The sequence below is a fragment of the Ziziphus jujuba genome, chromosome 5 (assembly GCF_031755915.1).
Source record: "Ziziphus jujuba cultivar Dongzao chromosome 5, ASM3175591v1".
NCBI lineage: Eukaryota > Viridiplantae > Streptophyta > Magnoliopsida > Rosales > Rhamnaceae > Ziziphus > Ziziphus jujuba.
Genome location: NC_083383.1, coordinates 5,154,174 through 5,275,024, shown reverse-complemented (window position 1 = coordinate 5,275,024; position 120,851 = coordinate 5,154,174). Strand labels below are relative to the sequence as shown.

The 120,851-nt window shown below is 34.7% G+C and overlaps 11 pseudogenes; 8 read left to right on the top strand and 3 right to left on the bottom strand.

Moving 5' to 3' along the window:
* Window positions 1–1,295: 1,295 nt before the first annotated feature.
* On the top strand, window positions 1,296–11,388 carry LOC125420839 (ATP synthase subunit beta, chloroplastic-like; annotated as a pseudogene).
* Window positions 11,389–11,561: 173 nt separating this feature from the next.
* Window positions 11,562–40,981, top strand: LOC125420098 (photosystem II CP47 reaction center protein-like; annotated as a pseudogene).
* Window positions 40,982–42,616: 1,635 nt separating this feature from the next.
* On the bottom strand, window positions 42,617–45,217 carry LOC125420136 (DNA-directed RNA polymerase subunit alpha-like; annotated as a pseudogene).
* Window positions 45,218–48,316: 3,099 nt separating this feature from the next.
* LOC125420124 (photosystem I P700 chlorophyll a apoprotein A2-like) lies at window positions 48,317–49,194 on the top strand (annotated as a pseudogene).
* Window positions 49,195–60,818: 11,624 nt separating this feature from the next.
* LOC125420123 (photosystem II D2 protein-like) lies at window positions 60,819–61,528 on the bottom strand (annotated as a pseudogene).
* Window positions 61,529–64,653: 3,125 nt separating this feature from the next.
* Window positions 64,654–67,877, top strand: LOC132803706 (DNA-directed RNA polymerase subunit beta''-like; annotated as a pseudogene).
* Window positions 67,878–68,585: 708 nt separating this feature from the next.
* LOC125420122 (small ribosomal subunit protein uS2c-like) lies at window positions 68,586–69,274 on the top strand (annotated as a pseudogene).
* Window positions 69,275–69,499: 225 nt separating this feature from the next.
* On the top strand, window positions 69,500–70,197 carry LOC125420095 (ATP synthase subunit a, chloroplastic-like; annotated as a pseudogene).
* A 3,781-nt stretch (window positions 70,198–73,978) lies between these two features.
* LOC125420097 (ATP synthase subunit alpha, chloroplastic-like) lies at window positions 73,979–74,593 on the top strand (annotated as a pseudogene).
* A 26,095-nt stretch (window positions 74,594–100,688) lies between these two features.
* On the bottom strand, window positions 100,689–104,168 carry LOC125420121 (protein TIC 214-like; annotated as a pseudogene).
* A 1,246-nt stretch (window positions 104,169–105,414) lies between these two features.
* Window positions 105,415–107,214, top strand: LOC132803705 (NAD(P)H-quinone oxidoreductase subunit 2 A, chloroplastic-like; annotated as a pseudogene).
* The last annotated feature ends 13,637 nt before the right edge of the window (window positions 107,215–120,851 follow it).

The following is a 120,851-nucleotide window of genomic DNA, read 5'->3' as shown; positions in this document are numbered from 1 at the left end:
AGGCTCGAATGGTACGATCCCTCCATCACCCCCTAAATGAAGGGGCGATCTCGTAGGTTTTGGTGTATGAAGATATGTTGTTAGGTGCTTCGTTTTATTTTCCCAATGAGGCCGAACCTAAACATGTGCTTGAGAGATAGCTATCCATATACTGATAAGGGATGTATGGATTCTCGAGAAAAGAGGAGCCGTGGTGGTCCTTCCCGAACCTCCCGGATCCCATGAGTGAATAGAAAGTTAGATCTACATTGGATCTCGCCTGAATCGCCCCATCTATCTTTCTGATGAGAAGTTCAGTTTCAAGCCTCAGTTTAAATAGGAGAAGTACGCCATGCTGATGTGCTTTGGATGATCCACATCTTAGGGTCAAGCGGTGATGAGCACATTAAACTATCCATGTGGCTGAGAGCCCTCACAGCCCATGCACAATGACACAATTATCAAGGGCTCGCTCTACCACTGAGCTAATGGCCTGTCGTGCTGGCCTCTCACTGGGGGCCTATTATGCCAAAAGCAAGAGAAACCCGATCCCACATGGGAGGGACATGGGAACCTAAAAAGGGGATCCTATCAACTTCTTTCAACCTAGGATAATAAACTCATCCGCTTAGTCTTACTTCACCATTGAGAAATAAAAGAAAACTTCCATCTCCAAGTTTCACTCAGACGTAGCTCGCTTCTTTTAGGGTGTGCAGCAGTGTCAAACTAAAATACCCAACAAGCATTAGCTCTCCCGGAAAAGGAGGTGATCCAGCCGCACCTTCTAGTATAGCTACTTTGTTACAACTTCACTTCAATCATTAGCCCTGCCTTCGGTATCCCCCTCCTTACGGTTAAGGTAATGACTTCGGGCATGGCCAGATCCCATAGTGTGATGGACGGTGTGTACAAGGCCCAGGAATGAATTCACCACCGTATGGCTTACTGGCAATTACTAGCGAAAAATTCTGACTTTATGTAGGCTAGTTGCAGCCTACAACCCGAACTGAGGATGGGTTTTTGGAGTTAGCTCACCCTCGCAAGATCACGACCTTTTATCCCAGCCATTGTAGCACTTATGTCGCCCAGGGCATAAGGGGAATGATAACTTGACATTATCCTTACCTTCCTTTGGCTTATCACCGGCAGTCTACTCAGGGTTCCAAACTCAACGGTGGCAAGTTGCGTGCTAGTGCCCATTTTTTACTTCTTAATTAAGTATTGAATTAACTGATTAACTTAACTTACTATCGAACATTTATTTTTGATTTCAATAATTTTTGTAAAAAATTTTGACATTTTTTTCTTTTATTTTGAGAATCAATCCTACTACTTCTGGTCCTGGGTTTCCCACACTTCAAAAAAACAACCTGGGGCGTATTGCTCAAATCATTGGTCTGGTATTGGATGTAGCTTTTCCATCGGGCAAGATGCCTAATGTTTACAACGCTCTGGTAGTTAAGGGAGAAGATATTGTCGGTTAAAAAAATAATGTGACTTGTGAAGTACAGCAATTATTAAGAAATAATCGAGTTAAAGCGGTAGCTATGAGTGCTATAGATGGTCTAACGAGAGGAATGGAAGTCATTGACACAAGAGTTCCTCTAAGTGTTCCAGTCGGTGGAGCGATGCTAGGATGAATTTCAATGTGCTTCGAGAGCCCGTTGATAATTTAAGTCTTGTAGATACTCACACAACATCTTTTATTCATAGATCTGCATCTAGCTTTATACAATTGAATACAGAATTATTGATTTTTGAAATAGGAATTAAAGTTGTAAATCTTTTAGCCCCTTATCGCCGTGGAGGAAAAATATAACTATTCAGGGGAGCGGAAATGGGCAAATCAATACTCATTGTGGAATTGATCAACAACAATGCCAAAGCTCATGGAGGCTTATCCGTATTTGGTGGAGTAGGTTAATGTACTCGTGAAGGCAATGATCTATACATAGAAATGAAAGAATCTGGAGTAATTAATGAAAAAAAAAATTCAAAATCAACATTAGCAGTAGTCTACAGTCGGATGAATGAACCGCCGAGAGCGCGTATGAGAGTTGGTTTAACTGCCCTAACTATGGTCGAATATTTTTGAGATGTTAATGAATAAGATGTACTTCTATATATTGACAATATATTTTGTTTTGTCCACGCGCGATCCAAAGTATCGGCCTTGTTAGGTAGAATGCACTCCAATATGGGATATCAACCCACTCTTAGTACCGAATTTGGTTCTTTACAAGAAAGAATTACTTCTACCAAAGAGGGGTCCATAAATTCTATTCAAGTAATTTATGTACCTGCTCCAGCCATAACATTTGCACATTTAGATGTTACTATCGTATTATCAAGAGGATTGGCTACCAAAGGTATCTATCCTGCAATAATGATACAAACCTAGGACGACTTGCTCCTAAACCCATATTATATTAGCCCAATCTAATTATGTTCAAGTTCTAATGGCCACCTCAACCCCTAACCAACCTGTGATTAGAAACCTTGGTATATAAGGAAAATGCCACAATAGGTGATGTAAGTCCTATTGATAAGTCAAACTAAAACACTCACTCTCTAATGGTGTTTCAGGTGTTCAAAAGAATAAAGAGAATTCAATCTCACAAGTATTTTCTTAATCAAATCCAAGTTTTTTTCTTATTGAAAAATAAGCCTTTAAATAGGCTTTGAAAGAAACAAAATAAACCCTAAAAACCCTAGGAAAAACCGGCCATACAAAGTAGTTTCGTACAGTGGCCGAAATTCTCACTCTTTTCCTAATCTAATTTGGTTAATTAATTCCTTTATTTTTAATTAGGAATTAATTAATTTACAATGAAAATAATAAAATAATAACTTCCCTAAACTTTTTTTCCAGAAAATAAATAAATAAAACTAAAAAGTAATGGTAATTTCCTAAAACAAAAAGTATAATCAAATTAGGAAACTATAATACTATCTTTTTAACTAAGTTGACTTTGACCAATCTTGGACTAAATTGAGCTCCAAATCAGCTTCAATATGCTTTGTAGGATGCCAAATAAGCTGAATATGAAGTCCCACACGTTGCCCATGCTTGGAAGAGGAAGAAAAAGCCAACTCAGCAAAATATAGTGAAGCCAGCATAAAATACAGTAAAAAATAGGACAAATTTGAAGCTGTCTGTACAACCCCTTTTTGAATGCCTTTGAAGCTGGCTTGACTTGATTCCATATCCTATTAGACATATGTATTGAATCCATAAAGAGTTGGAACCATTTCATGCTGCCCGTTGTCCATATTTGCACCAAAACTGCTACCCGGGGCGGTATCGGCTTCCACCACTTGGATGCTTAGAATAGGCTTTGTATCTTTAAGTATGGACAAGCTCTATTGAGAATTGCTTACCCCCTGTATAAATGCTCCCAGGTTGTCCTTAAATCTCTTAATTTGAGCTCTTATGATTGGCCTAGTCTTCATCCATGTCGGGTTAGCACCCCAGCGGGTTATCGGTTGAGCGGGATCGGGCGGAATCACATCATTCCCTTCCTCTTGAAAAGGATTTGTCCTCAAATCAAGATTATCACCTGCAGAAAAAGGAGATGACTCAGCAACATTAAATGTGGCAATAACACTAAACTCACCTATTAAATCAAGTTTGTAGGTATTGTCATTGATCCATTCCAAAACTTGAAAATATCCATCTCCTCGCGGCATAAGCTTGGACTTTCTTTGTTCGGGAATCCTCTCCTTCCTTTGTTGAAACCAAAACCAATATCCTGGGTCAAATACTATCACAACAAATACTAGAAATACAAGTTCATCGTACTTTTTAATTTTAGCAAATAATCTCTCCTAAATTTTCAAATTTCCGCTAAGTAAAGCTTTCAATAATGCAGATAAGTTCTATGCAACAAAAACATGTTTAAATAAGTATCTTTAATATTCATGACCAGCAATGGTTTCTTACCCAAGATAGCCTTATTAACATCCCCAAAACTCAAATAAAAATTTTTACTTTTTCTTTCTTTCCTTTCTTTTCCTTTTTCTCTCTTGGACACACTCTTTTTATCATCACTTCCAGCTTTTTCTCTTAATTTCTCGCTTTCAGTTTTGTCTTTGTCTTTCCCCTCACCAATGAGTTTAGAATACTTACCTTGGATAGCAAGTTTGGTCTTGACCTCATGGGTAGGTGGTGTAACCATTGGTGCCGTACTAGCCTTTTCTTTGAGCTTCCCAGCTTCCCTCCTTTGTTGCATTTGAAGTTGGCCTCTAAATACCTCCTTTGGAGTTAATGGCTCCAGCTTGACCTTCTCCCCATTCAATTTAAATACAATGGAATTCTCTCTCCCATAGTATATGGCATTCTTATCAAATCCCCATGGCCTCCCCAATAAAATATGACTAGCATGCATAGGTACAACATCACACAATACAACATCCACATATTTATCTATACTAAATTTTACCTTGGCTTGTTTATTCACTTTTATCTCACCACTATCATTTAGCCATTGTAATCTATATGGTTTTGGATGTTTAATAGTTGTTAACCCTAATTTATCAATTATAATGTTACTAATTACATTTGCACAACTTCCACTATCAATAATCATACTACAAATCTTACCTTGAATTTCACATCGGGTGTGGAAGATGTTCTCTCTTTGAATTTCATCCTCATCTTTGTATGCAGCAAGTACTCTCCTAGAAAGCAAGTTTAATTCGGCATTGGATGCTTGCAAGGTTTTGGGTTCATCCTCTAAGTCCTCCTCCTCTTGCTTGGCTTCATTCTCACTTTCTTCACTTTCCGATTCTAGCTTGTCATTGCCCTTTAACCCCATGATTTCTTCTATTTGGGCATTGGCTAGCGATGTGTCCTCCTCCCTGGCACTTAAAACACACACTATCATGAGTTCTATAACGTTTAGGATCTAATTTTACCTCATTCTTTGGTGCTTGGACAGATTCGGTTCTAGTCTCCTTCCTTGGCCAGTTTGAACTTTCATCTTTGACTTTCGGCCTTGGCTTGCTTCCATAGATGGGATTGTTCCTCCAGCCACTTAAATTGGACCTTCCACTGTTAGAAACTCCTCCAAGCTGTGACCCTACACCCCTCCTCTTGAATTGGTGCTCAAGCTTAATGGCAACATGGAACATCTCCTCCAACTCGAAGTATTGTTGCAATTCAATCTGGTTGGCAATGTCACGGTTCAAACCACCAAGAAATCTCGCCATTGTTGTCTCCCTATCCTCATTCATATTCAGCCTCATCATAAGCATCTCCATCTCTTTGTAATAATCCTCCACGGACCTACTTCCTTGAGACAAAGATTGAAGCCTTTGATGCAGCAACCTATGGTAATGTGATGGCACAAACCGCTTTCTCATATCTCCTTTCATTTGTCGCCATGTTGTGATCAAATCATCACCAACTCTCCTCCGTGTGCCTTGCTCATTTGTCCACCATTGGAGTGCATAATGACCAAACTCCATTGCTGCCAACTTCACCTTCTTACTGTCAGGACCCGTCCAGAATTCCTTCCCCGGAACCCTAGACAGCCCTGATCCCAGGGAAACCCTACCGAACTCTCCAACGGAAAATTCGGCAGAGCCTCCCCTAAGGGATTTACTTACCACAAATTTACCTGCACTGAAAACACACTTCTAAAATTGTCCCCTTATTCCTCCCACAGTACTACAAGTTGGTTCCACAAATTTCAGCACCTCAAAATAAATACAGTAATCCAATGCATAATAAATACAACAAGAGTGAAAGAAATAGTACAACTGCAATAAAGAAGAACAGGGTACTTCACGAAGTAAAACAGCGATGAAGATCGAGTCCGCTCCGAATGAACACCGACAACCTGGTACCTAGAGGAACGGAATTTAAGAGTGTGAGATGCTAATCATCTCAGTGAGCGACCCTACTACTATACCATATATAATTATTTGGAAATAATATTTTCTCTCAAAACCCTTACAATTCTCTCAGTTGGAAAGGTTCCCCTTTTAAAACAATTTCACAAAACCCTTTATCCATATTCCCCGAAAACCAAGACATCAATTAAATACCAGAAGCGGTAACAATTATATTTTTAATTCCAATTCAGTTTCCAAACATTTTATTTTTAAAACACAGTTCTGAAAATCATTTGATGCACCCACTATATACCAGTGGCGCCAACAGTACCCAGCGTCCCAAGGTACCGCCAGACAGGAGGTTATAGAAAGAAACCGGCATACGGTCGCGTGGCGTCCCACTGCGCCGCTGCTAACCTGGTGTCCCGGCCAAAGGGGGGTGGCCGCCCTCTCCGATGGCATCCACAGGACACCCTCATAATATCAACCGCGCGCTACTCACACCCACCTGCGCGCTAATCACATCACCTGCGCGCTAATCACACCCACCTGCGCGCTAATCACAACCGTGTGCACACTAACCATATCACATATACCATATCACATAATCAGAACACCAGTACGTGCACGGTGCATCTAAAAATCATAAAATCCATAAATTTAAAACAAATTTCACATTTTTCATAAGCATAGCGGGCATAATCCATCCGCTTGAACCGGGAAATTCTCCACAACTTCCTTATAATTAATACCATAAATCCCATGATTTTCAAATCCACCAACTCCCAAATCCATCAATTCAAATATCCACATTTTTTCCAAGCATAAATAATTTCTCGAAATATCATAATCAAATCCCATAATATTTTATGGGCATATTTCATAAAAATTGAAATCACCAACATAACCAAATATTTTCCTTGAAATATTTGAAAATCAAATCGTGCCCAAAAATTTACCATTAAAACCACACCAATTTCAAAATCCTCAAAACCATAAAATAATTCCACACGGCATAAATTTGTAGAATTCGCATTTTCTTAAATCCAATAAATTCATAAATAATTCTACAATAAATCCAATAAATATTTGGCACATAGAAATTAAATTCCAAATATTTAATTCACACATAATATATTCATCAATTAAATTCCCCAAAATTAATTTGAAGGTGGGTCACTCACCTGGAGCACGCAATTAACCCATGATCCACTACGGGATCAATTCTACGACTCACCGGTGCTCCTAGAACAAAATTCACAGACAGTCAAATAAATTAATATTTTATTCGGGTAAATAATACCCGGTACCCGGGGGGTCAAAACACAAACGATATCTAGAATTTACGAGTTATATACCGAATCGAAGCTCGAGTGATGCTAATCACAGATCCGGTCTTAATTTTCGATGATCGTACCCGACGGGGTCGAAATTTTATCGGGAAGCTTTTCGAGTTTCGGCTCCGCAATTCTCCCAAACCGTCGCGAATTGGTGGAAACGGAAGTCGGATTTGGGTTCAGGAGGTCGAACACTGCGGACTGGAGCTGGCTGGAATTTTCGGGTACTCGCCGGAACAGTATTTTCCGGCGGGCCGCCGCGGTCACCGGCAACCGTCGCCGGAACAGTATTTTCCGGCGGTGGAGGGAGAAAAATCGCCGCCAAACTTCGGACGTCCGATCCGGGCGCGTCCGGCGGCCGTTCGCCGTGAAATTTGGAAGGTTTGCCGGAAATGAGGTGGGCAATCTGGCTGGCCGGCGCATGTACAGTAACTAGGCCGGAAAAAAGTGAAAATGACCGGCGGCCGGCGGGTCCTCTCTCTCTCTTTCTCTCTCCTTTCTCTCTTTCTCTCTCTTCTCTCTCTTTCTCTCTCTTCCCCGAGAGTTTTTCAAAATTAAAACCCTGCGTGACACTGTTCATGCCACGTGGACCACTCAGAAGCTGACATGTGGCATTTCACTGTTCACGACACAAAAACATTAAAATAATACGGTATCCGGTAAACTTCAAACGTCCATAACTTTTTAACCACATGTCTGATTTAAGCGTGCCGCTAGTCTATGAACTCGTATCGACGAGTACTTTACAACCATACAAGAGTCAACTCACAATTACATCACAAGAAAAAGTCAACTCCCGGCACCTTTTAGACAGTTTACACTTCAACTTGTTTTGCCCATAACTTTCAAACCGTAGCTCCGTTTTCGACGTGCTACTAGTCTACGAACTCAGGGCGTCATGCACTTCGCCACGGTACCCTGGTCAACTCGAAATTCCCACCGAGTCAAAAAGTCAACTTTTGACCCCTTTGGTCAACGGTCAACGGTCAACGGTCAACGTGCACGGATTCCGGTGCGATTCGGGACGGGGTGTTACACTTACCCTCCGAATAATTATGGCAGTCGAATATCATCTCCATCTTTTCTTCCCACTCCAAATATGCCTCGGGATCACTTTTTCCCATGAAGGGTGGGATGTTGATCTTGATATTGCTAAGATTGTCATCTGTTTCTTCCCTCCTATACCTTCCATGGCCAACTCTCTCTTGGACAGCAAAGGTTTCGTCCATGCCTTCCTCAAAGTCTCCACCGAAATTCTCCTCCTCAAATTCCTCTTTTGGTCTCTCACAGCCTCCTCGTCCTCGACCTCGACCTTTATGGAATTCTTGCCTATTTGTTGTGTTCGGCATTCCTTGGGAAACTTCAAGCCTTCCCATCCTTTGATTCCTATGCTCAACTTGAGCACTCACCCGCTGTAATTGTTCCAAAACAGCTTTCAATTGCATTTGCTCACCATTCCCGGTAGCTCGTGGATCACCATGAAATCCTACGGACTCTTCTTCATTAATTCTCAAAGGTGGATCTCCTCTCCTCACCCATGAATCTGCCATGTTAGTATAAATAATCCAAAATAAAATAAATCCTCACCAAAAGGCACTCCCTCATGTGTTTCACTCAATCAAGGTCTTGACACTCGTGTTTTCACACTAGTTTCGGCTTTTACCATCTTTTAAGCTCACACACTCTTGCCTTTTTCCACTCAATGAATTATCTCAAAGTTATAATTAAAAGACCCACAAAACAACAATTAGATCACAAGTATGTTTTAATTAAACTTATCAACAAAACAGTGGCAAAAAGTAGGCAATACCGAAAGAATTCAACAAGACCTAGTTTTCGGCTTTCCTAGGCAAAATAAAGCAAATTAAGGAGAAATCTTTGGAATTTTTAAGAACTGGACCAGATGGTAAGAGATTAAGGATTCAAGAATAAAATTTAGGAAAAAGAATTTCAAACTCAAACAATAATCAAATTGAACAAAAATATAGAATAGTGTTGGTTGTTGTTCTTGTAATTCAAGTTTTGTATCAAATCCTTTAACTAATTTTAATCCAATAATTTAAGCACCTCAAATTCCAAATATCCAGCAGCAAAAAAAATTCTCCAGCACTCCAAATATGTAACAAATAGTCAACAATGCAGCAGTTCAAGGAAATTTCCAGCAAACACCAAATTCAACAAACTGATTTTTTTTTTTTTTAATTCGGCTTTTTCTTCTTCTTCTTTTATTTATTATTTTTTTTCAGTCACAGAGCATAAATCAACTGCAGTAGCAAATATAAACACCACAAATTGCAATTCCACACCAAAAATCCACCAAACCCGTGGCCTCCAACAAAAACAAAAGTGCAGTTTTTTTTTTTTTTTTTTAAATATGTTGCCACAAACCCTTCTTTTTTTTTCTTTTTTTTTTTAATATATGAATGCAAATATTTAAGACTAAAACAGCAAAGAAAAAAAAAAAAAAAAAACCAAAATTAACAAGAACAATGATGAAAAACAACCAACAAAGTAGGAAACAAAAATACGATAAAACTAGGAAATCCTAATTCAACTAGGAATCAATTATATATATATTTTTTTTAAGATGCAGAACGTGTATGGGATGGATGCAGCCTTAAACTAATGCTAAAATTGTAGAATAACACAAAAACAAATAAATTAAATAAAGATAGATCAAACCTGAATAAAATTTGGCTCTGATACCAAATGATACGAACCTAGGACCTGCTCCTAAACCCGTATTATATTAGCCCGGATCTAATTATGTTCAAGTTCTAATGGTCACCTTAACCCCTAAACAACCTGTGATTAGAAACCTTGGTATATAAGGAAGACGCCACAATAGGTGATGGAAGTCCTATTGATTAGTCAAACTAAAACACTCACTCTCTAATGGTGTTATAGGTGTTCAAAAGAACAAAGAGAATTCAATCTCACAAGTATTTTCTTAATCAAATCAAAGTTGTTTTCTTATTGAAAAATAAACCTTTAAATAGGCTTTTAAAGAAACAAAATAAACCCTAAAAACCCTAGGAAAAACCACCCATACAAAGTAGTTTCCTATGGTGGCCGAAATTCTCACTCCTTTCCTAATCTAATTTGGATTAATTAATTCTTTTTTTTTTTGAATTAGGAATTAATTAATTTACAATGAAAATAATAAAATAATAACTTTCCTAAACTTATTTTTCCAGAAAATAAATAAATAAAAACTAAAAGTAATAGTAATTTCCTAAAACAAAAGGTAGAATCAAATTAGGAAACTATAATACTAGCTTTTTTAACTAAGTTGACTTTGACCCAATTGAGCTCCAAATCAGCTTCAATATGCTTTGTATGATGCCAAATAGGCTGACTATAAAGTCCCACACGTTTCCCATGCTTGGAAGAGGAAGAAAAAGCCAACTCAGCAAAATACAGTCAAGTCAGCATAAAATACAGTAAAAATCATGCCAAATTTGAAGCTGTCCGTACAACCCCTTTTTGAATGCCTTTGAAGCTGGCTTGACTTGATTCCATATCCTCTTAGACATATGTATTGAATCCATAAGGAGTTGGAACCATTTCATGCTGTCCGTTGTCCATATTTGCACCAAAACTGCTACCCGCGGCCGTATCGGCTTCCACCACTTAGATGCTTATAATAGGCTTTGTATCTTCAAGGATGGATAAGCTCTGTCGAGAATTGATTACCCCCTGTATAAAATGCTCCCAGCTTGTCCTTAAATCTCTTAATTTGAGCTCTTGTGATTGGCCTAGTCTTCATCCGTGTCGGGTTAGCACCCCAGTGGGTTATCGGTTGAGCGGGCTCGGGCAGAATCACATCAAATAAGTCTTTTAGATTCAACCACAACTATGCTCAACCTTGGATCATTGGTGAAGAACATTACAAAGCTGATAAAGAGTTAAACAAACTTTACAACATTACAAAGAACTTCAGGACATTATAGCTATCCTTGGGTTGGATGAATTATCCGAAGAAGGTCACTTAACTATAGCAAGAGCATGAAAAATTGAGCGTTTCTTACCACAACCCTTGTTCATAGCAGATGTATTTACCGATTCACTAGGGAAATATGTTGGTCTAGCAGAAACAATTAGAGGATTTAAATTGATCCTTTATGGCAAATTAGCTGGTCTCCCTGAATAGGTTTTTTATTTGGTAGGTAACATCGATGAAGCTACTGCAAAGGCTACGAACTTAGAAACGGAGAGCAAATTGAAGAAATGACCTTAAATCTTTATGTACTAACCCTGAATCGAATTGTTTGGGATCTAAAAGTGAAAGAAATAATTTTATGTACTGATAGTGGATAAATCGACATATTACTAAACCACACACCTATTATCACCGTTGTAGATATCAGTATTTTGAGAATACGCCTTAACGAGCAATGGTTAACGATGTCTCTGATGGGTGGTTTTGCTAGAATAGGCAATAATGAGATCACTATTTTAGTAAATGATATGGAGAAGGGTGGTGACATTGATCCACAAAAAGCTCAGCAAACTCTTGAAATAACGAAAGCTAACTTGAGTAAAACTGAAGGCAAGAGACAAACAATTAAAGCAAATCTCACTCTCAGATGAGCTAGGCCACGAGTAAAGGTTATCAATGTGATATCATAATTAGGTGGTGGGCACGAATAAGAAAAATAAGGTGTATAACAGAAGTTCTCTTTATACACCTTATTTGTTTACTTCTGCCATTGAAATTGAATAAGAATAAAATATAATCCAATAGAATCGACTTTCTAGTGAAACAAAAAAATATTTAATTCGAAATTAAATAGATAAATAGAGCAGGATGAAAAAGATACAAAATCAATAAAAAAGTATGAGTAGAAAAACGTATTAGAGACTATTTACGCTGGTATCGAATAAGTTCTACCAACTATTGGATTTGAACCAATGACTCCCGCTGTATGAAAGCAATACTCTAACCACTGAGTTAAGTAGGTCATTTATCATCACAAAGAAAAACAAGTGTGACCTATCACATTGATAGATTATAAATGGAATATTGTTTATAAGCAATACCAATCAAATGAATCAAAGAGATATGATGTTGGATTGGTATTGCTTATAAACAATATTCATCTTGATAAGAAATTATCTACATGATACAATATGTATCACAAGCATAAGGGCTATAGCTCAGTTAGGTAGAACCTCGTTTACATGCGCGCCAATGTTTTTCAGAGGAATCCATCATGGAATCAAAAGATTTGATCTTATTGAAAAATGGATGTCTTACTTTATGAAGTTTAGGGAACAAAATAAGAGAACAATAGCCTAACAAATGGTTTGGTCTGATTCAGATTCGAGCGCCCATGTAGGCGCCAATATAGAACCCATCATTAAGTTGAGATAGTGATAAGGTGAATACCTTGTTTGTGCAATGCTAGGGATAATGAGTATAATGACCTCAAAAAAATTATCTTTTTGTTCTATCTTATGAACTTTATGGTGTATAAAGTTTGATATTTGATTTAAACGGGGCGATAGAGACTCCATTTAACTTAAGTTGATCTAGGCCTAAAGCAGACCTACGTCAGAATAACCCTTTTTTGAAACACTTTGGTAGTGCTCCCGGATTGGAATGAAAGGATTAGGGCAAGGTTAATCTAAAGAGAACAAGGTTTTAAATGTTTGGAAATTGATTCAGAGTTTAGATGTTCTCGGCTTGCTTTGTTTAAGCTGCTGGAAAATTTTCCAGTTTTGGTTGGTTTGTGTTTCTCTTGGTTTCAAAATGGGAACTAAGGTATTTTCTCAAAATATTCAATACAATACATTCATTTAGATGTAATACATACTTATAGCATACAAAATAGGTGTGAAAGCACACCATGGCTACCTCTAAACACCAATACAAAACAAGTCCTTCTTGGTGAAGCAAAACACATGTGTAAAGTAACTTTGCCACATGCTTCATGGTTTGTTGACAAGTGTTGCTGCCTCATTAGGTGCTTCATGTTGAAGTAGTCCTCATGCATGATGACACATGTCCTTCCATGCATCGGATGAGAGAGAGGCCGAATGATGAAGCTCCATGTCACCAAGTAGCTTCCATGTCATCATCCTTGTCACCAAGGTGCTTTCCATGTCATCAAGGTGCTTAGTTTTCTTAAACCTTGATTTTGGATAAAACACTTTAAATAACACATTTTGGTGTCTTTGTGCACCAACTTATCTAGCCTAGAATACCACACAAAATGATTTAATCAACTACCTAAACAAAATACAAAACAAACTAAGGAAGTTGCTTCTCGGCCAAGGCATTAGGCTTGGCCTCGGGTTTGGCTTGTTTATGGCTAACAATTTGTGATGATTCTCTAACATGGAATTCACATAATGAATCGAAGCACATGGAGCCATCTTTTTATCTTTTTGTCATTCAAAAAATATGATAGACTAACCGATATTTATATTGGTTAACGAAGAAGTCCAATGCACAAAAATGCATGTTAGGTCTTTGAAACAGTTCAAATCATTTTGATAATAATAAGTTTGATATGTTTTACCAAGAAGGTCTACGGTTCGAGTTTGTATAGCCCTATAAACCTAAAACCTATAATTATAATTATAATATAAAAAAGAAAAAAATTAATATTTATAGAATCTTAAAATATGAATAATTTTTAATAATTTATATAATATTCTATATTCTCATTTATAATTAATTCTAATTTAGAATTTTATTTATAATATCGAATAGAAATATAGAAAAACTAAAAATAAATAAATAGAATTTTAAAGTCCTTTTCTTTAATTCTTTAGATTTAGTTAGGTTTAAAGATAATCTAATCAGACCATCTGAAGTGAGGCAAAACCAAGAGAGGTTTATTTCTTTGTTTTTTATTTCTTTGTTTTTTCAATCCAAATTGAAGCAGCATGATTATGTCAATATTGTCAGATTTCAATGTCATAGAATGAATCAATAGTTTTCTATTCAATTGGATACAAAAAATTAAGAGATAAATAAGCGTAGAATATAAACCAAAGTATAAAAGAAATGAGAGGAACATAAGTAGTGATAGTGGACAAACAAAAAATATAGGAAACTTTAGTCAGCAAGTAGAACTTCTTCAATGAACTTAGAAAAATTATTATCAAAAATAGATATAATTTCGGTTGTGTCATCCAAAAAGAGGAAATAGAGTGGTTCCTTCGTGATTTTTGAAAGTATCGTTGGATACTATCGAGGAATAGATGTTCTAAATCAAGTAATGAAGTGAGTTTTCCAAAAAAGTCATAAAAAAATGAAACAGAGTTTTTTGAAACATTGGAAAAAGTTATCCATTTTTTCTTTTTTTACCATTTAGACAAATAAACTATTATGATTATTCAGAACTCAACAGGCTTACCCCCTCTTTCTTTGTCTGATTCAAAGGGGCACCATTGAGTTCTTATGCCTTCATGTCATGTCTACAAGTTGGTTCATCCGACTGCTCAAAGGATGAACCTAATCCAAAATATGAACCATAAAAGAAAATACCGATTAAACCGATCACAAGCATACCAATTACAGTACCTATTAGCCAAAGAGGAATCCTTTCGATAGTATTGGCCATTTTTCCTATTTTCCTCCACATTTCACTAGGGCATCATGCTAGAGACATAAACAGCCATAGATAATTATAAGATTATATCCTTCTCAATGAGATAAGAGAATTCCTACTATATTTTTACTATTCTCTTATCTTCTTTTAATTGAAGCAATAATTGGAAAATAAAACAGCAAGTACAAAAATGAGTAATAACCCCCAGCAGAGACTGGTATGATTAATTTTTTTCGTACGGGTTTGATTGTGTGGTAGCTCTATGATTCAGATTATATTTATCGTTGGATGAATTGCATTGTTGATGTTGACCCCAAAAAAGAAATGGTAAGTATAGCTAGTCCATTAACAGCTAACCATCGCACTGTAAAAATTGGATAGGTTCTATCTATAGTCATTGGGGCCTCCTAAAAAGTTTTACTAAATTCATCAATAACGACTAGTTACTAATGGAATTCCTTGTTGGCTCTCTGTATAATACTCATTTGGATGAAGGCTTCCAAATACATCGTATGTTAAACGTGCTGAAAAATAGCCAACCCACAATGAATAGGGAAGGTATAATAATGCTATGAATGACCCGATATCGAATACTGGTAATAATATCAGCAGAATAACATTCTCCTATGCTTCCAGACATGTTAAGCTCCGCATATTCTTGTACATTCAAAGGGGGATCAATTCCCTAAAAGTTGAAATCAGTAAATTTCCATTTACTAAAATTGAATTTTTTCTTTGTGAGATCATCAATATTGTACAAAGGCTGTCTTTAGAGTATACCAAATCAGTATAGCTATCCTTCTTCTAACACAGCAATGGAATTTCACAATCCATAACGAAATGAAGTGTTAGATAATTTCTTTCTTCTTTTCTTGTTGCTTGCCCATGTAGAATTATGTACTATTCAATAGAAAATACCTCAAATTCCTATAGTGCCCGTACTAGTACTTGTAATATAAGGTGATACGAACCTAAGACGACCTGCTCCTAAACCCATATTATATTAGCCCAGATCTAATTATGTTCACGTTCTAATGGTAACCTTGACCCGTAACTAACCTGTGATTAGAAACCTTGGTATATAATGAAGACACCACACTAGGCGATGGAAGGCCTATTGATAAGTCAAACTAAAACACTCATTCACTAATGGTGTTTTAGGTGTTCAAAAGAATAAAGAGAATTCAATCTCACAAATAATTTTTTGAATAAAATTCAAGCTTCATTCTTATTGAAAAATAAGCCTTTAAATAGGCTAAGATTATAAAGCAAAAACCCTAAAAAAATAATTCAAAACCGGACTCAAGTGTGGAGGAAAATAAAGTAGAGAAAAGGAATGTAGAGAAAAGGAAAGTGCCTAATTTTTCCTAGTTTCTTTAACTAATTTGAATTAATTAATTCATTTATTTTAAATTAGGAATTAATTAATTTACAATTGAAATACTAAAATAATAACTTTCCTGAACTTATTTGTCCAGAAAATAAATAAATAAAAATAAAAATAAAAGACTAATTTCCTAAAACAAAAAGTCAAAATCAAATTAGGAAACCAAAATACTAGCTTTTTGACTAAGTTGACTTTGACCAATCTTTGATCAATTTGACCTCCAAATCAGCTTCAATATGCTTTTTAGGATGCCAAATAAGCTGAATATGAAGTCCCACACGTTGCCCATGCTTGGGACAGGAAACAAAAGCCAACTCAACAAAATATAGTAAAGCGAGCACAAAATACATAAAAAAAAGGCCAAATTTGAAGCTGTCCGTACAACCCCTTTTTGAATGCCTTTGAAGCTGCCTTGACTTGATTCCATATCTTCTTAGACATATGTATTGAATCCATAAATATTTGGAACCATTTCATGCTGCCCATTGTCCATATTGTACCAAAACTGCTACCCGGGTCCGTATCGGCTTCCACCACGTGGATGCTTAGAATAGGCTTTGTATGTTCAAGTATGGATAAGCTCTGTTGAGAATTGATTACCCCCTATATAAATGTTCCCAGGTTGTCCTTAAATCTCTTAATTTGAGCTCTTGTGATTGGCTTGGTCTTCATCCATGTCGGGTTAGCACCCAGCGGGTTATCGGTTGAGTGGGCTCGGACGGAATCACATCATTCCACTCCTCTTGAAAAGGATTTGTCCTCAAATCAAGATCATCACCTGTAGCAAAAGGAGTTAAATCAGCAACATTAAATGCAGCACTCATGCTATACTCAACCAGTAAATTAAGCTTGTAGGCATTCTTGTTATTCGGCTCCAAAACTTGAAAAGATCCGTCCACATGTGGCATAGGCTTGGACTTTTTTTGTTCGGGGAACTTCTTCTTTCTTGAGTGCAGCCAAACCTAATCTCCTGGGTCAAACACTATCACAACAAATACTAGAAATACAAGTTCATCACACTTTTTAATATTAGCAAATAATATCTCCCAAATTTTAAAATTTCCACTAAGTAAAGCTTTCAATAAAGCAGATAAAGTTCTATACAAGAAAAGCATTTTAAAATTAATGTCTTTATAATTCCTAACCAGCAATGGCTTCTTACCCAGGATAGCCTTATTAACATCCCCAAAACTCAAAAAAAAAAAATTTACTTTTTCTTCCCTTTCTTTCTTTTCCTTTCTCTCTTTTGGACACACTCTTTTTATCATCACTTCCGGCTTTTTCTCTTAATTTCTCTCCTTCTGTTTTGTCTTTGTCTTTCCCCTCACCATTGAGTTTAGAATACTTACCTTGGACAGTAAGTTTGGTCTTGACCTCATGGGTAGGTGGTGTAACCATTGGTGCCGTACTAGCCGTCTCTTTGAGCTTTTCGGTTTTCCTCCTTTGTTACATTTGAAGTTGGTCTCTAAATACCTCATTTGGGGTTAATGGCTCCAGCTTGACCTTCTTCCCATTAAATTTGAATACAATGGAATTCTCTCTCCCATAGTATATGGCATTCTTATCAAATCCCCATGGCCTCCCTAATAAAATATGACTAGCATGCATAGGTACAACATCACACAATACAACATCCACATACTTATCTATACTAAATTTTACCTTTGCTTGTTTATTCACTATTATTTCACCACTATCATTAAGCCATTGTAATCTATAAGGTTCTGGATGTTTAATATTTTGCTAAGCCTAATTTATCAACTACAGTGTTACTAATTACATTTGTACAACTTCCATTATCAATAATCATACTACAAATCTTACCTTGAATTTCACATCGGGTGTGGAAGATGTTCTCTCTTTAAATTTCATCCTCATCTTTGTATGCAGCAAGTACTCTCCTAGAAAACAAGTTTAATCAAGCATTGGATGCTTGCAAGGTTTTGGGTTCATTCGCCAAGTCCTCCTCCTCTTGCTTGGCTTCATCCTCACTATCTTCACTTTCTAATTCTAGCTCGCCATTGCCCTTTAATACCATGATTCTTCTATTCGGGCATTGACCAGCAATGTGTCCTTGTCCATGGCACTTAAAACAAACAACATCATGAGTTCTAGAAGGTTTAGGATCTAATTTTACCTCATTCTTTGGTGCTTGGACAGATTCGGTTATAGTCTCCTTCTTTGGCCGGTTTGAACTTTCTTCTCCGACTTTCGGCTTTGGCTTGCTTTCATAGATGGAATTGTTCCTCCATCCACTTAAATTGGACCTTCCACTCTTGGAAACACCTCCAAACCATGAGCTTACACCCCTCGTCTTGAATTGATGCTCTAATTTAATAGCCACAAGCAATATCTCTTCCAATTCCATATATTGTTGCAATTCTAGTTGGTTGGCTATCTCACGATTCAAACCACCAAGACACCTTGCCATGGTTGCTTCTCTATCTTCATTCAAGTTCAATCTCATCATGATCATCTCTATCTCCTTATAATAGTCTTCCACGGTACTACTTCCTTGGGTTAAAGATTGGAGTCTTTGGTGCAACAATCTATGATAGTGTGTTGGTATGAATCGCTTCCTCATGGCTCCTTTCATTTGTCGCCATGTAGTAATCAAGTCATCACCAACTCTTCTTTGGGTATTTTGCTCATTGGTCTACCATTGAAGTGCATAATAACCAAACTCCAATGCTGCCAATTTCACCTTCTTGGCCTCCGAATAGTTGTGGCAATCAAAGATCATCTCCATTCTCTCCTCCCATTCCAAATATGCTTCCGGATCACTTTTACCCATGAATGGTGGAATATTTACCTTGATGTTGCCAAGATCATTATCTACATCATCTCTCCTATGCCTCCCACGGCCTAGCCTCTCTTGGACAGCAAGTGTTTCATCCATTCCTTCTTCAAAATCATCTCCAACATTTTCTTCCTCAAACTCCTCTCTTGGCCGCCCACGGCCTCCTCGACCTCGACCTCGGCCTCCATGAGCATCTATCCTTATATTCGTCACTCCTTGGGATGTTTCTAACCTATTCATCCTCTGATTTAAATGGTCAAATTGAGTATTCATCCGCTGTAGTTGCTCCAAGACAGCCCTCATGTCCGTTTGTTCACCACTCCTCGAAGCTTAGGAACCACCATGGAATCCTACGGACTCTTCTTCATTAATTCTCAAAGGTGGATCTCCTCTTCTCACCCTTGAATCTGCCATGTTTGTATAAATAATGCAAAATAAAATAAATTCTCACCAAATATCACTCCCTCATGTGCTTCACTCAATTAAGAACTCGACACTCGTGTTTGCACACTAGTTTCGGCTTTCAACTCTCTTTTGTGCTAACACTCTCTTGCCTTTTTCCTCTCAATGAATTATCTCAAAGTTCTAATTAAAACACCCACAAAACAGCAGTTAGATCACAAGTATATTTTAATTAAACTTACCAACAAAACAGTAGCAAAAAGTAAACAATACCGAAGGAATTAACAAATCCTAGTTTTCGGCCTTTCTAGGCAAAATAAAGCAAATTAATGAGAAAACTTTGGAATTTTGAAGAACTAGACCAGATGGTAATAGATTATGAGTTCAAGAAAAAAATTCTAGAAAAAGAAATTCAAATATGAACAAGAATCAAAGAGAACAAAAATATAGAAAAGTGTTGGTTATTGTTCTTGTAATTCAAGTTTTGTATCAAATCCTTTAACTAATTTTAATCCAAATAATTTAAGCACCCAAAATTCAAATATCCAATAAAACAATTCTCCAGAAACTCAAAATATCACAAATCAAATCTCCAAATCAAACAAGTTCCCAAACTCAAATTTCAACACCAAATTCAACAAACCCGAATTTTTTTTTTATTCGGCTTTACCTCTTTTCTTTTCTTTTTTTTTCCACTCACAGAACATAAAAAACTGCAGTAGCAAGGATAATTACCAAAATTGCAATTCCAACTCAAAAACAAACACCAAACCCGTGACCTCCCAATCAAAAATTCAAATTGTGCAACTTTTTATTTTATTTTTATTCCGCAAACCCCACTCTTCAATTTTATTTTTTTTTTGAATATATGAATGCAAATATTTAAGACTAAAACAGCAAAGAAAAATCAACAAAAACCAAAATTAACAAGAACAATGATGAAAAACAACCAACAAACTAGGAAACAACAATGCGATAAAACTAGGAAACCTAATTCAACTAGGAATGAATTTTTTTTTTTTTGGTTTTTTTTTTTTAATGATGCAGAACGTGTATGATGATAGAAGCAACCTTAACCTAATGCTAAAATTGTAGATTAACACAAAAATAAATAAAGCAAATAAAAATAGATCAAACCTGAACAAAATTTGGCTCTGATACCAAATAATACGAACCTAGGACGACCTACTCCTAAACCCGTATTATATCAGCCCGGATCTAATTATGTTCAAGTTCTAATGGTCACCTTGACCCCTAACCAACCTGTGATTAGAAACCTTGGTATATAATGAAGATGCCATAATAGGTGATGGAAGGCCTATTGATAAGCCAAACTAAAACACCCATTCACTAATGGTGTTTTAGCTGTTCAAAAGAACAAAGAGAATTAAATCTCAAAAATGATTTTCTGTATAAAAGTCAAGCTTCATTCTTATTGAAAAATAAGCCTTTAAATAGGCTAAGATTACAAAGCAAAAACCCTAAAAAAATTAATTCAAAACCAGACTCAAAGTGTGGAGAAAAAGAAAGTAGAGAAAAGGAAAGTAGAGAAAAGGACAGTGCCTAATTTTTCCTGGTTTCTTAAACTAATTTGGATTAATTAATTCCTTTATTATTAATCCCTTTATTTTGAACTGGGAATTAATTAGTTTACAATTAAAATACTAAAATAATAACTTTCCTAAACTTATTTGTCAAGCAAATAAATAAATAAATATAAAAATAAATGACTAATTTCCTAAAACAAAAAGTCAAAATCAAATTAGGAAACCAAAATACTAGCTTTTTGACTAAGTTGACTTTGACCAATCTTTGACCAATTTGAACTCTAAATCAGCTTCAATATGCTTTGTAGGATGCCAAATAAGCTGAATATGAAGTCCCACACATTGCCCATGCTTGGAAGAGGAAGAAAAAACCAACTCAGCAAAATACAGTAAAGCCAGCATAAAATACAGTAAAAAAAAGGCCAAATTTGAAGCTGTCCGTACAACCCCTTTTTGAATGCCTTTGAAGCTTCCTTGACTTGATTCCATATCCTCTTAGACATATGTATTGAATCGATAAATAGTTGGAACCATTTCATGCTGCCCGTTGTCCATATTTGCACCAAAACTGCTACCCGGGTCCGTATCGGCTTCCACCACTTGGATGCTTAGAATAGGCTTTGTATGTTCAAGTATGGATAAGCTCTGTTGAGAATTGATTACCCCCTGTATAAATGTTCCCAGGTTGTCCTTAAATCTCTTAATTCGAGCTTTTGTGATTGGCCTGGTCTTCATCCGTGTCGGGTTAGCACCCCAACGGGTTATTGGTTGAGTGGGCTTGAGCGGAATCACATCATTTTTTTTTATTATCTGTTTGAATTTATTTTTTATTTTTATTTTTTATTTTTGAGAAAAACCAGCCATACAAGTAGTTTCCTATGGTGGCCGAAATTCTCACTGCTTTCCTAATCTAATTTGGATTAATTAATTCCTTTATTCTGAATTAGGAATTAATTAATTTACAATTGAAATACTAAAATAATAACTTTCCTAAACTTATTTGTCCAGCAAATAAATAAATGAAAATCAAAATAAAAGACTAATTTCCTAAAACAAAAAGGCAAAATCAAATTAGGAAACCAAAATACTAGCTTTTTGACTAAGTTGACTTTGACCAATCTTTGATCAATTTGAACTCCAAATCAGCTTCAATATGCTTTTTAGGATGCCAAATAAGCTGAATATGAAGTCCCACACATTTCCCATGCTTGGAAGAGAAAGAAAAAGCCAACTTAGCAAAATACAATAAAGCCAGCACAAAATACATTAAAAAAAGGCCAAATTTGAAGCTGTCCATTCAACCCCTTTTTGAATGCTTTTGAAGCTGCCTTGACTTGATTCCATATCCTCTTAGACATATGTATTGAATCCATAGCTAGTTTTAACCATTTCATACTGCCCGTTGTCCATATTTGGACCAAAACTGCTACCCGGGTCCGTATCGGCTTCCACCACTTGGATGCTTAGAATAGGCTTTGTATCTTCAAGTATGGATAAGCTCTGTTGAGAATTGATTACCCCCTGTATAAATGCTCCTAGGTTGTCCTTAAATCTCTTAATTTGAGCTCTTGTGATTGGCTTGGTCTTCATCCGTGTCGGGTTAGCACCCCAGCGAATTCTCGGTTAAGTGGGTTCGGGCGGAATCACATCATAAGTGTTTTCTCTATTATTGGCTTTAGGCTCAAAATTGAGGATCAGGTAAAATGTGAATCTGATGGTTCCTTGGTTTCCAATAACATATGAAGGAGATTATCATATTCTCAAGATTCAATTAGATGTTCCATTTTAAAAAAATACTTTTTTGGTTGGAAAAATGTTTTTTGTAGGAATTTTATTTTTTTTCATTTTTGGGAATTGGTTACTTGTCCAGTAACAAGTAACAATGGTAGATAGTATTCAAAGAAAGAAAAAAGAAAAATAAAAACAAATACTCGCAATATATGCATTGGTGTTGTATTAGACCCAAAAGAAGGGGTTGTTCTTGATCTAATTACAAGGATGGGGCTATGTAATATGGAAAGACAAAATATTTGATCATACGAGACTTTTTTTCTTTTCATTCAATAGATTATGTGAATGAACCTACTGCTGAATCTAATCAGTTCAATTTCAATTTAAAGTAAATATAAATAAAAGGCATTTTCATTACAAGATAAGATCACTTACCATTATAAAAAAAAATGGATTAGTCGATACAATAAAAAAAGATTAAACTATAAAAATTTTTCTCATTTTTTTTTTTCCATAGTCATTCAAAGAAACTTTCATTTTTTGAATGAAGTTCTAAAACAAAGTTTATTACTTTAATATTAATAATATTAATAATATTTATAATAATAAAATATTTATAATAATAATTAATATTCTATATCTATATACTATAGATATATATTGGTTATTATTGTTCTAATTACTATTCTATTAGTTACTAGTTTACTTAACTCAAGAGTTGCTCAAGGAATCTGTTGATTCCAACTTTCAGGAGGGGTAGATGTCCTAGATGATGAATTGATTTCTTACCTATGTTACTCTATTTTTGTCAGTACCATCTATAATTATAATAATTGCTGAATCTTTAAATTGAACTTATCCTTTCAATTGGTATTTTTGCTTATCCTCATATCTTTCAAAAATGGAAACTTAGGGAAGTGCTTTATAAACATATGTATAAATTTATCCTCTTCATGCTTACTATAACTAGTTATTTCGGTTTTCTACTAGCAGATTTGACTATAACCTCAGCTCTATTTATCGGTCTAAACAAAATACGACTTATTTGAAATTAATTGCATGAACCATTCCTTAAAAAAAACCTTTCAGTGGTAGTTCATATATTTTATAGTTCCTTGCCCGGTCAATTTCCAATTCTTGGTCATTGAGATTCATGGGTAACACGGATTAATATTTAAGGATAGAATAGATATATTTTCTCCGTTCAAAGAAATTGAAATGATTGAAGTTTTTCTATTTGGAATTGTCTTAGGTCCAATTCCTATTACCTTGCCTGGATTATTCATAACTGTATATTTACAATACAGACGTGGTGATCAATTGGACCTTTGATTAATTAACATCTATTTTTTTTTTTTATTGACCTCCTCTTTTCTTTTTCTTTAATCTGTAGGAGGTCAAATTAAGATTTCTGTTCAAGTATTTCAGTGTAATTTTCAACCATACAAATAACAAGAATATAATCACACTTTGTAGGATTTGAACCTATGACATCGGGTTTTGGAGACCCACGTTCTACCGAACGGAACTAGGAGCGCTCTATTATCACAAAAATAATTTTCTGACCCAATTTGTCCTGCATGTATATACTATCATAAAAATTATAATAAAATTAAAGATTGATTTAGTAGATCCAATTTTAATCAATTTCAATTGATCCCTCGTTACTGCCTATAAGTAATAGGGATGATAGGATTTGAACCCGTGACATTTTGTACCCAAAACAAACGTGCTACCAAAGCTGTGCTTCATCCCTTTCAATTGGCTACAGTGTCATTGTAGAGAATCTCTGTCTTGTTTTCCACATATTTATTTCTTCCATTAATATACATAAACTATCTTGCTATTTCTTCTTTTTTGTCTCATATATCATATAACATATAATAATAAAAGACTTATATTATATACGTATTAAGTAAAGATAAAACCCACCGTAAAGTAAAAAAAATAAAAAAATTGAATATCTTTTGGGAATTCTTAGGTAGAAGTAAAAAGGGACTTATTTTTTTGTTTTAAGTAAAGGAATATCAACTATCTACTGTACTGCCTACTGTACTGAATCTTTGTACATTTCAAGTCAAGTCATACATTTCAATTTCAATTAGGGATTCTACCTACAAATACAAGTGGCTAGTCATTAACTACACATACACATCAGGTCATATGTGTATTACCATTACGTAATATATTTTGGAATAAAATTACAATAACAAATAAAGAATGAGCATTTTCAATGCAAGATCTAAAAACATACCTCTCCGTGGCACTGGTAGTAAGTCCTCTATGATTCGGGTCTTTAGCGGGTTTATTGATAGAGATCAATCGTTTATTTCTGGATGCATTGATATTTCCTTTTTTTTTCATTCTAGTTAGTGAGATTGAAGGGGGGGGGGGGGGGGAAGAAGATTAAAGATACAATCAAATATATGTGACTAATCCCTCTCCTTCTTTTCTTTATATATATATTTTTATTAATGGAAATATGATGGCCGTAGCAACAATATCATACAAGATACTTAAATGAAATACTGTACAGCCATTTGTATTTATTATAAAGTGTAAATTAAATAGAGTTAGAAATCATTATATTTCTTATTACTATTATAGTGATTATTGATTGATTGAAATTGAAAGGAAATCTTTCATAATTTTATTTCGAGTTAGCAACTTCTATTTTGTTTTTTTGTTTTTTGTTCCTTTCTTCTTCCCTTTAGATTGGAAAATAAAAAAATGGAGTCAGTCAAAATCCCAAAGGAGGTTCATGGCCAAGGGTAAAGATGTACGAGTAATAGTTATTTTGGAATGTACCGCTTGTGTTCAAAACCGTGTTTATAAAAAATCAATGGGCATTTCTAGATATATTACTCAAAAGAATTGACATAATACGCCTGATCGATTGGAATTGAGAAAATTATATACCTTTTGTTGCAAACATATGGTTCACAATGAAATAAAGAAATAGATCAAACTGATCGCCTCTATGTCCGCCTTCCAATCCAAGGAAGGTGAAAAATGACATATTATATATAACATAACCATTTCTATAACATATATTAAATATAAACAAATCTTATTTATTAATTAATTCAAAATCATTTTTTATCATTTTTGTTTTGATCCGATTGAAATATGAGTAGGATTTTTGGGATAAGGAATAAACAAACCATGGATAAATCCAAGCGATTCTTTCTTAAATCCAAGCGATCTTTTCATAGGCGTTTGCCCTCGATCCAATTAGGAGATCGAATTGATTATCGAAACATGGGTTTAATTAGTCGATTTATTAGCGAACAAGGAAAAATATTATCTAGACAGGTGAATAAATTGACTTTAAAACATCAACGATTAATTACCGTCGCTATAAAATAAGCTCATATTTTATCTTCGTTACCATTTCTTAATAATGAGAAACAATTTGAAAGAAGCGAGTCGACCACTCGAACTGCTGGTCTGCGAACTAAAAATATATAACTCTTCAATTGAATCAAAATAAAATTCCAATCCGAACTCAAATTCGAATTTACATTTTGTTCAAAAGTTTTGAGAATCCAAGTTTGATTTTTGTGTCCTAAGAAAAAAATAATTGGGAAAGAATAATAAATCTTTTTTTATTGAACGTGTTTGCTCATTTTGACAACTTTCTCATAGGATGATATTTTATCATACTAATATCTACTCTACCTTCCAGGAGTTCATTCTCTTGGGAACTCCATTTAAAGCCTTCCAATGGATTCCTTCCAATCTCCTTATTTTATGATCCCATTAGAAATCATATAAAAACATATCCTATTTAATATAGCTATTTGTGCAAGTATTTTACGATTAAGAAGCAATTGCCTCTTGTACAAATTATGTATTAGTCTACTATAACTATAGCGTACATTATTGTCTCGAATTTTGCCTTTATCTGAGTGATCCCCAAACACCGAAAAAGCTCTTTTGCCTATCTCTATCCCGATGAGCTGAAACCATGCTCTTATTTTCTGTTAAGTAATAGTCTGACTAAGTCTTGAATGAGCCCCTCGAAAGCTTGAGGCAAATAAACAAATTTTTGTTCTACTTTTCTTTCAATTATTTCCTTTCCCTTTCGTAGTCTATTAATAATAAAACAGATTCTTCCAATGTATAAAACAAAATTCCAATGACTTTTGGTACTATAACCTTCTCGACCATGATTTTTTTTATAAGCTTTCACCTTAAAATATTAAATTTTTTTGATACCTAGTATAAAAAAAACATAATAAATCAAAAAGGTAGTAAATATAAATGGGTATAGTGGGTTCCATCATTTCTATGATTTCTTCATAAATGGTGAGGTCCTCTCTATACACCAGAGCCCCTTCTTTCATTTAATGAATGTTACTGTTAACTTGTACAATTCACACTCTTTGGCTCTACCCATAATTATCTAGTAATAGGTCTTTCACAATGAAACTCACCGATACAATAATGGTGTTTAATTATGAAGATTAAGGGGTAGCTGACCCTGTTAATCCGTTATTGTAAGAGTCAAGAATAAAGGCATAACCTTTCGGCCTTTTAAATCGGATTTCCATGCTTAATGGATACCATTTTCTACCAATGGAGAATTCTTTCTCGTAGTAAATTAAAATTTGAAATGATTGGGTTTGGTACCAATGAAAACCATAAATTTGATAACTCAATAGAAAGATATGCTAGATCTTTTTTTATTTTTAGATTTACCTTTTTAGTTTTAGATAGTAAATGGGCTTCTTTCATTCTATCCTATTCATTGGTCCTGATCGCTAATATTGGACCAATTGTTTTCTTTCTTTTGGCCTAGCACATTATCTGAACGAGTCGCACATACACCCTAGTGCATGTTCCTAGCCACTGAGGACATCCTCGAAGAGCAGGAGATTTCGTGTCATTTTTTATTGACTGTCTTGTGTTTCTAATAAGTTGTTTAATAGTTGGCATGTTGAATCATATACATAAGAGATGGTTTAGATCGATCCTAACCAGATGATTATGAATCATTTATACATTAATGGATTAATTTATATATATTAATAGATTAATTATTAATTGATAGAATATTAAACCCGGTAAAACCCCTGTTCTATTAGTTTTAGTTTTTTTATTTTTTTTTAACTGCTACACAATCAACAATTCCATGAGCTTCGGCTTCTGTTGCTGACATAAAAATGTCTCTTTCTATGTCTTCAGAAACAACGCATAAAGGCTTGCCTATTCTTCGTACATAAGCCATTGTGACAGTTTCGCGTAACTTTACTAGTTCTTCCACTCCCATGACAAATTCTCCTGTCTGTGCCTCATAAAAAGAACTAGTAGGTTGATGCATCATTACCCTAATAATATAACATAATAGATAGTTCCTCTATCATGCATGATGAAAGTCGAAGAGATAAAGAATAATAAAAGAAAAAGTACGAAAAAAAAGATAGAATTGAACAACCGTACAAGCATCTTTTGCGCATTGCATACGGCTCTAAAAGGGAATTCACTTTTTCCTTTTTTTCTTACATCGAGGAAATAGATAAAAAAATAAAAAAAATTGAAAAAATATATATAGAGTTTGTCAAATTCACATAGGTAAATGATCCACTAACCACCCTTCCTTTTGGAGTAGTTAAAAAATACTATGATGGCTCCGTTGCTTTATTATTTCGTCTGCTATTTAGCAATCCCAAAGTTTTCTTTTTTTTTCAATACAAATAAACAAGATTTTTTTTACTTATTTATTTTTTTATTATTAGTTTTTTTTTTCGTATTCTTTCATAACATAAATATTGTTATCTTCGGTGTGCAAACAAAATTGGAAATATGCTGAAATAGGTCTCCCGTTAGGTCAGATAAAATTGGAAATACCCTTTTTTTATCTCATACAACTCTTTTGATACATAATATAAGTATTTTGAAATTTTTTTCTTTTTATATCGAATTCGAAATGCGATGCAATTATATTCATATTTCCTATAGTGTGAAGGCATAGTCCTCGTTTTTTTCTCTGAAATCCAATAAAAAACTCGTTGGCGCAAAGCTTGAGGGAATGCTAGACGTTTGGTAATTTCTCCTCTGACTAGAATAAAAGATGCCATTGAAGCAACTAATCCCATGCATATTGTCTGTTTATCTAGTCGCACAAATTGCATAGTATCATAAATTGCTACTCGGGGTGTTAGCCACCTGCTAGGAGAGTTTACAAACAAATACAGATCTTTGGTATCGCCCTCTATACTGAGATATACCATAAGACCAATAAGTTGATTCGAGATCTCGTTATCAACTGGTTCACCTAAAAAAAGTAATCTTTCTCGATAAAGTCGGTTGATTGGGATAAAATTGTATCCCTTACGAACCGTACATGCACCTTTTCATGCATACGGTTCAACACAAATTGAGAAAAAAAAAAGAATCAATGTGTAGATTCTAGCTTTCTTTATTTTGTTATATTCATAGCAGGCTTTTTTTAACTTGTAACAAAAGGGGGCTTTTTCTTTCATGTTTCAAGAAAGATGAGTTTTGGCCTGTTTTAATTTATATATAAATTAAAAACCTATAAATAAAAAAAATTCACTAAACTTAATGGACTAACTTCTCATTGATGTATTGTTTCATCAGGATCCAATCCAAATCACGATGTAATTTTCTTGTTCCTAAACGGTCTTCTTCAACTTTTTTTAGGTTTAGGCTCTACTTCGAGTAAAGATCTGCCCGATTTGAATTTGCACATATAGGACAAATGCCCCAATACCACGTCTTTTTGCTACGACTTCCCTTTTTTTTTTTTTAATTCCATGTCTCCCGCAAAATAGCAATTATTCAGTGCATTCATCACATTACTTGATTGATTAACAGCTTGAGATCATTATTATATATCATCATTAGATATTGTAAGTGGAAAATCTTTATAAATAGAATATGATATAAGTGGTAATCATAGAGATATTACCAATTGGTTTTTTTTTTTTTTAAATGGAGCCTTATATTTATATTATATTTCATTTTTTTGGTCTAACCAAGCCAACCATAAATTATAAATTATTATAATTAAGAATATTAATCTGTATACCCCCCTAAAAAATAGATTGAATTGCATTTCATTGTATTTCACGCTCCAAATTTTTGATGATTCAACCAACTTTTCTTGGGTGAAAGAGAGGATATCTTGATCGAGTAAGAGAACAGGGAAATACCATATGACCAAATATATCTGAGAAGTCTCACTATATGTCAATCCACGATGCATCTTCCTCTCTAGGGTTTCGAAAAGGAACTTTTGGAGCACAAATAGTGATGCGAACCCCCCCGAGGTCACACCACCGACAACTCGCTGGGGTACTGATCCGATACGGATGAAGACTGGACCGATCACTAGGGTTCAAGCTAAGAGGTTTAAGGATAACCTTGCTGCCTTTATCCAGAAAGTAATTCATTCTCAAAAGGGCTTGTCCATACATGAAGATAAAAGACCTGTTTTAAGTATCCAAGTGGTGGAGATACCCATACATCGGACATTTTATATCAGACACCCTTGCCTTGGACATCGGAGCCTTGCCTCGGACATCTGATCTCGGACTTCGGACATCGGATATAACTTAGCTCGAACAGACACCAGTTAGCTCGGCCAGACACAACTTAGCTCGGACAGACATCAATTAGCTCAGCCAGACACAAATTAGCTCGGACAAACATAAGTTAGCTCGGATAGGCCATAAGTTAGCTCGAACATCAGGTAGACATAAGTTAGCTCGGTTGAAGACATAATTCAGCCTAGATGTCAAAGTCAACTTGTTACCTAATTTGCGATTGACTTTCTTTCTTTTTGGGTTTTTTTATTTATTTATTTTCTTGACAACTAACTTTAGGAAGGTTTTTATTTTATTCTTTCCATTGTAAATTAATTAATTCCTAATTTAATATAAAGGAATTAATTAATCAAACTTAGATTAGGAAAGGAAGTACAGTTTCGGCCAACTAGGTTTCTTTATGTGTGTGGCCGGTTTTACCTAAGGTTTTTAGGGTTTATTTTGTTTATTTCAAATCCTATTTAAAGGCTTATTTTTCAATATGAATACAACTCTGATTTGATTAAGAAAATACTTGTGAGATTAATTATCTCTTTGTTCATTGAGAACACCTAAAACACCATTAGAGAATTGGTTGTTTTATCTTGACTTATCAATAGGTTTTCCATCCCCTGTTGTGGCGTCTACATTATACCAATGTTTCTAACCACAGGTTGGTTAGGGGTTGAGGTCCATTCCATTATAACTTGAACTTAATTGAGATCCGGACTAATATAATACGGATTTAGGAGCAGGTCATCCTAGGTTCGTATCATTTGGTATCAGAGCTAAATTTTGTTCAGGTTTGATCTACCTTTATTTGCTTTATTTGTTTTTGTGTTATTCTGCAATTTTAACATTAGGTTGAGGTTGCATCCATCCCATACACGTTCTGCATTTAAAAAAAAATAAAAATTCATTCCTAGTTGAATTAGGATTTCCTAGTTTTGTCGTATTTTTGTTTCCTAGTTTGTTGGTAGTCTTTTATCATTGTTCTTGTTAATTTGGTTTTTGTTGATTTTTCTTTGCTGTTTTAGGCTTAACTATTTGCATTCATCCATTCAAAAAAAAAAAAAAAGAAAAAAAGAAAAAAAAGGAGCTTACGGCAACATTTAAAAAAAAAAAAAAACTGCACATTTGTGTTTATTTGGAGATCATGGGTTTGGTGAATTTTTGGAGTTGGAACTGCAAATTTGTTGTTTATTCTTGCTACTGCAGTTGTTTTATGTTCTGTGAGTGAAAAAAAAAAAAGAAGAAGAAATCCAAATATTATAAAAATATATATATATATATTGGTTTGTTGAAAATTGGTGTTGCAGTTTGTTGCTGGAAATTTCTTGTAGCTGCTACTGTGTTGGTTATTTATTTCATATTTGGAGTTTCTGGAGAGTTATGTTTGCTGCTGGATACTTGATTTTGAGTGCTAAATTATTTGGATTAAAAATAGTTAAAGGATTTGATACAAAAACTTGAATTACAAAGAACAACAACCAACAACTATTCTATATCTAGTCCAGTTCTTCAAAATTCCAAAGTTTTCTCATTAATTTGCTTTATTTTGTCTAGAAAAATCGAAAATAGGTATTTTCATTCCGTTCGGTATTTGTTTATTTTTGCTTACTGTTTTGTTGATAAGTTTAATTAAAACATACTAGTGATCTAATTGCTGTTTTGTGGGTGTTTTAATTAGAACTTTGAGATAATTCATTGAGTGGAAAAAGGCAAGAGTGTGTGAGCTTAAAAGAGGGTAAAAGCCGAAACTAGTGTGCAAACACGAGTGTCGAGATCTTGTTTGAGTGAAACACATGAGGGAGTGAATATTGTGAGGGTTTATTTTATTTTTTTGCATTATTATACTAACATGACAGAATCAAGAATGAGGAGAGGAGATCCACCTTTGAGGATCAATGAGGAGGAGTCCGTAGCATTCCATGGCGATGCCCGTGCTACCAGGAGTTGAGAACAAGTGGACATGGGAGCTGTTTTGGAGTCAATACAGCGGGTTAGTGCTCAAGTTGAGCATGTGAATCAAAGAGTGGGAAGATTACAAGCCTCACAAGGAATGCCAAATATAAGAAATAGGCAATAATTCCATGGAGGGCGAGGATGAGGACGAGGAGGTCGCGAGAGACCGAGAGAGGAATTTGATGAGGAGCCATTCGATGGAGACTTTGAAGAAGGTATGGATGAAACTTTTGCTGTCCAAGATAAAGCTGGCCATGGAAGATATAGGAGGGAAGATACAGATGATGATTTGGGAAATATCAAGGTTAACATCCCACCTTTTATGGGTAAAAGTGATCCCGAAGCTTATTTGGAGTGGGAAAGAAAAAATGGAGATGATTTTTTACTGCCACAACTATTCGGAAGGTAAGAAGGTGAAGTTGGCAGCAATGGAGTTTGGCCATTATGCACTCCAATGGTGGACAAATGAGCAAAGCACCCGAAGGGGAGTTGGTGATGACTTGATTATAACATGGCGACAAATGAAAGGAGCCATGAGAAAGCGATTTGTGCCATCCCATTACCATAGGTTGCTACATTAAAGGCTTCAATCTTTGTCTCAAGGAAGTAGGTCCGTGGAGGATTATTACAAAGAGATGGAGATGTTAATGATGAGGCTGAATATGAACGAGGATAGGGAGGCAACAATGGCAAGATTTTTGGAGGGTTAAACCGTGACATTGCCAACCAACTTGAGTTACAACAATATTGGAGATGTCAAGACGAGGGGTGTTAGCACACGGTTTAGAGGAGTCTCTAGCAGTGGAAGGACAAGTTCAAGTGGCTGGAAAAACAATTCTACTTATGAAAGCAAGCTGAAGCCGAAGCTTGGTGAAGAAGCTACTAACCGGCCAAGAAGAGAACTTAAAGTCGAATCTGCCCAAGCCATTAAAGGTGAAATTATTAGTTTCAAGTGCCAAGGAAGAGGACATATAGCCAGCCAATGCCCGAATAGAAGGATAATGGTAATTAAGGGTAATGGAGAGGTGGAATCTGAGAGTGAGGCTAGTAGGGCTGAAACTGAGCAAGAGAAGGATTGCAATGAAGATGAAGCCGAACCTGTAGATACATCTAATGCTGAGTTGAGCTTGGTTTCAAGGAGAGCACTTGCTGTCTACAAAGATGAAGAGCAGATACAAAGAGAAAACATCTTCCACACTCGCTGCTAAATACAAGGTAAAATTTGTAGCATGATTATAGATAGTGGGAGTTGTACCAATGTGATAAGTAATCTTGTAGTTGATAAATTAGGCTTGAAAACAATTAAACATCCAGAAACCTATAGGTTACAATGGTTAAATGATAGTGGTGAGATGAGGGTAAACAAACAAGCCAAAGTAAAATTTAGTATAGGTAGATATGAGGATGTAGTCTTATGTGATATTGTTCCCATGATTGCTGGACATATACTACTAGGTAGGCCATGGCGATTTGATAAAGATGCTACTCATTTTGGTCGAGAAAATAGTATTGTTTTCAAGTTTAAAGGGAAGAAGGTCAAGCTGGAACCATTATCTCCTAAAGAAGTTTACAAAGACCAATTACAAATGCAACAAAGAAGAGAAGCCGAAAAGCTCAAGGAAAAAGAAAGTATGGCACCAACGGCTTCACCATCCTCTCAAGGAGGTAAGAATGAGGTTGCTGACCAAGGTAAGGTTTCTAAGACTCATATTAAGTGGAAAGATCAAGGAAAAACCGAAAGAGAGGGGAAAGAAAGTGGCAAACCCTAGAGCATGGAGGAGGAAGAGAAATCCGAAGGTTTGCGCCAATCCAAGGGAAAAAAAGAAAAAGAAAGAAAAGAAAGATTAAGCAGCAATTTTTATTTGATTTTAGGGGATATTAATAAGGTTATTGAGTGTAAGAAACCTTTGCTGTTCATGATTTATAAAGAAAATTATTTTAATGATCAAACTAACTTTGAAGAACTTGAATTGCCAAGTTCAATGATTTCTCTTTTGAAGGAGTTTGGAGATGTCTTCCCAAATGAAATCCCAAGTGGATTACCACCTATTCGAGGGATAGAACATCAAATTGACTTTATTCCAGGGGCTGCCATACCAAATAGACCAACTTATAGGAGCAATCCCGAAGAAACAAAGGAGCTGCAAAAACAGGTAAATGATTTGCTTGATAAAGGATACATTCATGTGAGTTTAAGTCCATGTGCTGTTCCTGTTTTGTTGGTACCTAAAAAGGATGGTTCTTCGAGAATGTGTGTTGATTGTAGGGCTATAAATAACATTACCATCAAATATAGGCATCCCATTCCTAGATTAGATGATATGCTTGATGAGTTGCATGGTGCTTGCATGTTTACGAAAATTGATTTTAGGAGTGGTTATCACCAAATTAGGATGAAAGAAGGTGATGAATGGAAAACCGCATTCAAAACTAAATATGGGCTGTATGAATGGTTAGGTATGCCTTTTGGATTATCCAATGCACCTAGTACTTTCATGAGGCTCATGAAGAATGTAATGCGTCCATTTATTGGTAAATTTGTGGTTGTTTATTTTGATGACATTCTAATATATAGCCAAAGTTTGGATGACCATGTGGAGCAACTTAGGCAAGTTTTGCAAGTTCTTAGAAAGGAAAGATTGTTTGCTAACATTAGAAAATGTGAATTTTGTAAAGATGAGCTTGTGTTTCTAGAATTTGTAGTAAGTGCTGCAGGAATCAAAGTTGACCAAGCTAAGGTGAAAGTAATTCAAGAGTGGCCGGTTCCTACTTCTATCACCCAAGTGAGGAGCTCTCATGGCTTGGCAAGCTTTTATAGAAGATTTGTCAAGGATTTTAGTACCATAGCAGAACCATTGAATGAAGTTGTCAAGAAGAATGTCGGCTTTAAATGGGGGGAAGTACAAGAAAAATCTATTAATTTGTTGAAAGAAAAATTATGTAACGCACCTTTGTTAGTTTTGCCAAATTTTTCTAAGACTTTTGAAATTGAGTGTGATGCTTCGGGTGTAGGTATTGGAGCTGTCTTAATGCAAGAAGGAAGACCCATAGCCTACTTTAGAGAAAAATTAAATGGAGCTGCCCTAAACTACCCGACTTATGACAAGGAGATGTATGCTTTGGTGAGGGCTTTGGAGACGTGGCAGCATTATCTCATGCCAAAGGAGTTTGTGATTCATACGGATCATGAGTCTTTGAAGCATATCAAGGGTCAAGGAAAGATCAACCAAAGGCATGCCAAGTGGATTGAATTTATTGAAACCTTTCCATATGTGATCCGCTACATAAAAGGTAAGGAAAATGTGGTTGCCAATGCATTATCCCGAAGGTATGTACTCTTTTCTACCTTAGATGCAAGATTGCTTGGATTTGTGCAATTGAAAGAACTTTATGAGCATGATAGTGACTTTGGAGAAATCTTTAGAACCTGTTTAAAACGTGGATTTAATGAATTGTACATATTTGAGGGATATTTGTGTAAGGAAAACAAACTTTGTGTGTCTAATTGTAGTATTAGGGAATTATTGATTCGGGAAGGACATGGGGGTGGTTTAATGGGTCATTTTGGTGTTTTAAAAACTTTATCCTTACTGCAAGAACATTTTTATTGGCCTAACATGAGGAGAGATATTGAGAGAATCTGTGAAAGATGTTTGAAGTGCCGAAAAACAAAATCAACATTGAAGCCGCATGGATTGTATAAGCCTTTGCCGATTCCTACCTATCCTTGGGTAAATTTGTCTATGGATTTCATTCTTGGGTTGCCTAGGTCAAGGACAGGTAAGGATTCAATATTTGTTGTAGTAGATAAGTTTTCTAAGATGGCACATTGTATTGCATGTAACAAAACTGATGATGCATCCAATATTGCTAATTTATTTTTCAAGAAAATTGTGAGATTGCATGGGATGCCAAGAACTATTGTTTCAGATAGGGATGCTTAGTTCTTAAGCTATTTTTGGAAAACTTTGTGGGCTAAATTAGGTACTAAGCTTTTATTTTCAACTACTTGTCATCCACAAACTAAAGTAGTAAATAGAACCTTGTCTACATTGTTAAGAGCATTAATTAGTAGAAATTTAAGAACTTGGGAAGAATGTTTGCCTCATGTTGAATTTGCATATAATAAGTCTTAACATTCAGCAACTAAATTTACTCCATTTGAAATTGTTTATGGTTTTAATCCTTTGACTCCATTAGATTTAGCACCTTTACCTTTAAGTGAGTGTGCAAATCTAGGTGGAAAACAAAAAGCTGATTTTGTAAAGCAGATTCATGAGAAGACACGAGCAAATATTGAGAGAAGGACCGAACAATAGTGTTAGTGCTACCTTTAATGTTGCTGATTTATCTCCTTTTGCTGCAGGTGATGACTTTGATTTGAGGACAAATCCTTTTCAAGTGGAGGTGAATGATGCAGACCCGCCCGAGGTCACACCACCGACAACTCGCTGGGGTACTGATCCGATACGGATGAAGATTGGACCGATCACTAGGGTTCAAGCTAAGAGGTTTAAGGATAACCTTGCTGCCTTTATCCAAAAAGTAATTCATTCTCAAAAGGGCTTGTCCATACCCGAAGATATAAGACCTGTTTTAAGTATCCAATTGGTGGAGGTTGATACATCGTATACTCATACATCGGACATTTTATATCGGACACCCTTGCCTCGGACATCTGATCTCGGACTTCGAACATCGGATGTAACTTAGCTCGGACAGACAACAGTTAACTCGGCCAGACACAACTTAGCTCGGATAGACATCAGTTAGCTCGGCCAGACACAAGTTAGCTCAGACAGACATAAGTTAGCTCGGTTGAAGACATAATTCAGCCTAGATGTCAAAGTCAACTCGTTACCTAATTTGCGATTGACTTTCTTTCTTTGTGGGTTTTTTTATTTATTTATTTTCTGGACAAATAACTTTAGGAAAATTTTTATTTTATTCTTTCCATTGTAAATTAATTAATTCCTAATTTAATATAAAAGAATTAATTAATCAAACTTAGATTAGGAAAGGAAGTATAGTTTCGGCCAACTAGGTTTCTTTATGTGTGTGGCCGATTTTACCTAGGGTTTTTAGGGTTTAGTTTGTTTCTTTCAAAGCCTATTTAAAGGCTTATTTTTCAATATGAATACAACTCTGATTTGATTAAGAAAACACTTGTGAGATTAATTATCTCTTTGTTCTTTGAGAACACCTAAAACACCATTAGAGAATTGGTTGTTTTAGCTTGACTTATCAATAGGTTTTCCATCCCCTATTGTGGCGTCTACATTATACCAAGGTTTCTAACCACAGGTTGGTTAGGGGTTGAGGTCCATTCCATTAGAACTTGAACTTAATTGAGATCCAGACTAATATAATACGGGTTTAGGAGCAGGTCGTCCTAGGTTCATATCAAATAGGCATTAAATGAAATAAAAATTAATTACTATAGCTCACTTTGATGTGAAAGCATAAGAATGTATTTATTGTCTTAAGAATATTGTTCTTTGTCCTATTTTATCCATAGATCGAATAAGTTTATAAAAAAGGAAGACATAAACACTAAAGGGAAATTCTTACAAATAGGTCCTTTTAATGATGAAATAAAAAATATAAATGCAGTCACTCATGTAAAAGGTATCAACCTCTTACCATTTTGTGTCGGATGTAGAATAGATCTGCTTCCTTTTGTTCCTACAAATAAAATTGTTCCATTATTACTAAAAGAATAGAACAAATATCAATCCTTTCCCGAGGATAATCCACTCAAAAGGGAAGGTCTATAGTATAGTTTTTTAACAGTGCAATAAAGTTACATAGTGTCTATTTTTCGTTGATAGAGGGGTATTTCCATGGGTTTGCCTTGGTATCATGTTCATACCATCGTATTGAATGATCTTGGTCGTTTACTTGCTGTCCATATATTGCATACAGCTTTGGTTACTGGTTGGGTCAGTTCGATGGCTCTATACAAATTAGCGATTTTTGATCCCTCTGACCTTGTTCTTGATCCAATGTGGAGACAAGGGATGTTTGCTATACCCTTCATGACTTGTTTAGGAATAACCAAATAGTTGGAGTATCACAGGAGGGACTATAATGAATCCAGGTATTTGGAGTTACGAAGGCATGGCCGATGCACATATTGTGTTTTCTGGCTTATGCTTTTTGGCAGCTATCTTGCACTAGGTGTATTAGGATCTAGAAATATATTGTGATGAACGTATAGGAAAACCCTCTTTGGATTTGCCCAAAATCTTTGGAACTCATTTATTACCTTCAGGGCTGGCTTGCTTTGTTTTTGGCACATTTCATGTAATAAGATTGTATGGTTTGTGAATATGGGTATCCGATCCTTATGGACTAACCGGAAGGGTACAATCCGTAAATTCGGTGTGGGCGTGCAAGGTTTGATCCTTTTGTTCCAGGAGGAATAGCCTCTCATCATATTATCATAGGGACCTTAGGCATATTGGCGGGTCTATTCCATCTTAGTATCCATCCACCCCAACATCTATACAAAGGATTACGTATGGAAAAATATTGAAACTGTCCTTTCTAGTAGTATCGCTACTATCTTTTTTTGCAGCTTTTATGGTTACTGGAACTATGTGGTATGGTTTAGCAACTACCCTGATTGAAATATTTGGTCCCACTCATTATTGATGGGATCAAGGATACTTTCAACAAGAAATATATCGACAGGTTGGTGCTGGGCTAGCCAAAAATCAAAGTTTATCCTAAACTTAGTCTAAAATTCTTGAAAAATTAGTTTTTTATTGTTACATCGGCAATAATCCAGCAAAGGAGGAATTATTCAGAGCGGGCTCAATGGACAATGGGGATGGAATTTCTATTGGGTGGTTAGGACACCCTATTTTTAAAGATAAAGTGGGTCGTGAACTTTTTGTGTGTCATGTGCCTACTTTTTTTGAAACATTTCTTATTGTTTTGGTAGACAGAGATGGAATTGTTAGAGCTGATGTTTCTGTTAGAAGGGCAGAATCGCAATATAATGTTGAACAAGTAGGAGTTAGTTATAGTGATCTCGCTATTGTGAAAAAATATGCTAGGCGTGCTTAATTGGGTGAAATTTTTGAATTAGATCGTGCTACCTTGAAATCTGATAGTGTTTTTCATAGTAGTCTGAGGGGTTAGCTTACTTTTGGACATGCTTCATTTGCTTTGCTCTTTTACTTTTGACACATTTGGCATGGGGCTAGAACCTTGTTCAGAGATTTTTTTGCTGGTATTGACCACGATTTGGATGCTCCAGTAGAATTTGGAGCATTCCGAAAACATGGAGATCCAACTACAAGAATACAAGTAATCTAATAGAATTGTTATTTTTAGTTTTTATTTTGTGAGTAGGGTACCAGATAAATCTTGATTTGAATCGCTACCTTTTCTTTGACTCTTGCTATTTCTTTATTTGAGAGACGATCCAAAATAAACAGGTATGGAATCTATAATTGTATGTAAACCACGATCGAATCTATGGAAGCACTGGTTTATACATTCCTCTTAGTCTCAACTTTAGGAATATGAGTGGGTAACTTATTGTAATTGATCATCGGATATTCATTCCAGTGTCTGAGGTATGGAATATAGGAAATAGATTCCAAAGTGTTATTAGCACTATGATTCATCCTTAATATTCAGACCATGTGTCCAGACCTCCATTTTTTTTTAAAAGAATTAGATTTAGAAGTTATAAATTGAAATATTTTTATTTTTGCAAACTCCTATTTACGCTTATTTTGATCAAAGGACAAGGGTGTTGTTGGACTTTTATTCATTCTAGTTATTCATTGAATAAGTGATAATCCAACAGTTGTTACTCAAAGAATTTTTGGAATTAGTTTATAAAGAAAGGGTTTTATTGAATCATCGTGTCTTTAGTATGAATCTGGGATTTTAATTGAGTCATAAGGTCTTAACAAGAGAATTCCTATCAATATCAATAATAAAGAAGAGAGTAGTTAAAGGGGCATTACACACAATAAAAAAAAAACTATAAAATAGGTAAAAAGAAGATTCAAAAGGCCTATAATCATCACCACAGAGACAAATGAGCCGACTTGATATTTTGGCATTATAACCACAAGAAAGAACTTTCGGATTTTTATTCTTTTGTGTCTTCAGAAACAATTGGATCAGACGATTAAGAAGTTTCAAACTTAACTTTCTATTAGTCATATCTGGTAGAACTACTATTTTGATGATTCTGTTTAAGCCATACGAGATGAAATTCTAGTAAACGGTTCTCGGGGGGAGGGGGTTCACTTCGTTTACCTATCCCAATAAAATCTATGATTGGTTCGAAGAATGTCTTGAGATTTAGGCAATTACAAATGATATAACTAGTAAATATGTTCCTCTTCATGTCAACGTTTTTTTATTTTCTAGGCTAAATTACACTTACTTGTTTTTTAGTACAAGTAGCTACAGGGTTTGCTATGACTTTTTATTACCGTCCAATCATTATGGAGGCTTTTGCTTCTATTCAATATACAATGACTGAAGCTAACTTTGGTTAGTTAATCCGATTAGTTCATCGATGGTCGGCCAGTATGATGGCCTAATGATGATCGGCCAGGTGTGGTTTTGGGTGTATTAATCGCATCTCTTGGTGTAACTGGTTATTCCTTAGCTCGGGACCAAATTGGTTATTGGGCAGTAAAAATTATAACAGGTGTGCTAGGAGCTATTCCTGTAATAGGATCGCCCTTGGTAGAGTTATTACGTGGAAGTGCTAGTGTGGGACAATCCACTATGACTCGGTTTTATAGTTTACACACTTTTGTATTACCTCTTCTTACTACCGTATTCATGTTAATGCACTTCTTAATGGTACGTAAGCAAGGGATTTTTGGCCCTTTATAATATAATGTAATGTAATTTTTAATGTAAATAATATAAAAAATATATTATATCAGAGCTATTTTTAATCAATCATTTATCAATTTGGGTAAGACCAATAGTATTTCATTGCTACAAATATGTCTTATTGAAATGAATAAGACATGTATTTGGATATTTTTCTTCAACTCCGCAAAAATGTAATAATGTATTATTTTTATTTTTTTGACACTCATAGTTGAAGTGAATTTTCTGAAGATAAAATGAATTATGGGAGTGTGTGGCTTGAACTGTTGATTGGGCTATGTAGAATATATGCCCTTATCTACCACATTTGAATTCACAACTTAAATAAAAAAATGTATCTTTGTTCCAACCACCATGTAAGCCCCATATAGAGGTATAGGCTGGTTCGTTAAGAGAATATTTTCTATGATCAAACTTGATCATGTCGTGTATGAATAGGCTCCATGAGATCCAGACATAATCTCGGAGTATGTTCTATATATTTCACTTACTTAATAGTATGGAAATGTATTTATTTCCTCTGCATTGACTCGATTTATTATACTATCAGAGTGAAACAAGGGATCTAAAGAAGAATAAGAAGAATAGGGGCTAAGCTAGATTAGTAACAAGTTAATCCTTTGTATGTAAAAAGTTTGGATATTCTTGGCGACAAAGTCCAATTGCAATGTCTAAGACGACCCAGAAAGCACTTGATCATGATTTGTAAGCTTACTAAAAGCACTTGATCATGATTTGTAAGCTTATTTGGGTATTGAGCATTTATCTGTAAGAACTAAATTCCTTACAATGGATGGTTGTTGAAACTCCAAAAAAGAAAATTTGGTAAATTTTTTCCTACTCTTACATAGAATCATTCATATAGGTGTGGATATGATATCAATTTTATTTTTTTTTATATGGATCTATTTGGTCCATTTGATTCGTGCTCGAGCCGGATGACGAAAAATTATCATGTGCGGTTCTTTTGGGGGATGGATCTAGAATAATTCACCTATCCTAAGGGGATGGGGCATAATTATTATGGAGAGCCCGCATGGCCCAACGATCTTTTATATATTTTTCCGATAGTAATTTTAGGTACTATTGTGTGTAACATAGGTTTAGCGGTTCTAGAACCATCAATGATTGGCGAACTTGTTGATCGATTTGCAACTCCTTTGGAGTTATTGCCTGAATGGTATTTCTTTCCCATATTTCAAATTCTTTGTACAGTGCCTGATAAATTATTAGGCGTTCTTTTAATGGTTTCCGTACCCGTGGGGTTATTAACAATACGTTTTTTGGAGAATGTTAACAAATTCCAAAACCCATTTCATCATCCAATAAGGACAACTGGCTTTTTTATTGGTACCGCAGTAGCCCTTTGGTTGGGTATTGGAGCAACATTACCTATTGATAAATTCCTAACTTTAGGTCTTTTTTAAATTGATTCAATTGTGAAAAAAAGTAAAAAATAACACAATGTCTATATCTAGGGAATAGTCGCTTCATAGTGAATTCTTCCTAGATACATTTATTTGTTCAATTCAATTTTGGATTTATTCTGAGTATATGGAATGTGCTAAAGATTCAAAACTCATTTCTATCTTTTTTTCTTTTAGAAAAAAAAAAGAAATAATCCATTAAAATTTATACGAAATGCTTTTTTACTTCTAGAATATCCAATATATGTTTTATATCTTGATACGAACCTAGGACGACCTGCGCCTAAACCTGTATTATATTAGTTTGGATCTAATTATGTTCAAATTCTAATGGTCACCTTAACTCCTAACCAACCTGTGATTAGAAATTTTGGTATAAGGAGACGCCACAACAGGTGATGGATATCCTATTGATAAGTCAAACTAAAACGCTCATTCACTAATAGTTTTTTAGGCGTTCAAAGAGAACAAAGAGAATTCAATCTCATAAATAATTTTCTACATGAATAATGTACCAAATATTATTGATAAAACAAGCCGTTAAATAGGCTAAGAAGTTACAAGATAAAACCCTAATTATTTAGGTAAAACCAACCACCAAAGAATAGGAAACTTGGCTTGGCCGAAATTCTTCTCATTTCCTAATCTAATTTGGATTAATTAATTCCTTTATTTTGAGTTAGGAATTCATTAATTTACAATCAAAATAATAAAATAATAACTTTTCTAAGTTGATTTTTTCAGTAAATAAATAAATAGAACCAAATAAAAGACTAATTTCCTAAAACAAGAAGTTAAAATCAAATTAGGAAACTAGTTGACTAATTTGACTACTAAGGTATCTTTGACCAATCTCTAGCTTGTTTAGGCTCCAAATCAGCTTCCATATGCCATTTAGGATGTGAAATATGATTAATAATGATTCCCACATGTTGCCCCTTGATTGGAATAAGTCAAACAAGAAGAAAAGTCAAAGTCAGGGGCTAAACAACACATTTTCGGCCAAATTGAGATGCTATCCATACAAGTCCTTTTTAGATGCTTTTGATTCTTCCTTGGCTGGATTCCATGTCCTATTAATCATATTCATTGATTTCATGAAGTTTTGGAAGCATTCCTTGCTGCTCAGAGTCCAAATTTGCACGAAAACAACTACCTAGGTCCGTAACGGTCTCCATCACTTGGATGCTTAAAACAGGTTTTGTATCTTTGGGTATTGATATATCCTTTTGAGAATTAATTACTCCCTGTATAAAATCAGCCAGGTTGTCCTTAAATTTTTTGGCTTGAGCTTTAGTGAATGGCCCGATCTTCATCCGTATCGGGTCAGCACCCCAGCGGGTTGTCAGTTGTGCACCTCAGGCGGATTCTCATCATATGTTCTATGCGAAAATGTTTCATTTTCATAAGGTCTTCTTCACTGTTATTCAAAAGGTCTAATAATGTATGTATATTGGACCTTTTAAGGTAATTATATACCTTGGTGTGCAATTCTAATTTGTCAATAAAAATAGATTTCAATGCTATTTCGTTTTCATTTTTACATGATTTAGCCAATCTATCATGAAAAGTAAAGAGGGGTAAAGTAACTTTGTGTTGGTTTTTTTCTAAATGAAAATTTTCTTCTTCTGCATGTAAAAATGGAATAAATAAATCAATCAAATTCTTGGAAGCCTCATGAAGTGCTTCTTTATGAGTTAACATCCATTTGTCCATATTTCAAGAAAAAAGCATCTCTTGTTTTTCACTCTCATTTGCATAAGAATGAATACTGTGATTGGCATTTTGAATAGGCATGAATAAACCATCTATAGGATAACTTCCATCTTGAAATTTATTTGGCATTTTTATATGGTACCCGCGATGCCTTTCGAGTTGTAATTCAATACACATATTAGTTGGTTCCGTTAGGTTCGCTATAGGCTGTGTATTATCAACGATTTCCCCTGAATGTGGTAAGTAGATGTCTTATGCAGTTACATATCAAGGACCTTTGGCATAAATAGACGCATCATGAGTTCCATAAAGGTTACTTCTCAATACGATTTCTTTCAAATTCATTAGAATTTCATGTATAGATTATTGAATAGCCACTATGGTAGAATATTGATGTGGTATTTTATCAAATTTTGCACGTGTTATACATATTCATTTTATTTATCTAAGCAAAGCTCTTCGCATCACAATGTCAATTGCATCAGCTTGGCCTTTCATAAGTGGAGCCAGAATAAAGCGTCCATAATAAAGATGCTTACTGTCTACTCGTGATTCAACACACTTCCACTGCAGTGTCTGGTAGATACTGTTACCTTCTCGTGAACCATAGTAATATTATTTGATCAGATCATTGAATTATTTATTTCTCTTGAAATATCTTCAATGTTTATTTTTATACATGTCTTTTTTTAGGAGGTCTACAGCCATTATGTGGCATAGGGGTTACATCTCATATGAAACTTAATAGTATACCACTTCTACGAATAGCTCTTAATGCCGCATCTTTTCGGAGACTAGTGCCTTTTATGATAACTTCTGCCCATTGCATACCTTGATCCACTACTATCCTAATAGCATTTGCCCCTGTGGTTTGAGCAGCACATGGCATCCCTCGTCTTGTACCCTTGAATCCACAAGCACCGGTAGAAGACCACGAAATTACCTGATCCCTTACATCTGTAGTAGTCACAATAGTATTGTTAAAACTTGTTTGGACATGAATAACTCCCTTTGGTATTCTACACGCATTTTTACGTGAACCAATATGTCTATTCTTCCCTGAACCAGTTCTTTGTATAGATTTTTCCATATTTTATCATCTCATAAATATAAGTAAGAGATATATGGATATATTCATTTCATGTCAAAACAGATCCTTTATTTTTATTTTTGTATTTGTACAAAAGTTCCTTTAAATTTATAGAGTCTTTTTTTGCTTAGAAAGATTATCCTTGCCTTTGGTTATGTCTCAAGTTGGAACAAATTAGTATAATTCATCCCTGCCTATGGATCAGTCGACATTTTTCATAAATTTTACACACAGAGGCTCTTATTTTTATATTTATCATTCCTTAACTTAATTCTAACTTTCTTTATTGGAAGAAAATAAGTTGCTTGAAATTTTTAACTTCGAATTGTATATCCTAAAAATGAATGTTGAAATTGAAAAAACCATCTATCATTGGAATCTTTTTTCGGAGTTATAAACTATACGTCTGCTGGTTGAATCATAATGACTTGCTTCACTTTTGCTTCGATTTTCTCGTCATATACGGACAAAAAAAACTACTTATAATCATTCCTGAAACATAATCTAGAATAAGATTTTCATTATCTAAATGAATTCAGACTATACCATTCGGCAATCATGCAGTAATTCAACCTTCATGAATCCTTTTTCTTTTTTTCTTTCATTTTAGGTCAAACTCCTTCAGGTATCAACTAATACGGGAGGGGTGATATTAGAAAACCACCGTCTCTCTTTTTTTTTTTTTTTACAAATATGAAAATTTGCATATAAGAAGGATTACCATATATAACACAAAAGTTCTTCACCAATTTCTTCTAATCGAGCCTCTTTGTCTATCATTATACCACGAGAAGTAGAAGGAATTACAATCCCCATTTTGCTTAAAATTCTAGGAATTCATTGATAGTTCGAATATATTCGTAGACCGAGTCGACTGATCCATTTTAAATTTTAAAAAACTTTATATGGTCCTTTCCTGTTCCTTCTATGTCTAGCATTAAAACCAAAAAATATTTGTTGTCTTCCTGATGTTTCCGCATGTTTTCAATAAAACTTTGCGTAAAAGGATTTTAACAATGTTTTCAGCAATGTTAGTAGGTGGTATTCAAACTGTTCTTTTTTTATTCATGTCAACATTTTGTATAGAGGTTATTATGTCAGTAATAATCTCTTTATTCATGATAAACTCAGATTATTGTTGTACTCGAATTTTGATATAATCAACATGCTATTTTTCTATTTTTCTTTATTTTTTAATTATGAATTCTTAAAGGCATATACGTGAGACACAACCAATCTACTGCTAATAATAAATCTCAATTTACTAAATAATCTTAATCAATTTCAATTAGATACTCAGTAAATACTTAGTTAAATATTATAACTATATTAATTATATTAATTATGTCATGGTCTTTTCTTATAATACTTCAGGTGCTAATGAAACTATTTGAGTGAAATTTAATTGTCTTAATTCCCGGTCAATCACGCCAAAAATTCAAGTTCCTTTTGGATTTCCTTCTTGATCAATAACAACCACAGCATTGTCATCATATCATATGATCATACCATTCTCACGTTTGAGTTCTGATGTGAATCCGCCCAAACCCGCACAACCGACAACCCGCTAAGGTGCTGACGTGATACGAATGAAGACCGGGCCGATCCCTAGGGCTCAAGCTAAGATGTTTAAGTACAACCTTGATGCCTTTATCCAGGGAGTAATTCATTCTCCAGGAGGCTTGTCCATACCCAAAGACCTAAGACCGATTTTGAGCATACAAGTGGTGGAAGCTGATATGGACCCGGGTAGTGGTTTTGGTGCATTTACGGAGTCCGAGCAGCATGAAATGGTTCCAATGCCTCATAGATTCAATATATATGTCTAATAGGTCATGGAATAAATTCAATACAGTTTCAAAGGCAACCAAAAAGGGGTTATGTGCATGGCATGACAAATTGGTTGGTTTTGCTGTATTACCCGCTGCTCTTTCGTCGGTCAATGGCTCTCTAAGGACTCTAATTTGGTTCACAACCTTTAGTAGTATATCGATAAAGTCCTTAACCAATTCATTTTCTTTCATTCTAATTGTTTCAAACTCTCTTCTTAAGTTTAAAACTTTCATTTGTCTTATTCTAGTGTTTCTTTAAAATTCTTCTTACATCTTTAACCAAACTTCTCTAGCACTTGTATAGGACATGATTCTAGTGATGATGGAGTCACTCACTGAAGAATGAAGGGCTGTCAAGGCCTTGAATCCTTTAGCTATCTAGGTCTCATGTGCAAGTCTTTGTGCTTGTGTGGCATTTTCCCTCAACTCCTAAACTTCATAACATTCTTCCATCACATCCCAAAGTTCAGAGGCTTGTAGGTAGACACAAAACTGGATTTTTGAAGAAAATGGCTCTTGGGTTGGATTTTTGGTGAGTTTTCTGGCTAGGTTTTTGTACCATTTCAAACCAAAAATGAAAGGAATGAAATGGGGGGTTTTCTCACAAGAAAATAGGCTAGAAACAAAGCTCACAAGGTCCCTCAATGGTTCAAGCAAAGCTCTGATACCATGTTGGAGTTTGGTGTGGTTTTGGGTTCCCTTGGCCAAGAGTGTTGTACACAAGGTGTTAGTCTTGTGCACATCCTTTAATCTAATTTTTGGTTCGATGTTTAGGTGATTTTTGTGTTTGTTTTTGGTATGGTGATATTTAGGATTGTTAGGGTTTTTTTTTTGAAGGAAGAAGAGGAAGATGAAGAGAAGATGTTAGAGTAGGCCAAGCAAAACTAGACAACACACTAATTCATTTTTGCTTTTGATTCATTCGTTGCATATATAGATACAAAACTTGTCTCATACATTTGAGGTGTGTATTACTTCCTTGGTCACTCAACACATGTACTCTTTACCTGCTTATGCGTTGATAGCACAAGACTTTACTACTCAAGCTGCTTTATATACTCATCACCAATACATTGCATGATTCATCATGACAAGGGCTTTTGCTCATGGAGCTATATTTTTTATTAGAGATTACAATCCGAAATAGAATGAGGATAATGTATTGGTGAGAATGTTAGACCATAAAGAAGCCATTATATCCCATTTAAGTTAGGCCAGCCTGTTTCTGGGGTTCCATACTTTAGGACTTTATGTTCATAATGATGTCATGCTTGCTTTTGGTACTCCGGAGAAACAAATCTTGATCGAACCTGTATTTTCCCAACGGATACAATCAGCTCATGGTAAAACTTCATATGGGTTTGATGTACTTTCATCTTTAATGAATGGTCCTACGTTCAGTGCAGGTCGAAGCATATGGTTGCCTGGTTGGTTAAATGCTGTTAATGAGAATAGTAATTCACTATTCTTAATAATAGGACCTGGAGACTTCTTGGTCCATCCTGCTATTGCTTTCGGTTTACATACAACTACACTGATCTTAGTAAAAGGGGCTTTAAATGCACATGGTTCCAAGTTAATGCCAGATAAAAAGGATTTTGGTCATAATTTTCCTTGCGACAGTCCGAGAAAAGGTGGTACTTGTGATATTTCGACTTGTACACATTTTATTTGGTAGTTTTCTAGATGTTAAATACCATTGGATGGGTGACTTTTTATTGGCATTGGAAGTACATCACATTACAGTAGGGTAATGTTTCATAATTTAATGAGTTTTCCACTCATTGGATGGGATGGTTAAGAGATTATTTATGGTTAAACTCTTCATAACTTATCAATGGATATAATTCTTTTGGTATGAATAGTTTATCAGTTTGGGCGTAGATATTTTTATTTGGACATCTTGTTTGGGCTACTAGGTTTATGTTCTTAATTTCCTGGTGTGGATATTAGCAGGAATTGATTGAAACTTTAGCATGGGCTCATGAACGAACACCTTTGGCTAATTTGACTCAATGGATAGATAAACTGCTGGCTCTTTCCATTGTGCAAGCAAGATTGGTCGGGTAAGCCCATTTTTCTGTAGGTTATATATTCACTTATACGGCTTTCTTGATTACCTCTACATCAGGCAAATTTGGTTAGTTCTTTTTTTTATGTGTTGTATTATCCTTGATAATATCATTTCTTTCGGTGGAGAAGGGGGATTGCCTTCTTATATTTCTACGCCGAGGATCTGACTTGTATCATTGAAACTAAACTAATAGGAATTGAACCATTATGGCTAGGAAAAATTTGAGTCACAGGGAGAAGAAGAGGCAAAAATTGGAACAAAAATATCATTTAATTCGTCGATCCTCAAAAAAATGAATAAGCAAAGTTCCATCATTGAGTGAAAAATGGGAAATTCATGGAAAGTTACAATCCCCACCCCATAATAGTGCACCTACACACCTTCATCGATGTTGTTTTTTGACCAAAGGACTGAGAGCTAATTATTGAGACTTTGGTCTATTCAGGCACATACTTCATCAAATGGTTTATGCATGCTTGTTTCCCGGAGCAACAAGATCGAGTTGGTAAGGATTAAAATATCTCTTCATTTTTCTATTCATTTCTATGATCGATGATACTAAAGGGCCCCTTTACCATTCTATATAAATGGGCTATCCTATTTGTACAGATATGATTAAGGGACGCATTCAATCCTTGTTTGCCCATTAGTTTCCCACTCGTCTTTTCATTGCGGGGTAGAGCAGCTTGGTAGCTTGCAAGACTCATAACCTTGAGGTCACGGGTTCAAATCCCATCTCTGCAACATTTTTTTTGACAAAAAAATTTAGGTTTGGTTTTGTTAATTTGTTAATTAGTAATTAATTACCGTTTTTCTTTAGGATTGTGATAAACTTTACTTAATCCTTTATTGTATTAACTTAAATACATTAAGTTATTATTCCAGGCGTATAGCAGGAATCGAACCCGCATCTTCTCCTTGGCAAAGAGAAATTTTACCATTCGACTATATCCGCATCTTTTTTTTCATTCTTGATATGAAATATATAGATTATATTAGAGCAGAGCTAGGCCAAATACTATCTTTTATTTTAAATTTTATGTTATTTATAGTATATATAATTATATATATAATATAATTTTATATAATTTTAAAATTTATTATATTATGATATATTGTGAATAAAAAAATAAATAACCTATTTTTTTGTTTATATATCTTATTATAAATATATATTATATTTTATTTCGATATAATATTTGTTTATATACTTTATATATAATTTATAATACATATTTATTTCATATTTATATAAACAAATTTTACAAAACAAATACACAAATACAATAAGTTTGACCCCTCCCTCTAATTTTTGGAATTGTTTTCTTTATTTGTATTTTATTTTTGGGGCTTATATAGAATTTTAATGTGTCTCACAACCTGAAAGAATTCGGGGAGGGGTCAGTTGTAGATCTAAAGCGAATAGGTTCAAGAGATGAGAGAATTATGGATATCCACCAGAAAGAGTAATCCAATACATAATGATGTACCTAAAAATACAACATTTTTGTCACCTTCCCAAACCATCAGGATAAGCAAATACAACAAGTACAAATAAGATTGATGAAGTAGCAATTAATGTAAAAAGAACTAATTGGAAAGCAATAGTCATGTTTCTAATCCTCCAACCTACCAACAAAAGAATTATACCATTTGATCTCTTCATCAGCCAAAACATTGTAAAAATAAATGCATCATAGAAGTATTTTACCATGACTCCATCATTGGTTCTATATGACTTATTACCAACTTTCGTTTATGAAGGCATAGAATCTAAGGTGGTTTTTGATACGAACCTAGGACGACCTGCTCCTAAACCCGTATTATATTAGCCCCAATCTCAATTAAGTTCAAGTTCTAATGGAATGGACCTCAACCCTAACCAACCTGTGGTTAGAAACCTTGGTATAGTGTAGACGCCACAATAGGGGATGGAAAACTATTCTTATTGTATTCATAAAGTATTTTCTTAATCAAATCAAAGTTGTATTCTTATTGAAAAATAAGGCTTTAAATAGGCTTTGAAAGAAACAAAATAAACCCTAAAAACCCTAGGAAAAACCGGCCACACAATGAAGAGTTCTACCTTGACCAAATCTTTCCTTTTCCTAATCTAATTAATTAATTCCCTTATTTTCAATTAGGAATTAATTAATTTACAAACAAAATATTAAATTAAAAACTTTCCTAAACTTATTTGTTCAATAAGTAAATAAATACAAATTCAAAATTAAAGATAGTTTCCTAAAACAAAAAGTAAAACAAATTAAGAAACTAAATATGGTAATTTTCGGCTAAGTTGATAATGACCATTCTTTGACCTAATAGGACTCCAATTCAGCTTCAGTAGTCTTTGTGGAATGCCAAATAAGCTTATTATGAAGTTCCTCATGTTGCCCTTGCTTAGAAATATGAGAAAAGGCTAATACAGTAAAATACAGTAAAGCCAGCAAGGAATACAGCAAATTCGGCCTTTCTCCCCCTTGTGCGAAAACCACCATGTTGTTCAGATTTGAAGCTGCTTTGGCTGGTTTCTATGACTCATCCACCATATGAATTGAACCCATAAGAATGGGGATCCAATTCATACAACCCGACCTCCATATTGGCACTAAAAATGTCACCCGGGCCCGTTTTGGCTTCTATTGCTTGTATGAGTAAAACAGGCCTTGGCCTTTTAGGTATGGGCAACCCCTCTTAATTATGACTTATTCCTTGTATAAATACAGCAAGATTTTCCTTGAACTTCTTGGCTTGGACTCTAGTGATCGGTCCCACCTTCATCTGTATTAGATCAGCACCCCAGCGGGTTGTCGGTTGAATGGTCTCGGGCGGATTCGCATCATTCCCCTCCTCTTGAAAAGGATTTGCCCTCAAATCAAAGTCATCACCTGCAGCAAAAGGAGGCAAATCAGCAATGTTGAAGGTGGCACTAACATTATACTCACCCGGTAGATCAAGTTTGTAGGCATTGTCGTTTATCATCTCCAAAACTTGAAAAGGTCCATCACCCCTCGGCGTGAGTTTTGATTTCCTTTGTTCGGGAAATCTTTCTCTCCTCAAATGCAGCCACACCCAATCTCCAAGTTCAAAGACCATGGGTTTTTGGCCTTGATTAACCGCCTTTGCATATTGCTCGATCCTCCTCTCAATATTTGCCTTTGTCTTCTCATGAATCTGTTTTACAAAATCAGCTTTTTATTTTTCATCTAGATTAGCACGCTCACTCAAAGGTAAAGGTGTTAGGTCTAATGGAGTCAAAGGATTAAAACCATAAACAATCTCAAATGGTGTATATTTAGTAGCTGAATGTAAAAACCTATTATAAGCAAATTCAACATGTGGCAAACATTCTTCCCAAGTTCTCAAATTTCTACTAATTAAAGCACGTAACAAAGCGGACAAGGTTCTATTCACAACTTCGGTTTGCCCATCTGTTTGTGGGTGGCAAGTAGTTGAAAATAAAAGCTTAGTACCTAACTTAGACCACAAAATTTTCCAAAAATAACTTAAGAACTTAGCATCCCAGTCCGAAACAATAGTTCTTGTCATTCCATGCAATCTCATAATTTCCTTGAAAAATAAATTAGCAACATTGGATGCATCATCAGTTTTACTACATGCAATAAAATGTGCCATCTTAGAAAACCTATCTACTACAACAAATATTGAATCCTTACCTGTCCTTGACCTAGGCAAACCAAGAATAAAATCCATAGACAAATCTACCCAAGGATAGGTAGGAATCGGCAAAGGCTTGTACAATCCATGAGGCTTCAATGTTGATTTTGTTTTTTCGGCACTTCAAACATTTTTCACCAATTCTTTCAACATCTCTCCTCATGTTAGGCCAATAAAAATGTTATTGCAGCAAGGATAAAGTTTTAAAAACACCAAAATGACCCATTAAACAACCCCTATGTCCTTCCCGAACCAATAATTCCCTAATGCTACAATTAGGCACACAAAGTTTGTTTTCCTTAAACAAATACCCCTCAAATATGTAAAATTTATTAAATCCATGTTTTAAAAAGGTTCTAAAAATTTCTCCAAATTCACTATCATGCTCATAAAGTTCTTTCAGTTGTTCAAATCCAAGCAATCTAGCATCTAAGGTAGAAAAGAGTACATACCTTCGCGATAATGCATCGGCAACCACATTTTCCTTACCTTTTTTGTAGCGGACACATATGGAAAGGTTTCAATAAATTCAATCCACTTGGCATGCCTTTGGTTGAGCTTTCCTTGACCCTTAATATGCTTCAAAGACTCATGATCCGTATGAATCACAAACTCCTTTGACATGAGATAATGCTGCCACATCTCCAAAGCCCTCACCAAAGCATACATCTCCTTGTCATATGTCGGGTAGTTTAGTCCAGCTCCATTTAATTTTTCACTAAAGTAGGCTATGGGTCTTTCTTCTTGCATTAAGATAGCTCCAATACCTACACCCGAAGCATCACACTCAATTTCAAAAGTCTTAGAAAAATTTGGCAAAACTAATAAAGGTGCATCACACAATTTTTCTTTCAACAAATTAAAAGATTTTTCTGTACTTCCCCCCATTTAAAGCCAACATTCTTCTTGACAACTTCATTCAAAGGTGTGGCTATAGTGCTAAAATCCTTGACAAATCTTCTATAAAAACTTGCCAAGCCATGGAAACTCCTCATTTGGGTGATTGTTGTAGGAACCGGCCACTATTTGATTGTTTGCACTTTAGCTTGATCCACTTTGATTCCTGCAGCACTTACTACAAATCCTAGAAAAACAAGCTCATCTTTGGAAAAATCACACTTGTTCATGTTAGCAAATAATCTTTTCTTTCTAAGAACTTGCAAAACTTGCCTAAGTTGATCCACATGCTCATCCAAGTTTCAGTTATACACCAAAATATCATCAAAATAAACAACCACAAATTTACCAATAAATGGACGCATTACATGATTCATAAGCCTCATGAAAGTACTAGGTGCATTAGATAATCCAAAAGGCATAACTAACCATTCATACTGCCCATATTTAGTTTTAAATGCTGTTTTCCATTCATCACCTTCTTTCATTCTAATTTGATGATAACCACTCCTCAGATCAATTTTAGTAAACATGCAAGCACCATGCAACTCATCAAGCATATCATCTAACCTAGGAATGGGATGTCTATATTTAATGGTGATGTTATTTATAACCCTACATTCAACACACATTCTCCAAGAACCATCCTTTTTAGGTACTAACAAAACAGGAACAGCACGTGGACTTAACAAAATAGGAACAACACGTTTTTCCAGCTCCTTTGTTTCTTCGGGATCGCTTCTATATGCTGGTCTATTTGGTATGGCAGCCCCTGGGACAAAGTCAATTTGATGTTCCATCCCTCGAATATGTGGTAGTCCACTTGGAATCTCATTCAAGAAAACATCTCCAAATTCCTTCAAAAGAGAAATCATTGAACTTGGCAATTCAAGTTCTTCAAAGTTAATTTGATCATTAGAATAATTTTCTTTATATATCATGACCAGCAAGGGTTTTGTACATTCAATAGCCTTATTAATATCCCCAAGACTCAAATAAAAATTCTGGTTTTTCCTCTCTTTTCTTTCTTTTCTTTTTCTTCCCTAGGTTTAGCTCTCATTGGTAGAAATTTCCAGATTTTTGGTGCTCTCGGGTTTGCTCTCTTTTCTCACCCCTCTCTCAGATTTTTCTTGGTTTTTCCACTCAATTTGGGTTCTATAAAGCTTGCATTGATCAGCAACCTCAATCTCACCTTCTTGAAAGGATGGTGAAGCCATGGGTGCCATACTTGTTTTCTCCTTGAGTTTTTCGGCCTCCCTCCTTTGTTGCATTTATAGTTGATCTTTGTAGACCTCCTTGGGAGTCAATGGCTCCAGCTTGATTTTCTTCCCTTTAAACCTGAAAACAACACTATTTTCTCGACCAAAATGAGTAGCATCTTCGTCAAATTGCCATGGTCTGCCTAGTAAAATATGTCCGGCATGCATTGGTACAATGTCACACAAGACAACATCCTCATACCTACCTATATTAAATTTAACTTTGGCTTGCTTATTTACCCTCATCTCACCACTATCATTTAACCATTGTAGCCTATAGGGTTCTGGATTTTTAATTTTTTTCAAGCCTAATTTATCAACTACAAGATTACTTATCACATTGGTACAACTCCCACTATATATAATCAGGCTACAAATTTTACCTTGTATTTAGCAGCGAGTGTGGAAGATATTTTCTCTTTGTATCTGCTCTTCATCTTTGTAGACAGCAAGAACTCTCCTTGAAACCAAGCTCAACTCGGTATTAGATGTGTCTATTGGTTCGGATTTATCATCATTGCAATCCTCCTCTTGCTCGGTTTCAGCTTCACTTTCTTCACTTGCAGATTCCAGCTCACCATCACCCTTTAATACCATGATTCTTCTATTTGGACATTGGCTGGCTATGTGTCCTCTTCCTTGGCACTTAAAACAAATTATTTTTCTGGATTTTGAAGGTTTAGGATCAGATTTGACCTCATTTTTATGGACTTGGACAGATTCAGTTTTATGCTCCTTCTTTGGCTGATTGGAGCTTTCTTCCCCCACGTTCGGCTTTGGTTTGATTTCACTAGTTGAATTGAATCTCCCACTGCTGGAAACACCTCCAAGCCGTGATCCTACTCCCCTCCTCTTGAATTGGTGCTCAAGCTTAATGGCAACATGCAACATCTCCTCCAACTCCAAGTATTGTTGCAATTCAAGTTGGTTGGCAATGTCACGATTCAAACCACCAAGAAATCTCGCCATTGTTGCCTGCTTATCCTCATTCATATTCAGCCTCATCATGAGCATCTCCATCTCTTTGTAATAATCCTCTACGAACCTACTTCCTTGAGACAAAGATTGAAGCCTTTGATGCAGCAACCTATGGTAATGTGATGGCACAAACCGCTTTCTCATGGCTCCTTTCATTTGTCACCATGTTGTGATCAAGTCATCTCCAACTCTCCTTTGGGTGCTTTGCTCATTTGCCCACCATCGGAGTGCATAATGGCCAAACTCCATTGCTGCCAACTTCACCTTCTTACCCTCCGAATAATTATGGCAATCGAATATCATCTCCATCTTTTCTTCCCACTCCAAATATGCCTCGGGATCACTTTTTCCCATGAATGGTGGGATGTTGATCTTGATATTGCTAAGATTGTCATCTGTTTCTTCCCTCCTATACCTTCCTCAGCCAGCTCTCTCTTGGACAGCAAAGGTTTCATCCATGCCTTCCTCAAAGTCTCCACCGAAATTCTCCTCCTTAAATTCCTCTCCTGGTCTCTCACGGCCTCCTCGAGCTTCATGGAAGTCTTGCCTATTTCTTGTGTTCGGCATTCCTTGGGAAACTTCTAGCCTTCCCATCCTTTGATTCATGTGCTCAACTTGAGCACTCACCCGCTGTAATTGTTCCAAAATAGCTTTCAATTCCATTTGCTCATCACCATGAAATCCTACGGACTCTTGTTCATTAATTCTCAGTGGTGTGTCTCCTCTTCTTATTCTAGAATCTACCATGTTAGTAAAATACTGCAAAAATAAAATAAATCTCACAATATTCACTCCCTCATGTGTTTCACTCAAGCAAGGTCTCGACACTCATGTTTGCACACTAGTTTCGGCTTTTACCCTCTTTTAAGCTCACACTCTCTTGCCTTTTTCCACTCAAAGAATTATCTCAAAGTTCTAATTAAAACACTCTTAACACAGCAATTAGATTATAAGTATATTTTAATTAAACTTATCAACAAAACAGTAGCAAAAAGTAGGCAATACCGAAAGAATTCAACAAAACCTAGTTTTCGGTTTTTTGAGGCAAAATAAGGCAAATCAATGAGAAAATTTTGGAATTTTTAAGAACTGGACCAGATGGTAATAGATTATGAGTTCAAGAATAAAATTCCAGAAAAACAAATTCAAATACAAACAAGAATCAAAGAGAACAAAAATATAGAAAAGTGTTGGTTACTGTTCTTGTAATTCAAGTTTTGTATCAAATCCTTTAACTAATTTTAATCCAAATAATTTAGCACTCAAACTCAAAAATCCAGCAGCAAAAATAACTCTCCAGAAACTCCAAATATGGAATAAATAATCAACAAAGCAGCAGTTACAATAAATTTCCAGCAACAAACTTCAACACCAATTTTCAACAAACCGATATATATATATATTTTTATATTCGGCTTTCTTCTTTTTTTTTTCTTTTTTTTTTCACTCACTGAATATCAGACACAACTGAAGTAGCAAGAATAAACAACAAATTTACAATTCCAACTCCAAAAATTAACCAAAACCGTAACCTCCAAATAAACACAAATGTGCAGTTTTTTTTTTTTTTAAATGTTGCCGCCAACCCTTCTTTTTTTTCTTTTCTTTTTTTTTTGAATATATGAATGAAAATATTTAAGGCTAAAACAGCAAAAGAAAATCAACAAAAACCAAAATTAACAAGAACAATGATGAAAAACAACCAACAAAGTAGGAAACAAAAATACGATAAAACTAGGAAATCCTAATTCAACTAGGAATGAATTTTTTTTTCTTTTTTTTTTAAGATGCAGAACGTGTATGGGATGGATGCAACCTTAACCTAATGCTAAAATTGCAGAATAACACAAAAACAAATAAAGCAAATAAAGATAGATCAAACTTGAACAAAATTTAGCTCTGATACCAAATGGTACGAACCTAGGACGACCGGCTCCTAAACCCATATTATATTCGCCCGGATCTCAATTAAGTTCAAGTTCTAATGGAATAGACCTCAACCCCTAACCAACCTATGGTTAGAAACCATGGTATAATGTAGACGCCACAATAGGGGATGGAAAACCTATTGATAAGTCAAGCTAAAACAACCAATTCTCTAATGGTGTTTTAGGTGTTCTCAAAGAACAAAGAGATAATTAATCTCACAAGTATTTTCTCAATCAAATCAAAGTTGTATTCTTATTGAAAAATAAGCCTTTAAATAAGCTTTGAAAGAAACAAAATAAACCCTAAAAACCCTAGGAAAAACTGGCCACATAATGAAGAGTTCTACCTTGATTGAATCTTTCCTTTTCCCAATCCAATTAATTAATTCCCTTATTTTCAATTAGGAATTAATTAATTTACAAACAAAATATTAAAATGAAAACTTTCCTAAACTTATTTTTTCAATAAGTAAATAAATACAAATTCAAAATTAAAGATAGTTTCCTAAAACCAAAAGTAAAAACAAATTAGGAAACTAAACATGGTAATTTTCGGCTAGGTTGATAATGACACTTCTTTGACCTAAGAGGACTCCAAATCAGCTTCGATAGTCTTTGTGGAATGCCAAATAAGCTTATTATGAAGTTCCTCACATTGCCCTTGCTTAGAAATATGAGAAAAGGCTAATACAGTAAAATATAGTAAAGTAAGCAAGGAATCCTTTCTTCCCCTTGTGCGCAAACCACCATGTTGTTCGGCTTTGAAGTTGTTTTGGTTGGTTTCTATGACTCATCCACCATATGAATTGAACCCATAAAAATGGGGATCCAATTCATACAACTCGACCTCCATATTGGCACTAAAAACGTCACCCGGGCCCATTTTGGCTTCTATTGCTTGTATGAGTAAAGCAAGCCTTGGCTCTTTAGGTATGGGCAACCCCTCTTGATTATGACTTATTTCTTGTATAAAGACAGCACGATTTTCCTTGAACTTCTTGGCTTGGGCTCTAGTGATCGGCCCCACATTCATCTGTATTGGATCAACACCTCAGCGGGTTGTTGGTTGAACGGTCTCGGGCGGATTCGCATAAGTTTTTTTACTTTACAAAGGGGCATGCTAGATCATGCATCGATATATATACAGATAGATAGGCCTATAGATTCATACCTGATATCTTTCTATAGATAATAATGGTATCAACTCATATGTCCATGTTCTATTTAGTGGAAAATAAAATAAAATAGAAATCAGCTTTAGGAGAGATGGCCGAGTCGTTGATAGCTCAGTCTTGAAAACAAATACAGTTCGAAACAAAGATCTATCAAGGGTTTGAATCCTTCTCTCTCCTTTCCTGGCTTGGTGAATAGATTTGTTGCTTTTCTTTATTTTATTCATTTTTGGCATTTTAGTATCATAAATGGGAATGGCTCGGCTAAGTGGGATAGCCGAGCCACCAAAAAAAAAAAAGATTAGATATAAATGGGTTGAAAAGAAGGGAAAAAGGAATACTTTTGAAATTTGACTTGACCCACCTAACCTAATATGTATGGTGGAATCAAATTTATTCCTACTTCAAGCATCAGGCCTCCTGTCTCAATTAAGAGAAGTAATGGAAAGAATAGGTTCAAAATAATGATCAATTCCTTTTTCAAATCCTGCAGGGGCTGCACGAGCCCTTCCGACATGCCATAAATGCCCTACGAATAGGAAAAATCCTAGAACAAAATGAGAGGTAGGTAACCAACTTCTAGGAGAGACATAATTGACTGCATTGATCTCGGTCGCTATGCCCCCCATGGAATTTAAGGAACCTAAAGTAGCATGAGTAATATATTCCACAGAACGCTGTTCTTTCCATGGCTAGATGTCTTTTTTCAGCCTACTTAAGTCCAAACCATTAGGGCCCCTTAGAGGTTCTAACCAGTGAGCATGTAGATCCCAAAAATGCATAGTTTCTCTCCAAAAATAACTACCCCAATCAGAGAGTGCAATAGATATTTACCTAAACCGATAGGTCCTTGAGCGGATCCCATGTTAGCCCTAAGACATTGGTCTCTAACTAGAAAAGTAAATGCTTGAGCTTGAGAAGCTTCTAGTTCAGTAGCCCTTAAAACTCACTAGGATAAGAGGTATTATTGAACCAGACAAAGCAACAAGCAACAAAAACAAAAACAGATAAAGCACCTCTCCAGACCATACAAGTACACGACGAGCCCATGCAAAGGGTTTGGTTAAGATATGCCATATTCCACCAAGTATATAAATGGAACCTAACCATACATGCTCTTCAATTATATCTTCCAAATTGTCCACATTAACAATCCACCCTTCTCCCCCAAAAGGTTATTTTAGTAAATAACTAAATATGATACTTGGGCTAAGGGTCAAGTTGGAAATTTTTCTTACATCTCCACCCCCCCCCCCCCCCCCCCCGGCGGGAACCCGGGTATCATATACACCCCTAAAATAAAGAGCCTTGAACACAAGAAGAAAAGCACCTATACCTAACAAGATTAAGTGAATCCCCAAAATTGTAGTCATTTTATTTCTATCTTTCCATACGTAACCGAAGAATGGAAAAGATTCTTCATGAGTTTCTGGTCCCATAAGTGCATGATAAATACTACAAAGCCCAATAATGCTGAGGAAATTAAGTGAATTACTCCAGACACTAAGTATGGAAAGGTGTCTAGAACTTCCCCCCCAGACCTACTCCCCAACCTAGCTAGGTGGGGAAGTAAAATTAATCCTTGTTCATACATCGGCTTCTCTGGTACAAAATGAACCACTTAAAATAGGTTCATTGCTCCGGCCCAGAATACGAGTAATCCAGCATGAGCTACATGTGGCCCCAGTAGTTTACTGAATAAGTTGATAAGTCGGGTATTTCTAGCACACCAAGCGAAACCGGTATTTCTTGGTCAGGACCAGTTAAAGCTAAAGTTCCATTAAAGAGCATTTCCACAGGATAGAACCTCCTCAAGGAATATAAGGTTTTCATGAGGCTAATCTTGAGCCGCCATCCAAGCACGAATACCTTCGTTTAAGAGAATATTTGTGGTATAGAAGTCTTAAATTTTGGATCTTCTGCTACATGGATTTCTTAAGAAACGAAGTCATAGGCACGTAGATTCAGGGCTAGACCGACTACTCCAAGAGCATTCATCCATAAACTAGTTAATGGTACAAATAACATAAAGAAATGTAACCAACGTTTATTGGAAAAAGCAAGCCCAAATATTTAGGACCGAAGGTGCTTAGAGGTGACCATTGAATAAGTTTCTTCAGCTTGAGTTGGGTTAAAAGCTCGGAATGTATTTGCACCATCACCATCTTTAAATAAAGTATTTCCTATAGTAGCACCATGAATAGCGCATAGTTGAATAGCTCCCAATACCCCAGCAACTCCCATCGTATGAAATGGGTTCAATGTCCAATTATGAAACCCTTTGAAACAGAGGATGAATCGAAATATAGCCACTACACCAAAACTTGGCACAAAGAACCAACTAGACTGACCTAGCGGATAAACTTGTCTTATGACTCATCAATCAAATCGATGCATTTTTTTTATTTGATTTGAAAAGAACTGCTCAAGAAACAAGCGATCCCTTTTCTCGCTACCAATAGATCCCCATATATATTCCTCCCGTTCCATCAACTAATCTTATTCTTCAATCTCGTTGGGAAAAATTAAGAAAAACTAAGAATTTGTATGTGTCTTAAACTACTACAGTATCATATATTTTATTACTTTCTATTTTACTCTTCCATTTTCTTTTAATAAATTTCCTACTCTATTTATTTTATTCTATTACTTATATTTAATTAAATTAATAGGGTATTGCATTTAATAATAGGAGACTATACATAAAAGTCTCTTTCTTGCATCCATTTTCGATCTGATTATCAGAACAAAAATATTGTATGTATCCATATGGATGGAAATATTTGTTACGTGAAACCACGATCTGAAAGATATCTATCTAAGTATCTAAAATAGATACTTATAAATTATGAAATATATATAATAAAATAGAAAGTGATCTTGTCTTGTGTGCTAGAATCAAAGAAAGTTATTTTAAACACCTCTTACGTATGTTGTGTTTGGAATAAATCTTTCACTATAAAGTAAGGGAATGGAATGGCATTCCTATACAACATCTAGAAAGAAGAAGATTTAATTAGAAATATCGACATATTCCTACGTAGTCCAAAGAAATATGAAAATAAAAGAAAAAAGATCCACTGTTCCAATTTTATCTCTAGTCCAATTTTAATATCATAATAGTGGATATAGTTATGATTCAATGGGTTAGGTTCACTTACCTTTTCTTTTGTTGATTTCTAATTGATTTGATTGGAATAATAGAATAAAGTAACAAGAATATTTGGAGATTCAAGTAGACAACTTAGCATTATTCATTATAAACTTATCATTACAATATTTATAACAATATAATAAACATAATCCATATGGACAGAAATATATCACTTGCTTCTCTGTTTCAACATGACAATTCTAATCGAAAATCTAAATCAAAAGGGTTTGAATGAAATCATTAAGAATAGGTGTACTGTACACTTTATTTTATTATGTTATTTCTCTGGGATTGTAATTCAATTGGTCATAGCACTGCCCTGTCAAGGCGGAAGCTGTGGGTTCAAGCCCCGTCAATCCTAATGGATCCAAATCCAATAAAATAACAAAAATACATCAATTCTTCTCTCCATTTTTCTGTGAAAGGGAGTACAAATAGCCAAATTTCATTCCCAACTAGATCCGTCTGTTTTTTTCATTGCGATTGTTTGTTTGGGTTTGGTTAAAATCAACTGAAAGGTAAGTGTAAAGGCGATTAAATGATACTTCGTCAGATGATTGTACAAGGATCAAATGATTGTACAAGGAAGTTGGTAAGTTATAGAAAAAAATAATGGAAAAGAATGATAAATCAAAATTTAAATTTGGAATTTAAATCAATTTAAAGGAATTTTTTATTGGATCGAGAATCAACCATTGAAGTAGGTATGGATAAAAGATCTTCCTATGCTATACTATTCAATGCTTGACGATGAATCAAATTGATAGCCCAGATATTGTTATTCATGATATTGATCTGATTCGATTACATCGAGACGTAATTCATCCCATTGAATTTGTAGATGAAAGATTTATCATCTCTATGCGATTAAATCCCGAGTTATTGCCAATTAAAGAAAAGTAAAATGATGAAATTATGGAAGTCAATATTCTTGAATTTATTGCTACTACAATGTTCACTCTAGTTCCTACTGCTTTTTTACTTATAATATACGTAAAAACAGTAAGTTAGAGTTTGAATTAAACTTGACTTTTTAGTTCTTATCAATGATTGAAGAAAAGAAATAAAATGAAAAGGATTCCAATTTCACGTATTAAATGAATGAAATGAACAAAATAGAATCATCAGTATTCTATGAGAAACGATAGTACGGTAGAAAAAGAGATTCATATTTTTCTTTCTACCATACTATCTAGAATTGTCATTGTACTGTATAAAGATTATTGTCTGAAGATACAGATTAATTTAATATATATCAATCTACATTATTATCTTCATATATATAGATATCAATTCCATATATAAATTACATAGTGTTGTGTCCCAATTTTATTTCTTCATCTAGTTCTATTTAATTTGTGTTGATTCCAATTAATAATAAGAAGTAATCAAAAGACAACTCTTATTCGTACGATTCTAATTCTTATATGTCAGATTGTTTTTAATATGAATCCGTGAGATTTGCTTGGAAAATGTGTTGATTATTTGGGGCATTCTATCATTGTCGTAGGTCCTTCACTTTCATCACATCGATGTGGATTGCCTCACAAAATAGCAATAGAACTTTTCCAGACATTTGTAATTCATGGTTTAATTAGACAACAGTTGGCTTCAAACATAAGAGTTGCTAAGAGTAAAATTTGGGAAAAGGAGTTGGTTGTATGGGAAATACTTTAGGAAGTTGTGCAAGGGCATCCCATATTGCTGAATTGGGCACCCACTCTGCATAGATTAGGCATATAGGCCTTCCAACCCATTTTAGTCGAAGGACATGCTATTTGTTTACATCCATTAGTTTGTAGGGGATTTAATGCAGACTTTGATGGGGATAAAATGGCTATTCATGTACCTTTATTTTTGGAAGGTCAAGCGGAGGCTTGTTTACTTATGTTTTCTCATACGAATCTCTTGTCACCAGTTATTGTCTTTGATCGTTCACCTCTAATGTAACATGTTCTCTCCCAGTTATATGATCAACGGGATCAGTCCGCTAAAGAATCCATAAAATATTCAATGAGAGCTATTGGGCTCTATGTATTAACAAGCGGGAATCGCTGAGGTATTTGTGCAAATAGGTATAATCCATGGAATCAAAGAAATTATCAAAATGGAAGAACTGACGATAATAAGTATACGAAAGAAAAGGTACCCCTTTTTTGTAATTCCTATGTTGCAATTGGAGCTTATTGGTAGAAAATAATCCATTGAGATAGTCCTTTGTGGCTTTGGTGGGAATTAGATCAACGCTTTATTACTTTAAGATAAGCTCCCCTTGAAGTTCACTATGTACCTTTGGGTACATATCATGAGATTTATGGGCCCTATCTAATAGTAAGAAGCATAAAAATAGAAATTCTTTGTATATACGTTCAAACCAGTGTTGGTCATATTTCTCTTTATCGAGAAATCAAAAAAGCTATACAAGGATTTTGCCTGGCCCGCTCATATGATACCTAATAATATGGTATCCAAGCTAAGTAATTCTATGACATCAGTGTGAATTCAGGTCTCTCTGGTTCAAGTAGCACCATAGTTCCTGAATTTCTACGTGAATCAAGATGAAGGAAAGGAAGTTTTCCAATCATTGACTCAAACCCATTGGCGAACCCCACTCAGTGGAATATGGGGTACTTATGGCAGAACGAGCTAATCTGGCCTTTCATAATAAAGTGATAGATGGAACTGCCATTAAATAACTTATTAGTAGATTAATAGACCATTTCAAAATGGTATATACATCACACATCTTGGATCAAGTAAAGACTCTAGGATTCCAAAAAGCCACCTCTATATCCATTTCGTTAAAAGTTAATGATCTTTTAACAATACCTTTTAAGGGATGGCTAGTCCAAGATGTTGAACAACAAGGTTTGATTTTGGAAAAACACCATCATTTTGGGAATGTACACGAGGTAGAAAAATTACGAGAATCTATTGAGATATGGCATGCTACAAGTTACTATTTGCGATAAGAAATGAATCCTAATTTTAGGATGACTAGCCCTTTTAATCCAGTCCATATAATGTCCTTTTCAGGAGCTAGAGGAAATGCATGTCAATTACACTAATTAGTGGGTATGAGAAGGTTGATGTCAGATCCAGAAGGACAAATGATTGATTTACCTATTCAAAGCAATTTATGTGAAGGATTGTCTTTGACGGAATATATCATTTCTTGTTACGGAGCTCGTAAAGGAGTTGTGGATACTGCTGTACGAACATCGGATGCTAGATATCTTACATGCACACTTGTTGAAGTAGTTCAACACATTGTTTACGTAGAACAGATTGTGGCACCACCCAAGGTATTTCTGTGAGTCCTCGCAATAGGATGATGTCAGAAAGAATTTTTATCCAAACATTGATTGGTCATGTATTAGCAGACGATATATATGGGCCCTCGATGTATTGCGATCCGAAATCAAGAAATTGGGATTGGACTTGTCAATCGATTCATAACCTTTCAAACACAGCCAATATCTATCCTAACTCCCTTTACTTGTAAGAGCACGTCTTGGATCTGCTGATTATGTTATGGTTAGAGCCCTGCTCATGGTGACCTGGTCGAATTGGGAGAAGCTATAGGTATTATTGCGGGTCAATCTATTACGAAACTGGGCACTCAACTAACATTAAGAACTTTTTATATTGGTTGGGTATTCACAGTGGGTACTGCAGAACATGTACAAGCCCCTTCTAATGGAAAAATAAAATTCAATGAGGATTTGGTTCATCCTACACTTACACGTCATGGGCATCCTGCTTTTCTAGATTATATAGATGTGTATGTAACTACTAAGAGTAAAGATATTATGCATAACGTGACTATTCCACAAAAAAGTTTTATTTTAGTTCAAAATGATCAATATGTAGAATCTGAACAAGTTATTACTGAAATTTGAGCGAGAACATACATTTTAAATTTTAAAGAAAAGGTTCAAAAACATATTTATTCTGACTGAGAGGGAGAAATGCACTGGAGTACCAATGTATACCATGCACTGAAATTTACATATAGTAATGTCCATCTCTTACCAAAAACAAGTCATTTATGGATATTGTCAGGAGGTTCATGCCGATCCAGTGTCGTCCCCCTTTAACCCCACAAAGATCAAGATCAATGAACGTTCCTTTTATTTTTGCTGAAGGAAAAATTTTTTCTAGCCCTTCAGGAAATCCAATAAATAATGATCAAGTAAAACACAAATTTTTTAGTTTGGGTCTTTCTGGTAAAACAGAAAGTATCATTTTGGATTATTCAGAATTTTATCGAATCATATATAAAGGTCATTGCAATTTCATATTTCCTTCTATTCTACATGAGAATTCTGATTTATTTTTATTGGCAAAGAAATAATGAAATAGATTATTATTCAATTCTAGTGGATTCAAAAATGGGAGAAAAAACTAATGCTTCATCCCACTATTTCGATTGAAATACTGATAAATGGTATTTTTCATAAAAATATTATTTTTGATTATTTTGATGATCCTCAATACAGAAGAAAAAGTTCAAGAATTACTAAATATGGGACGATAGGGTTGTATTCAATCCTCAAAAAAAGAGGATTTGCTTGAATATCAAAGAGTTAAAGAATTTAAGCCAAAATACTAAATGAAAGTAGATCGATTTTTTTTTTATTCCCGAGGAAGTGCATATTTTACCCGAATCTTATTCCATAATGGTATGGAACAATAGTATCATTGGAGTAGATGCACAAAACACTTTAAACATAAGAAGTCAAGCAGGCATATTGGTACGAGTGGAGAGAAAAAAAAAATATTGAACTTAAAATCTTTTCTAGAGATATCCATTTTGCTGTAGAGATGGATAAGATATTTCGACACAGCGGCATCTTGATACTGCTAGGAACTGTAAAAAAAAATATATATATTCTTTAAGGAAATGGCAAATCAATTCAGGGTAAATTTTATTCTAGAACTTGATAATGTAGAACTTAGAGTTGTAAATTATATTCTTTATGGAAATGGAAAATCAATTCGAGGAATTTTTAGCACAAGCATTCAATTAGTTGAGACTCGTTTAGTGTTGAATTTGGACCAAGACAAAAAAAAAAATTCTTCCATTGAAGAGGCCCATGCTCCCTTTCCTAAAAATCAACTTAGTGAAATCCCATATTTCATATATCAGAAAAAGGAATGATCCGTTAAGTGCAGGATTGATCTCTGATAATAGGTCAAACCGTACCAATCCATTTTAATCTATTTATTCCAAGGAAAGGATTCAACAATCACTTAGCCAAGATCAAGGAACTATTTGTACGTTGTTGAATAGAAGTAAAGAATCTGAATCTTTGATAATTTTGTCATCGTTTAATTGTTTTCAAATGGGTCCATTCAGTGATGTAAAATATTACAATGTAATAAAAGAATCAATTAAAAGAGATCCTCCAATTAGGAATTCGTTAGGCCCTTTAGGAACAGCCTCTCAAATTGATAATTACCTTTTAAAAACATATAATCAGATCTCGATAACTAAATATTTAGAACTTGACAGTTTGAAACATACTTTTCAAGTACTTAAATATCGTTTAATGGATGAAAACGGGAGAATTTATAATTTTGCTCCATGCAGTAACATCCTTTTGAATCCATTCAACTTAAATTGGCATTTTCTCCATCATAATTATGATCATAATTATTGTGTAGAAACATCTACAATAATTAGCCTGGGGCAGTTTATTTGTGGAAATGTATGTATAGCTAATCCCTAAAATCGGGCCAAGTTATAATTGACTCTGTGGTAATAAGATCGGCAAAGCCTTATTTGGCCACTCCATGAGCAACTGCTCATGGCCATTATGGAGAAATACTTTCCAAAGGAGTTACATTTATATATGAAAAATCGAGATCTGGTGATATGACGCAGGGTCTTCCAAAGTGAAATAAGTGTTAGAAGTGCGTTCGATGGATTCAATATCGATGAACCTAGAAAAGAGGGTTGAGAGCTGGAACGAAACATATAACAAGAGTTCTTGGAATTCCTTAGGGATTCTTGATTGGTGCTGAGCTAACTATAGTGTAAAGTCATATCTCGTTGGTTAATAAGATCCAAAAGGTTTATCGATCCTAGGGGGTGCAGATCCATAATAAACATATTGAAATTATTATATGTTAAATAACATCAAAAGTGTTGATTTCATGATTCCTAAAAGTGAATTCATCCTTTTTTCTATTTGTGTTGTGGTCGTTTAATTTGGTAATAGAAATAAAGATAATAACGAATAGAAAGAAATGAATGCTTAAGATCGTGTATCAATGGCCAATCTTTGGTATAAGAGAAGGTTCCGTGGGAACAATTATTTATTTCTATTTTAGCTTCTTTTTTTTTTTTCAATGAAAAAAAAAAAAAGAGAAGAAGTGTGGGGAGAGATGGCAAGAAGATATTGGAACATCAATTTGGAAGAGATGATAGGAGCAGGAGTTCATTTTGGTCATGGTACTAGGAAATGGAATCCTTGAATGGAACCTTATATCTCTGCAAGGCGTAAAGGTATTCATATCATAAATCTTACCAGAACTGCTCGATTTTTGGCAGAAGCTCGTGATTTAGTTTTTGATGCAACAAGTAGAGGAAAACAACTCTTAATTGTTGGTACCAAAAATAAAGTAGCGGATTTAGTTGCACGGGCTGCAGTAAAGGCTCGGTGTCATTATGTTAATAAAAAATGGCTCGGTGGTATGTGAACGACATGGTATACTACAGAGGCTTTAGGGACTTGAGAACGGAAGAAAAGACGAGGAGACTCAATCGTCTTCCGAAAAAGGGTGTGACTATGTTGAAGAGACATTTATCTCACTTGCAAACATATCTCGGCGGGATTAAATATATGATTGGATTGCCCAATATTGTAATAATTGTTTATCAGCGAGAAGAATCTATAGCTCTTTACCAATGCATGAATTTGGGCATTCCAACAATTTGTTTAATCGATACAAATTGTGACCCATATCTAGCAGATATTTCAATTCCAGCAAATGATGACGCTATAGCTTCAATTCGATTAATCCTTAATAAATTAGTATTTGCTATTTGTGAGGGCTGTTCTAGCTATATATGAAATTCTTTGATTAATAATACGATAAGTAAATTATTTTTGGAACTCCATAGAATAGATTTATTAAATCGGTTATTATTTCTGACTCGTACAAAAGAGATAAAAATAACCAAGGATATTAAGTGATTAGCAAGTATTCAAAATATCCAATGCAAGTATGCAAATAAAAAATGAGATGGTTAAATCAAAATAATTCCTTTTAAAGTTCTATTTCTTTCAGAGGTTAATATGAATGTTTTATTATATTCCATCAACACACTAAAAGAGTTATACAATCTATCCGGTGTGGAAGTAGGCCAACATTTCTATTGGCAAATAGGAAGTTTCCAAGTCCATGGCCAAGTACTTATTACTTCTTAGGTTGTAATTGCTATCTTATTAGGTTTAGCCAATATAGCTGTTTGTAATCCACAAACCATTCTGATGTGAGCAAAATGCAGATTGGAGAAGAATATGGTCCCTGGGTTCCATTTATTGGAACTATATTTTTATTTATTTTTGTTTCGAATTGGTTAGGGGTTCTTTTACCCTAGAAAATCATACAGTTACCTCACTGGGAGTTAGCCGCGCCCACAAATGATATAAATACTACTGCTATTTTAGCTTTACTCATGTCAATAGCATGTTTCTATGTGTGCCTTTCAAAAAAGGGGTTAGGTTATTTCAGTAAATACATTCAACCAACCCCAATCCTTTTGCCCATTAACATCTTAGAAGATTTCACAAAACCCTTATCACTTAGTTTTCTACTTTTCGGAGATATATTGGGCGATGAATTAGTAGTTGTTGTTCTTGTTTCTTTAGTACCTTTAGTGGTTCCTATACCTGCCATGTTCCTTGGATTATTTACAAGTGGCATTCAAGCTCTTATTATTGCAACCATAGCTGCAGCTTTTATGGGTGAATCCATGGAAGGTCATCATTGATTAGTTTTCGACATAATCTTTTTTTTTTTAGGTTAGCCTGACGGCATGTCTACGTGTCTCAAATAAGATCGAAATAAAAATAAAGTATATACGATATAGAGTAATAGTAAAAAGAATATTACGATATTACGGAATTGTAAAAAAAAAAAAAAAAAAAAGAAAAAAGATCTTTTAGATCTTTTTCCTTAAATTCATGTTTGGTTGATTTATACCAACCTCCAATGAATACTCCTTTTCTATTGATATTATTTTGTTTCATTCAATTCACCGATTCACCAAAAAAAATTAATAAATAATAAATTACATGAACTTCGATAAACTCAATTTTGATATTTCTATGCAATGATTATGTTTAATGAATTTGTTAGTTAGATTGATTGTACTCGTGGGTGATAATGATAAATAAAAATAGAAGATAAGAGGATATTTATAAAAAAAAAGGGTTGCTTTTGGGGGGGGCGCGGGCGAGTTCGAACTAGATGTATGTAATCTAATTGTTATAAGACAATTCTTATGTATGTTTTGAAGAATGATTCTAGAATCCGACTGAATCTAAGAGATGAATAGTTGGTTTACGTTATGGGGGAAAGACATGTAGATGTGATATTCGATATTAACTAGGTATATATGAATTAAAGATATATTTAATTTGCCCTACTATTGCGTTATGAATTTTGATACGGATTCCAATATAAGTCCTTCCATTTTGATTGTAATTTTTTTGAATATTGAATGAATTTAAATCAAGAAAAAGAACAAAGAATGGTTCCGAAAAAAAATAAAAAAGAAAGAGCTGGTCGACCAAAAGTCATACGAATTAACAAAAATTACGTGGATAGGAAAATATTGAAGCAGCTCTGTTGCTTCAAGAATATTATTATTTCAATTCGGGGTTTTTAGTGACTTTGAAAGGATAAATCTTAGCGATAGAATAAGTAAGCAATAATTCATTGGTTGATTGTATCATTAACTATTTCTTTATTTTCTTTATTTTTTGCGAGGAATTTATCATGAATCCACTGACTTCTACCATTTCCGTTATTCCTGCTGGATCGGCTATTAGGCTTCCTTCTATTGGACCTAGGGTTGGACAAGGTACTACTGCAGGCCAAGATGTGGAGGGGATCAACCAGAAGCAGAGGGAAAAATACGAGGTACTTTATTGCTTAATCTGGCTTTTACAGAAGCTTTAACAATTTATGGACTGGTCATGGCATTAGTGCTTTTATTTACGAATCCATTTGTTTAATCCTAAAAATATTTTTGTTTTTCTTTTTTATTTCCTTGGATTTGCTGCTCTTTCTTTTTCATATTATATTAAGATTTCACTCCTACAATTTTGTATTTGTTGTGACAACAACCCCCTAGAAGGACTGGTTTGAGTATGAGGAATTAAATTAGCCGATTAACTCGCTTTCTTCTCTTAGTCTAATGGAACATTTGTTAGGAAGTATTGCAACAAACAATAAATTTTATTTCGCAACTAACATAAGATCTGGTACCTAATTCCACTTATTGGAAGTTTCCAATTGTGAAAAAAAAATCTATTTATATCTATATTTTGACTTTTACCCTATTGCTATTTAATTTACAAAAATAATAGAATAAAAAAATATAGATAATTAGTCTATCCATAAAAAGAAGGAAGAGGAAATCATATGAAAAATGTAACCGATTCTTTCCTTTTCTTGGGTTATTGGCCATTCGCCAAGAGTTTTGGGTTTAATACCAATATTTTAGCAACAAATCCAATAAATCCAAGTGTAGTCTTTGGTGGATTAATTTTTTTTGGAAAGGGAGTGTGTGCGAGTTGTTTATTTCAAGAATAGGCTGGATCAAACCAATTGCACTTTTTCTTTTTCATTATAACTCAAAAAGGTGCACGATTCCACGAATTACTTCTGAATAAATTAAGAAATCATATTTAAGAACCACAGCATTTCATGATTCATTGGTAAATCTACTTTGATTCTCTATCAACCAATCATGTGGGATTGTTGATAGGGTTAAAGCTAAATTGTTTGAAGTCCAGATGCATTGTGGTACTCTTTCTACTATTATGTTAATACAAAATATGTTGATCCATAAATGGTTTCAAAGAGTTGGATTCTTTTTCGATATAAAACACTCATGTGGATAAAAAAATGATTTGAACCCGTTATTTGTATTTGATTTTTAAACATTAGAAAAATGGATATTTCACCCCCCCCCCTTTTTTTTATCTTTTTTATCCAATGCTGAATCGATGACCTGTGCATAAAGTAAAAAGAATTCTTTGGATTTGAAAAAAAAAAAAAAAAACAACTTTGTTGACAATTATTTGTTTGGTCAGAAGAGTCCTTCGAATATTATGTTCTTGGATTAATGATCAGCTTCTTTACTTTCAAAAATATGACTAGATAAAAGAGGATAGGCTCATTACATTAAAAAAAGCTAGGGAGCTTCCCTCATACATAAGTAATTGGGCATGAGATCCAAATGAATCAAAAGATTCATGGTTGGTTTGGGAAGGGATCGTGGAAGTTTTGAAATGAATGGAAAGATAATCTACTTTTGTTAAGTGATTTATTAGATAATTGAAAATAGCGGATCTTGAAGACTATTAAAATTCAGAAGAACTACGCCGGAGGGCCGTGGAATGGCTGGAAAAAGCCCGACCCCACTTGCAGAAAGTAGAAAAGGAAGTTGAGTGTTTTGAGTGAATGGATACTCTAAAATAGAATGAGAAAAATTGAATTTCATTATTTCAACTTATAAAACCTGGGAACAATTAGAAAATTACAAAATGAAACCTTTCATTTTGAACAACTAAAAACTATTAATCAAGTTCGACAATGGGTTTTCCAACAAGCCTTACAAGGAGCTCTAATAACTTTGAATAATTGTTTGAACACCGAGTTACATTTACATACCATCAATACTAATATTGGCATGTTTGGAACGATGAAAGAAATAAAGGGTTAGTCTTTCTACTGCAGGCATTAATTTTTTTTTTCAAACAAAAATAAGAATTGAGAAATACTCATGGTAACGATTCGAGCAGATGAAATTAGTAACATTATTCGTGAACGTATTGAGCAATATAATAGAGAAGTAAAGATTATAAATACCCGTAGTGTGCTCCAAGTAGGCGATGGCATTGCTCCTATTTATAGTCTTGATGAAGTAATGGCAAGGGAATTAGTAGAATTTGAAGAAGGTACGATAGGCATTGCTCTGAATTTGGAATCAAATAATGTCGGTGTTGTATTAATGGGTGATGGTTTGATGATATAAAAGGGAAGTTCTATAAAAGCAATAGGAAGAATTGCTCAAATCCTGATAAGTGAGGCTTTTTTAGGTCATGTTATAAATGCTCTGGGTAAACCTATTCATGGTCAAGGTGAAATTTCAGCTTCTGAATCCCGGTAAATTGAATCTCCCGCCTTGGGTATTATTTCAAGACATTCGGTATATGAGCCTCTTCAAGCAAGACTTATTTCTACTGATTCGATGATTCCTATAGGATGTGGTCAGCGAGAATTAATTATTAAGGACAGGCAAACCAGTAAAACAGCAGTAGCCACAGATACAATTCTCAATCAACAAGGGCAAAATGTAATATGCGTTTATGTAGCTATTGGTTAAAAAGCATCTTTTATGGCTCAGGTGGTGACTACTTTACAGGAAAGGGGAGCAATGGATTACACTATTATGGTAACTGAAATGGCCGATTCTCCAACTACATTACAATAGCTCACCCCTTATACAGGAGTTGCTCTGGCTGAATATTTTATGTACCATGAACAACACACTTGAATTATTTATAACGATCTCTCAAAACAACCACAGGCTTATCGCCAAAATGTCTCTTGTATTACGTAGACTACCGGTCGAGAAGCTTATCCAGGAGATGTTTTTTATTCGCAATCACGCCTTTTGGAAATAGCAGCTAAATCAAGTTCTCATTTAGGTGAAGGAAGCATGACTGCTTTACCAATAGTTGAGACTCAATCGGGAGATATTTCAGCTTATATTCTTACTAATGTAATTTCCATTACAGATGGAAAAATATTCTTATCCATCGATCTATTCAATACCGGAGTCAGACCTGCTATTAATGCTGGAGTCAAATATCCGCAGCTCAAATTAAAGCCATGAAACAAGTAGCTGGCAAATCAAAATTGGAATTGGCACAATTCGCAGAATTAGAAGCCTTTGCACAATTCACCTCTGATCTCGATAAAGCTACTCGAATCATTTGGCAAGAGGTCAACGATTATGTGAGTTACTGAAACAATCTCAATCAGCCCCTCTCACGGTGGAAGAACTGATAATGACTTTTTATACTGGAACCAATGGTTATCTTGATTCATTAGAAAATGGGCAGGTAAGGAAATTTCTCGTTGAGTTATGAACTTACTTAAAAACGACTAAACCTCAGTTCCACGAAATCATAGCTTGTACCAAGACATTTACCGAGGAAGCAGAAGCCCTTTTGAAAGAAGCTATTCAGGAACAGCTGGAATGTTTTCTACTTCAGGAACAAGTATAAAGAAAAGAAATTGATCACTTTTAATTTTTATCAATCTTAATTCAATATTAATTAAATCTTAATTTAATACAAATTTTAAAATTTAATACTAATTTTAATAATAATAATAAAATTATATACTTTTTTATTATATAATTAATAATTATATAATTATTTAAATTATTTTAAAATAAAATATAAACAAAAATATAAAATATAAAAAAAATTGTTTTTTTAATAATTATTTTCTATAATAATATAGATATAATAAACATTCAAGGAGAAATAGAACATTCAAGGGGAAAAGAACGTAGAATATGAAATGAAAGTAAATGAAAGATAAGAAAAATAAAAGCAGAGTGGAAGTAAATAAATAAGCGGAAGGAAAAGAAAGTAAATAGAAGAGGTGGCAAAGCCAGCCAAGAACAATTATAAAATAAAATGTAAAATAGATATATAAAATAATAGAATATATTGAAGGCGGTAGAACCAGCCAAGCAATATAACTCAAAATAAATGATGAAAATCAATAATTGAAAATAATTAAATGCAAATGCTTACTTGATTAAGAAGAGTACCACAAATTGGTATCTCAGTTGATTACAAAGCACTCAAACTAACACTAAAATATTTTGATTACAATTGATTATGAGAAGAAGAAGAGAGGAGGGAGAAGAGGAGAAACTCTGCCAAGAAAACTCTCTAATTCTCTACTCAATTCAACTCCTGCTATATGTGGTGGTGAGGCTCCTTTATATAGGCAAAGGAGGGCTTGATTGGATGAGTAGGGCTCCTGTTGATTGAAATGATTGTGCCGGTGAACAGTATCTTAAAATAGTATCCTGAACAATATTTTGCTTTTCGGTGCTTTTTACTGTTCATGAACAGTGATTGAATAGTCTCTCGTGATCTGCTTTTGTGAGTGGAATTCTGAAAGCAACTCTGCACTGTCAGAGATTCCTGATGTTGATTATGACTCAGCCTTCCATGAGGTTGTTGATGTTGTGGTCTTCTTCATCTCCAAACTGGTAGGCATCATCTTCGTCTTGATCAAATTCTGTATCTTCTACGGATGCTTGATTATTGTTAGTATTGATAATTCTGTGTTTTTTGAACATTTTGTGATAAACAGCAGCAAGGTCTGGATACATTGTTTTGTAGTGGAAAGAGGCAAATACATCATTTCATACAAATCTGAAACCATTATGAATATATAATTTTGTATATTGATTTTCTTTGGCTAGAAAATATTTTTGATTGATTCCTTGGAGATTAAAATTGTCACCAAAAACAGCAGCTCTCCAATGGCGTAATTGTTTTGTAATAGGGTTAGAACATCTGTGGACTTCTTCGTCTTGTCTGAGGTGATGAGTAACATATTTTGATTTTTCAAAAGTGATTAGGAGTCTTGCTGGTTCCCATCTGTGGATCCATTCAGGGGGTGTGGATGTGATGTGAACAGCAATATATCCTTGTTTGAGAGGACTATAATGGTGAGGTAGGAAGAGACAGGTAATGCCCATTTTTAATAATTCAGTACAATTTTGGGCTTGATCTGTGCGGGTGAATATGATTGTGCCAATTAATCCCCAATCAAATAGGGTGGCCCATGTGATTGTTTTACCTTGGAAAATGAAATTGTGAAAGGTTGGGGCATATAATCCAACTCGGTGGATGGCATAACTGATTTCATGTGGGCAGCTGACATGATTAAGTGGGAGTGTAGCAGGGTCACATGTAGTACATTTTTTATTGGAAGGGTGTAAGGCAGCTTCAGTGTATACATACATTCCTCAGGGACAAGTATGGGGTGACTCTACAAAGGAGAGTAGCATTCTTTGGAGAAAACTAAACTCTTCACAGAATTGTTTCTTTTTTATTTTCCAGATGTGGGAAATGATTTTAGGAGGTAAACCAGCTTGGTGTAACCATTGATTTGGATAGAAAAAGATACGAGCAGGATTCCATGGTAAGGTGTACGATTTGGTTGAGAGTATGGAAGAATAAGGGGTATGACTGGTAGATCCTTGATTTTGATTGAAAGGTTGCTTTTGTTTTGATTGAAAGGTTGCCTTTCGTCCCAAAGCATGCCCAACCCATTATAGCATTATAATGCTATCTATCAGAAAAAAGATTGCCTTTTAAAATAAAACACCTTTCTATTTAAGAGTATAATAATAAAAGTATAATATTGGATTCGAAAATTTTTATTAGTATTCTTAATAAGTCCTCTCTGAATCATATCTTTTTCACAAATTGAATAGTATTCAAATAACACGCAGATATAATTGGATCCATTTGTGACCCCTAAATGTTAAATATTTAACATAAAATATCTATAATTCCTTTCAATAACAATTTTTTAGTTTATATGTATAGGGGTCCCATATTATTGTTATTTCGATTCCAATTTTAGAAATCAGTATGAAAAAACAACAACCTTACCTTACACCAGTCTCTATCCACTAGTTCACTAAAAAACTAAATTAGATTTTTTAGCTATCTAGGTTTTTAATCATTGATGGTTTAATACAAATATGGCTTTCTCTTAGGATGCTAAAATGCGGTCCTTTCTTTAAAATGTTATTCAAATAATGATCTCAAGTTTGGAAAATTTTCAATCACTTAAATCTTTTTTATGATTTCTTATGAGTTCATAGTACTCGAAGAAGTATGAAATTGGTAAATTTATCCTATCACTATCAAGTTACTTGAGAGTGCATATTCAAAAATAAATTTTTTATTTTAATCATGGTATTCTTGATATTTATATTTTATTTATATTTTATTATATTAAGTAAATAAATAATGAAATAAAATATATATTAAAATAAATATATGTATTGGGTGTTGAGGATTAAATCGAATTTGTTTGGAGACTTCGTTAGAACCTAGCCATTCATATTTCATATAGAAAGAAAAAGTATAGATTACTATGTACCGACCGAACCAATGACTATTCATGATTCCATAACTGAATCAATTACATATTGGTTCCAAACTGAAGGAATGTTATGGTAAAACTTCATTTAAAATGATGTGGTAGAAAGCAATGTGCGACTTGAAGGACGCGATCTGTTGTGGATTCTTACATCCGCCATTATTATATAGGAATTATAGAGGAATGAAAGTGCTCTTGACTTGACATCGTTTCTTCTGTTTCAATAGAACTCTTTTTTTTTTTTTTTGGGGGGGGGGGGTGGTGATGTAAATCGTACATGATGGAGCTCAAGTAAAAAGTATTGATTCATTTCTTGGAGGCAAGAATCTACGGTTAGTATTAATCAATAAACTGGGACAACTTCATAAATATATTTGTAAATATATTTTCCATATATAAATTGAAAGGGTCCTATTCAAGCAAGTTTCAAATTCAAAAGTCAAATTTTTTTGAATTGGTAAAACTTTTTCGATCAAATCAAGAGTGTATTGCACAATAATCACTCAGTCGTAGGATTCTTTGATAGAAAGAAATTATAAAAAGGGTATGTTTCTGCCATTTTGAAACGATTCAAAATCACCAAAGTAATGTCTAAATACAATGATTCAAGGAAAAGATAAAGGATCCTAGAACAAAGAAATACAGTTTTCGATTGTCTCTACAACTCGATCAGAGTGCAGAATCAAAAGGGATTCTCAAAGAGAAAGACAAAAGAGGGGTTAGAGACCACTCAATAAATGAAATGCTTAAAAAGTTTCCTTGAGTTATTTGAGAGTTATCCAACTTGATTTATGATGTTGTAAATTGTAAATATGAATAAGTTTTTTTGGTGGGGGAGAGAATAAGTATTTAAATCATAGTCTAGTTGATTTGATGATTTTATGGATATATTTGACCTTATCATTCTATAGATAGATATAATTTCCAATTTTCTTAAGATGTACGAGGAAAAAGCTTCTTATACATTTCTAAGCGGGTATCGTTCATCTATCCCAATGAGCCATTTATCGAATCGTTGCAATTGATGTTCGATCCAGAAGAGAAGGAATAGATCTTTGGAAAGTGGGTTTTTATGACCCGATAAAGAATCAAACCTATTTAAATGTTCCTACTATTCTATATTTCCTTAAAAAGGTGCTCAGCCTACAGGAACTGTTCATGATATTTCAAAGAAAGCGGGGGTTCTTATGAAAGTTAGCCTTAATCACCAAATGACAGTCAATTAATGAAATATGTCAAAATGAAATATATAAGAAATATAAAAATAAAGAAGGTGGAGATCACATGTAGAGAGCTTTGTATAGTCTTTTCTCTGCTATTCTGTTTTATTTGTTATTCCTACTTTCAATTTTGGGTATTTCCATTATTTGTAATGGGGGTTAGCTGGAGTTTTATAAACGGAAAAAAAAAAGGGGGATTAAGCTTTTTTCTTTTACTTTTATTGATAGATTGACTAAATTCGAGCTTTTTTCTACTTCTTCTTTTTTTTTTCTTTATTACTTTTTTCTTACGTCTACATCTCTTATTTCTCTATATGTCGAGGCAAAAGGGTCCTGCATCTTTCTATATCCCTCAAGAATCCCTGATTTTACTAAGAATCTATTTTGTCGGATCATATTATAACGAATTTTTTCGTCAAGGGAAAAACAATAATGAAGAATAATAAAAATAAATAATGAACATTATAAAAAAGTTAATTATCATACATATATTGCATGTAAAAAGATGACTAAGCCCATTTATTTACTTATTTTATTTACATATTTACACTTTTGATTTATATTAATTATATTATATACGTGCTTAGTATATTCTAGTCTATTATATAGTTTACAAACTTATAATATTTTCTTTTTTTATTTACTATATGAGCAACTGAATTATAGCTATTTTCAAATGGATCGATATCGGGATGAATTTCTGAAATGTAAAGTCAATATATATATGTAGATATCTATAAGATATCATATGAAAGGGATGTTCATATTTTAGTTTAGATCTAGGCAATTCAATGAATTACTCCTAAAAGTTCACATCATAACAGTGCTAGTTGATGAGAGTTACTTCGGAACCAGAAAAATGAAAGTAATTTTATTTTTTTTGGTTATTCCCCAATTTCAATAAAATGTAACAAGATCTAGTATAGTATGAGTTGGCGATCAGACCGTATATGAATAGAACTTATAGCAGGGTCTCGAAAAATGAGTAATTTCTGCTGGGCATTTATCCTTTTTTTAAGGTTTAGTAGGATTTTTATTGGTTGGAGCTTCCAGTTATTTTGGTAGGAATTTTATATCTTTAGTTCCCTCTCAGCAAATAATTTTTTTTTTCCATAAGGGATCATGATGTCTTTTTATTAGTTCCTATTTATGGTGCACAGTTTCGTGGAACGTAGGTAGTGGTTATGAACGATCCGATATAAAATATGGAATAGTGTGTATTTTTCATGGGGGATTTCGTGGAAAAAATTGTCGCATCTTCCTCCGATTCCTTATGAAAGACATTCAGTCCATCAGAATAGAAGCAAGAGTTACAATGATGTTTATAATGCTACAGCGGCGGGCATAGTAAGCAAAATCATAAGGAAAGAAAGAGGGGGATATGAAATAACCATAGTGGATGCATCAAATGGACGTCAAGTGGTTGATATTATCACTCTGGGACCAGAACTTCTTGTTTTAGAGGGAGAATCCGTCAAACATGATCAATCAGTAACGAGCAATCCTAATGTGGGTGGATTTGGTCAGGGGGATGGGGAAATAGTACATTAAGATCCACTACGTGCCCAAGGACTTTTACTCTTCTTAGCATATGCTATTTTGGCACAAATATTTTTGGTTCATAAAAACAAACAGTTTGAGAAAGTTCAATTGTTCAAAATGAATTTCTAGATCCTAAGATTTATCCACACCAAGCTCTAAAAAGAATCCACCTTTTGTCGCCAATTATGTCATGTAATTATGGATGATCAAAAAAGTTCTGAAAAAGCTTCTTGTTTTTTTATATTTTTTTTGTCCGAGTTCAGGAATTGAATTACTTGGATCTCACTCCTAGTATATATACCGTGAAGAAGACTATTTGAGTTTACTCCCCTCTTCTTTATTTCTTTGTTTTTTTTTATTTCCTTGTTTTTTCACGTGTCGGCAGATTGACCCATCAAGTGATACGAACCTAGGATGACCTGCGCCTAAACCCGTATTATATTAGCTCAGATCTAATTATGTTCAAGTTCTAATGGTCACCTTGATCCCTAACCAACTTGTGATTAGAAACCTTGGTATATAATGAAGACGCCACAATAGGTGATGGATATCCTATTGATAAGTCAAGCTAAAACACTCATTCACTACTGGTGTTTTAGGTGTTCAAAAGAACAAAGAGAAATTCAATCTCACAAAATAAATTTTGAATATTATTAATGGTGTGTTCTTCCACAAAAATAAGCCCTTTTATAGACTAAGAGAAAACAAGATAAACCCTAATTACAATAGGTCAAATCGGCCATGCAATGAAGATTCCTAATATGGTCGAAAGTCTCCTCATTTCCTAATCTAATTTTGATTAATTAATTCCTTTATTTTGAATTATGAATTAATTAATTTATAATGAAAATAATATAATAATAACTTTTCTAAACTTATTTTTCCAGAAAATAAGTAAATAGAAACCAAAAAGTAAAGAAAATTTCCTAAAACAAAAAGTAGAAACCAAATTAGGAAACTAAAATACTATCCTTTCGACTAAGTTGACTTTGATTAATCTTTGACCAATTTAGGCTCTAACTCAGCTTCCATATGCTTTGTAGGATGCCAAATAGACTGATTATGAAGTCCCACACGTTGCCCTTGTCTGGAGGAAAGAGAAAAATCTAACTCAGCAGAATATAGTAAAGTCAACGGAAAATACAGCAAAACCCGGCCAAATTCTCTCTCATGCGCACACCACTTAAATGACCAGCTTAACTTCGGTATTGAACAGTTCCCATGAATTCTTAGTGATATCAAGTGAATTCAAGAAGACTTGACCCCATTTCTTGCTGCTCGAAATCCATAAATGCATCAAAACCACTACCTAGGTCCGTATCAGCTTTCACCACTTGTATGCTCAAAACAGGCCTTGTCTCTTCAGGTATGGACAAGCCCTTTTGAGAATGAATTACCCCCTGGATAAAGGTAGTAATATTTTCCTTAAACCTCTTAGTTTGAGCCCTAGTGATCGGCCTGGTCTTCATCCATATCGGGTCAGCACTCCAGCGGGTTGTCAATTGTGCGAGCACGGGTGGATTCGTATCATTCCCCTCCTCTTGAAAAGGATTTGACCTCGAATCAAAATCCTCACCTGCAGCAAAAAGAGATAAATCAGTAGCATTTAATGTGGCCCTAACATTGGAATCACTTGTTAAATCAAGTTTGTAGGCATTCTTGTTAATCCGTTCCAAAACTTGAAAAGGTGCATCCACACGCGGCATAAGCTTTGATTTTCTTTGTTTGGGGAACCTCTCCTTTTGTAAGTACAACAAAACCAAGTCCCCTGGGTCAAACATTATGGCAACAAAATCTAGAAATACATGCTCATTATGGCAAAAATTACACCTTTTAAAGTTAGCAACAAATCTCTTCTTTTTCAAATTTCCATAAAGTAAAGGTCTCAACAAGGCAGATAAAGTTCTATAGAACAAAAGCATCTTTAAATAAGCATCTTTATAATTCATGATACCCAAAACTCAAATAAAATTTTTTATTTTTCCTTCAATGGTTTCTTACTCAATATGGCTTTATTAACATCCCCAAAACTCAAATAAAATTTTTTATTTTTCCTTTCTTTTCTTTCTTTTCCTTTTTTACTCACAATTTCATTGAATTTTGCATCACTCTTGGCTTTTTCTTCAAGTTTCTCACTCTTGGGTTCTTAAAAATTTTCCACTCAACCTAGGTATTAGAGGGCTTACCTTGGACAACAATCTCACCTTTCCCCTCTTGAATGGATGGTGGAACCATTTGTGCCATACTAGCCTTCTCTATGAGCCTCTCTGCTTCCCTCCTTTGTTGCATTTGTAGTTGGTCTCTAAAAACCTCCTTCGGGGTCAATGGCTCCAGCTTGACCTTCTTACTTTTAAATCTAAAAACAATACAACTCTATCGACTATAATGAGTAGCATCTTTATCAAATTACCATGGTCTACCTAATAATACATGTCCGGATGCATAGACACAACATGACATAAAACAACATCCACATATTTATCTATGCTAAATTTTACTTTGGTTTATTTATTCACTTTCATCTCACCACTATCATTAAGCCATTGTAATCTATGAGGCTCTGGATACTTAGTAGTTGTTAAGCCTAATTTAGCAACCACAATGTTACTGATAACATTTGTACAACTTCCACTATCAATAATCATACTACAAATCTTACCTTGGATTTCACATCAGGTGTGAAAGATATTTTCTCTTTGAACTTGATCCTCACCTTTGTAGACAGAAAGCACTCTCCTAGAAACTAAATTTAACTCGTCATTAGATGCATGCAAGGTTTCGGCTTCATCCTCAAAGTCCTCCTCCTCTTGCTCCGCTTCATCACCAGTTTCCTCACTTTACGATTCTAGCTCACCATTACCATTTAACATCGTGATTCTTCTATTTTGGCATTGACTAGCAATGTGTCTCAATCCTTAGCACTTGAAACAAATAATTTCTCCAGATGTTGAAGGTTTAGGATCATATTTTACATTATTTTTAAGTGCTTGGACAGATTCAGCCTTAGGCTCCCTTTTTGGTGCTTTCTTCTCCCACCTTCAGCTTTGGCTTGCTTTCATAGGTGGGATTGTTTTTCTAGCCACTTGGAATTGATCTTCCATTGTTGGAAACACCTCCAAACCATGAGCCTATACCCCTGCTCTTGAATTGATGCTCTAATTTAATAGCCACATGCAACATATCCTCTAATTTCACATATTGTTGCAATTCTAGTTGATTGGCTATTTCACGATTCAAACCACCAAGAAACCTTGCCATGGTTGCTTCCCTATCTGCATTCATACTTAACCTCATCATAAGCATCTCCAACTCCTTGTAGTAATTCTCACGGACCTATTTCCTTGAGTTACACATTGAAGCCTTTGATGCACCAACCTATGAAGTGTGATAGTACGAACCGCTTCCTCATGGCTCATTTCATTCGTCGCCATGTAGTGATCAAGTCATCACAAACTCTCCTTCGGGTGTTTTTCTCATTGATCCACCATTGGAATGCATAATGACCAAATTCCATTGCTGCCAATTTCACCTTCTTAGCCTCCGAATAGTTGTGGCAATCGAAAATCATCTCCATACGTTCCTCCCATTCGAAGTAAGCCTCCTGGTTACTTTTTCCCATGAAAGGAGGTATGTTTACCTTGAGGATGCCAAGATCATCATCTACCTCTCCTCTCCTATGCCTCCCATGGCCTAGCCTCTCTTGGACAGCAAGTGTTTCATCCATCCTTTCCTCGAAATCATCTCCAAAATTTTCCTCTTCAAACTCCTCTCTAGATCGTCCACGCCCTCCTCGACCTCGACTTAGACCTCCATGGAACTCTTGTCTCAAATTTGGTCCTCTACGAAATGTTTCTATTCTATCCATCATTTGATTTATGTGGTCAAATTGAGCATTCATCCGCTGCAATTGTTCTAAGACAGCCCTTATGTTTGTTTGCTCACATCCCCTGTAGCACGGGAATCACCATAGAATCCTACAGATTCTTCTTCATTGATTCTTAGTGGTGGATCTCCTATCCTAAACCTTGAATCTGCCATGTTAGTATAAATAATGCAAAATAAAATAAATTCTCACCAAATATCATTCCCTTGCATGTTTCACTCAATTAAGGTCTCGACACTCGTGTTTTCACACTAGTTTCGCCTGTTATCCTCTTTTAAGTTCACACACTCTTTCCTTTTTCCACTCAATGAATTATCTCAAAATTCTAATTAAATTACCCATAAAATAGCAGTTAGATCACAAGTATGTTTTAATTAACCTTATTAACAAAACAGTAGCAAAAAGCAAGTAATACCGAATGAATTTAAAATACTTAAATTTCGGCTTTTCTAAGCAAAATAAGGCAAATTACAAGAAATTGTTTTTTACTATATGGTAAGAAATTAAAGACCCAAGAATAAAAATTTAGGAAAAGAATTCCAAACATGAACAAGAATCAATTAAAACAAAACTAAGGAATAATGTTGGTTGTTGTTCTTGTAATTCAAGTTTTTTTATCAAATCTTTTAACTAATTTTAATCCAAATAATATAAGCATCCAAAATTCAAATATCCAGCAAAAAAAATGATTCTCCAGAAACTCAAAATACTGAAGAAAGAATCAACAAATCAGCAGCTCCAAGAAATTTCCAGCAACAAATTTCAGCACCAAATTCAACAAAATGAATTTATTTTTCTATTATTCGGCTTTTCTTCTTCTTTTTTGTTTTTCATTGAATATCAAACACAACTCCAGTAACAAAAATTAGCAATCAAATTTCAATTCCAACAGCAAAAACTCACCAAACCCGTGGCCTCCAACAACAAGAATAAAAATGTGCAGTTATTATTATTATTTTTTTTCCATTATGCAACCTCTTTTTTTTTTTTTTTTTTACCTCACAGATCATAAAACAACTGCATTAGCAAGAATAAATACCAAAAATTGCAATTCTAAAGCCACAAATTCACCAAACCCGAGACCACTCTTCAAACAAAAAAACAAATTGCATAAATATTAGGTTTTTTATGCAATATGCTTTCAAAACTCTCTCTTTTGTTTTTTTTTTTTTTCTTATGAATGTATGAGTGTAAATAACTAAGACCAAAACAGAAAAGGAAAATCAACAATCATCTAAAATTAAGAAAAACAATGATGAAAGACAACCAACAAACTAGGAAACAAAAAATATGGTAAAACTAGGAAAGCCTAATTTGACTAAGAAAATTTGTTTATTTTTAAAATATGCAGAACGTGTATGATGATAGAAACAACCTTAAACCAATGCTAAAATTGCAGAATAATACAAAAACAAATAAAGAAAATAAATATAGATCAAACCTAAGCAAAATTTTGGCTCTGATACCAAAGGATACGAACCTAGGACAACCTGCGCCCAAACCAGTATAATATTAGCCCAGATCTAATTATGTTCAAGTTCTAATGGTCACCTTGATCCCTAACCAACTTGTGATTAGAAACCTCGGTATATAATGAAGACGCCACAATAGGTGATGGATATCCTATTGATAAGTCAAGCTAAAACATTCATTTACTAATAGTGTTTTAGGTGTTCAAAAGAACAAGAGAAATTCAATCTCACAAAATAAATTCTGAATATTATTAATAGTGTGTTCATCCCAAAAAAAATCCCTTTTATAGGCTAAGAGGAAGCAAAATAAACCCTAATTACAATAGGTATAACTAGCCATGCAATAAAGATTCCTAATATGGCCGAAAGTCTCCTCCTTTTGTCATCTAATTTTAATTAATTAATTCCTTTATTTTGAATTAGGAATTAATTAATTTACAATGAAAATAATAAAATAATAATTTTCCTAAACCTATTTGTCCAGAAAATAAATAAATAAAAATCAAAAAGTATAAGTAATTTTCTAAAACAAAAAGTAGAAACCAAATTAGGAGATTAAAACACTATTTGTTTGACTAAGTTGACTTTGACCAATCTTTGACCAATTTAGGCTCCAAATCAGTTTTCATATACTTTGTAGGATGCCAAATAGGCTGATTATGAAGTCCCAAACATTGCCCTTGCTTGGAGGAAAGAGAAAAAGCCAACTCAACAGAATACAATAAAGCTAGCAGAAAATACGACAAATGAATGAAAAGAAAAAATGAATTAGTGTGCTATCTAGTTTTGTGTGGCCTACTCTAACATCTTGTCTTCATCTTCTTCTTCCTTCAAAATAAAAACTCTAACAATCCTAAATATCACCATACCAAAAACAAACACAAAAATCACCTAAACATCAAACCAAAAATCAGATTAAAGGTTGTGCACAAGACTAACACCTTATGTACAACACTCTTGGCCAAGTGAACCCGAAACCACACCAAACTCCAACAAAAGAGAGTACTTTGGTTCTCCCAATAACTAAAAAGTGTATCATGCCTGAATCTAACTGGGGTTTGCGGTGGTGGAGGAACTGGATCGGAAAAAATAGGGATTCTAGTTGTAAGATATCTAATGAAATCGTCGTTGGAATTGAGATCTCATTTAAAGAGAAATATATCAAATATCTAAAGTTTCTTTTTGTATATTCTATGGATGATCTGATTAGCAAGGACTACGATTGGGAATTGTTTTATCATCCTTCTTCGAGGAAGAGATGAAACATAATCAACTTGAATTCGGGACAGCTATTTGAAATCTTTGTGAAATACTAGATTTGTTATCTCATGTTTGCTTTTCGTGAAAAAATATCAATTGAAGTGGAGGATTTCTTCAAACAACAAGGAGTTGGTTCAACTATTCAATCAAATGATACTGAGCATGTTTCCCGTCTCTTCTCGAGAAAAAAATGGGCTATTTCTTTGGAAAATTGTGCTCAATTTCATCTGTGTCAATTCCACCAGGACCTCTTCTTTAATTGGGGGAAGAATCCGCATGAATTGGATTTTTCGAGGAACATATTGAGAGAGAATTGGATTTGGTTAGACACTGAGTCGTTGGTAAACAAGGATCAGTTTTTTAGCAAGGTACGAAATGTATCGTCAAATATTCAATATGATTCCCCAAGATCCAGTTTTGTTCAAGTAACAGATTCTAGCCAATTGAAAGGATCTTCTTATTGATCCAGAGATCATTTCAATTCCATTAGTAATGAGGATTTAGAATATCACATATTGATCAATCAAAGAGAGATTCAACAACTAAAAGAAAGATCGATTCTTTGGGACCCTTTCTTTCTTCAAAAGGAACGAATAGAGATAGAATCAGATCGATTCCCTAAATGCCTTTTTGGATATTCCTCAATGTCCCAAATATTCACAGAACGTGAGAAGCAGATGAATAATCATCTACTTCCAGAAGAAATCGAAGAATTTATTGGGAATCCTATAAGATCCATTCATTTGTTTTTCTATGCCAGATGGTCAGAACTTCATCTGGGTTCGAATTCTACTAAGTGGTCCACTAGACAACAAAAATTGTTGAAGAAAGAACAAGATGTTTCTTTTGTCCTCTCCAAGCGATTAGAAAATAAAGAAATACTTAATATTGAATGTAATTATGTATTTACAAAATACCGTCTCAATTCATCCTATTTCATCAGATCCGGGATGTGATATGGTTCCGAAGGATGAACTGGATAGTTCCAATAAGATTTCATTCTTGAACAAAAATCCATTTTTTGATTTATTTCATCTATTCCATGACCAGAACAGCAGACGATACACGTTACACCATGATTTTGAATTAGAAGTTCAAGAAATGGCAGATTTATTCACTCTATCAATAACTGAGCTGGATTTGGTGTATCGTAAGGGATTTGCCTTTTCCATTGATTCCTATAGATTTGATCAAAAATAATTATTGAATGAGGTATTCAACTCCATGGATGAATCAAAAAAGAAATCTTTGCTAGTTCTACCTCCTATTTTTTATGAAGAAAATGAATCTTGACCTCTTGCAGGAATGATTTGGAAGATACAAAACCAAAAATAGTGGTGTTTGCTAGCAACAACATAATGGAGGCAACCAATCAATATAGATTGTTCCGAAATCTGATTCAAATCCAATATAGCATCTATGGGTACATAAGAAATGTATTGAATCGATTTTTTTTAATGAATAGATCCGATCACAACTTTAAATATGGAATTCAAAGGGATCAAATAGCAAATGATACTCTGAATCATAGAACTATAATGAAATATACGATCAACCAACATTTATCAAATTTGAAAAAAGGTCAAAAGAAATGGTTCGATCCTTTTATTTTTATTTCTCAAACCAAGAGATCCATGAATCAGGATCCTGATGCATATAGATATAAATGGTCCAATGGGAGCAGGAATTTACAAGAACATTTGGAACATTTCATTTATGTGCAGAAGAGCCATTTTCATTTTCAAGTAATGTTCGATTAATTACGTATTAATCAATATTCCATTGATGGGTCTGAGGTAATCAATAAAAAAGATTTGTCTAAGTCATTTCCTTTCTTTTTTGTCAAAGTTACTTCTTTTTCTGTCCAAGTTTCTTCTCTTTTGTCTAACTCACTTCCTTTTTTCTTTGTGAGTTTCGGGAGTATTCCCATTCATAGGTTCAAGATCCACATCTATGAATTGAAAGGTCCAAATGGTCAACTCTGCAATTAGTTGTTAGAATCAATAGGTCTTCAAATCATTCATTTGAAAAAATGGAAACCGTTCTTATTAGATGATCATGATACTGCCCAAAAAGTGAAATTCTTGATCAATGGAGGAACAATATCACCATTTTTGTTCAATAATATACCAAAGTGGATGATTGACTCATTCCGTACTAGAAATAATCACAGGAAATCTTTTTATAACACGGATTCCTATTTCTCAATGATATCCCATGATCAAGACAATTGTCTGAATCCCGTGAAACCATTTCATAGAAATTCATTGATATATTCTTTTTATAAAGCAAATCGCCTTTGATTCTTGAATAATGCACATCACTTCTGCTTCTATTGTAACAAAGGATAAGGAAAGGGCATGTATCAATAATTATGATTTTATGTATGGAAAATTCCTCAATATCGTGTTCACTCACAACAAAATATTTTCTTTGCGCGGCGGTAAAAAAAATATGTTTTTTGCAGAGAGATACTATTTCACCAATCGAGTTATAGGTGTCTAACATATTCATACCTAACGATTTTCCACAAAATTGTGATGAAAATTATAACTTGTACAAATCTTTCCATTTTCCAATTTGATCCGATCCATTCATTCGTATAGCTATTTACTCAATCGCAGACATTTTTGGAACACTTCTAACAGAAGGACAAATAGTCGATTTTTAAAGAACTTATTGTTAACCGCTTTCAGATATGAATCTATCTGATTCAGAAGGGAATAACTTGCATCAATATTCTCAATTTCAATTCAAACATGGGTTTGATTCACACTCCATGTTCTGAGAAATATTTATCGTCCGAAAAGAGGAAAAAATGGGTTCTTTGCCTAACGAAATGCCTTGAGAAAGGGTGGATGTATAGAACTTTTCAACGAGATAGTGCTATTTTAACTCTCTCAAAATGGAATATATTCCAAACATATATGCCATGGTTCCTTACTTCGACAGGATACAAATATCTAAAATTTATATTTTTAGATACGTTTTTAGACCATTATTACCGAGATAATGGTCTACTTCTTCACATCCATCGTGCAATGCATGCAGTTATTGATAGAGAGAAAAATCATGGTATGCACTTTTGTGTACAAAATAAAGCGTTACGTTTGTTTGGTGGAGATCATAGTCACGTTGGTACTATAGTAGGTAAACTTAAAGGGGAAAGAGACATCACTTTAGGCTTTGTTGATTTACTACGCGATGATTTTATTGAAAAAGATCGAAGCTGTGCTATTTATTTCGTGCAAGATTTGGTCTCTTTACCAGGTGTTATCCCTGTGGCTTCAGGGGGTATTCATGTTTGGGATACGCCCGCTCTGACCGAGATCTTTGGAGATGATTCCATACTACAGGTCAGCAGAGGAACTTTAGGACACCCTTGGGGAAATGCGCCCGGTACCGTAGCTAATCAAGTAGCTCTATAAGCATGTGTACAAGCTCGTAATGAGGGACGTGATCTTGCCCGTGAGGGTAATGAAATTATCCATGAGGCTAGTAAATGGAGTCCTAAACTAGATGCAGCTTGTGAAGTATGGAAGGATATCAAATTTGAATTTGAAGCAATGGATACTTTGTAATCCAGTAATTACTTACTGTTCATTCTTTTAATTGTAATTGAAATTAAACTCGACCCAATCTTTTAGTAAAAGGATTGATCCGAATACAAAGATTTTATCAATTTTTGATATATACAGACCTATCTAGATGTACGAGATCTTAAATACAAAATATAAGGAGAAACAGCTTAAACATTTCTATTGTTGTGTTGGATCCACAATTAATCCTATGGATCCTTAGGATTGGTGTGTTTTTTTTTATTTTTTATATTATATATGTTAATAATTATATTTTTATTTTATATATTATTACATCTTGTTTATATATTATTATATCTTGCCGTTTCGAATCATGGGTGGAGTTGAGTACCATAATTTCTTTTACCCATCCTGTATATTGTCCTTTTCATTCTGTGTTAGAATAGAAACTGATTAGTAGGAGAGATTTTGCGAAAAAAGGTTCTTCATATTCATATGAGGAAACAACTTTTTCTTTTTTCGATGTGAATTTGACACAACATGGAGGAACCCGCTATTTGCTATTTATAATAAAAAAAAGCTTTTTCAATTATTTTGAATTGGAAAAAGATTTCATCCTATTTTATCATATATAGAGAAGAGATACTCTGGATTCTCACAAGGGATAATCACTTTTTTTTTTCTTTTCTAGTATCTACTTGTTATTAGTTAATAATCATGGTGATTGGATTTATATGCTTATTCTAAATATAAATTCTAATCAGAATATTCAAATGATTTTTATCAAATAAATATTCATTTATTGTATTTTCATGTAAATTAGGGCAAGAAAGCTTTATGGAAAAACGTCAATTCGATTCGATGTTGTTTAGGAGGGGGTTAGAATACATGTGTGGGTTAAGTAAATCAATGGATAATTTTGGTGCTTCTATTGAAAATGAAAATACCAATGTAAATAAAGATTTGATTATAAATCATATGAATAAAAAAATTCCTAATGGGATTGAGAATAACAATTATAGTTATAGTAATGTTGATCATTTAGTCGGCGTTAGGAGGTACATTCGAAATTTCATATTTGATCAAATTTTTTTCTTTAGGAATAGTAATAGAGACCATTACTCCATATATTTTGATATTGGAAATCGAATTATGTATCCCACCTGGGGAGTACGTTCATAAGAATGAAACTCAGAGGAATTGACGGGGGCCCACACAAGTGGTGGAGCATGTGGTTTAATTCGATGAAAAGCAAAAAACCTTACCAGGGCTTGACATGCTGTGAATCCTTTTGAAATAGAGGGGTGCCTTCGGGGAATGCGGGCACTGATGGTTCATGGCTGTCGTCAACTCGTGTCATAAGGTGTTTGGTTGAGTCCTATAAGGAGCGCAACCCTCGTGTTTAGTTGCCACTGTTGGGTTTGGAACCCTAAGCAGGCTGCTTGTGATAAGCCAGAGGAAGGTAAGGATGATGTCAAGTCATCATGCCCCTTATGCCCTGGGCGACACACATGCTACAATGGCTAGGACAAAGGGTCGTGATCCCATGAGGGTGAACTAACTCCAAAAACCCATCCTTAGTTTGGATTGAAGGCTACAACTCGCCTACATGAAGCCGAAATCGCTAGTAATCGCCGATCAGCCATACAGCAGTGAATTCATTCTCGGGCCTTGTATGCACCAGCCATCACAATATGGGAGCTGGCCATGCCCGAAGTCATTACCTTAACAGCAAGGAGGGGGATGCCGAAGGCAAGGCTAGTGACGGGGGTGAAGTCATAACAAGGTAGCCATACTAAAAGGTGCGGCTGTATCACCTCCTTTTTAGGGAGAGCTAATGCTTGTTAGGTATTTTGGTTTGACATTACCGCACACCCAAAAGAAAGTGAGCTACGTTTGAGTGAAACTTGGAGATGGAAATGTTCTTTCGTTTCTTGATGGTGAAGTAAGACTAAGCTCATAAGCTTATTATCCTAGGTCGGAACAAGTTGATAGGATCTCCTTTTTTGGGTCCCCATGTCCTTCCCATGTGGCGATGTGGGGGTATAAAAAAGGAAAGAGAAGGATGGGGTTTCTCTCACTTTTGGCATAGTGGGCCCCCTACTAGAGGCCCACACGACGGGCTATTACCTCAGTGGTATAGTGCGCCCCTGATAATTGCATTGTTGTGCCTGGGTTATTATTTACTTATAATGGTAATCCATAAATAGATGAGTTCTTCTGATGATGCGAACCCGCCCGAGCTCACACCACCGACAACTCGCTGGGGTACTGATCCGATACGGATGAAGACTGGACCGATCACTAGGGCTCAAGCTAAGAGGTTTAAGGATAACCTTGCTGCCTTTATTCAGAAAGTAATTCATTCTCCAAAGGGCTTGTCCATGCCTGAAGATGAAAGACCTGTTTTAAGTATCCAAGTGGTGGAGGCTGATACATCGGATACCCATACATCGGACATTTTATATCGGACACCCTTGCCTCAGACATCTGATATCGGACTTCGGACATCGGATGTAACTTAGCTCGGACAGACACCAAATAGTCGGCCAAACACAACTTAGCTCGGACAGACATCAGTTAGGTCGGCCAGACATAAGTTAGCTCGGACATCAGACAGACATAAGTTAGCTCGGTTGAAGACATAATTCAGCCTAGATGTCAAAGTCAACTCATTACCTAATTTGCGATTGACTTTCTTTCTGTTTGGGTTATTTATTTATTTATTTATTTTCTGGACAAATAACTTTAGGAAGGTTTTTATTTTATTCTTTCCATTGTAAATTAATTAATTCCTAATTTAATATGAAGGAATTAATTAATCAAACTTAGATTAGGAAAGGAAGTATAGTTTCGGCCAATTGGGATTCTTTATGTGTGTGGCTGGTTTTTCCTAGGGTTTTTAGGGTTTATTTTGTTTCTTTCGAAGCCTATTTAAAGGCTTATTTTTCAATATGAATACAACTTTGATTTGATTAAGAAAATACTTGCGAGATTAATTATCTCTTTGTTCTTTGAGAACACCTAAAACACCATTAGAGAATTGGTTGTTTTAGCTTGACTCATCAATAGGTTTTCCATCCCCTATAGTGGCGTCAACATTATGCCAAGGTTTCTAACCATAGGTTGGTTAGGGGTTGAGGTCCATTCCATTAGAACTTGAACTTAATTGCGATCCGGGCTAATATAATACGGATTTAGGAGCAGGTCGTCCTAGGTTCGTATTATTTGGTATCAAAGCTAAATTTTGTTCAGGTTTGATCTATCTTTATTTGCTTTATTTGTTTTTGTGTTATTCTACAATTTTAGCATTAGGTTAAGGTTGCTTCTATCATCATACACGTTCTGCATTTAAAAAAAAATAAAAAATATTCATTCCTAGAGAAATTAGGATTTCCTAGTTTTGCCATATTTTTTGTTTCCTAGTTTGGTGGTTGTTTTTCATCATTGTTCTTGTTGATTTTGGTTTTTGTTGATTTTTCTTTGCTGTTTTAGCCTTAAATATTTGCATTCATATATTCAAAAAAAAAAAAAGAAGCTAAGAGTCTGCGGCAACATTTAAAAAAAAAAAAAAACTGCATATTTGTGTTTATTTGGAGGTCACGGGTTTGGTGTTTGTTTTGGAGTTGGAGTTGCAATTTTGATAATTATTCTTGCTACTGCAGTTGTTTATGTTCTGTGAGTGAAAAAAAATAACAAAAAATAAAAAAAGAGGCAAAGCCAAATAAAAAAAATAAAAAAATATATATTTTGGTTTGTTGGAGTTTGATTTGTTTGCTGGAAATTTGTTGGAGCTGCTGGGTTTATGATTATTTATTCAAATTTGAATTGCTGGGAAATTAGTTTTGCTGCTGGATATTTGAATTTTGGGTGCTTAAATTATTTGGATTAAAATCAGTTAAAGGATTTGATACAAAACTTGAATTACAAAGAACAATAACCAACAACTATTCTATATTTTTGTTCAATTTGATTCTTGTTCGTATTTGAATTTATTTTTCTGGAATTTTATTCTTGAACTCACAATCTACTACCATCTGGTGCAGTTTTTAAAAATTCCAATATTTTCCCATTATTTTGTGTTTTCTTGTCTAGAAAGCTGAAAATGAGGATTTGTTGGTTTCTTTCGGTATTGCCTACTTTTTGCTTACTGTTTGTTGATAAGTTTAATTAAAACATACTAGTGATCTAATTGCTGTTTTGTGGGTGTTTTAATTAGAACTTTGAGATAATTCATTGAGTGGAAAAAGACAAGAGTGTGTGAGCTTAAAAGAGGGTAAAAGCCGAAACAAGTGTGCAAACACGAGTGTCGAGTTCTCATGCGAGTGAAACACGTAAGGGAGTGAAAGTGTAAGGTCCTATTTTATTTCTATTGCATTATTATACTAACGTGACAGAATCAAGAATGAAGAGAGGAGATCCACCTTTGAGGATCAATGAGGAGGAGTCTGTAGCATTCCATGGCGATGCTTGGGCTACCGGGAGCGGAGAACAAGTGGACATGAGAGCTGTTTTGGAGTCAATACAGCGGGTTAGTGCTCAAGTTGAGTATGTGAATCAAAGAGTGGGAAGACTAGAAGCCTCAAAAGGAATGCCAAATACAAGAAATAGGCGAGAATTCCATGGAGGGCGAGGCCGAGGGCGAGGAGATCGCGAGAGGCCGAGAGAGGAATTTGATGAGGAGCCATTCGGTGGAGACTTTGAAGAAGGTATGGACGAAAATTTTGCTGTCCAAGATAGAGCTGGCCATGGAAGATATAGGAGGGAAGATAAAGATGATGATTTGGGAAATACCAAGGTTAACATCCCACCTTTTATGGGTAAAAGTGATCCCGAAGCTTATTTGAAGTGGGAAGAAAAAATGGAGATGATTTTTGACTGCCACAACTATTCAGAAGGTAAGAAGGTGAAGTTGGAAGCAATGGAGTTTGGACATTGTGCACTCCAATGGTGGACCAATGAGCAAAAATCAGAAGGAGAGTTGGTGATGACTTGATTACAACATGGCGATAAATGAAAGGAGCCATGAGAAAGCGGTTTGTGCCATCCCATTACCATAGGTTGCTGCATCAAAGGCTTCAATCTTTGTCTCAAGGAAGTAGGTCCGTGGAGGATTATTACAAAGAGATGGAGATGTTAATGATGAGGCTAAATATGAATGAGGATAGGGAGGCAACAATGGCAAGATTTCTCGGAGGATTAAACCGTGACATTGCCAACCAACTTGAATTACAACAATACTTGGAATTGGAAGAGATGTTGCATGTAGCAATTAAGCTTGAGAACTAATTCAAGAGGAGGGGAGTTAGTACATGGTTTGGAGGAGTTTCTAGCAGTGGAAGGACAAGTTCAAGTGGCTGGAAAAACAATTCCACTTATGAAAGCAAACTGAAGCCGAAACTTGGTGAAGAAACTACCAACCGGCTGAGAAGAGAATTTAAAACGGAATCTGCCCAAGCCATTAAAGGTGAGGTAAAATCTGAACCTAAACGTCAAAATTAAAGAGAAATTAGTTGTTTCAAGTGCCAAGGAAGAGGACATATAGCCAGCCAATGCCCGAATAGAAGGATAATGGTATTAAAGGGTGATGGTGAGCTGGAATCTGCAAGTGAAGAAAGTGAAGCTGAAACCGAGCAAGAGGAGGATTGCAATGATGATGAAGCTGAACCTGTAGATACATCTAATGCCGAGTTAAGCTTGGTTTCAAGGAGAGTTCTTGCTGTCTACAAAGATGAAGAGCAGATACAAAGAGAAAACATCTTCCACACTCGCTGTGAAATACAAGGTAAAATTTGTAGCATGATTATAGATCGTGGGAGTTGTACCAATGTGATAAGTACTCTTGCAGTTGATAAAATAGGCTTGAAAACAAGTAAACATCCAGAACCCTATAGGTTACAATGGTTAAATGATAGTGGTGAGATGAGGGTAAACAAACAAGCCAAAGTAAAATTTAGTATAGGTAGATATGAGGATGTAGTCTTATGTGATATTGTTCCCATGATTGCTGGACATATACTACTAGGTAGGCCATGGCAATTTGATAAAGATGCTATTCATTTTGGTCGAGAAAATAGTATTGTTTTCAGGTTTAAAGGGAAGAAGGTCAAGCTGGAACCATTATCTCCTAAAGAAGTTTACAAAGACCAATTACGAATGCAACAAAGGAGGGAAGCCAAAAAGCTCAAGGAAAAAGCAAGTATGGCACCAACGGCTTCACCATCCTTTCAAGGAGGTAAGAATGAGGTTGCTGACCAAGGTAAGGTTTCTAAGACTCATATTGAGTGGAAAGATCAAGGAAAAGCCGAAATAGAGGGGAAAGAAAGTGGCAAACCCTAGAGCATGGAGGAGGAAGAGAAATCCAAAGGTTTGCGCCAATCCAAGAAAAAAAAAAGAAAAAGAAAGAAAAGAAAGGTTAGGTAGCAATTTTTATTTGAGTTTAGGGGATATTAATAAGGTTATTGAGTGTAAGAAACCTTTGCTGTTCATGATTTATAAAGAAAATTATTTTAATGATATTTCTCTTTTGAAGGAGTTTGGAGATGTCTTCCCAAATGAAATTCCAAGTGGATTACCACCTATTCGAGGGATAGAACATCAAATTGACTTTATTCCAAGGGTTGCCATACCAAATAGACCAGCTTATTGGAGCAATCCCGAAGAAACAAAGGAGCTGTAAAAACAAGTAAGTGATTTGCTTGATAAAGGATACATTCATGAGAGTTTAAGTCCATGTGCTGTTCCTGTTTTGTTGGTACCTAAAAAGGATTGTTCTTGGAGAATGTGTGTTGATTGTAGGGCTATAAATAACATTACCATAAAATATATGCATCCCATTCCTAGATTAGATGATATGCTTGATGAGTTGCATGGTGCTTGAATGTTTACAAAAATTGATCTTAGGAGTGGTTATCACCAAATTAGGATGAAAGAAGGTGATGAATGGAAAACCGCATTCAAAAGTAAATATGGGCTGTATGAATGGTTAGTTATGCCTTTTGGATTATCCAATGCACCTAGTACCTTCATGAGGCTTATGAATCATGTAATGCATCCATTTATTGGTAAATTTGTGGTTGTTTACTTAGATGACATTCTAATATATAGCCGAAATTTGGATGACCATGTGGAGCAACTTAGGCAAGTTTTGTAAGTTCTTAGAAAGGAAAGATTGTTTGCTAACATTAAAAAATGTGAATTTTACAAAGATGAGCTTGTGTTTCTAGGATTTGTAGTAAGTGCTGCAGGAATCAAAGTTGACCAAGCTAAGGTGAAAGCAATTCAAGAGTGGCCGGTTCCTACTTCTATCACCCAAGTGAGGAGCTTTCATGGCTTGGCAAGCTTTTATAGAAGATTTGTCAAGGATTTTAGTACCATAGCAGCACCATTGAATGAAGTTGTCGAGAAGAATGTCGGCTTTAAATGGGGGGAAGTACAAGAAAAATCTTTTAATTTGTTGAAAGAAAAATTGTGTAATGCACCTTTGTTAGTTTTGCCAATTTTTTCTAAGACTTTTAAAATTGAGTGTGATGCTTCGGGTTTAGGTATTGGAGCTGTCTTAATGCAAGAAGGAAGACCCCCTAGCCTACTTTAGTGAAAAATTAAATGGAGCTGCCCTAAACTACCTGACTTATGACAAGGAGATGTATGCTTTGGTGAGGGCTTTGGAGACGTGGCAGCATTATCTCATGCCAAAGGAATTTGTAATTCGTACGAATCATGAGTCTTTGAAACATATCAAGGGTCAAGGAAAGCTCAACCAAAGGCATGCCAAGTGGATTGAATTTATTGAAACCTTTCCATATGTGAGCCGCTACAAAAAAGGTAAGGAAAATGTGGTTGTCGATGCATTATCCCGAAGGTATGTACTTTTTTCTACATTAGATGCTAGATTGCTTGGATTTGAACAATTGAAAGAACTTTATGAGCATGATAGTGACATTGAAGAAATCTTTAGAACCTGTTTGAAACATGTATTTAATAAATTTTACATATTTGAGGGATATTTGTTTAAGGAAAACAAACTTTGTGTGCCTAATTGCAGTATTAGGGAATTATTGGTTCGGGAAGGACATGGGGGTGGTTTAATGGATCATTTTGGTGTTTTAAAAACTTTATCCTTGCTGCAAGAACATTTTATTGGCCTAACATGAGGAGAGATGTTGAGAGAATCTGTGAAAGATGTTTGAAGTGCTGAAAAACAAAATCAACATTAAAACCGCATGGATTGTATAAGCCTTTGTCGATTCCTACCTATCCTTGGGTAGATTTGTCTATGGATTTCATTCTTGGGTTGCCTAGGTCAAGGACAGGTAAGGATTCAATATTTGTTGTAGTAGATAGGTTTTCTAAGATGGCACATTCTATTGCATGTAACAAAACTGAGATTGCATGGAATGCCAATAACTATTGTTTCAGATAGGGATGTTAAGTTCTTAAGCTATTTTTGGAAACCTTTGTGGGCTAAATTAGGTACTAAGCTTTTATTTTCAACTACTTGTCATCCACAAACTGATGGAAAAACCAAAGTAGTAAATAGAACCTTGTCTGCATTGTTAAGAGCGTTAATTAGTAGAAATTTCAGAACTTGGGAAGAATGTTTGCCTCATGTTGAATTTGCATATAATAGGTCTTTACATTCAGCAACTAAATTTACTCCATTTGAAATTGTTTATGGTTTTAATCCTTTGACTCCATTAGATTTAACACCTTTACCTTTAAATGAGCGTGCTAATCTAGATGGAAAACAAAAAGCTGATTTTGTAAAGCAGTTTCATGAGATGATAGGAGCAAATATTGAAAGGAGGACCGAGCAATATGCAAAGGTGGCTAATCAAGGCTGAAATTCAATGGTGTTTGAACCTGGAGATTGGGTGTGGCTGCATTTAAGGAAAGAAAGGTTTCCTGAACAAAGAAAATCCAAACTCATGCCGAGGGCCGATGGTCCTTTTTAAGTTTTGGAGAGGATAAACGACAATGCCTACAAACTTCATTTACCAGGTGAGTATAGTGTTAGTGCCACCTTTAATGTTGCTGATTTATCTCCTTTTGCTGCAAGTGATGACTTCGATTTGAGGACAAATCCTTTTCAAGAGGAGGGGAATGATGCGAACCCGCCCGAGCTCACACCACCGACAACTCGCTGGGGTACTGATCTGATACGGATGAAGACTGGACCGATCAGTAGGGCTCAAGCTAAGAGGTTTAAGGATAACCTTGCTGCCTTTATCCAAAAAGTAATTCATTCTCAAAAGGGCTTGTCCATACCTGAAGATAAAAGACTTGTTTTAAGTATCCAAGCGGTGGAGGCTGATACATCGGATACCCATACATCGGACATTTTATATCGGACACCCTTGCCTTGGACATTGGAGCCTTGCCTCGGATGTCTGATCTCGGACTTCGGACATCGGATGTAGCTTAGCTCGGACAGACACCAGTTAGCTCGGCCAGACACAACTTAGCTCGGACAGACATCAGTTAGCTCGGCCAGACATAAGTTAGCTCGGACATTAGGCAGACATAAGTTAGCCTGGTTGAAGACATAATTCAGCCTAGATGTCAAAGTCAACTCGTTACCTAATTTGCGATTGACTTTCTTTCTTTTTGGGTTTTTATTTATTTATTTATTTTCTGGACAAATAACTTTAGGAAAGTTTTTATTTTATTCTTTCCATTGTAAATTGATTAATTCCTGATTTAATATAAAGGAATTAATAATCAAACTTAGATTAGGAAAGGAAGTATAGTTTCGGCCAACTAGGTTTCTTTATGTGTGTGGTCGGTTTTTCCTAGGGTTTTTAGGGTTTATTTTGTTTCTTTCAAAGCCTATTTAAAGGCTTATTTTTCAATATGAATACAACTTTGATTTGATTAAAAAAATACTTGTGAGATTAATTATCTCTTTGTTCTTTGATAACACCTAAAACACCATTAGAGAATTGGTTGTTTTAGCTTGACTTATCAATAGGTTTTCCATCCCCTATTGTGGCGTCTACATTATACCAAGGTTTCTAACCACAGGTTGGTTAGGGGTTGAGGTCCATTCCATTAGAACTTGAACTTAATTGAGATCCGGGCTAATATAATACGGGTTTAGGAGCAGATCGTCCTAGGTTCGTATCATTCTGATCTTCATAATTAATAGATCTAGATGATATAAATTTATATGCTAAAAGATTATATCTATAGTGCTTTTTAAAATTCTCTGTTTCCTTTTATAATGAGGTGGCTTCAAAAGTCCTTTATTTTTCATACTGAATTAATCAGTTTTTTTCATTTTCATATGATCGTATTTCTTTAAATGGTTAGTTTGACCTATAGAGTGTTGATTGACTCTATTTTGCCACTTTTGTGGTACTAAGCTAGACCATTTAATCAGAGATAAATCATATTGATCATGACCTTTTAACCAATTTTTCCACTGATTCATTCCCCGATGTCGAAAAGAATTATGACTTAATTTGGAATGAAATAGTTTCTATGTTCAACTAAAATAATTCTTTATTTCATTCTTAAGAAAAAAAAGTTGTTCCATTATATTGAAAAATGGATCTTAACTTATATAGGTTAAGGGCTGAGGGTTGTGATAATTTGTAAAATACATATGCTTGTGACATGTAAGATAAGTCAAAAAAAAGTTTGTGCGCTTTTATTACTAATAGTAGAAATTGGACTTTTTTATAGTCGAAATAAAGTGAATTAGACATTTATTTTTTCTATAAAGTATTTTTTTATTTGTTTCACTATTAGAATTAGAAATATCTTTATCATTGTAAATATATTTATTAAGAATTTTGTTTGCTGATTACTGAAAAAATTGTGCATTAATATTCCAACTATCAATGATACCTAAAAAGATATCTATGTATATCTTTTCAACGAAAAAAATATATATAAAATAACGTGATTTACAGATTAGTCGACCATTTATTCTTTTTAATACCTACCCAATATTTTTTGGCAATCTTAATCTTTTATTGTCATAACTCATTTTGTTTCTATTAGAACTTATATTTTGTATTATAACGTATATTTTTCAATGAAAATTTTTTTATAAAATAATGTGATTTACGGATTAGTCAACTATTTCTTCTTTTTAATACCAGCCCAATATTTTTTGGCAATCCTAATCTTTTATCATCATAACTCATTTTGTTTTTGTTAGAACTTATATTTTGTATTATAAATTCCTTTTTGTTCTCTTTTTTTATATTTTTGATTTGATTTATGAGTGTATTTGTTCTATCAGTCAAATTTTGTTTTTTTTTTTTTTTTGGTTAATGAATAATTTGTGCAATCTGTAGGTGAAATTTTACTGAACGATTCATGAATTAGCTGATTATTTCTTATTGAATCTTTTACTTTGATAGTTTCACTTAATTGATATATTTCTAGTTCTCCCAACCCAAATGATAGAGTTGGGTTTATTTTTTAGAGTTCTTTTACTATTTCTTTTAGAAATAGAATAGTTTTAATAAACTGGTTTTTTATGTCTTTTGAAACATTTAGAAAAATTTTTGTTTTTTCTTGTAAACTTCTTAGAATTAGAAAATGCAGCTTTTTCCATTTTCTAATTTTTTTGTTGAGTTCTTTAAAAATAGGTTCAAAAATTGAAAGGTGGTTTTGGGAGACCCAAAAGGCAGTTTAGTTTCCATTCCCCAAACTATTAAAAAATAGAAATCATTTTTTTATCCTTTCTTTTTCATTGGATCGATATAAGTTTTTTGTAGCTTAGATTTGTGCCAAGCTTTCAGACGAAGGAAATAGGATCTTTATCTGAATACCATCTGTTAGCCAGTTTTTTAGAAATTCTATTTCTAATAATTGGATGCCATTATAAGTACATTTAATATGCATTTCTCTATTCCAATCCTTTAAATCCTAAGACCATTCGAGAAATTGAAACAGTTGTATACATATAATATTTTTAACTATTATCAAGAAGGGTAATAGAATATTTTTTCTAAAAATAGATTGGGTTACTAACACAAGACCTTTTAGTATTGGAGCAAATATAATATTATCCCATGCTTTTGCTATTTCTATATGTGCTTTTTCTCGTCTTTTGTTTTCTTCAATTTTGGCTTTTTTCTATATAATCGGAAATTGTTAATTCTATGTTTTTCCACATCCAATTTTTAAAAAACATTTTCATCGGCTCAAAGATACCGAAAGAAAGAAAAAAAATATCTTTTTCGATTCTATCTTGCTTGAAAGAGTTTCCAAATAATTGTTTTATGTCTTTGAGCGCGCATAGAACCTTTTATTATGTCTCAACGAAAATCTGGTTGTTGTGAATAACTTATCAAAGCCACTTCCTCTATTTCATAAGGATTATTAGTATCTTTGGTATTAGTATCAGTAGTTTGTAGGTTATCAGTAAAAATCACTACACCTTTGGATTTTCGTGAACGAATCCCATACTCCGTCGCATCCCCCTTTGTGCTTTCTCCTTCATGTTGTTCCAAATCATTAATGCATTTGTACGATCATCGAGGAACTTTTTTACTGATTTCTTTTAGTTCGATAGGTTTTTTTCTAATTTTTTTTATCGTTAGGGTCTTTTATAACTACATCAAATAGAAATTTATAAATTTTTTTGTTATCTTCTGAATCAATTTTGTTTTGTTCTTCATCGGGAAGTAAAGAAAGCTCTTTAAAATTTAAACTTAATGGTGGTTTTTCAGTAAGTTCATTGATTAACTTCAAGAAATAAAAATTTTTTGTCGCCAATGGTTTTTAATTAAATGGATTTTTTATCTGTTCAAATTTTAGGTAATTAAAAATAAGATGGATACTATGAATCTTATTTATCCAAAAACCCTCTATGTTAATGTTATTTTTTTTGGAAGTTTCATCTAGGATTGCAGTTGAAAAAAAAATTATGATTCGTCCCCGATAAGGGCCATTCAAGAAAGGATCATATATTTTAGGTAAGTATTTGTTTTGAGGATTATCATTACAAAATCTAGTCTCTTTTTTTAGTATATCCCAAACAAAGAATATCCTATCTAAAGTTTTGTCAAGAATTTTGACTCTATTTATAAATTTTTTGTTTAGGTCTTTTATTTTTTATTCATTGCTACAATTTCAATTATTATATAATTCAGCAGAAGAGGGTTTATCTACTGTAAACAGAGACATTTTTCTTTGTATCATTTCCAAAAAAGTTGACAAACTTGACGGGTATGTAAAAGATATTCTTTCTTTGCCCTCGCTTTAAGCGGTCCCTAGGTGCTTTGGTAAGCAGGGGAAGGGGAGCTTTATAGAATACCCATACATGAAGTTAGGGTTATTAAGCTTTAATAGAGTTTGTAACATGAAAATAAAGCGATAAAACCAATGTTAGAGGTATTAGAAGCCCTAGTTTTGGAGGAACCAACCATTGTACTTCTAAAGGAGGGTCTAACATAGCGGAAGGCCACAGCTTTTGTGAGTGCTTAGCTCAATATGGTATGGTATGACAGCAGCATAAGTGAGGCACATAAGGGCCACTAGCATGAGATAGATTTAATGCCAACCAGGACATGATTCTCTAAGTCGTGATTTCCAACGGCTACCAATTATAGAATCGCCGATAACCTGGCCGCCACTATCATGTGCGTAAAGACTTACTGTATAGGCATATTGGAAACCGTTTGACAAGTCAAGGGACCCTGAAATCTGCTCGTTAGCTATAATGTTCTAGAGTCATGCAAAACATACACTAACTGTCCTCCAACTACTATTAATTAATTGGACCTTCAAGGAATGGAACGAGTATAGTACAAAAAGAAAGCTAAACCAATTATAAATGTGATTTCCTCTCCATAAGATCATTTCATGGTAAAGGAAATTGAACCTATGGCACTTAAGCAATGATGGAAAGGAATAAAGTAGAAAAATAAATAAAAAAAGAAAAGAGAGGGAAAAATAATAAATAAAAAAAAGTAAAGTAGAAGAGCCCAGATTCCAAATGAATGAAAACGTGACTGAATTGTTCCTAGTTACTCTTTGGAACCGAGTGGAAGAAGGGAAGAGATTCTCAAATGAGGAAAAGGATCCAATGACTTCAAAAGAATTGAACGAGGAGCCATATGAGATGAAAATCTCATGTACTAATCTGTAGAGTGGCAGTAAGGGTGACTTATCTGTCAACTTTTCCACTATCACCCCCAAAAAACCAAACTCTGCCTTATGTAAAGTTGCCAGAGTACGCTTAACCTCTAGATTTGAAATCACTGCTTATATCCCTGGTATTGGCTATAATTTATAAGAACATTCTGTAGTCTTAGTAAGAGGGGGAAGGGTTAAGGATTTACCTGGTGTGAGATATTGCATTAATCGAGGAACCCTATATGTTGTCGGAGTAAAGGATTGTCAACAAGGACATTCTAGTACATTGTAAATTCTTATCCAAAGACTTGTATCATTTGATGATTCCATGTGAATCACTAGAAACATGTGAAGTGTATGGCTAACCCAATAACGAAAGTTTCATAAGGGAAACAGAGCAGGCTACCATGGGACAAAAGATTTTCTTTCTAAAGAGATTCTATTCGGAACTATTATATGTCCAAGGTCCAATATTGAAATAATTTTAGAGGTTTTCCTTGACTTTGTCTGTGTCAATAAACAATTCGAAATGCCTCGACTTTTTTAGAATAGGTCCGAATCAAATAGCAATGATTCGAAGCACATCTTTTTACATTATTTCGGAAATCCAAGGACTCAATCATATGGATTTGTAAAATACAAGATTTCCAATCCTAGTAGGAAAATGAAAGGAATAGATACTCAATTTAAAATGAGTAAACAGAATTCCATACTCGATCTCATAGATACATATAGAATTATGTGGAAATGGCTATTTTACTATATTCAACTTGATGTATTCCTCTATCCGTAAAGTACATTGAATGTACAGAAATGGCTATAATAGAGTTTCTATTATTCATATTAATAGCTACTCTAGGATGAATGTGTTTTATGCGGTGCTAATGATTAATAACTATCTTTGTAGCTCCAGAATGTTTCAGTTTATGCCCCAACCTATTATCTGGATATACCAAGAAAGATGTACAGTCTAATGAGGCTACTACAAAATATTTACTCATGGGTGGGGCAAGCTCTTCTATTCTAGTTTGTGGTTTCTCTCGGCTATATGGTTCATTCGGGGGAGAATCGAGCTTCAAGAAATAGTGAATGGTCTTATCAATACAAAAATGTATAACTCCTAGCAATTTCAATTTTGCTTATATTCATCACTATAGGAATTGGGTTCAAGCTTTCCCTAGCCCCTTCTCATCAATGGACTCCTGATGTATGCGAAGGAGTGCGGTTTCGATTTTTCAAAACTCCATAGACATGTAAAAGAGAAATGCTAAATATCAATTAAGGTGAAGCAGGGTTAAGAACAATGAATCTCTTTATGATAAAGAGATTCATTTTGCAAGTTTGTTATTACAGGTAGTTCCTATAAAGGATCAGACTAATGGTGTATGCAATACTTGAATTCTTGATGTAGATGCTAATAGTTAGTTCTCATCCTTCAGAGACTACGAGTGTATTGAAAACGAATACCCTAAGATGATCATTTCATGGCTATTGAAAATGAATCAAATAAGATTGTTCTATTTCCAATCTTTATGACTTGCTCCTACGGAACTAAGGTCGAAAAGATTGAGAATAATCAGTCATTCATAACCACTGATGAAGGATTCCTCGAAAAGTTATGGATTAGTAATCCTTTTTAGAAATCAAATGGGTTTGGTCTTATACATACATGAGGTAGGTAATAAAAAAAGAAATAATATGAGTTCTTCTTTCTTTTATCACTTAAGAGCCGTGCGACATGAAATTCTCATGCACAGTTTTGAATGAGAGAAAGAAATGAGGAATCCTCTTTTCGACTCTGACTCTTGCACTTCAGTTGTTGCTTTTCTTTTTATTACTTCGAAAGCAACTGCTTCGGCTTCAGCCACTCGAATTTTCGATATTCCTCTTTATTTTTCATCAAACGAATGGCATCTTTTGGAAATCCTAGCTATTCTTAGCACGATATTGGAGAATCTCATTGCTATTACTCAAGCAAGCATGAAATGCATGCTTGCATGTTCATCCATTTGTCAAATTGGAAATGTAATTATTGGAATAATTGTTGGAGACTCGAATGGTGGATATGCAAGCATGATAATTTATATGCTGTTCTATATCTCCATGAATCTAGGAACTTTTGCTTGCATTGTATCATTTGGTCTACATACCATAACTGATAACATTTCAAATTATGCAGGATTATACACGAAAGAGCCTTTTTTTGGCTCTTTCTTTAGCCCTATGTCTCTTATAGCTCTTCCTCCACTAGCTGGTTTTTTCAGAAAACTTCATTTATTCTGGTATGGATGGCAGGAATGCCTATATTTATTGGTTTCAATAGGACTCCTTATAAGCGTTGTTTGTATATACTATTATCTAAAAATAATCAAGTTATTAATGACTGGACGAAACCAAGAAATAACCTCTCACGCGCAAAATTATAGAAGATCCCCTTTAAGATCAAACAATTCCATCGAATTGAATATGGTTATATGTGTAATAGCATCTACTATACCATGAATATCAATGAACCCGATTATTGAAATTGCTCAGGATACCCTTTTTTAGCTTCTAGAATCTATTTCTTACTTCAAGATCCCTCTTACTAACTTGAATCAACGAATTAAGATATGTTCGTCCAAAATGGGAATGGGCTAGGGTTATGAACTTATAATATATAATCTGATGATCGAGTAGATTCCAAGATTATAAGTTCATTCCATACCAGACCAAACCGAAATAGGGTTATATACATTCTAATTATGAGAAGGGATCATTCGAACATATCTAAATAGATATTGTGTTTGCATATGGATCATGACATTGTTACATTCCATTTAGGACCTTATTCACCTCACCTCTTTGGGTTTCTATTGAATCGAGAAATAGGTTTGATTATCCATCTTTTTGATATAATATATAAATATAAGATAAGGCACCTCCGAAGAATTTAAATCAAAGCAATTGGATGTCCGATTCAGGCCTATATGACATGACCGATCAATAGAAATACTCTAACATTCCACCTTTGTCATATATTGCATACATCACGCTGGAGAGATATCATATTCATGGAATACGATTCACTTTCAAGATGCCTTGATGGTGAAATGGTAGACACGCGAGACTTAAGATCTCATGCTAAAAAGCATGGGGGTTCGAGTCCTCTTCAAGGCATAATATTGAATATTAAGAATACTCAATGAATTAGAATAAGTTCGACAGCGGATCACAAAATCTTGGTGATCTTCTCTATCTAATGAATGGGAAGTCTGCTTTTAAATCGTCCATCTTGCCCCCACCCCTCCCTTGAGTATATGCTTCAATAGGAATCACACAAGGGTAGATTAATACAATAGAAACCTCTGGTAAAATGCCCCCTTGTAGCCGAGTAGATAAAGCACATTATATAGTCTGTTTTCAAGATTGGCAACTTACCCATTCAGTGACTTTGGTGCTGGACATTCCTAAAATGGGTACTATCCGATTTGGTGAATTCAATAATAGTCACCTGTTGCCATTCCAGCCTTCCTTCTCCTTTCAAGGCCTATCCGAAAGAGAATTCAATTCTTCTTGGTCGTGAATATCTAAATAGGACGAACCGCTCTGTGGATTTCTTTGAAACAATTAGATTTAGTCGGTCAACTGGAATGTGTATTATCCATATAGGGGCCAATTGAGAAGATCCATTGACCAGAGATGAAGAGAAATGTGTATCTATTTTATTTAGTTATTCAGTTAAACTAATGATTCGTTATTGTAGTAGATAGCGACAACCATTTCATTCGACATGCATATTTTTGATTTTCCAATGGATTTACATCTTTCATTAATGGAAATTTTTTGATGTAGTGAGTAATAGTTCTGGTTGTTCGCTATTCGAGAATTCTTGTTTAGGCAGTTCATACCATCCATCCCTAATGTTTTGATCTAAAATTTCAATTCTTCCATGTTTCAGCAGTAGTATATTGTTCCATGGAGCTGAGGTCCAAAATATGGAAGAAATGGCTATTTCCACGACTCTACCACCTGGTCAATTTTGTTCCACTTAATACCTATTTCATTGCCACATATCTTTCTAGCTAAGGAATGGGAAACCTTTCTTTTGTTACATGAATCCAATTTTCATTTCATCTGGGAAAAGCCATCTTTTTCTCAACAATATCTTTGTCATTTGATCCAAATGCGTTCCATTAGGTAGGAAAAACTTTGATAAATACTAATAAATCTTAAATGGAGTATTAGAATGGAAAAATCCATTAAATAATGAACTATCGGTTCTAAGCCATCTCTGGCGATGAGTAAACAATTTGAAGTACTTTTCTTGCATATTCTTGATAAATCAGTGTTTATATATAGATGCAGGAAAATCTGTTTGGGAAGTAAGAAGCCCCTTTGACATCTCTCCATCACCTATTATGGCGTCTTCATTATATACCAAGGTTTCTAATAACAAGTTGGTTAGGGGTCAAGGTGACCATTAAAACTTCAACATAATTAGATCCGGGCTAATATCATACGGGTTTAGGAGTAGGTCGTTCTAGGTTCGTATTATTTGGTATCAGAGCCAAATTTTGTTCAGGTTTGATCTATCTTTATTTGCTTGATTGTTTTTGTGTTATTGTACAATTTTAGCATTAGGTTAAGGTTGCATCCATCCCATACATGTTCTGCATCTTAAAAAAAATAAATAAATTCATTCCTAGTTGAATTAGGATTTCCTAGTTTGTTGGTTGTCTTTTATCATTGTTATTGTTAATTTGGTTTTTTTCTTATTTTTCTTTGCTGTTTTAGTCTTCAATATTTGCATTCATATATTAAAAAAAAAAAAAAAGAGTTTGCGGCAACATATAAAAAAAAAAAAAAAAAACTGCATATTTGTTTTTGTTGGAGGCCATGGGTTTGGTGGATTTTTGGTGTGGAATTGCAATTTTTAGTGTTGATCTTTTCTACTGCAGTTGTTTTATGATCTGTAAGTGAAAATAAAAAAAAAAAAAGAAAAAAAAAAGAAGAACAAGCCAAAAAAAAATTAAAAAAATTTCGGTTTGTTGGAGTTTGATTTGTTTGCTGGAAATTTGTTGGAGCTGCTGGTTTGTTGATTATTTATTCAATATTTGAGTTAATGGTGAATTATTTTTGCTGTTGGATATTTGGAATTTTGGGTGCATTAATTATTGGATTAAAATTAGAGAAAGGAATTGATACAAAACTTGAATTACAATAACAACAACCAACACTATTCTATATTTTTGTTCGATTTGATTCTTGTTTGAGTTTGAAATTATTTTTTCTATATTTTATTCTTGAATCCTTAATCTCTTACCATCTGTTCCAGTTGTTAAAATTTCAAAGATTTCTCCTTAATTTGCTTTATTTTGCCTAGAAAAGCCGAAAACTAGGTTTTGTTGAATTCTTCGGTATTGCTTACTTTTAGCTACTGTTTTGTTGATAAGTTTAATTAAAACATAGTTGTTATCTAATTGATGTTTTGTGGGTGTTTTAATTAGAACTTTGAGATAATTCATTGTGAGGAAAAAGGCAAGAGAGTGTGAGCACAAAAGAGGGATAAAAGCTGAAATTAGCGTGCAAATACAAGTGTCGAGTTCTTGTATTGAGTGAAAGATGTGAGGAGTGAATCTGGTGAGAATTTATTTTATTTTTGTATTATTCATACTAACATGGCAGATTCAAGGGTGAGAAGAGGAGATGCACCTTTACGAATTAACGAAGAGAAGTCCGTAGGATTTAAAGGTGATTCCCGAGCTAGGTGGAATGGTGAGCAAACGGACATGAGGGCTGTATTGTGTTGGAGTTCGGTGTGGTTTTGGGTTCACTTGGCCAAGAGTGTTGTACACAATGTGTTAGTCTTGTGCACAACCTTTGAACCAGTTTTTGGTTTGATATTTGGGTGATTTTTGTGTTTACTTTTGGTATGGTGATATTTAAGATTGTTAGGGTTTTTGTTTAGAATGAAGAAGAAGAAGATGAAGAAGAAGAGAAGATGTTAGAGTAGGTCACACAAAACTAGATAGCACACTAATTTGTTTTTGCTTTTCATTCGTTTGTTGCATATATAGATACAAAACTTCTCTCATACATATGAGGTGTGTGTAGGACCAAATGAAAGTCTTTAAAATTGAAAATTTACATATTTCCCACTCAAAATTATGATACATGACCGTTCAACCACCAGCTTCACATGTGAGTGCATAATCATGACAAGAGTTAGTGAGATTTTTATTTACAAAAAGCTGTCTCCGCCTAATTCTGTACCACTACTTTGACCAGATGGACAGCTAGGATATCTTCATCCAAATTGCTTGAATTTTTGCATATGGCATGTTGAAATATCAAGGATGAAATCTAGAGAAGACCAAGTCGAAAAGAATTGGGTAAGGCCTACAATTCATCTCAAACCTATGGGCTATAACTGCTGAAAATCTCAGCAGTTATGCCAACTTGAAACCTGCATATCGTGGGCTTCCCAAGGCCTTTTTGAGTCATTATTTTTTTCTGTATTTTCATTTACATGTCTACTACAACATATCCAAAAATCATAAGCTCGTTCTAAAAGCTCAGAGAACGCCAATTGCCATTTGACACCAATTGCTTTCTTGTTTTTCGGTTTAGTGACCAAGGACCAAGTCTCATTCTTCTCCATCATCTCCATTTCCACATCCATTGCTTCCTTCCACTCTTTCTTCATTAAAGCCTCTTGCACACATGTAGGGTCACCAAGTGCAACATTACACCTTTCATAAATCTCAGACAAAGATCTCTCCCCTCTAACACCACTTCATCATTGTTGTTTTGAACATTTATTTCTTCATTTTCTTCTTCAAAATGTGGCTCATCCTCATTCACCAATAGCTCCTCCTTACTACAATCCCATTTTGCATTCTCATCAATCTTCACATCTATTATTACCACAAGCCTTTTGGTCCTTAGGTTATAGACCCTAAAACCTTTGGTAACCTCACTATATCCCACCAAGACACCAACATTAGCCTTTTTGTCAAGCTTATCTCTCATGTGTGGGTGAACATGGAGAAAGCACACACTACCAAACACTTTAACATTCTCTAAAGATGGTTTCTCTCCAAACCACAACTTATAGGGTGTCTTGCCTTCAATGGATTTGGTGAAGCATCAATTTTGAATGTAGGAACTAATATAGATAGCCTCAGCCCAAAATTCCTTTGGCATTTTCTTTTCATGTATCATACACCTAGCCATCTCCATCAATGTCCTATTCTTCCTCTCACACACACCATTTTGTTATGGTGTGTATGGTGTGGTAAATTGATGAATTATTCCATTTTCTTTGCAAAAATTTTCAAGAGCTAGGCTAGTACATTCACAACCATTGTCGATCCTCCAGCACTTCAAAGTGGACCTACTTTGATTTTCAACCAACTTCTTGAATTCCATAAGTTTTTCCAGAACCTGTGACTTATGTGTGAGAAAATAAATCCAACACATCCTAGAGTAGTCATCAATAAAGGTGAGAAAGTATTTATGACCACTTAAGGAAGATACACTCATGGGACCCCACACATACGAATGAACAAGTTGTAACTTCTCCTTGGCTCTCCATGCACCAATTTTAGGAAATGGCAACCTAGCGGACTTTCCAAGTTGACAAACTTCACACAAATTTTTCACATCGTCAATCAAGGGCATATCATTCACAAAAGCATTAGTATTCTTCATTGCACCATAACTAGAGTGACCAAGCCTTTTACGCCAAAGTTGAGAAATGGACTCAACTTTGCCTTTCAAAGCTTGTTCACTATCTAGTAAATTCAACCTATAACTTTTATCTTTTAAGAAAACTTTAAACACCTCATTTCCAAAAGCATCCAATATCAAACAACCATCACAACCAAAGTTCAAAACATATCCCTTTTCAACCAATTGTACAACACTCAACATGTTTTCACACAATGAAGGCACATATAGAACATTTTGGATAAGTTTTGTACCTTTGTTGGTGTTCAATGAGTTGCTTCCATTCCCAATCTTCACCCTTGGCTTGTAGGATAGGTCAAGCTCCACAAAGTTGGTTTCTTCAAAAGTTCTGTGGTGTGAACAGTCACTATCTACCAACCAACCAAAACCACTACTTGTAGCTTTAAGGCATGTAGCCACAAATAAGGTCTTGGCCTCCTCATTCACAACATTTGCTTGTTGCCTTCCTTACTTGCATACTTTTCCAACATGTCCTCTTTGCCCACATTTGTCACAAGTTACATCCGGTCTCCAAAAGCACTTGTTTGGTGCATGTCCATGCTTCTTGCAATAGGGGCATGGTGGATAACCCCCACGGTTTTGTTGTTGTCCTCCTTGTTGTTGCCTTGCATTGTTGTTGTTGTTGTTGTTGAAACCTCCATAATTGGTTCCTCCTTTATTCTTGTTGTTGTTATTTTTGCTGTTCTTTTTGCTTTGACTAGACATAAAAGCACTTTCCAAAAACTCTTCCTTTCTTATGGCTCTTCTTTGTTCGGTTGCTTGGAGGGCATTGATAAGCTCACTCAAAGCAATCTCACTAAGATTCCTTGATTCTTCAAGGGAAGAAATCTTAGCTTCAAACGTTTCGGATAAGCTCACCAATACCTTCTTTACAACCCATTGGTCAATCAATGGCTCTCCAAGGACTCTAATTTAGTTCACAACCTTTAGTAGTCTATCGGTAAAGTCCTCAACCAACTCATTTTCTTTAATTCTAATTGTTTCAAACTCTATTCTTAAGTTTAAAAGTTGCATTTGTCTTGTTCTAGTGTTTCCTTGAAATTCTTCTTGCAACTTTAACCAACTTCTCTAGCACTTGTACAAGACATGATTCTAGTGAAGATGGAGTCACTCACCGAAGAATGAAGGGTTGTCAAGGCCTTGAATCCTTTAGCTATCTCGGTCTCATGTGCAAGTCTTTGTGCTTGTGTGGCATTTGCTCTTAACGCCTCAACTTCATAAGCTTCTTCCATCACATTTCAAAGTCCAAAGGCTTGTAGGTAGGCTTTCATCTTTATGCTCCAAATGGAGTAATTTTGGCCCTAAAATTTGGGTGGAGTGGGAGGTGCATAACCTTGAGAAGCCATGACACAAAAACCACAAATGAAAGGAATGAAATGGGGGGTTCTCTCACAAGAAAATAAGCTAGAAAGAAAGCTCACAAGGTCCCTCAATGGTTCATACAAAGCTCTGATACCATGTTGGAGTTTGGTGTGGTTTTGGGTTCATTTGACCAAGAGTGTTGTACACAATGTGTTAGTCTTGTGCACAACCTTTGATCCGATTTTTGTTTGATGTTTGGGTGATTTTTTTTTTCGGTATGGTGATATTTAAGATTGTTAAGGTTTTTTTTTTGAATGAAGAAGAAGAAGATGAAGAAGAAGAGAAGATGTTAGAGTAGGCCACACAAAACTAGACAGCACACTAATTCGTTTTTGCTTTTCATTCATTTGTTGCATATATAGATACAAAACTTGTCTCATACATGTGAGGTGTGTGTGGGACCAAATGAAAGTCTTTAAAATTCAAAATTTACACATTTCCCACTCAAAATTATGATACATGACCGTTCAACTACCAGCTTCACATGTGAATGCATAATCATGACAAGAGTTGGTGAGATTTTGAATTTCAAAAAACTGTCTCCACCTAATCCTGTACCACTACTTTGACCAGATGGACAGCTAGGATATCTTCATCCAAATTGCTTGAAGTTTTTCATGTGGCATATTGGTTTGCACAAGGTGGCAAGATTACCGATTTTTCAACATATTAGAGTAATTGCAGTGGATGAATGCCTGATTTTACCATATAGATCAGAGGATGGACATGATACAAACTTTAAAAAGAGGGCCAAATATAAGATTGGATGCTCATGGAGGACGATGTCGAGGTCGAGGAGGCCAAAGGCGACCAAGAGAGGAGTTAGAGGAGGACAATTTCGGAGATGACTCTGAAGAAGGAATGGATGAAACACTTGCTGTCCAATACAGGCTAGGACATGGGAGGCATAGGTGAGAGGTTATGGATGCTGATCTTGGCAATATCAAGGTAAACATCCCACCATTCATGGGTAAAAGCAATTCAAAAGCATATTTGGAATGGGGAGAGAGAATGGAGATGATCTTTGATTGTCATAATTATTCGGAAGCTAAGAAGGTGAAATTGGCAGCAATGGAGTTTGGCCATTATGCACTCCAATGGTGGACCAATGAGCAAAATACCCAAAGGAGAGTTGGTGATGACTTGATCACTACATGGCGCCAAATGAAGGGAGCCATGAGGAAGCGGTTCGTACCATCACATTTGATGTGATTCCGTCTGAGCCCGCTCAACCGATAACCCGCTGGGGTGCTGACCTGACACGGATGAAGACTAGGCCAATCACAAGAGCTCAAATTAAGAGGTTTTAGGGCAACCTGGGAGCATTTATACAGGGGGTAACCAATCTCAATAGAGCTTGTCCATACTTGAAGAAACAAAGCCTATTCTAAGCATCCAAGTGGTGGAAGCCGATACGGACCCGGGTAGCAGTTTTGGGGCAAATATGGACAACGGGCAGCATGAAATGGTTCCAACTCTTTATGGATTCAATAAATATGTATAAGAGGATATGGAATCAATTCAATCCAGCTTCAAAGGCATTCAAAAAGGGGTTGTACGGACAGCTTCAAATTTGGCCTATTTTTTACTGTATTTTATGCTGGCTTTACTGTATTTTGCTGAGTTGGCTTTTTCTTCCTCTTCCAAGCATGGGAAACTTGTGGGACTTCATATTCAGCTTATTTGGAATCCTAAAAAGCATATTGAAGCTGATTTGGAGCTCAATTTGATGAAAAATTGGTCAAAGTCAACTTAGTCAAAAAGCTAGTATTATAGTTTGCTAATTTGATTCTACTTTTTGTTTTAGGAAATTACCATTACTTTTTAGTTTTTATTTATTTATTTTCTGGGACAATAAGTTGAGAAAAGTTATTATTTTATTATTTTCAATGTAAGTTAATTAATTCCTAATTCAAAATAAAGGAATTAATTAATCCAAATTAGATTAGGAAAGGAGTGAGAATTTCGGCCACCATAGAACTCTTCATTGTGTGGCCATTTTTTTCCTAGGGTTTTTAGGTTTATTTTGTTTCTTTAAAAGCCTATTTAAAGGCTTATTTTTCAATAAGAATACAACTTTAATTTGATTAAGAAAATACTTGTGAGATTAATTATCTCTTTTTTCTTTGAGAACACCTAAAACACCATTAGAGAATTGGTTGTTTTAGCTTGAGTTATCAATAGGTTTTTCATCCCTTATTATGGCGTCTACATTATACCAATGTTGCTAACCATAGGTTGGTTAGGGGTTGAGGTCCATTCCATTAGAACTTGAACTTAATTGAGATCCATGCTAATATAATACGGGTTTAGGAGAAGGTCATCCTAGGTTCGTATCATTTGGTATCAGAGCTAAATTTTGTTCAGGTTTGATCTATCTTTATTTGCTTTAGTTGTTTTTATGTTATTCTGCAATTTTAGCATTAGGTTAAGGTTCCATCCATCCCATAAACGTTCTGCATCATTAAAAAAAAAAAAAATTCATTCCTAGTTGAATTAGGTTTCCTAGATTTATCGTATTTTTGTTTCCTAGTTTGTTGGTTGTTTTCTTTCATCATTGTTCTTGTTAATTTTGGTTTTTGTTGATTTTTCTTTGCTGTTTTAGTCTTAAATATTTGCATTCATATATTCAAAAAAAAATAAAAAATTGAAGAGTGGGGTTTGCGGAATAAATAAAAAATATAAAAAAAATCACACAATTTGAATTTTTAATTGGGAGGTCACGGGTTTGGTGTTTGTTTTGGAGTTGGAATTGCAAATTTGTTGTTTATTCTTGCTACTGAAGTTGTGTTTGATATTCAGTGAGTGGAAAAAAAAAAAAAAAGCCGAATATTGAAAAAAATTTATACATATCGGTTTGTTGAAAATTGGTGTTGAAAATTGGTGTTGAAGTTTGTTGCTGGAAATTTCTTGTAACTGCTGCTGTGTTGATTATTTATTCCATATTTGGAGTTTCTGGAGAGTTATTTTTGCTGCTGGATATTTGGGTTTGAGTGCTAAATTATTTGGATTAAAATTAGTTAAAGGATTTGATACAAAAACTTGAATTACAAAGAACAACAACCAACAACTTTTCTATATTTTTGTTCTCTTTGATTCTTGTTCGTATTTGAATTTCTTTTTCTAGAATTTTATTCTTGAACTCATAATCTGTTACCATCTGGTCCAGTTCTTCAAAATTCCAAAGTTTTCTCATTAATTTGCTTTATTCTGTCTAGAAAATCGAAAATAGGTATTTGCATTCCGTTCGGTATTTGTTTATTTTGGCTTACTATTTTATTGATAAGTTTAATTAAAACATACTAGTGATCTAATTGCTGTTTTGTGGGCGTTTTAATTAGAACTTTAAGATAATTCATTTGGTAGAAAAAGACAAGAGTGTGTGAGCTTAAAAGAGGGTAAAAGCCGAAACTAATGTGCAAACACGAGTGTCGAGACCTTGTTTAAGTGAAACACGTGAGGGAGTGAATATTGTAGGATTTATTTCATTTTTGCAGTATTTTACTAACATGGCAGATTCTAGAATAAGAAGAGGAGATACACCACTGAGAATTAATGAAGAGGAGTTCGTAGGATTTCATGGTGATCCACGAGCTACCAGGAGTAGTGAGCAAACGGATTTGAAAGCTGTTTTGGAACAATTATTGTGGGTGAGTGCTCAAGTTGAGCACATGAATCAAAGGATGGGAAGGCTAGAAGTTTCCCAAGGAATGCCAATATCAAGATCAACATCCCACCATTCATGGAAAAAAGTGATCCCGAGGCATATTTGGAGTGGGAAGAAAAGATGGAGATGATATTCTACCGCCATAATTATTCGGAGGGTAAGAAGGTGAAGATGGCAACAATGGAGTTTGGCCATTATGCACTCGAATGGTGGACCAATGAGCAAAGCACCTGATGAAGAGTTGGTGATGACTTGATCACTACATGGCGACAAATGAAGGGAGCCATGAGGAAGCGGTTCGTACCATCACATTATCATAGGTTGCTGCATCAAAGGCTTCAATCCCTATCTCAAGGAAGTATATCCGTGGAGGATTATTACAAGGAGATGGAGATGCTTATGATGAGGTTAAACATGAATGAGGATAGAGAAGCAACCATGGCAAGATTTCTTGGTGGTTTGAATCGTGAGATAGCCAACCAACTAGAATTGCAACAATATGTGGAATTGGGGGAGATGTTGCATGTGGCTATTAAATTGGAGCATCAATTCAAGAGAAGGGGTGTAGGCTCACGGTTTGGAGGAGTTTCCAACAGCGGAAGATCAATTCCAAGTGGCTAGAGAAACAATCCTACCTTTGAAAACAACCCAAAGCCAAAAGTGGGAGAAGAAAGTTCAAATCGGCCAAGGAGAGAGACTAGAACCGAATCTGTCCAAGCACACAAAAATGAAGGTAAAGATGATGCTAAGCCTTCTAAAACTCATGAAATAATTTGTTTTAAGTGCCATGGATGAGGACACATTGCAAGCCAATGCCCGAATAGAAGGATCATGGTGTTGAAAGGCAATGGTGAGCCAGAATCAGAAAGCGAGGATAGTGAGGATGAAGCCGAGCAATAGGAAGAATACTTAGAGGATGAGGCCGAAACTTTGAATGTAACCAATGTCGAATTAAACTTGGTTTCTAGGAGAGTCCCTGCTGTATACAAAGATGAGGAACAAATCCAAAGAGAGAACATCTTCCACACCCGATGTGAAATTCAAGGTAAGATTTGTAGTATGATTTGTGGAAGTTGTACAAATGTAATTAGTAACATTGTAGTTGATAAATTAGGCTTAACAACTATTAAACATCCAGGACCTTATAGATTACAATGGCTTAATGATAGTAGTGAAATAAAAGTGAATAAACAAGCCAAGGTAAAATTTAGTATAGATAAATATGTGGATGTTGTATTGTGTGATGTTGTACCTATGCATGCTAGTCATATTTTATTGGGGAGGCTATGGGGATTTGATAAGAATGCTATACACTATGGGAGAGAGAATTCCATTGTATTTAAATTTAATGGGAAGGAGGTCAAGCTGGAGCCATTAACTCCAAATGAGGTATTTAGAGACCAACTTCAAATGCAACAAAGGAGGGAAGCCGAGAAGCTCAAAGAGAAGGCTACTACGGCACCAATGGTTACACCACCCAAGCATGGGCAACGTGTGGGACTTCATATTCAGCTTATTTGGCATCCTACAAAGCATATTTAAGCTGATTTGGAGCTCAATTTGGTCAAAGATTGGTCAAAGTCAACTTAGTCAAAAGCTAGTATTATAGTTTCCTAATTTGATTCTACTTTTTGTTTTAGGAAATTACCATTACTTTTTAGTTTTTATTTATTTATTTTCTGGGATAATAAGTTTCGGAAAGTTATTATTTTATTATTTTCATTGTAAATTAAATAATTCATAATTCAAAATAAAGGAATTAATTATTCCAAATTAGATTAGGAAAGGAGTGAGAATTTCGGCCACCATAGAACTCTTCAATGTGTGGCCGGTTTTTTTCTAGGGTTTTTAGGGTTTATTTTGTTTCTTTCAAAGCCTATTTAGAGGCTTATTTTTCAATAAGAATACAATTTTGATTTGATTAAGAAAATACTTATGAGATTAATTATCTCTTTGTTCTTTGAGAACACCTAAAACACCATTAGATAATTGGTTGTTTTATCTTGACTTATCAATAGGTTTTCCATCCCTTATTGTGGCGTCTACATTATACCAAGGTTTCTAACCACAGGTTGGTTAGGGGTTGAGGTCAATTCCATTAGAACTTGAACTTAGTTAAGATCCGGGCTAATATAATACGGGTTTAGGAGCAGGTCGTCCTAGGTTTGTATCAGTATTGTTTTTAGATTTAAAGGTAAAAAGGTCAAGCTGGAGGCATTAACTCCTAAAGAGGTGTACAAATATCAAATTCAACTACAACAAAGGAGGATGGCCGAACAACTCAAGGAAAGAACTAGTATGGCCCCCATGGCAACAACACCCATCCAAGGAGTCCAAGTCATGCAAGACCAACCAAGTAAGTATTCTAAAACCCAACTTGAGTGGAAAAACCAAGAGAGGGCCGAAATTGGAATGAAAAAAAAAAAGAAACCCGAGAGTGAGGAAGGAAGTATGGTGGCTGAGAGAGAGAAAGGAAAAGAAGGGAAAGAAAGAAAGAATAAAAATTTTTATTTGAGTTTTGGAGATGTAAAGAGAGACATCTTGAGTAAGAAACTGATGTGATTCCGCCTGAGCCCGCTCAACCGATAACCCGCTGGGGTGCTGACCCGACACGGATGAAGACCAGGCCAATCACAATAGCTCAAATTAAGCGATTTAAGGACAACCTGGGAGCATTTATATAGGGTGTAATCAATTCCCAACAGAGCTTATCCATACTTGAAGATACAAAGCCTATTCTAAGCATCCAAGTGGTGGAAGCCGATACGGACCCGAGTATCGATTTTGGTGCAAATATAGACACCAAGCAGCATGAAATGGTTCCAACTCTTTATGGATTCAGTACATAGGTTTGAGAGGATATGTAATCAAGTCAAGCCAGCTTCAAAGGCATTCAAAAAGGGGTTGTACGGACAGCTTCAAATTTGGGCTATTTTTTACTGTATTTTGTGCTGTCTTTACTGTATTTTGCTGAGTTGGCTTTTTCTTCCTCTTCCAAGCATGGGCAACGTGTGGGACTTCATATTCAGCTTTTTGGCATCCTAAAAAGCATATTGAAGCTGATTTGGACCTCAATTTGGTCAAACATTGATCAAAGTCAACTTAGTCAAAAAGCTAGTATTATAGTTTCCTAATTTGATTATACTTTTTGTTTTAGGAAATTACCATTACTTTTTAGTTTTTATTTATTTATTTTCTGGAACAATAAGTTTAGGAAAGTTATTATTTTATTATTTTTATTGTAAATTAATTAATTCCTAATTCAAAATAAAGGAATTAATTAATCCAAATTAGATTAGGAAAGGAATGAGAATTTCGGCCACCATAGAACTCTTCATTGGGTGGCCGGTTTTTTTCCTAGGGTTTTTAGGGTTTATTTTGTTTCTTTCAAAGCCTATTTAAAATCTTATTTTTCAATAAGAAT